At 44.3% G+C, this 119812-nt stretch overlaps 1 protein-coding gene across 1 annotated transcript; it reads left to right on the top strand.

The window, feature by feature from the left end:
- Window positions 1-44785: 44785 nt before the first annotated feature.
- On the top strand, window positions 44786-119185 carry LYSMD2 (LysM domain containing 2). The gene is made up of 3 exons (XM_073618710.1): window positions 44786-45137; window positions 74974-75317; window positions 118683-119185. Exons 1-3 carry the CDS (start codon window positions 44895-44897, stop codon window positions 118726-118728), a joined length of 633 nt encoding a protein of 210 aa, XP_073474811.1. The 5' UTR covers window positions 44786-44894; the 3' UTR covers window positions 118729-119185.
- The last annotated feature ends 627 nt before the right edge of the window (window positions 119186-119812 follow it).

The following is a 119812-nucleotide window of genomic DNA, read 5'->3' as shown; positions in this document are numbered from 1 at the left end:
CATCCTGCTCATAGATGGACTGAATCTTAGCCAGTCCCTGCTGAACCAACCTGGATTCATTCCATCTGTAGCACGACTGCTTGGATTTACCTGCCCATCTGCACCACCAGGACCTTGTGAACATTCCAACCCACCTGACACTCTGGGTTCAGACATCTTTGCACCACCTTGAAGTAATAAGTCAAACAACTCAGTGCGTTTATATTTTATTAAGGTTTACTGGAACAATTTAAAGAGGATATTGTCAAACAGATGAGGCAACAGATCTACTGAGCTTGGGGTAACAGTACTAACTCAGTAGAGGAATCCCTCTAGTAACACAAGGCAAGATAATTTGTAGATAAACAGTATATTATATACACATATATACAGTAGAATACTACTTGAACCTGAAAGGATAAGCAAAGGTTAAGTATTTATACTGGCAAACTTCTAAAGGGGGAAACCAGACCGGCCTATTAACCTTTAATCCTAATGAGAAATCAAGCTTAATAGAAATGGTATGAGGGCCCTTTAAGTAGTAATAACAGCAATATCCCCGTTGTAGGCCTGATGGTCTTCACCGGCAGTCGGAGCTCATTAATTATATCCAATAAGGTGCAGTAACAAGCAATTAGATGTCTATGTACAGTGTTCAAAGATAGGTGCAGTAAAGTATTCCCAAGGTAAATCTGTCTGTACACAGTGTCCCAGTGAAGTAATAAGGAACCGTTTGCAAAGGTGGGCAATTGCCTTCTCACGACCAGGCCGATTCAATGCCTTCTGCACAGCAGCTCCCGGAGCGACGCTCATGCAGCGGATACGCTGTGACAATCTCCCGATGCAAAGCTCAAAGCATGGGTTGTCGGATGACCGAGGTGGTGCTGGTTGGATGTCTGACGAACAGCAAGCTGTGCTAGGCCCTTCTCATCCAGGTAGGAATGCTATACCTCGCCTGGCAGACCGCAACCCCGCTCTCCATGCACGGAGAGGTCCTTCACGCATCAGGCCCAGGAGGAAGAGTGCGCTGGGCAGGTCTCTGGCTTTTTCCATAGCTCCTCCCAGCAATCTCCCTGATGGTAGCAAAGATCCCTGGGATATGTAGTCCAGTTGTATAGTCATGCGGAGAAATTGCCATTCTGAGGCAACTACTAACCCCACAATGCCCTTAGTTTGGCTCAAGAATATGATGTCAGTTAGTAACGCTGGGCACTAGAGGAACATGCAATATATAGAAATACCAGAGGATCATTGTATTTTGCAATTGTAGTCCACATTGCTACACATCTCTAGCCAGGCTTTGAAGGGTATGCATGTTTAAATCCATTCAGTTGTATTCGACCCTCAGGAATTCTATGAGCCAGCTCTATGAGCACCATGTCTAATAAGCGTGAAAATTTAAACTTGTATCAAATACAGTACCTTCTAGAATTTAACTTTTTTGGCACCAATCTATGGCAGTATACATGTGGTAGTATGCTGCCATGTTAGCATCAGGAAAGCTTTTTTCCATAGAATTCTCTTGGTTCATTTTTTTACAACATAGGTCAACAGTCCTTTCCTCAACCATCCCCATCTGAAATGCAGTAATACAGGGGTAGGTAATCTTGGAGAAGTGAAGATCTACCTGAACACCATGAAAGAGATCAAAGATCACTGGGTTTTGTTGCCCTTTTTATTAACCTCCCTGGCGGTTTTCCCGAGTGTGGCTCGGGGTTAAAATTCAGTACCATTAGCGGTAACCCCGAGCCACACTCGGGATCACATTGCAGGATCCTGGGGCGGCGTTACTTACCTTGTCCCCGGGATCCTGCGATGTCACCCGCAGTGTCCGAGGGCTCCGTCCTCCTCCGAAGCCTCTCCGTGCCAGGCTCCGTTCCCTGCGAGCGGCGCGACGCACGGGGGCGGAGCCTGGCGGCAAATTCAAAAAAATGTCAAAAGCATAACACATACAGTACTGTAATCTTACAGATTACAGTACTGTATGAAATGATTTCACATCCCTTTTGTCCCCAGTGCTTTGTCCCATGCCCTGCATGCAATTTTACATGATATACACTGTTCTTTCTGCCTGGAAACTGGAGATTGTCCATAGCAACCAAAAAGTGTCCCTTTACGTCAAAAGTGGCTTTAGACCAGCTAGAAAACAGCGATAGTAAATTAGAACACTTGCAGAATTGAGCGATAGTGAATTGTGGGGAAATTTATTTTATTACTATTTTTTTTTTTTTTTTAATTATTTATTTTTATTTATTATATTATAATTTATGTTTTTGTGTTTCAAACTTTATCATACCCGGGATATCTACTAGACTCTGGTTTGGACAGGTTTAAGTGTGTTATTGTTAAGATTTACAGACCTACAATATAAAACGCCAAATTTCCATGCAAAATAATGGTACCGCTTTCAGCACCTAAAATCCGAAATAATCATACCGCCAGGGAGGTTAAGAAATGAACTAGCAAGGCCTAACTAAATAGTAAGGAAAACATAGAAAAATATAATAAAATAAATGTCACTGTAAAAATATGAACAGCCTACCTTAAGGCTGGTTTCACATATGAACACGCAGCAGCTCACAGCAGAAGTCTGGTGTGTCCTCGTTCACTGTTTCAGGTCCAATTTCAACCCAAATTTTTGGCTGAATTCAGACCTGAAACGGACCAAAAGACGCACAGGACTCCTGTGCAAATCGCACCGGAGCCGCTGCAGAGACATGTGATCTCCATAGAGAGCTAGTCACAATCTCCTGTGCAAATTGGATGTTGATAAACCCACATCCAATTTGCACTAGTGTGAACACAGCCTAAAGGTGGCAAGTGTCCGTAGGGCAGAAATTGGTGTCAAAGCAGTGGACAGTGTCATTAGGGCAGAGGTTGGAGTCAGCAGGGCAGTGGATGGTTTCCTGTGGGCCGTAGTTTGGAGACCCCTGCATTAGACAACTACACCTCCCTGATCAGAAATGTGTACAATTTTTGGTCAGTGAAGTAGCAACACTCTAATGTGTCAGATATAGCTCAGGGATTTGGCTGCTGGTTCTGTTCAAATTTATGTACATCTTTACAATCAAATCTTTATGCAGTACTCCAATGCATGTGCTAGTTAAAGTAGAAAGAAAGGCTATGAGATCAAACTACCTAATCAGTGGTGCTCAACCCGTGGCTTCCCATGGAAACCTCTGATGTGGCCCATGACCCCAAACCAGGGAAGTGGATGACCATGCTCGGGTCAGCAAGCCTAGATCGCGATCAACGGGTTGCCAACCCACCATTCCAGAGCATCAGAGTGCTCATGGAGCATCATGAAGCAAGCACTGGCAGCAAGGAAAGCAGGTGGCCACAGAGGGAGCAGGAGTCACATAATCTCATGCTTCTGTAGTACTGCCTCCTGTCCCAGGCAGAGTGATATCAAGTGCACTTCAACTGGGAACTTTTTAACAGCCTGAAGAGCGATACCAGCAGAAGCCAGAGAAGGAAAAGGAAATTGTATTAAGCAACACATACACTGCACGTTTGCAATGGACAGAAATGGTTTACACTAATTGAATAGGAAAGGAAAAAGGGTTCAGGTCCACATCCCTTGTACAATATGTAAAAGAAAATTTCCTCAAGGACCACGAGCACTCAAAAAATTGGAATTTGTATAAAATATTGAAAGTTTATTACAACAAATAATTTACATCATATATCAAAGGCTAAAACACATGATAACACTGAGATGGTCAGCACATAAGATTGAGGCATGATTAATGGAAGAAGCCCAAACCAACTGTCAACCAGACATATGAAATCCAATGCGTTTCTACATGTAGGGTGAGGGTCTTCTTCAGGACAAAAAGGAACGGGCTGAGAAACTTCCATATAAGTACGAGCAATCTATAAGATTGATACAGAAATCATGATTATACATACAATACCATATATTTATAAAATACAGTGGGTAAATCTATACATGTATTGATATCAATACTGACCTCATGTGTTAGACGTTTAAAGCACCGGAGATCATATGCTCAAAACGAGAAGAGAGCAACAATGCCCACAAGAAGAGCCGAAGATGGAACAAGGAAATGTCATGTCAAGTGCAGCGTCAATGTGCCACAGGAGTATCACCCAAAAGGAAGGACGGGGGAATGACCAAAGGATGAAGGGGATGGGGGGAGGGGAAACACAACAACAAAGGCAAGTGAAAAAGAAAAAATGGGCAAGCGACTCCTTGACAGTTAGTGTACTACCTTAGGTCAAGGTATAAAACCTGATGGTAAAAAGATATAATAATGAAATTAAGTATCAAATAAGGTCAGCAAACTAAAGGAAAAACAATAATAATATTTATTCCAAAAGGGATAGGCTAATCTATCAAATAGACACATACCTATCACTATGAGGTTTCTTCCTGAAATCTTGTACAACACACTTTTTGTCGAGGACCCGCAGGGTTCAAGTGCAATCTAATGCCAAAAAATAGTCAGAGGGAAAGCTCATGACCAGCCGAGTTGTGTTCCTTCCCCATACAAAACAAGGCAAAAGCAGGGAAGAAGGTAAGAGCCTATGCTAGATATATATAGGTAGGCAACAAAATTCAAAACTAGTAAAGTTGATATATGCAATATTAAAAAACATATATCCATCAAGTAGTGTAATCCAAAGGTCTTACCCAAAGATAGAAAAAAGCGCTATTTTTCACTCATGTGGACGTGTCCCAGATCTCCAGGATGCACAAGACCTGAATGAGCTAGCCAGTTTATAAAGGCCTCTAGATAGTAGATTAAGATGAGGAGAATGTACCACACCTGGAGCGATATATGATGCTTGAAGATAAGCCCTCCCACCCAGACACCAATCCAATCTCCATACCTCCCCTGGGCTTGCGGTGCATCGCGCCACCACGCCCACACACTATGTGTGCAATGTGACAGCGTGGCAGACACATCCCCGCCCAACGGCGGCGTAGCCAAGGAACACCAGAGATGTCATGGGAACAAAACGCCACAGTCAGTCAGATGACGGTGCGGTGCGCCGCATCGCCCACCCACTGATGCAACACAGGGCATAAGGACGCAAGAAAACCAAGCGTCATAGCCCGACCAGAAGCTGCTGTCACCGCCCCCGTTTGGAGGAGCGGACCATATGGCCTGGGTGCGCCAGCTGGGAGATAAACCCGAGGTGACACAAGAGTGAAGGAGCCGCACAAGATTCATGACAGGGAAAAGAGAAAAGAATGATAGCACTTGGGGTCAAACTGACCTGGGGGGAGAGGATTGCACTGAGGGGCAGACTAACCTGGGGGAAATAGAGGATGGATTAATCCGTTTTTTCATTCAACCCACTGAAAAAAACTGTCTCTGGCCAACTTAACAGAGTCCTGCACTATACTTTACATTACACACTCCTACACTATATACACGATATTGTACATTACACACTCCTACACTATATACACGATATTGTACATTACACACTCCTACACTATATACACGATATTGTACATTACACACTCCTACACTATATACACGATATTGTACATTACACACTCCTACACTATATACATGATATTGTACATTACACACTCCTACACTATATACATGATATTGTACATTACACACTCCTACACTATATACACGATATTGTACATTACACACTCCTACACTATATACAGGATATTGTACATTACACACTCCTACACTATATACATGATATTGTACATTACACACTCCTACACTATATACATGATATTGTACATTACACACTCCTACACTATATACACGATATTGTACATTACACACTCCTACACTATATACACGATATTGTACATTACACACTCCTACACTATATACACGATATTGTACATTACACACTCCTACACTATATACACAATATTGTACATTACACACTTCTCAAAGTTTTTTGTGTCAACAGCTGTTGGTTTTTAAGCAGTCTGACTATTTTAACTACTTGTAGACCAGGCCTATTGCTGACATTTGTTAAATCAGTATTTTTTGCTAGAAAGTTACTTAGAACCCCCAACATTATATATCATTTTTAGCAGAAACTATAGGGAATAAAACTGGGGTTGTTGCAATATTTTATGTCACACTGTATTTGCGCAGCGGTCTTTCAAATGCAATTTTTTTCGGAAAAATACACTTCAATGAATTAAAAAAAAGACTAAAAACAGTAAAGTTAGTCAAATTTTTTCGTATAATGTGAAAGATGTTACGCTGAGTAAATAGATACCTAACATGTCATGCTTTGAAATTGCGCACACTCGTGGAATAGCGGCAAACTACGGTACTTAAAAATCTCTATAGGAGATAGTTACCCATCTAGAGTTACAGAGGAGGTCTTGTGCTAGAATCTAACGATCGCAGTGATACCTCACATGTGTGGTTTGAACACTGTTTACATTTGTGGGCGTGTCTACTTTGCCAGACGAGCACGGAAGAATGGGGCACTTTGTGTTGTACGTCACCGCGTTCTTGATGGTCGAAAGTTCAGAGAACTTTTGTGTGATCGTGTGTATGCAAGGCAAGCTTAAGCGGAATTCTGTCAAAAACAATCCAAGTTTTTTCTGACAGAATTTCTGATCATGTGTATGGGGCATTAGACACTCTTTATGAATTCCCCTGAATTTTTCAAAGCTGCAAAGTAATGCAAAGTTACTGCACTTTGCTGGTTTTTGGTTTCTTAAGACCCCTTTCACACTGGGGCATTTTTCAGGCACTTTTGGGCTAAAAATAGCGCCTGAAAAACACCTCCCCTGCAGTCCCAGTTGGGGCGGTGCGCTGCCAGGACGTTAAAAAACTCCTGCAAGCAGCATCTTTGGAGCAGTGAAGGAGCGGTGTATACTCCGCTCATCCACCGCTCCTGCCCATTGAAATGAATGGGCACTGCTGCCGATGCGCCTGCAACGTGCTTCGGCAGCAGCGCTACACAGGTACATTTAAACCTTTATTTGGCTGCTAGCAGGAGTTAAATGTGCCCCGCTAGCGGCTTAATAGCGCCGCTAAAATGACATTAAAGAGGCAGTGTTTTACCATCAACGCCCGCCCCAGTATGAAAGGGCTCTAAAGGATTCACTTTTACAAAAAATCAAATAAAATAAATGCATGGGTGTAATGCCATGGTCCTGCAGACTGTGTGCCCATACCTGCGTTACAGGCAGGCAGTTACACTCCGCCAGGAAACTCAATGAACTACTAGAGCGATCAACAGCACCCTGGTAATTTTTTGAGACCTACAAGCCGACACCTGCTAAGGCTGTCGGGATTGTAGTTTTCCCATTAATAGAACACTGTCAATGAATGATGTGGCCCGGGTAGGCGTAACCCCTCACGTGGCCTTTTTATTAGTTTGTGACAGCGAGCGGGGGGAGAAGATCCCCTGAATATGGGTGTAACACGTAAGGCCCCTTCCACACGGGCTTTCCGATCAGGGCCGCCTGTCAGTTTTTCAGGCGGACCTGATCAGACACTCCCTTCACCCCTATGGGGCAGCGGATGTCAGCGGTGACATGTCCGCTGACACCTGCTGCTATCCGATCCTGTCCGCCAAATCCAGATTGGATGGTGGCCCTATTTTCCATCAGTCTGGCGGATCAGATGGGATTGGATGAAAACGGACAGGCGGTCCATTTTCACCTGATCTCCCCATAGAAGAGAGTGGGGCTCTGACAGGTCCATCCCAGCGCAGTGAGTGGAGACGGACCTGTCATCCGCCTGCTCAGCGGGGATCAACGGATCAATCCCCAGCTGAGCAAAGCGGAGTCCACCGAGCGGACTGCCCGTGTGAAAGGACCCTAACATGTTACAAAAGGTGAACTTATCCTTTAAATAATTATGTTCAAAGTCATATCTAATATTACCCAGCAGGTGGCAGTATAAGATCATAACAAACATCTGTACTGCTGATGTCAAAACTTAATAAGAAATCTTGTTGAGTAATCCAGCATTCACCAACCTTTATCATTGGGCCTCAAAATCCATGAACAACGATTTCAGTTTACAAATTAGGCTAGGTTCACGCTGATGTGGTGCAGGAGACACATCGATCCCCATAGTGCAAGCTGTTAAAGCGTAACCAAAGTCAAAAGCAAACAATTACACATATTCAAAAGTTTCACAACTCAACTGATTCATTCAGTTTCTTTAAAGTTCTATGTACATTTAGTCCCCATGAACAGTTTACAATCCCTCTAGAGATCCCAATCTGCATCTGCAATTCATTCTGCTCTCTCTCTATATTTCCCTTAGTAGCCACTCATTCAGATGCACTGAATGCTGAAACCACAAGCGTATGTTGACAATTGGTGAACAAGAGTAAAAGAACACATCCCTGTCATCCCTTTAGACGAGCATGTCCTCCTTTCAGGAGACTGAATGGACTTTAGCTACTGTAGATATTCTGTATATGCAATATTGCATCTGAATAGTATGTTTATTCTCAGTGTCCTCTCATCCTTCTAAAGAAACAAAATTAAATAGCTGAATGCAATTTTTAACCACTTACGGACCGCCCTACGCACATATAGTACGGCAGGGCGGCCGCTCTGTGCCAAATCACATACCTAGTGCGTGACCTTACACGTCTGCGCGTGCACGCCCCCGACGGTGGCCCGCTCCCGCTATTATTGGACACAGTGGGAGCCAATCAGTGGGTCCAGTGGACTCTATGTCTGCTGGGACCCACCAATCGTTCCTGAGAGAAGCAGAACGGCGGTCTGCCGATGTAAGCAAGGCAGATCGCTGTTCTGGGAGAAGGAAAGGTAGTGATCCTGTGTTTCTGCTAGGCAGGAACACAGATCCCTGCCTTCCCACAGTACAAGCACATCCCCACAGTTAGCAAGCACTCCCTAGGAACACATTTAACCCTTTGATTGGTTCTGATGTTAAACCCTTCCCTGCCAGTGTCATTAGTACAGTGAGAGCATATTTTTTAGTACTGATCATTGTATTAGTGTCACTGGTCTCCAAAAAGTGTCAAAAAGTGTTAGGTGTCCGATTTGTCCCCTGCAATGTCGCAGTCCCGCTATAAGTTGCTGTTCGCTGTCATAAATAAAATTATCCCATAGTTTGTAAATATTGTAACTTTTGTGCAAACCAATCAATATACGCTTATTGTTTTTTTGTTTTTTTTTTACCAAAAATAGGTAGCAGAATACATATTGGCCTGAATTGCAATTCAATTTTTTACATTTTTTATTGGGTACATTTTATAGCAGAAAGTAAAAAAACAGGGTTTTTTTTCAAAATAATCGGCCTTTTTTTGTTTAGAGTGCAAAAATTAAAAACTGCAGAGGTCATCAAATACCACCAAAAAAAGCTCTATTTGTGGGGAAAAGGATAAACATTTTTTTGGGGTACAGCATCACGCAACCAAAGTAACGCAGTGCTGTATTACAAAAAATGGGCTGATCATGAAGGGGGAGTAAACCTTCCGGAGCTGAAGTGGTTAAAACCTCTTTTTTCACTTGTTAGGTTGCATAAAAAATAAAGACTACTGCACCATTTCTTTTGTTTTTTTTTGCAGTGTGCTTGAGTTTAAAGCAGAACTAAACTTTCTCAATCAACATTATCCATTTAAAGTCCTTATGTAGGTAGCATTAGTAAATAGTTAGAAAGATATATTTTATTTACTGGTTTTGCACTTTTTTGTAATTTCTTCAGTTGCTTCCTGGTTTCTGCCCTATGCCAAAATTATGTCATACATCCCAGAAGTCTTCATAGGCTTCTTTAATTTTTAATCGGGAGGAGGGGCTTTCTCAGCTAAGCAGACCCGTCTGCCTGCATGCCTTAGGTAAGGGCAGATGGATTCCAGGAAGTAAATGCTACATGAATCATCCATCTGCCCTTACTCAAGATGACCATGACTAGAAATGCCAGGGGAGTGATTTTCAAAAAGATTTCTCAGGAAAATAAAGCACATGGATTGATGGTGGGGTTTAAACGGGTTGTAAACCTTCAAGGTTTTTCACCTTAATGCATTCTACTTTTGCCTACAGGTAAGCCTATAATAAGGATTACCTGTAGCTACCATGAATTTCTCCTAAACTTGCATAGTTTAGGAGATATTTACTGTATACGCACATCATCGGCACATGCGCACTGAAGAGACCGTGTACGTGCTGTTTCTCCAGCTAGTGTGCTGTTACCGGTGGCATGCGCATGAGTGACGTCATCGCGCCTCCGGCCAATCACAGTGCCGGAGCACGTGATACCCGCAAGTAACTCCTGGAGACAAAGCAGTGTGCCCGTGTGGGACCGCTGCGGGGGCTTTGATCTAAGGTAAGTACATCATAATGCTAATGCTATGCATACTAGCTCATTATGCCTTTGTCTTGCAGGTTTTTTTTTTTTTTTTTGTCCCCAAGGTGAAAACCTTCTGTAGTGCAGAAGCCCCCCCAGAGCCCCTCTTTTACTTACCTAAACCCAAACGTTCCAGCGACGGGGACGAACACAGCATCTCCAGCCGCTGTTTCGGGTCCTCATTGGATAGATTGATAGCAGCTGGAGCCATTGGCCCCCGCTGCTGTCAATCAAATCAAGTAACACAGGATCCGGAGCCGAGTCCTGCTGTCTGTGTCAATGGACGCAGCAGCAGGACTCGGGAGCGCGCCCGCACCAGTGCCCCCTTGGAAGGTGGCTCTCCGAGGGGGCACTCGAGAAGAGGAGGAGCCAGGAGCGCTGCTGAGGGACCCCAGAAGAGGAGAATCGGGGCGCTCTGTGCAAAACCCTTACACAGAGGAGGTAAGTATGATTATTTAAAAAAAAAAAATCCTTTACAATCACTTTAATTTGAAAATAAAAAAATAATTAAATTGCGTTATTGGTTGGTTGGGTTTTTAACCACTTCCAGGCCACCCACTGCATCTATACTGTGGCAGGGCGGCCTGGCTGCACAAAATTCACATACGTGATTTTGTGCACGCGGTCTAGAGGCGCACCAGATGGCCGCCGCAACCTGCCAATCGTTCTGTGGAGAGATGGAGCAGAGGTGTACCTATGTAAACAAGGCAACTGGCTGATCTGTCAGGGAGCAAAAGAGAGATCTTGTGTTTCAGCTAAGCTCTTTTCCTCCAGTATATCTGTCCCCCACACAGTCAGAAAGTACCTCCCAGGCACACACTTAACCCCTTGATCGCCTCTAGTGTTAACCCCTTCCCTGCCAGTGTCATTTATACTGTGACAGTGCATTTTTTTTTTTAAGCACCGCTCACTGTGTTGGTGTCATTGGTCCCCAAAAAGTGTCACTTAGTGTCCAATTTGTCCACCGCAATGTCGCAGTCCCGGTAAAAATTGTAGATCACCGCCATTACTAGTAAAAGCAATATATAAAAAATGAAAAGTCCCTAAATATATCCCATAGTTTTTGGACGCTATAACTTTTTCGCAAACCAATCAATATACGCTTAATGGGATTGTTTTTACTAAAAATACGTAGCAGAATACATGTTGGCCTAAATTGATGAAGAAATTAGATTTTTTTTTTGAAAATTTATTGGGAATGTTTTATAGCAGAAAGTAAAAAATATTGATTTTTATTCAAAAATTTCAGTCTTTTTTTGTTTATTGAGCAAAAAAATAAAAACTACAGAGGTGATCAAATACCACCAAAATAAAGCTTGATTTGTGGGAAAAACGACTACCCCGCAATTGTCAATTAACCACTTCCAGACCACCCACCGCACATATACTGCGGCAGGGTAGCCCTGCTGTGCAAAACGACGTACCTGTATATAGTTTCGTGCATGAGATACTGTGGTCACACATGCTGCAAGCCTGGGGACTCTATGTCCGCCGGCCACGTGCGATCGCTCCACAAGGCAGATCCCCGTTCTGACATAGGACAACCCCGAGATCGGCTGTTTCTAGTAATCAGGAACTGCAATCTCTGTGTTGTCCCAGTGAGCCCATTCCCCACACAGTTAGAACACACACTGAGGAAACACAGTTAACCCTTTGATCGCCCCTAGTGTTAACCCCTTCCCTGCCAGTGTAATTTATACATTGATCACTGCATTTTTTTTATCACTGCTCACTGTATTGGTGTCACTGGCCCCCAAAAAGTGTCACTTGGGGTCAGATTTGTCCGCTGCAAATGTCGCAGTCCCAGTAAAAATTGCAGATCGCCACCATTACCAGTAAAAACAGAAAAAAATGAAAAGTCCCTAAATCTATTCCCTATTTTGTAGACACATAAGTTTTGCGCAAACCGATCAATATACGCATATTGGGATTTTTTTTACCAAAAGTACGTAGAAGAATATATATTGTCCTAAACTGACCTAAATTTTGTTTGGATACAACGTCGCAGGATTGCGCAATTGTCAGTTAAAGCGCTGGAGTGTCATATCGCAAAAAATGGCCTGGTCATGAAGGGGGTAAATCCTTCCGGGGCTGAAGTCGTTAAAGCAACGCAGTACTGTATCGCAAAAAATGGCCTGATCAGGAAGTGGGTAAAACCTTCCAGAGCTGTAGTGGTTAAAGAAGAATTATGGCTATTTTTATTATTATTCAGTTCCTCATGGGATAAAGAACTTTTATAACTTTACAATGAAAGCCATTGTTCTTTTTCAACATTCTATTCTAGAGTCCAAACTGTCATTCTTGTATTTACTGAAAACAGCAAACATTGTATTCCCCCTGCAGAAGCCTGACTCCATCAAAACTCCCACTGATAGTTAACCGTTCAATGACCCGATAAATTATATGTCTTCCATTGAACAGAATTGGGGGGGGGGGGGGGGCACAGGCACTTCATAGGCTATAGAATGTGACAGGTCTAATAACAAAAGGTACGAGCACCTGTCATCTCAGCTTCCTCCATGACCCGATCAGTGGAGGTAAAAGTCTGCCATTCAGGAAATCCATTTGTGGGCTTATTGGCAGGTGAACAGAGTATGACGCTGTTCCTGTACAAGGACCATTGTCTGGAAAACAATAATGTTCTTTTGGCCTGGGAAAAAAACCCTGAAACTAAGAACTATAAATAAAACAAGGATGGGAATTAAAACTATTGCCCTGCACACACGATCGGACATTGATCGGACATTCCAACAACAAAATCCGTCGGAATTTTCCGACGGATTTTGGGCCAAACTTGTCTTGCATACACACGGTCGCACAAAGTTGTCGGAAAATCCAATCGTTCTGAACACGGTGACGTAAAACACGTACGTAGGGATCATAAACGGGGCAGTAGCCAATAGCTTTCGTCTCTTAATTTATTCTGAGCATGCGTGGCACTTTGTGCGTCGGATTTGTGTACACACGATCGGAATTTATACGATTAGATTTTGTTGTCGGAAAATTTTATATCCTGCTCCCAAACTTTGTGTGTCGGAAAATCCGACAGAAAGAGTCAGATGGAGCCCACACACGATCGGAATTTCCGACAACACAATCCGATCGCACTTTTTCCATCGGAAAATCCGACCGTGTGTACAGGGCATTAATCTGTAAGTTTAGAGTCTAGAAGAGAGAAGTTTCTGTTTGAATACAGTAGTAAACCCCAAAACAAAAATGTAATATATTGCAGCATAATTATTATTCTTGGGGGAGGTTCTCTTTTCTTCCTCTTTTTTTTTTTTTTTAATTTTTTATTATATAAAAATTGGCATTGATAGCTAATACTTTATTATATCTCACTCGTATAATTTCCTGTCTCTTAGCTGGTCGAAGCACATGAGAAATGTGGAAAAATATAATTTGGTTGGCCCATGTAATTTAGGTCGGGGTTAATAAGTATTGTTATTTCCCTTCCTTATTTTCTCTTTTGTACAATGCCACTTCTTACAAAAAAGATATACCGGTATTAAAACAAATACATTGCAGCATATAAATCCTTAATGTTTTGGCTGCATTTGTTTTTTGCAGTATTTTTTTCCTTAATCTGGCCATTAAAGTGTTGTAAACCCTTTACAACCTTTTTTTACTACAGGTAAGTCTATAATAAGGCTTACCTGTAGCTATCGTAGATATCTCCTAAACCTGCACGGTTTAGGAAATGTCCCCTGTATCAGCATGTGCCGACGTCATCGGCACATGAGCATTGAAGCAACGTCTCGTTCATGCCATTGCTTTAGCTGACGTGGCGTCATCGCTGCTCTGGCCAAGCACAGCGCCAGTGCCCGTGATACCAGAAAATAACTCTGGGAGACATGTCGCCGGGCAGAGCAGCGTGCTGGGACCACTGCGGGGGCTACGATTTAAGGTATTTCGTGGCTTTGTCTGGTTTTCGTGGCTTTGTCAGTTTTTTTTTGTTTTTTTTTGTGGGTTTACAACCATTTATCAGTACCTGTCTTAGGATGTTCTCCACTCTGGATGGAGGAGCAATGTCAATTTGGGGAGAGGAACAGTGTTGGATGCACTAACAAAGTTTATTCAAATCAGCGTTTATTAGAAGAGGCAAGGTATAGTTTATTGGTCCTATTAGAAGAATTATATAACAATATTACCGGATAAGGTAGACCTCTTGTTACAGGAGGCATAAGTCCTATGGCTGCCTCTGACCACCCAGCCAGTGCTGAGGACTTCTACCAGTCCAGGTGAAGGTATTCCAATATCTAGCAGAAGGTTGAAAAGAGAAGTAGAGGTTCTAAGGGAAGATGGATTAATCACCTGTATTACTGCACTTGTGGATCACAGAGGACATCCAGAGGGGCCGTGCAGCTTTTATCCAACTCCCATAGGACTTATGCTTGTATGACCTCCTGTAACAAGAGGTCCACCTTATCCGGTAAGCACATTTATGTGTCTGGGGTGGAGATTATCGGTACTTTATACAGAAGAATTTGTTTTCCCCTGCACCACGAGGGATCTTTTAACTTTGATTATAGGGACTGTTTTTAAAGCCATTTATTTGCGCTGCACTAATATTGTTATATAGTTTGATACATAGGCTTGGTGAATCCTTATAGTGTTCAGCTTGCATTAATTTGTTTTCTATAGTTTGCGCTGATTGTTCCTGTTTGTTTTACTATTAGAAGAATTGATGGTATTTTCAAGGCGAAGGGTAATCACACCAAATATTGATTTTATTTGGATTTCTCTTCTCTTCATTTACTTTCCATTTTATTAATTGATAAAAAATAAACTATTAACACTTCTAGCTCATTATGCCTTTTTCTAGCAGGTTTTTTTTTTGCATGGGGTTTAACAACCTCTTTAACCACTTCGCGCAAATCGCCGTACCTGTATGTCGGTACTTTGACGCAAAATAACGTTGTTATGGCGGCAGTTAGCTGCCATAACCCCTGTATTTTCAGAAACAGTGAGCAGTTCTCTTTGGGATAAAACAGAGAGGAGATAAGGGCACTCTGGTGAAGGTGGGTAGCTGGTCAGAGGGATGATAGTGATGAGGTGGCACTTCTGGCAGCACTTTGGTTAGAGGAGAAGCAACTCTGAAGATATAAAAAAGGAAAAGAAAGGCGCCACTAAGTGCAGTATGCAAAAATTTGCATACTGCACTTAGAGGTGCCTTTCTTTTCCTTTTTTATCTCTTTGGGATAAAAGTGGTCTCTGTGGCAGATTCAACGCAAGATCACGTTTATCAGGGGGCGGGAGAGAGCCCCCCACCGCAGTCCTGTCATCTCTGCCGTTTACCGGACCCGCGGAGTCCGTCAGGGTAACGGCGGAGACGACCGCTTCCTTTGCCCTCCTGAGTCTGGATGCCGAGTGAGGGAAAGATGGCCCCCACTCGGCTCCATAACATTAGATGGTGGAAGCAATGTCTAATGTCACTTCCGCCCAATGGCCTTAAAGGGGAATTTTTTTAATTACATTTTTTTGTTCTTGCTTTTAAGTTTAAATGTTAGATCTGAGGTCTTTTTGACTGTCCTGTCATGCTTTTTATCTATTACAAGGGATGTTTACATTGAATGCCATGAACCATGAATGCCAACATGTACTGTGACATACTGAAGTAGACATGATCTCCTCCTATTGGAGACTGGGCCGCAGGGCAATATTCAATATTCCAACATAACGACCCCAACACACCTCAAAGATGACCACTGCCTTGCTAAAGAAGCTGAGGGTAAAGGTGATGGGCCGGTCAAACATGTATCCAGACCTAAACCCTATTGAGCATCTGGTGGGCATCCTCAAATGGAAAGTGGAGGAGCGCAAGGTCTCCAACATCCACCACCTTTGTGATGTCACCATGGAGGAGTGAAGGAAGACTCCAGTGGCAACCTGTGAAGCTCTGGTGAACTCCATGCCCAAGAGGGTTAAGGCAGTGCTGGAAAATAATGGTGGCCACACAAAATATTGACATTTTGGGCCCAATTTGAACATTTTCTCTTAGGGGTGTACTCACTTTTGTTGCAAACGGTTTAGACATTAATGGCTGTGTGTTGAGTTATTTTGAGGGGACAGCAAATTTACTCTGTTATACTTTACATTGAAGCAAAGTGTCATCTCTTCAGTGTTGTCACATGAAAAGATATATTAAAATATTTACAAAAATATGAGGGGTGTACTCACTTTTATGAGATACTGTATATACCATACCTGGCAGATGCCCCTGAGAGCTGGCAGTGGAGTCCAGTGATCTCAACTAGCTTCTGGGTTTCGTGCTGAGTGGTTGCCCTGCTGCACTGTGGCCGCTCGACATGGGTACGATTTAAAGATTGCTTTACATTTTATTATCAGTGAATGCAAAGCGTTCTCTAATTGGAGGGGATGGAGAGGCAGGTGACAATGTCACACTCTCCCCCTAGTCCAATCAGAGAACACTTTGCATTCATTCAGAAAATGCAAAGCATTCACTGAATGGCGCTTGTGCTGAGCAGCTGATCTCCTGTATTCAGAACGCATCAGGCCTGCGACCAGGCATGGGACCTGGAAGCAAGGGGAGATTACTGGAGTAACAGCATGTAATTCAGTGATTTCCAGCTTCCAGGCCCAGTTATGATATATACATACTGTAGTTACATTGGTCCAACATGGACCAATGTAACTATGTAAAAATATACCCTGGAATTCTTTAATAAACTCATTCAGTTGTGTACATATTGGCAAGAATTCTTCTTTGATAAAAGAATACAAAATGAAATTTGGAGAGGAATTTCTGTTTCAATGGTTTTTATTAATTGTTTACATAGATTGTTAACCACTTGCCGACCGCCGCACGACTATATACGTCGGCAGAATGGCACGGGCAGGCAAAAGGACTTACATGTACGTCCTTGCCTGCCCGCGGGTGGGGGGTCCGATCGGACCCCCCCCCGGTGCCTGCGGCGGTCGGCAAATGTCCCCCGGCGATCGGAGGTGAGGGGGAGGCCATCCATTCGTGGCCCCCCCCTCGCGATCGCTCCCAGCCAATGGGATCATTTCCCTGCCTCTGTATTGTACACAGAGGCAGAGGAAATGATGTCATCTCTCCTCGGCTCGGTATTTTCCGTTCCGGGCCGAGGAGAGAAGACTGAAATGTGAGTGCACAACACACACACACACACAGTAGAACATGCCAGGCACACAAATCACCCCGATCCCCCCCCCGATCGCCCCCCGATCCCCCCCCAATCACCCCCCCCCCCCCCTGTCACAAACTGACACCATGCAGGTTTTTTTTTTTTTTTTTTTTTTTTTTTTCTGATTACTGCATAGTGTCAGTTTGTGACAGTTAGTGTCAGGGCAGTGAGTGTTAGGCCCCCTGTAGGTCTAGGGTACCCCCCTAACCCCCCCTAATAAAGTTTTAACCCCTTGATCACCCCCTGTCACCAGTGTCGCTAAGCGATCATTTTTCTGATCGCTGTATTAGTGTCGCTGGTGACGCTAGTTAGTGAGGTAAATATTTAGGTTCGCCGTCAGCGTTTTATAGCGACAGGGACCCCCATATACTATCTAATAAATGTTTTAACCCCTTGATTGCCCCCTAGTTAACCCTTTCACCACTGATCACTGTATAACCGTTACGGGTGACGCTGGTTAGTTTGTTTATTTTTTATAGTGTCAGGGCACCCGCCGTTTATTACCGAATAAAGATTTAGCCCCCTGATCGCCCGGCGGTGATATGCGTCGCCACAGGCAGCGTCAGATTAGCGCCAGTACTGCTAACACCCACGCACGCAGCATACGCCTCCCTTAGTGGTATAGTATCTGTACGGATCAATATCTGATCCGATCAGATCTATACTAGCGTCCCCAGCAGTTTAGGGTTCCCAAAAACACAGTGTTAGCGGGATCAGCCCAGATACCTGCTAGCACCTGCGTTTTGCCCCTCCGCCCGGCTCGGCCCAGCCCACCCAAGTGCAGTATCGATCGATCACGGTCACTTACAAAACACTAAACGCATAACTGCAGCGTTCGCAGAGTCAGGCCTGATCCCTGCGATCGCTAACAGTTTTTTTGGTAGCGTTTTGGTGAAATGGCAAGCACCAGCCCCAGGCAGCGTCAGGTTAGTGCCAGTAGCGCTAACACCCATGCACCGTACACCTCCCTTAGTGGTATAGTATCTGAACGCATCAATATCTGATCCGATCAGATCTATACTAGCGTCCCCAGCAGTTTAGGATTCCCAAAAACGCAGTGTTAGCGGGATCAGCCCAGATACCTGCTAGCACCTGCGTTTTGCCCCTCCGCCTGGCCCAGCCCAGCCCACCCAAGTGCAGTATCGATCGATCACTGTCACTTACAAAACACTAAACGCATAACTGCAGCGTTCGCAGAGTCAGGCCTGATCCCTGTGATCGCTAACAGTTTTTTTGGTAGCGTTTTGGTGAACTGGCAAGCACCAGCCCCAGGCAGCGTCAGGTTAGTGCCAGTAGCGCTAACACCCACGCACGCACCGTACACCTCCCTTAGTGGTATAGTATCTGAACTGATCAATATCTGATCCGATCAGATCTATACTAGCATCCCCAGCAGTTTAGGGTTCCCAAAAACGCAGTGTTAGTGGGATCAGCCCAGATACCTGCTAGCACCTGCGTTTTGTCCCTCCGCCCAGCCCACCCAAGTGCAGTATCGATCGATCACTGTCACTTACAAAACACTAAACGCATAACTGCAGCGTTCGCAGAGTCAGGCCTGATCCCTGCGATCGTTAACAGTTTTTTTGGTAGCGTTTTGGTGAACTGGCAAGCGCCAGCGGCCTAGTACACCCCGGTCGTAGTCAAACCAGCACTGCAGTAACACTTGGTGACGTGGCGAGTCCCATAAGTGCAGTTCAAGCTGGTGAGGTGGCAAGCACAAGTAGTGTCCCGCTGCCACCAAGAAGACAAACACAGGCCCGTCGTGCCCATAGTGCCCTTCCTGCTGCATTCGCCAATCCTAATTGGGAACCCACCACTTCTGCAGCGCCCGTACTTCCCCCATTCACATCCCCAACCAAATGCAGTCGGCTGCATGAGAGGCATTTTTATGTCCTCCCGAGTACCCCTACCCAGCGAACCCCCCAAAAAAGATGTCGTGTCTGCAGTAAGCGCGGATATAGGCGTGACACCCGCTATTATTGTCCCTCCTGTCCTGACAATCCTGGTCTTTGCATTGGTGAATGTTTTGAACGCTACCATTCACTAGCTGAGTATTAGCGTAGGGTACAGCATTGCACAGACTAGGACACACTTTCACAGGGTCTCCCAAGATGCCATCGCATTTTGAGAGACCCGAACCTGGAACCGGTTACAGTTACAAAAGGTACAGTTACAAAAAAAGTGTAAAAAAAAAAAAACACAAACAAAAATATAAAATAAAAAATAATAGTTGTCGTTTTATTGTTCTCTCTCTATTCTCTCTCTCTCTATTCTCTCTATTGTTCTGCTCTTTTTTACTGTATTCTATTCTGCAATGTTTTATTGTTATTATGTTTTATCATGTTTGCTTTTCAGGTATGCAGTTTTTTATACTTTACCGTTTACTGTGCTTTATTGTTAGCCATATTTTTGTCTTCAGGTACAGCATTCACGACTTTGAGTGGTTATACCAGAATGATGCTTGCAGGTTTAGGTATCATCTTGGTATCATTCTTTTCAGCCAGCGGTCGGCTTTCATGTAAAAGCAATCCTAGCGGCTAATTAGCCTCTAGACTGCTTTTACAAGCAGAGAGAATGCCCCCCCCCCCCCCCCATCGTCTTCCGTGTTTTTCTCTGGCTCTCCTGTCTCAACAGGGGACCTGAGAATGCAGCCGGTGATTCAGCCAGCTGACCATAGAGCTGATCAGAGACGAGAGTGGCTCCAAACATCTCTATGGCCTAAGAAACCGGAAGCTACGAGCATTTTATGACTTAGATTTCGCCGGATGTAAACAGCGCCATTGGGAAATTGGGGAAGCATTTTATCACACCGATCTTGGTGTGGTCAGATGCTTTGAGGGCAGAGGAGAAATCTAGGGTCTAATAGACCCCAATTTTTTCAAAAAAGAGTACCTGTCACTACCTATTGCTATCATAGGGGATATTTACATTCCCTGAGATAACAGTAAAAATGATTAAAAAAAAAAAAAATGAAAGGAACAGTTTTAAAATAAGATAAAAAAGCAAAAAAATAATAAAAAAAAAAAAAAAAAAAAAAAAAAAGCACCCCTGTCCCCCCTGCTCTCGCGCTAAGGCGAACGCAAGCGTCGGTCTGGCGTCAAATGTAAACAGCAATTGCACCATGCATGTGAGGTATCACCGCGACGGTCAGATCGAGGGCAGTAATTTTAGCAGTAGACCTCCTCTGTAAATCTAAAGTGGTAACCTGTAAAGGCTTTTAAAGGCTTTTAAAAATGTATTTATTTTGTTGCCACTGCACGTTTGTGCGCAATTGTAAAGCATGTCATGTTTGGTATCCATGTACTCGGCCTAAGATCATCTTTTTTATTTCATCAAACATTTGGGCAATATAGTGTGTTTTAGTGCATTAAAATGTAAAAAAGTGTGTTTTTTCCCCAAAAAATGCGTTTGAAAAATCGCTGCGCAAATACTGTGTGAAAAAAAAAAATTAAACACCCACCATTTTAATCTGTAGGGCATTTGCTTTAAAAAAATATATAATGTGTGGGGGTTCAAAGTAATTTTCTTGCAAAAAAAAATAATTTTTTCATGTAATCAAAAAGTGTCAGAAAGGGCTTTGTCTTCAAGTGGTTAGAAGAGTGGGTGATGTGTGACATAAGCTTCTAAATGTTGTGCATAAAATGCCAGGACAGTTCAAACCCCCCCCCCAAATGACCCCATTTTGGAAAGTAGACACCCCAAGCTATTTGCTGAGAGGCATGTCGAGTCCATGGAATATTTTATATTGTGACACAAGTTGCGGGAAAGAGACAAATTTTTTTTTTTTTTTTTTTTTTTTGCACAAAGTTGTCACTAAATGATATATTGCTCAAACATGCCATGGGAATATGTGAAATTACACCCCAAAATACATTCTGTTGCTTCTCCTGAGTACGGGGATACCACATGTGTGGGACTTTTTGGGAGCCTAGCCGCGTATGGGACCCCGAAAACCAAGCACCGCCTTCAGGCTTTCTAAGGGCGTAAATTTTTGATTTCACTCTTCACTGCCTATCACAGTCTCGGAGGCCATGGAATGCCCAGGTGGCACAAACCCCCCCCAAATGACCCCATTTTGGAAAGTAGACACCCCAAGCTATTTGATGAGAGGTATAGTGAGTATTTTGCAGACCTCACTTTTTGTCACAAAGTTTTGAAAATTAAAAAAAGAAAAAAAAAATTTTTTTTTTTGTCTTTCTTCATTTTCAAAAACAAATGAGAGCTGCAAAATACTCACCATGCCTCTCAGCAAATAGCTTGGGGTGTCTACTTTCCAAAATGGGGTCATTTGGGGGGGGTTTGTGCCACCTGGGCATTCCATGACCTCCGAAACTGTGATAGGCAGTGAAGAGTGAAATCAAAAATGTACACCCTTAGAAATCCTGAAGGCGGTGATTGGTTTTCGGGGTCCCGTACGCGGCTAGGCTCCTAAAAAGTCCCACACATGTGGTATCCCCATACTCAGGAGAAGCAGCAGAATGTATTTTGGGGTGCAATTCCACATATGCCCATGACCTGTGTGAGCAATATATCATTTAGTGACAACTTTGTGCAAAAAAAAAAAAAAAAAAAAAATAAATTGTCACATTCCCGCAACTTGTGTCAAAATATAAAATATTCCATGGACTCAACATGCCTCTCAGCAAATAGCTTGGGGTGTCTACTTTCCAAAATGGGGTCATTTGGGGGGGGTTTGTGCCATCTGGGCATTTTATGGCCTTCAAAACTGTGATAGGTAGTGAGGAGTAAAATCAAAAATGTACGCCCTTAGAAATCCTGAAGGCAGTGATTGGTTTTCGGGGCCCCGTATGCGGCTAGGCTCCCAAAAAGTCCCACACATGTGGTATCCCCATACTCAGGAGAAGCAGCTAAATGTATTTTGGGGTGCAATTCCACATATGCCCATGGCCTGTGTGAGCAATATATCATTTAGTGACAACTTTTTGTAATTTTTTTTTTTTTTTTTTTTTTTTGTCATTATTCAATCACTTGGGACAAAAAAAATGAATATTCAATGGGCTCAACATGCCTCTCAGCAATTTCCTTGGGGTGTCTACTTTCCAAAATGGGGTCATTTGTGGGGGTTTTGTACTGCCCTGCCATTTTAGCACCTCAAGAAACGACATAGGCAGTCATAAATTAAAGGCTGTGTAAATTCCAGAAAATGTACCCTAGATTGTAGGCGCTATAACTTTTGCGCAAACCAATAAATATACACTTATTGACATTTTTTTTACCAAAGACATGTGGCCAAATACATTTTGGCCTAAATGTATGACTAAAATTGAGTTTATTGGATTTTTTTTAGAACAAAAAGTAGAAAATATCATTTTTTTTCAAAATTTTCGGTCTTTTTCCGTGTATAGCGCAAAAAATAAAAACGGCAGAGGTGATCAAATACCATCAAAAGAAAGCTCTATTTGTGGGAAGAAAAGGACGCAAATTTTGTTTGGTTACAGCATTGCATGACCGCGCAATTAGCAGTTAAAGCGACGCAGTGCCAATTTGTAAAAAGTGCTCTGGTCAGGAAGGGGGTAAATCCTTCCGGGGCTGAAGTGGTTAAAGAACCGTCAGTAGAGCAGCGAACAGTCCTCGCTTGCTCCACGTGTATCGTAAGAAAAATAAATTCTGTTGAACATGAAAACAAGCATCCAAGCATGGAAACAATACAACAATTCAACAATTGAATGCTAGGCTTATTACAGACAAATATGGACCCGACTCGCAGGTTAGGTCCTTTATTGCGGCCCCCCCCCAGCATAGGTTAACTCAGTGTTTCTCAACTCCAGTCCTCAAGGCGCCCCAACAGGTCATGTTTTCAGGATTTCCCGCAGACGAAACAGCTGTGGTAATTACTAAGGAAGTGAAACTGATCAAATCACCTGTGCAAAATAATGGGAAGCCTGAAAACATGACCTGTTGGGGCGCCTTGAGGACTGGAGTTGAGAAACACTGGGTTAACTAGTACGGGAGGCAGGACAGTGTCTAGTGTTGAGATATTGGAGTAACACGGAATCTATCTGTACTCTGTGGTGGAGTCATGCTATCAGCCATCCCGTACTTTGTGTGTTTGGAGGACAACTTGGTCCCTGTGAGACTTCCCAGCTAGAGTATCATCACAGCAAGATAGTCTGGGTGGCCTGATACCGCAGCGGGTAAGATTTGTTCAACAGTTGTTTAACCTAACTGTCCCCTATAGAGGGACCTATGATCAACAATATTCCTAGGTGAGTCTAGGTTAACCAGGAAGAAGGGAAACTGGAAGATCATGGATGCATGATGCCAGAGGTAAACATGAGATAAAGCTATAGTAGAAGAAAAAAGGAGAGAGAAGAGGGAAAGGTGGGTCCATCCAGGAATCCGTGGTCGGCCGTCAGGGTGGATAACTTTATGTCTCGGGGGGCCTGTAGGTAAGTAAGCCATGGGGACCATATTTTCTCGAAGAGGGGTTGTTTGTCATTTAGAATCCTCACTATTTTCTCATTTAAGATGATCCAATTTAATTTGCGTTTCATCAATGCTATGTCTACTGGAGAGGAATTTCAGGAGGAAGCTCCTTTCTTGCAAATTCACTATACGTGGGTGTTCGGCAGCACACTATAGGATGAGTCCTTATAAGATACATTTTAGAAGGGATTCCTTCCTCCAAACCTATTTTCTGATCCTCCTACACAGATTAAGCTCTCTGTCTTATCATCACATTTGTCACATTCAATATCTAGCAAGGAAAGCAGAACCACAACAAATTTTCATTACACGAGATGACAAAGGGCTTGTCAAGTTATCTGAGCAATATACGAAGCATGACTCACCCCGAGTAGGCAGTGTTGTCACGACAACTGCTTCCGTGACGTAATCCTTTTCTATTATCCACACTGCATCTCCATCTATTTCCATTCATGAGCTCCCTGTATAGTGAAGCATGCTCTATTGTTGTACACACGCAGCGTTCCAAACACTCTATAATAGCCTCTTTCTGGGAATATTTATAGCTGTATTTTCCTTTACTAACTGAATGGGTTTCACGGAAATGATGTTATGAATGAAAGTCAAACATTTTCTTTGATGTCAGTATTTATATGCAAGTGCTTTAGATTAACATTTTTATTCTACAACATAAAACCCGTTTACCAAACAATAGTTATTCTAGGTGGTAATTTTCACATTAAAGAATATGTAAACCCATCATTTCATATTCCTGATATAGGACTGCTGTATCTTATCCTCTTCTCGTTGTATTGCTTGCTTTGTGTGAAATATCTGGTGTTCCTTCCAGTCCCTCTCTGGTCTGCTTTCCTAATAAAAACTAACCACACTAAGCAGTAGAGCACAGCGTGGTCAGATCAGAGCTGTGCTGGAAGGCAGCCTGCTCTCCTCCAATGATCAAACTTCTGCTGACATGACCCCCCCCCAAAGCCATTTACTGGAAAGAGCAGTGTACTGCTGTTTCTCCTCCCTGAGCTCCTTATGCAGCTGAGAACGGAGAGTATAAAAAAAAGTGGTCTCCAAACTGCGGCGCTTTGCTTGCCTTTACGTGGCCCTAGGGGTACTTTTCCTTCCATTGACAATGGGATAATATTCCTGCTACTAACATCAGCAATGGGGCAATATTCCTTCAAATTACTCCTAAGATAGGGCACTATTCTTCCCACTGTGTCAAGGCTGGGCTCAGCCCTTCCTTCTCTGAGCTGGCCACTCAGCTGTCAGCTAATTGCCAGCTCCACAGTTACTCAGCTGTTGATGATATCCGGCTCGTCAGTCCTGCCTACTTAAGCCATCCAGTCCAGAGGATCTCTGACTTCGCCTTGGTCAACATCACAGAAACTATCTCCTGCGATCCTGTTCAAGACTTGTCTTGCTGACATCCCTTCTGGCTCCAGATCCTGCTTGCTGTTCCACAACATTGATCCCTGACTTCTGGCTTGGCTGACTATCCGTTCCGGTTACTGAACTTTGGCTATGTTTTGACTACGTTTGTTCTTTTTACTTTTATTATTAAACAAGTGTGATTTAACTGTACTTCTGTCTTGGCCTGATTTCATGGTTTCTGACACACTGACACCAATGATGAGGCACTATTCTTCTCACTGACGCCAATGATGGGGCACTATTCCTCCCATTGACAGGACACTAGCCGGTGGGCGGAATGAAACATGTAGACAACGTTTACACAGGGACGAGCCCCCTACAGACAGTCCTTCCACAGGTCCTTCAGCACAGCTGACTCCCATTAGGATACCACGCTGGATGCTAATGTTTGTTCCGCATCGAACTCAGTGCATGGAGTATGAAGCCGTTACCACGTTTATATATCCTCAGCATGGTTAGGATATCTTGGATGACATAGATGCACTGCGGACTATCCCCATGATGTGAGAAACGGCTAAGGATATCTCCACCAGCTAATCTGAGGATGGCATCACGGAGGGCTATGAGTACTACATGTCACATTACCCCTGACTATACAGCTACATGCTAGCAGATGTATGTACAGGTGGAGAGGTACCCATATGATCTGAGACCCTCCCTGTGGATCCAACAGTGTGACCCAATACTTGTCAGCAGCCTACCAGTTCTCACATGCACCTTATGAGGATGTATAACATGCCCCGATGATTAATCACCTGCTGGTTGTTCGGAGGCTCCCATACACAGATTAATCTTGAAACTCTTTTCACAAGTTTCGGCATCTTGTCCTGTCTAGAAGATGGACTATCAATGCTTGATTTACCCAGTGTAGCCGATGCATGCTCTCCCGGCTCAATCTCTAGGGGCCTGTCACTTCCTGCATTGCTTTATTCCATGCATTCCCTCCCTGACTATGACTGATCTTTATTAGCGGGTTCACATGGGAGGGCAGCTTCTGTGGTGGGCTATGTCAGCACTGTGGTGAGGTGCCCAATTCACCCATTGAGGTTTTAAGGTGTGACAAAATCAGCAATGGGTCATATCTTTCCACAGCAGCATTAATTGGGCTATCTGTACGAGGTTCCTTTTGGGGATTGTCTAGGCCCAGCTCCCTGAGTTGGCATCTCTTTTTATTAGCACTATTCTTCCCACTGACACCAATGACGGGGCACTATTCTTCCCAACTGACACCAATGATGGGGCACTATTCTTCCCACTGACACAAATGATGGGGCACTATTCCTCCCACTGACAGGGCACTATTCTTACCACTGAAACCAATGATGGGGCACTATTCCCCCCACTGTGTATTAGTGAGCTGCTATTTGTACTAAACTTTATATGTAAGCTGCTAGCACCTAACACATTCCCAGATATGTGTACTAAAACACCCATATTGTGCTGTGCTTTCCTACATTAATATCTTATATCATTCATCAATAAAATATAATATCCAAAAAAAAAAATAATAAAACATATAATATATATAAATATATATCCACACAATTATGACTTCAAACCACAAATCTATCAATATATAAAAAAAAAAACACTAAACAAATAAAGTCCTAAATAGTCTACTATTAAATATGTGCAGTCCAAATAATGTGCAGTCCAAATAACTGCAACTTTCTTCACAAATGTGTCTTCTTTTTAAATCCCCATGTGTGCTCATAATCCAGTAATCAATGTGCTCCCCATCCACCAGATCTGCTCTAACCTGGATTTGTGTGACCTTACAATAAGTATGGTCAAAAATGATTTGGTCCCATCGGGGACTGAAACTGATGTATTCAGAAGGTGAATTCCTCCAGTTGTCCTTCTTTCCCCATGCATCCATTGACAAAGACAGCAGGACTCAGCCTCGCTCCCTGCTCCCTCGTCAGTGCCTTTGATTGACAGCACTGTAAGCCAATGGCTCCCAGTGCCCCAGCAAAGCCAGCGAGACCCAGAAGTGAGGGGAGAGAAGATCAGCAGACGTGCACAGCGCTGGATTGAATAAAGGGCTCAGGTAAGTAAAGGGGGGCTGTCACCTAAACATTTTTTACCCTACATAGTTACATAATAGGTGAGGTTGAAAAAAGACACAAGTCCATCAAGTCCAACCTATGTGTGATTATGTGTCAGTATTACATTACATATCCCTGTATATTGCGGTCATTCAGGTGATTATCTAATAGTTTCTTGAAGCTATCAATGCTCCCCGCTGAGACCACCGCCTGTGGAAGGGAATTCCACATCCTTGCTGCTCTTACAGTAAAGAACCCTCTACGTAGTTTAAGGTTAAACCTCTTTTCTTCTAATTGTAATGAGTGGCCACGAGTCTTATTAAACTCTCTTCTGCGAAAAAGTTTTATCCCTATTGTGGGGTCACCAGTACAGTATTTGTAAATTGAAATCATATCCCCTCTCAAGCGTCTCTTCTCCAGAGAGAATAAGTTCAGTGCTCACAACCTTTCCTCATAACTAAGATCCTCCAGACCCTTTATTAGCTTTGTTGCCCTTCTTTGTACTCACTCCATTTCCAGTATGTCCCTCCTGAGGACTGGTGCCCAGAACCCTAATGCATGGAAAGCGTAAAAATTGATTAGACTTTACAACCACTTTAATAACTTGCATTGATGGGTAGAGAAATGTCTTCATGTCCCTTTTCATAATCATCCCAACCTGCTCCATGGATGGCTGATCAACCCCCACATGTCTCCACTGCTTCCTCTTTAATCGCAGACATTTATATAATCTATTCTTCACCCTTCTCTGCTTCCAGCTCCAACTTCTTCTCTCTTCTTCCCCATAAATTACCTCTCACCCGGAACTTCCACTATTCCTCCCACCAACACCAATGATGGAGCACTATTCCTCCTGCCGACACCAATGATGGGGCACTATTCCTCCCTCCAACACCAATGATGGGGGACTATTCCTCTCGCGCTGCCAACACCAATGATGGGGCACTATTCCTCCTGCCGACACCAATGATGCGGCACTATTCCTCCCGCCGACACCAATGATGGGATACTATTCCTCCCGCCAACACCAATGATGGGACGCTATTCCTCACGCAGACACCAATGATGGGATACTATTCCTCCCGCCGACACCAATGATGGGACACTATTCCTCCCGCCAACACCAATGATGGGACGCTATTCCTCACGCAGACACCAATGATGGGACACTATTCCTCCTGCCGGCACCAATGATGAGACAGAGACACTATTCCCCCCGCTGACACCAATGATGGGACACTATTCCTCCAACTGAAACCAATGACAGGGCACTATTCCTCCACCTAATACCAAAGATGCATTGTTTTACTCCCACTGACGCCAAAATAATTTATACTCCCAATGGCCACAGTCCCTAAAGTCTGAAGGACAGTAAACTGGCCCTTTGTTTAGAAAGTTTTGAGACCCCTGGTTTAGTTGATGCAAGAAATGTTAAAAATGGGGGACCAATGGTCATCGTCAATGTTAAAGGGTAAGTTCACCTTTACAGAAAAAACAAGACTTTACAAGTTTACAATCACTTTGGATAAGTGTGACCACCACAGCATATGGGCACAAAACTTTTTCTACCATCCAGATCCAATTATATCAAAGGGTCATAAATGTAAAATGGTCCCCAAAAATGCCAACATCCAATAGAGGTCACCCATCAGCCAGTAAGTACCATAATAAACCAACAGCATACAAGCAAAATGGCATCAGCAAGCACGTGGACCCAGCAACTCAGAGGGTATGTTATCAATTATAAAAAGGGGGAAAAAAAGGTATTTATGTGTATACATAGATATGTTGCTTTTCATTTCTTTATCTACCCCAGTTCACACTGCCGCGACTTTGAATCCAACATTCCTGCATGACTTCATCGCAGCTTGCATACAACTTCTTTAACAAACGTCAACGCAAGTAGTGTTGAAGTCGCACCAAAAGTAGTGCAGGAACCTTTTTCTTCGACTTGAGTCTCACCGATTAGAAAGGTTACATTGCTGTTCATGGTGCGTGACTTGTCGCGGCAGTGTGAACCAGGGAAACCTGAATGGGCTGTTTTACAAGGTGAGGGTTTAAATATATTTTATCAGATTAGAGTCAAATTTAATCGAATAAGTTTGAAGCATTGATATAGAGAGCATATTACCGCTTACCTCTTGGAGAACGTCATTGGATACTTTCCCATGACCTCTCCAAAAAACCTAAGTCTTGGACCACACAAAGCCTGAATGGGGATGAAATAGAAAGATAACTACTTTTAAAGCGGAACTAAACCCTCCTGTCCTTTACATCCAAGAAAGCTGCCATCTTAGCCTGTTTGATCAACAGCCATTGGATGGCCTGACAGTTCAACTGAGATAAGAAGCAACTGTGACAGTTATCATTCGTGGCAAGCCTTGAATGTAACCGTTTTGAGAAACAGTTCAAGCGGAACTTAACCCTGCTATCCTTTAGTCAAGGAAACTGCCATCTTGGCCTCTATTTGAACTGCAGTTACCATTGTGCTGAACCTGTGAACAGTTATGACAGCAGCCATTTCATGGCTTGACAGTTCAGTTGAGAGCACAAACAAACGTAACAGTTATCATAGACAGAATGCCTTGATTGTAACTGTTTTGGGAAAAATAGATTTACTTCTGCTTCAAGCTGGCTATATAACAGTGGAAGTTTGTTCGAACATTTTTCTTTTTTGAAAGTTCCACTTTCTGTTGGTTAGCAGGGTCTAATCAATGTTTGTTTTTGAGCTTGGTGATGAAAAAATGTTAACTTATTCTCAAACAAAATTCTGTGAATGTGGTTTTTGTTTGGCAAAAATCATACATAATTTGTAATGCAATCAATTTGATACAACTGGGATTCCATTCCAATTAACAGATCCCAATGTCATTTTAAAGCTGTAGTAAACTGCTGGTTGTCTTATTTTAAATGGAAAGGTCATGTCATAATGGGCTAGTATGCATCGCATACTAGTAGCCCATTACGTGAAACTTCTCTGAAAACGAAGCCTTCCAGCAGTGCATTATCACAGCTGAAGGCTCTTCCATCTTCACCCGGTCTTCCTTCCGGGTTCGCGGACTCTGGCTTTGTGAGTGGCTGGAGCCGAAATGACTGAAGGAATGGCCCGGGTGGCCGTTCCTTCAGAGCGCATGCGCCGGTGAGGTCACTGGCTGCATGTCCACTAAATATCTCCTAAACTGTGCACGTTTAGGAGATATTTACAGTACCTCTAGGTAAGCCCTGTTATAGGCCTACCTATAGGTGAAATTCATACATGGGAGTTTACTCCCACTTTAACCACTTGCCACCCGCCATATAGCAATATGGCGTTGGCAAAGTGGTTCTGTTATCCTGACCGGACGTGATGTGTAGCCCCCTGTTCCTAAAATATGGGGCTATAATGTCAATTTAGTTTTTGTCTGAGCTGTAAACAGCTCAGAGTGACTGTACATAGTTTATTGATTCTGTCCTAAACTTCCATGGCATTGATTCTGTCCTAAACTTCCATGGCTGCATCCATGGCAATGGTGAGGCTACATTTAAGGCAATGGTGAGGGTGCATTGATTGCAATGGTAAGGCTGCATTCACGGCAATGCTGAGGCTGCAGATGGGCAATGATTAGGCTGCATTGATGGGCACTGACCCTTATTTTGCTTCACAGTTCTTTATTTAAATTTTTTTCCTGAAACTTCCCTCCTAAAGTGAAGGTGTGTGTTATACGCCTGTGCATGTTATACGCCGATAAATACGGTATATCCAAATAACATGCCTAAGCTCATACTTAGTCCTGAGTGGCGCTCCGGAATTCGTTGGGGGCCACAAAAGATATATATATATCGAAATAACACGCCGAAGCTCATCTGTTCACCACACACAGTCACAAAGGCAAGAGAATTCTTGTTGGGCAGTGTATTAGTGCTCGGATGAACAGACTTAGACCAAATTTTAATGTTTCAAAGAATGTCAGTCAAAATGGTCAGCCCTCACACATGTTCACTTCATCAAATCTGGCCCTCTTTGAAAAAAGTTTGGACACCCCTGCATTAGGTGAATGAAAGCAAAAATACTATTTAAGCTATGAAGTGGTCCTTCAAGCAAAAAAGTACTCTTAATTTCTTTAATCAGAAGATGATGAATCTCAGGCTCTGATCATCAAGGACAAAGGTCAAAAGAAACAAAAAAAATGATCAAAAGTATCGAGATCAGGGCCCTCCAAAAAGGGGGGCTCTCTATTTACAGGTATGGGGCTTTCTATGTACAGGTATGGAGCTCTCTAGTTACTGGTCTGGGGCTCTCTATTTACTGGTCTGGGGGTCTCTATTTACTGGTCTGGGGCCATCTCTTTGCTGGTCTAGGGCCATCTCTTTGCTGGTCTGGGGATGTCTCCTTGCGGTATCGGGATGTCTCTCGGGATGAATATCTGGTCACCAACCACTCCTGCGAACGCCCGCCCCACATCTCCGACCTACTCCCCCCAGGGATTGGGCTTCCCAGTTTAAAATGCCCGGGCCTATTTCTTGTCCCAGTCCGGGCCTGAGTGGAGTTACCTTTTTCTCATAATGACCCTTACAGGAGTGAATTTCCCTTCCTATGGGGTAGATTTCCTCTCACTTCCTGTTGTCTCTCTCCGCTCGTAAGTAGGAATTGTTTGTAAGTTGAATGTTTGTAACTAGGGGACCGCCTGTACTTAGTTTAGCATACAGCTCTTTCAGCTGTTTCATACATTCAGTTGAGTCAGCTTTCTGGTTGAAGGCAGATTGATGATGATTTGCTAAATGAGTTGAGAATGTTCACTCAAGAAAAGGAGATTTATTTCAATTATTCAATCATGTGCAGATAAAAAAAACACAAATGTGCTTTTCCAGTGATTTGTGATAAAGCATCAGTGGAGGCAGGCCCAGACTGGCCATAGGGCACCCCGGGCGTTTGCCTGGTGGGCCGCCGTCCCTGGGCTGCATGTTTTAGGAAGAGCAGCCTCTTGATGACTGGGCCATACAGCGGAGGTAAGCGGCGACCACGGTCTGGTCGGGATTAACACAGACCGCAGCCGCCGCTCACCTCCCGCTATATGAGCATTCCTAAAGCAGGGCCGGCATCAGCACACTTACGAGGTGCAGAAGGAGGCAGGAGAGAAAGCTCCTGTGACATGCAGGAAGCGCCTGCAGGGGACAGACACCTCGCGTGCTGGCCGCGCTGGAGGTATAGCTGCACTCAAGGAGACAACGGCCTCTCTCCTAACACCGGCCGGGACACTATGATGGCTGCACAGGGAGGAGGGTGAGTGCATTGAAAAAAACCCTAATATGTTCCAGTGCAACATCCAAAGTCCCGCTCTGTAGTGGCGGGGAAAGTGGATTGAGGCTGTCTCTTTACAGGTATGGGGCTGCTGTCGCTTTACAAGTATGGGGCGTCTGTCTCTTTACAGGTTCGGGGCTGACTGTCAATTTACAGGTATGGGGCAGCTGTCTCTTTACAGATATGGGGCGGCTGTCTCTTTACAGGTATTGGGCGGCTGTCTCTTTACAGGTATGGGGCGGCTGTCTCTTTACAGGTATGGGGCGGCTGTCTCTTTACAGGTATGGGGCTGGCTGTCTCTTTACAGGTATGGGGCTGGCTGTCAATCTACAGGTATGGGGCTGGCTGTCAATTTACAGGTATGGGGCTGGCTGTCAATTTACAGGTATGGGGCTGGCTGTCAATTTACAGGTATGGGGTGGCTGTCTCTTTACAGGTATGGAGTGGCTGTCTCTTTACAGGTATGGGGTGGCTGTCTCTTTACAGGTATGGGATGGCTTTCTCTTTACAGGTATGGGGTTCTCTATTTACAGGTATGGGGCTCTCTAGTTACTGGTCTGGGGCTCTCTATTTACTGGTCTGGGGCTGTCTCTTTGCTGGTCTGGGGCCATCTCTTTGCTGGTCTGGGGATGTCTCCTTGCTGTATCGGGGTGAATATCTGGTCACCAACCACCTCTGGGAACGCCCGCCCCACATCTCTGACCTACTCCCCCCAGGGGTTGGGCTGCCCAGTTTAAAATGCCCGGGCCTATTTCTTGTCCCAGTCTGGGCCTGAGTGGAGGTACCTTTTTCTCATTATGACCCTTACAGGAGTAAATTTCCCTTCCTATGGGGTAGATTTCCTCTCGCTTCCTGTTGTCTCCCTCCGTTTGTAAGTAGGAATTGTTTGTAAGTCGAATGTTTGTAACTAGGGGACCGCCTGTACTTAGTTTAGCATACAGCTCTTTCAGCTGTTTCATACATTCAGTTGAGTCAGCTTTCTGGTTGAAGGCAGATTGATGATGATTTGCTAAATGAGTTGAGAATGTTCACTCAAGAAAAGGAGATTTGTTTCAATTATTCAATCATGTGCAGATGAAAAAAAAACACAAATGTGCTTTTCCAGTGATTAGATAATCAAAGTGAATCTTTTTAGAGTGAACATTCTCAACTCCTTTAATGAATCAGCCTAATTGTGTTGTTTCTATTTGAGCAGACATTTGTTTGGTCCAGGATTGAATATTATTAAAGAACTTTGGACAAGACAACATTTTATTTATTTTTTTGTTTTTTTACAAAGAAGTTGAAGATCAAAACATCCTTTTCTCCTCAAGCCTACAGGAATTTAAAAACATGAGGATTTAGGAAAAAGCTCTTACTAACACCACTTCAGTCAAAAACCAACTATGTAAAAAATATCCTAGGAATGGTTACAACTGTGCTTCTTCAGGAGCTGGTTGCTGGCTCACCAGTGATTCGTTCTTCGACTCAAATGCACTAGTAGAAAAAAGAAAGGTAGCCACACTCCAAAATAACATGCCATTGTTAAAGATTTTTTGAATGCAGTGCAAGACAGACCACCTATAACTCTGTCCTGGAACATCGCAAGGAAGGATACAACATGGAGTTCAAATCATGACCCTCTTCCAGTTTCTTCTGACTTTTATTCAAAGACTCAGAAGATGTCTTTTGTCCTGAAGCTGTCTATGCTAGACCCAAAGCAAGGGGTGACTATGTATGATGTTGGGTTACCAAAAAAGGCTGGCGTGTAGGCTTCATGGACCCACATGTTTTCAGACAGGCAGAACAATGAAGATGTGCAGCAGGCCAGGTAATGCAGCTATACATGAGGGCAAGCAAGCAGGTAGGGTTATGAAGTGGTACAGCAGGATGGGCATGCAGGCAGTATGAGGGAGGAGGGCAGCAGTAAAGGCAAACAGGAAGAACAACAGAGGGGTGCAGCAAGGCAGGCAAGAAGGAAGGATGATGGAGGGGTGCAACAGCTTTAGAAAGCTAGATGAAGAAAGGGTGCATCAGGATGGGCACACAGGAAGGACAATTGAGGGTTACAGTAGCAGTAGGAGTGAAGTAGACAAGCAAGCAGGTTGATGTAGTAGGTCAGTAAAATAAGCAGGTATGTTGATGCAAGTGTGAGGTAGGGCAGTCAGGTAGGATCATGTAAATGTGGAGTAGGACAGGCAGGGTGATGTAGAAGTGAAGTAGGACAAGTAGGGTGATGTAGAAGTGGAGTAGGACAGGTAGGATGATGTAGAAGTGGAGTAGGACAGGTAGGGTAATGTAGAAGTAGAGTAGGACACGTAGGACAGTGTAGAAGGGGTGTAGGACAGGTAGGACAATGTAGAAGTGGAGTAGGACAGGTAGGATGATGTAGAAGTGGAGTAGGACAGGTAGGACGATGTAGAAGTGGAGTAGGACAGGCAGCCAGGCAGAATGATGTAGAAGTGCAGTAGGAACAAGCTGAAAAGTTGAAGTACAATAGGACAGGCAGAGTGATAGAGTGATGTAAGTGTGCAGTAGGACATGCAGTCAGGGTGATTTCAGAATAAAGTAGGACAGGCAGGCAGGGTGATTTAGAATTAAAATGGGACAGGCAGGCAGGGTGATTTATAAAAAAGTAGGACAGGCAGGCAGGGTGATACAGGTGTGGAGTAGGAAAAAGCAAAGCTTGTGTAGGTGTGGTGTAAGACAGGCAGGCAGATTGATGGGTGAAACAGGACAAGAAGGCGGGACAACAGAGGGATGCAGCAGGATAAGAAAGTAGGATGACTGAGGGGTTAAGCAGTCAAGAAGGTAGAATGATGGAGTGTAGCAGGATGACAGATACAGCAGGATAAAAAAAAAGACAACATGACAGATAAGTACAAAAGAACAAAAAAGCAAAAAGCAGGGATACAAAAGGGTGCAATAAGAGAAGAAAGCCGAGCGGGGGGGGGGGGGGGGGGGGCACAACAGGACAAGATGGAAGAGGACCACAGATCGGTGCAGTAGGAAATGTAAGCGGAATGATGAATAGATGCAGGATGATGGATCCATGTAGCAGGAAAAGAAGAGAGGAAGTTAAAATGTGCAACGGCAGTTGAGCTGTCTAGATGAAACTCTCAATGTCTTACAGGGCTTTATGGGGGGATTGATTATAGGAGGAGATCTTAACATAGCCCTTGACACACTGTTAGACACTTCCAGGTCATCCACTCACTCATATTCTTATCTTAGACGAGTGAAAAACGCTCTTCAATCTACACAATTGGTAGACATCTGGCGGGTCCATCATTCAATGGACCGCGACTATACTTTTTTTTCATTCCCCCATGACATCTACTCTTGAATTGACTACGTAATGGTCTCCCAGTCCCTTCTACCAGATGTAGTAAGCTCATCATTTGGCATACAGACTTTGTTGGACCATGCTCCAACCGTAATAGAACTACGTTTGGGTATCCCTGGAACTAGACCTTGGACATGAAAAATCAATGAATCATTGACCCAGGAAGGCCCACTGCGAAATTGACTCTCCCTGGCTCTGGCTGGAACTTTCTCTGAAAACGATTTGGAGGATATTTCCCAGTTGACATTATGGGAAACCCATAAATGTGTCATGCGAGGTCTGCTGATTCAAAAGGCAATAGAACTGCAGAAAAATAGGCAAGCCACACTTCAAAATCAGTTAAATCTGGTATCAAACTTAGAATCCATGCATAAAAAATCTCTCTCTCTTACTGTAGCAGCAGACCTTAGGGCTCAGTGAGAAAACTTGGCCTCTTTGCTCATACACGACACTAAGACACAGTTGCACAGGGTCAGAAATGGGTATTATGAATATGGAAATAAATCAGGTAAACTGCTGGCCCACTCGCTCAGGGAAACCTCTCGTAGAAGTTACATCCCACATATTGGCACAAGTAGAGGGAAACGCTGTAATATGTCCTGTGAGATAGCTGAAGTTTTCTGAGAATATTACTCTTCCCTTTATAATTTATCGGCCCCTTTATCTACTGATCAGTCTGTGGAAAAGCAACAGTTGATTCAGGAATATTTATCCTCTTCGGGTCTTCCATCGAAACCCGAGGAGGCACACGAATCTATGAATGCTCCCATCTCAACCGAGAAGTACCTGATGGCTATCAAGTTACTCAAACCGCATAAGGCGCCTGGCCCAGACGGTTATACACTAACTTACTATAAGACATTCACCTTAATTTTAGCACCTAGATTCATACAAGTGATTAATTCCATCCTGGCGGACCAGCTGTTACAGAAGGACACGCTTATATATATCATATATCATACTGATCTCTAAGGAGGGTAAGGACCATGCCCAGTGCATGAATTACCGACCTATCTCTGCTAAATGTGGATTTGAAGATTCTTACACCTATTTTGGCATCAAGACTTCAACCTCACCTCCAGAATGTCATCCACCCTGATCAAGCCGGGTTTATGCCTACCAAGGAGGTGATGGATAACACTACCAGAGCTCTCGACATCATGCATCTGGCTCATTCTGGTAAAATACCTTTATGTATGCTCTCCTCTGAAGCAGAGAAGGCTTTCCACAGGGTGGATTGGACTTTTCAGATGGAGACGCTTATACATATTGGGAGTTGGGAAGGCCTTTAGCAAATGGATAGGCGCAATATACTCTGCCCCATCTGCGGCTGTCAGAATCAACAAGGAAACTTCCATGTACTTTAATCTGACCAATGGCACTAGACAAGGCTGTCCTTTGTCTCTGCTTATTTTTATCTTGACTCTGGAGCCATTTTTACGATTCATACGAGGAAGTACAGATATCCAGGGTATTTCAATTGCCAAGGTGGATCATAAAATTGCAGCCTTTGTGGACGACATGTTGTTTTTCATTACGTCCCCGGAAACTACGTTGCCAAACCTATTACTCGAGTTCAATCGGTATAGTACCCTTTCGAATTTTAAAATCTATAGCCACAAATCTGAATTGCTTAACATCACGCTGGCCCCTACAAGAGTTCAGGTTCTTCCATCTTCGCTTTCTTTCCCTTGGGCATCTTCTCACCTGACATATCTAGGTGTCAAATTGACTTCCTCTATGGATTAAATATTCTCAGCTAACTTTCCAATGCTGCGTTCCCTTGTTTCTGACATAGATAGATGGAACAAGGGTTCCTACCCATGGATGGGTCGGAACGCCATTCTTAAAATTAATATTATGCCAAGGTTACTTTATCTTTTTCAGACTTTGCCAATAGCTGTCCCAACCTCCTTTTTGAAGTCAGTGCGCATTGTCTTTATCAGATTTGTTTAGGTGAAAAGGCATCGACGCCTGTCTCACATCTTTTTGGCCATGGCTAAGGCCCACGGAGGCATGGCCTTCCTAGCCCCTTTTCCGGCAGTCCATCTCGCCAGGGTATTAGCATGGTGCAGAGACGAGGGACATAAAAAGTGGGTATCAATTGAACAATTTAGTACGGGGATCCCACTACAATGTCTGCCGTGGTTACGCCCAAGAACTTTTGGAAACCTATAGCATCATCCCCTTATAGGAGCAACCCTCTGAGTAGTCCAACAGACTCATTTTTTCTCCAAGTCAGACGGGGAAATCACAGGGCTTTACCCAGTATTGGGAAATCCAGCATTCTCCCCTGGCTATACTGATAGCCGCTTTAAACAAATTTTTGAGCAAGGTAAATTCCGTCTCTGCAACTACCTTGTAGACTCCAGGTTGAAGACAAGAACTGAAATACAGTCGATGTTTAATCCACCATTAGATCCGTGGCAGCTCCAACAACTTACCCACTTCCTTAGCTGTCTTCGGCGCGAGGGGTGGTCAAACCGTACTAATTCACCATTAGAAAATTTATGCCCACAGGGTATCTGTGGCCTATGAAGGGCTAATACATCCTCCCGAGGGACACGTCCCCAGATTTCTTCAGAAATGGGAAAGAGACTTGAATATCACATTTTCTGATGAGCAGCAGGACCATATTCTTTATCTTGCTCATTATTCCTCAGTAGCTAGTAAATACCAAGAATTGAGCTATAAGATACTTACACGGTGATACAAGGTCCCATCTCTCTTACAGAAAATCTACCCCGATGTGACGAACATCTGCTGGACCTGCAGAGAGGCAGAGGGCACCTTGCTGCATATTTTCTGGTCCTGCCCGAAATTGGAAGGGTTCTGGTCGAAAGTGCGATATATTATAAAACAGCTCACTGAACTTGATTTGGGATTAGACCCAGCCAGATATCTTCTCCACCTCTCACATTTCTCAAAGCGTAAATGTAAAAACTCAATGGTGGCCTACCTTTTGAATGCTAAGGCCTGCATTCCGGCCCTATGGAAGCAGGAATCACCTCCCTCAATCTCGCTGTGGCTTACTAAAATAGCTGACATACATGCCATGGAAAATATTACTACAAGTATGCAAGGCAAAGAGGAGAAATTTAACAAAAAATGGTCCTATTGGTCTCTCTTTACCTGTTCCAGGGAGTATGGCCATGCTCTAGTCTAGGGGGATTAGGAGTCTTTCTATATCTTATATATATATAAATTGCTTCTTTTATGCCTGTCTGTGTAAAAGCTGTTTTTTTTCTCATTGAAATAAAATAAAGAATGTAAAAAAAAAAGGGAAATGTGCAACTGGACAAGAAGGCATGTAGTTGATGTGTGCAAAAATACAAGGGGCAGGAAGTAAAGGGATGCAACAGCAGATGAAGGCAGGAAGATGAGGTGTGACTGAGATGTGCTGAAGGTCAAACAAGCCCTTGGGACAATGGCATTATGCAGCAGCACAAAAAGGCAAGAACATGGGGTGCACACCAGGACAGTGGGGCTGTTCAACACAACGAGCAAGCAAAATGATGGAGGTGTGTAGCATGAAAGGTAAGCAGGATGATGGAGGTGTGTGGTAGGACAGACATTAGGGGCAATAGAGGTGTGCAGTGGGGCAGGTAGGCAGAATGATAGATGAGTGCAGCAGGACAGGTAGAACGATGGATGAGTGCAGCAGAACAGATAGGCAAGGTGATGCAAGCATGCAGCAGGAAAGGAAGATAGAACAAGCGTGGTGCAGGTGTGCAGTAGAACAAGCAGGTGTACAGCAGGGCAGGAGAGGCAGAATAACAGAGATATACAGGAGGACAGAGAGCCAGGATGATGGAGATATACAGGAAGACAGATAGGCAGGATGATGGAGGTGTGTATGGAGGGCAGGCAGGGTTATGTATGTACGCAGGGGGTTACACTACTGCACACCTACAGTTGGACAGGCAGACAGGTGATGATGGTGGGTAGTAGGACGGGCAGACAGGTGATGATGGTGGGTAGTAGGATGGGCAGACAGGTGATGATAGGGTTGCCACCTGTCCAGGATTCACCTGGACAGTCCGGGTTTTCAATCATGTGTCCGGATTTCAGTCCACCTGAAACCCAGACAAATTATTCAGACAGAAATGTGGCTCAGAACAGGGCTTGACAGGAGGGTGAGGGGGCACTATGTGCGCTGCATTAATATTCTCTTTGGAGTGCCCAAAGGTGTCCCCAGGTCTGTTACAATCCTATAGTGTATACTAAAACAAAACAAATTTACTGTGAGCCGCTAAAGTGTTCCGGTTTGGCTTGAAGAAAAAGTGGAACCCTAGGTGATGATGGTTGGTAGTAGGACGGGCAGACAGGTTATGATGGTGGGTAGTAGGACGGGCAGACAGGTGATGATGGTGGGTAGTAGGACGGGCAGACAGGTGATGATGGTGGGTAGTAGGATGGGCAGACAGGTGATGACAGTGGGTAGTAGGACGGGCAGACAGTTTACGTACAGTAGTAGGACGGGCAGACAGGTGATAATGGTGGGTAGTAGGACGGGCAGACAGTTTATGTACAGTAGTAGGACAGGCAGACAGGTGATGATGGATGGTAATAGGATGGGCAGACAGGTGAAGATGGTCAGTAGTAGGATGGGCAGACAGGTCATGATGGTGGGTAGTAGGATGGGCAGACAGGTCATGATGGTGGTTAGTTGGGGTGATGATGGTGGGTAGTAGAACAGGCAGACAGGTGATGATGGTGGATAGTAGGATAGGCAGACAGGTGATGTAGGTGGGTAGTCAGGGTGATGATGGTTGGTAGTAGGACGGGCAGACAGGTGATGATGGTGGGTAGTAGGACGGGCAGACAGGTGATGATGGTTGGTAGTAGGACGGGCAGACAGGTGATGATGGTGGGTAGTAGGACGGGCAGACAGGTGATGACAGTGGGTAGTAGGACGGGCAGACAGTTTACGTACAGTAGTAGGACGGGCAGACAGGTGATAATGGTGGGTAGTAGGACGGGCAGACAGTTTATGTACAGTAGTAGGACAGGCAGACAGGTGATGATGGATGGTAATAGGATGGGCAGACAGGTGAAGATGGTCAGTAGTAGGATGGGCAGACAGGTCATGATGGTGGTTAGTTGGGGTGATGATGGTGGGTAGTAGAACAGGCAGACAGGTGATGATGGTGGATAGTAGGATAGGCAGACAGGTGATGTAGGTGGGTAGTCAGGGTGATGATGGATGGTAGTAGGATGGGCAGACAGGTGATGATGGTGGGTAGTAGGACGGGCAGACAGGTGATGATGGTGGGAAGTAGGACAGGCAGACAAGTGATGATGGATGGTAGTATGAAGGGCAGACAGGTGACGTAGGTGGGTAGTCAGGGTGGTGAGATGGTAGTAGGTCGGGCAGACAGGTGATGTAGGTGGGTAGTCAGGGTGGTGATGGATGGTAGTAGGACGGGTAGACAGGTGATGATGGTGGGTAGTCAGGGTGATGATGGATGGTAGTAGGACGGGTAGACAGGTGATGATGGTGGGTAGTCAGGGTGGTGATGGATGGTAGTAGGATGGGCAGACAGGTGATGTAGGTGGGTAGTCAGGGTGGTGATGGTAGTAGGACGGGCAGACAGGTGATGATGGTGGGTGGTCAGGGTGGTGATGGATGATAGTAGGATGGGCAGACAGGTGATGATGGTGGGTAGTCAGGGTGGTAAAGGATGGTAGTAGGACGGGCAGACAGGTGATGAAGGTGGGTAGTCAGGGTGGTGATGGATGGTAGTAGGACAGGCAGACAGGTGATGATGGTGGGTAGTAGGATGGGCAGACAGGTGATGATGGTGGGTAGTAGGATGGGCAGACAGGTGATGATGGTGGGTAGTAGGATGGGCAGACAGGTGATGATGGTGGGTAGTAGGATGGGCAGACAGGTGATGATGGTGGGTAGTAGGATGGGCAGACAGGTGATTATGGTGGGTAGTAGGACGGGCAGACAGGTGATGACAGTGGGTAGTAGGACGGGCAGTTTACGTACAGTAGTAGGACGGGCAGACAGGTGAGGATGGTGGGTAGTCAGGGTGATGATGGATGGTAGTAGGATGGGCAGACAGGTGATGATGGTGGGTAGTAGGACGGGCAGACAGGTGATGATGGTGGATAGTAGGATAGGCAGACAGGTGATGTAGGTGGGTAGTCAGGGTGATGATGGATGGTAGTAGGATGGGCAGACAGGTGATGATGGTGGGTAGTAGGACGGGCAGACAGGTGATGATGGTGGGAAGTAGGACAGGCAGACAAGTGATGATGGATGGTAGTATGAAGGGCAGACAGGTGATGTAGGTGGGTAGTCAGGGTGGTGAGATGGTAGTAGGTCGGGCAGACAGGTGATGTAGGTGGGTAGTCAGGGTGGTGATGGATGGTAGTAGGACGGGTAGACAGGTGATGATGGTGGGTAGTCAGGGTGATGATGGATGGTAGTAGGACGGGTAGACAGGTTTTGATGGTGGGTAGTCAGGGTGGTGATGGATGGTAGTAGGATGGGCAGACAGGTGATGTAGGTGGGTAGTCAGGGTGGTGATGGTAGTAGCACGGGCAGACAGGTGATGATGGTGGGAGGTCAGGGTGGTGATGGATGATAGTAGGATGGGCAGACAGGTGATGATGGTGGGTAGTCAGGGTGGTAAAGGATGGTAGTAGGACGGGCAGACAGGTGATGAAGGTGGGTAGTCAGGGTGGTGATGGATGGTAGTAGGACGGGCAGACAGGTGATGATGGTGGGTAGTAGGACGGGCAGACAGGTGATGATGGTGGGTAGTAGGATGGGCAGACAGGTGATGATGGTGGGTAGTAGGATGGGCAGACAGGTGATTATGGTGGGTAGTAGGACGGGCAGACAGGTGATGACAGTGGGTAGTAGGACGGGCAGTTTACGTACAGTAGTAGGACGGGCAGACAGGTGAGGATGGTGGGTAGTCAGGGTGGTGATGATGGATGGTAGTAGGATGGGCAGACAGGTGGTGATGGTGGGCATTCAGGGTGGTGATGATGGATGGTGGTAGGATGGGCAGACAGGTGGTGATGGTGGGTAGTCAGGGTGGTGATGGTGGATGGTAGTAGGACGGGCAGACAGGTGATGATGGTGGGTAGTCAGGGTGGTGATGATGGATGGGCAGACAGGTGGTGATGGTGGGTAGTCAGGGTGGTGATGGTGGATGGTAGTAGGACGGGCACACAGGTGAAGATGGTGGGTAGTCAGGGTGGTGATGGTGGATGGTAGTAGGATGGGCAGACAGGTGGTGATGGTGGGTAGTCAGGGTGGTGATGATGGATGGTGGTAGGACGGGCACACAGGTGAGGATGGTGGGTAGTCAGGGTGGTGATGATGGATGGTGGTAGGACGGGCACACAGGTGAGGATGGTGGGTAGTCAGGGTGGTGATGGTGGGTAGTCAGGGTGGTAATGGTGGATGGTAGTAGGATGGGCAGACAGGTGGTGATGGTGGGTAGTCAGGGAGGTGATGGTGGATGGTAGTAGGATGGGCAGACAGGTGGTGATGGTGGGTAGTCAGGGTGGTGATGGTGGATGGTAGTAGGACGGGCACACAGGTGAAGATGGTGGGTAGTCAGGGTTATGGTGGATGGTAGTAGGATGGGCAGACAGGTGGTGATGGTGGGTAGTCAGGGTGGTGATGATAGATGGTGGTAGGATGGGCACACAGGTGAGGATGGTGGGTAGTCAGGGTGGTGATGGTGGGTAGTCAGGGTGATGGTGGTGGTAGGATGGGCAGACAGGTGGTGATGGTGGGTAGTCAGAGTGATGGTGGTGGTAGGATGGGCAGACAGGTGGTGATGGTGGGTAGTCAGGGTGGTGATGGTGGGTAGTCAGGGTGATGGTGGTGGTAGGATGGGCAGACAGGTGGTGATGGTGGGTAGTCAGGGTGGTGATGGTGGGTAGTCAGGGTGATGGTAGGATGGGCAGACAGGTGGTGATGGTGGGTAGTCAGAGTGATGGTGGTGGTAGGATGGGCAAACAGGTGGTGATCGTGGGTAGTCAGGGTGGTGATTGTGGGTAGTCAGGGTGATGGTGGTGGTAGGATGGGCAGACAGGTGGTGATGGTGGGTAGTCAGGGTGATGGTGGTGGATGGTAGGACGGGCAGACAGGTGAGGATGGTGGGTAGTCAGGGTGGTGATGGTGGGTAGTCAGGGTGATGGTAGGATGGGCAGACAGGTGGTGATGGTGGGTAGTCAGAGTGATGGTGGTGGTAGGATGGGCAAACAGGTGGTGATCGTGGGTAGTCAGGGTGGTGATTGTGGGTAGTCAGGGTGATGGTGGTGGTAGGATGGGCAGACAGGTGGTGATGGTGGGTAGTCAGGGTGATGGTGGTGGTAGGACGGGCAGACAGGTGGTGATGGTGGGTAGTCAGGGTGATGGTGGTGGATGGTAGGACGGGCAGACAGGTGAGGATGGTGGGTAGTCAGGGTGGTGATGGTGGGTAGTAGGATGGGCACACAGGTGAGGATGGTGGGTAGTCAGGGTGATGGGTAGTCAGGGTGATGGTGGTGGGTAGTCAGGGTGATGGTGGTGGGTAGTCAGGGTGATGGGTAGTCATGGTGATGGGTAGTCAGGGTGATGGTGGTGGATGGTAGGACGGGCAGACAGGTGGTGATGGTGGGTAGTCAGGGTGGTGATGGTGGGTAGTCATGGGGATGGGTAGTCAGGGTGATGGTGGTGGATGGTAGGACGGGCAGACAGGTGGTGATGGTGGGTAGTCAGGGTGATGGTGGTGGATGGTAAGACGGGCAGACAGGTGATCAATTCTCACTGGGGATGTATTCGTCTCTATGGACATCAGGCCCCGCCCCCCGCACTCCCGGCCGGTGTAGCGCCCCTAGCGGCGGCCCTCAGTCATGCCAGTGGCGGTGTAGATCCTCCGCCGTACCGTTCTCCCCCCGCAGAAGATGGCGGAACTGTCTCCGGTGCTGCCCCCGCACAGGGATGGAGGGAGCCGGCTGGGATACACGGCGTTCCCCGGCTCGGAGGGGGAGTCTGAGGCCGAGCTGTCGCTGAGCCTGGCCCGCACTAAGACCCGCTCATACGGCAGCACGGCCAGTGTGACCACCCCCTGGGCTGAGCGCTTCATAGATCACCCGGTCAGCCCCGGTGACACCCTGCAGGGGATCGCTCTGAAGTACGGAGTGACGGTAAGAGGGGGATGGGAAGGGGGACATGTTCTGTATTATGAGGTCATGGTGACCCCCACACATCACATAGGACATCACTTCCCCCCGGGGTCACACTATTGCTGACCTGCTGCAAGACCCGGGATAAGTCATCAGCCTTCATATGACCTGTGACCCCTCGCTCTACATTCACATCCCGTGTAGCGTGCAGGCGTGCTTTTCACATGATGCGCAGAGGGTGACATTCCCTTCAATGGACTGGTCTACACGCGATAAACGTGGTACAACCTCTCCCGCACCTTTTCTGGCATAGAGGTTTGTGTCATTTTTTCGCCACGTGCAAAAACCTGCACCCCCTGGCTGCGTTGGGTGCCATTACCAGCACTGCGGCGAGCGCACACAGATATACAGCCTATTGGAGGCCGGGCCTTGGTGCCGAGTGGCTGCATATTTGCATGCAATGGTTTTGCACAGAATTCCCCGATCTTCCATTTCTGGGGCTCCCCGCTGGTGATCTTCTGAGTCTGTCGCCATAGCAAGCTGCTTCTTATAGGGGCACTTATGTGGGTTAAATCCCAAGCCGGGCTGTGTGCTTCCCTAGACACCTACAGCACAGTTCAGACCCGCCCACTAGATTTGGCTGACATTGGCAAGACTCAATGGCTCCCTCTGCTGTCAGCCAAGCCTGGGAGAGAGAAGACCGGCAGACGGGCACAGCGCTGGATCATTACAGGACTGCAGTAAGTATTTGGGGGGGGGGGGGGGGATGCATTAAAGGTAAAAAACATCTCACATTTAGAGCCCTTTCACACTGGGGCGGTGCGGGCACCGGCGATAAAACTGCGCTATTTTTAGCGCTGCTTTACCGTCGTTTTAGCGGCGGTATTCAGCCACTAGCGGGGGCGGTTTTACCCCCCTGCTAGCGGCCGAGAAAGGGTTAAAACCACCGCAAAGCGCTGCGGTATAGCCGCCCTGCCCCATTCATTTCAATGGGCAGGAGCGGTGTACACACTTCTCCTTCCGCTCCAAAGATGCTGCTAGCAGGACTTTTTTTCCCATCCTGCCAGCGCACCGCTCCTGTGTGGAAGCACTCAGGGGTTTTACACTGGAGACACAGGAGCGGCTCTTTCTGGGCGCTTTGCAGGCGCTATTTTTAGGGCTGTATCGCCTGCAAAGCGCCCCCGTGTGAAAGGGGTCTTAGAACCACTTTAATGGCATCACAAGTGCAGCGCACACTTTTCACACGGTTTTCACACGGCTTTCACACGTTCCCACAAGGCATAGATGTGAATGTAGACTAAGCCCCGGTTCACACTAGAACACAGTGCTGGCAACCCGCCATCTCCCTCAATTCACACTAGATGCGGTGCAAGTTTCACATTTGCTGCAGATTCCGCACCGCATCAAAATCGCAACACGTTCATGCAAATTGGTTGCGCAGTATATATTAAAGGAGTTGTAAATCCGCACGGTTTTTCACCTTAATGCATTAGGATGAAAAACCGTCTGCGCTGCAAGAGCCCCCTCCTTTTCTTACCTGAACCCGATCGTTTCAGCGACGGGGACGAGCACAGCAGCTTCAGCCGCTGTTTCGGGTTCTCATTGGATAGATTGATAGCAGTAGCAGCCATTGGATCCCACTGCTGTCAATCAAATCCAGTGACGCGGGGGGGGGCGGGTCCTGCTGTCTGTGTCAAAAAACGCAGCAATAGGAGTGGAGAGTGCCCGCCCGCAGGAGTGCCCCCATGGAAAGCGGCTCTCCGTGGTGGTACTCAATGAAGAGGAGGAGCCAGGAGCGCCGCCGGGGGACCCCAGAAAAGGAGGACACTCTGCAAAACCCTTGCACAGAGTAGGTAAGTATAACATGTTTGTCATTTAAAAAAAAAAAAAAAAGGAACCATTACAATCATTTTGCGATCAGATCCCGGTGTGGGCAGAAAAAGGGTCCTGCACGAGTTTTGTGTGATCTGAGCGATACAAATCCATGGCTCAAATCGCACCCCAGAGACACCGCATGTAATTGGCAGAGGAATGTGCTGCGATTCCTGTGTGAATTACTTGCCTTATCCCACACTGTATCAGTGTGAAATCACACTGCCCTTGCTTCAGCGGGTGTCAGTGCAATTTTAAAGTGATATTAAAGTCATTTTCTCTTTAATAACAAACATGTTACACTTTCCTGTTCTCTGCAGCAGTTTTGTACAGAGCAGGCACAATCCTCTTCTGGGGTCTCCCGATGGCACTCCTGGCCCCTCCCTCCTGCTGCTTGCTATGGGGTCACCTGAGCCGCTGCTCTGCATGCCTGCTCACACACAGAGCCGCAGCTTGATCCCCGCACCATCTCTCTTCTCATTGGCTCACAGGCTGTGATTGACAGCAGCAGGAGCCAATGGCTTCCACTGCTGTCTCAGCCAATGAGGAGGGAGAGTCCCCAGAGAGTCGAGGCTGTCGTGCACATCGCTGAATCGCAATAGAGCTCAGGCAAGTATTGGGGGGGCTGGGGGGCTAGGGGGATGCTTCCCAGAGAAGGTTTTTCTACCTTCATGCATAGAATGCATGAAGATAAAAAAACGTTGAGCCTTTAGAACCACTTAACACAAAATCACGTAGCTGTACCTCATTTGGTTTTGAAGAGGAGCTCCAGGCTCCCCCCAAAATAATTAAGTCAGCGGCTACAAATACTGTAGCTGCTGATTTTTTAATATTAGGGCACTTACCTTTCCAGGCATCCAGTGGTGTCCTCACCCAAGCTGATTTCTCAGTGGGGTAGCAGGTGCTGGCGCTGCCATCTTGACTTAGGGAAAGCGGCAGCCCGTTACCTACTGAGCATGCGCGCTGTGCTTTGCAAATGGGCCGGCTGCGGGGGTGGGGGTGGGGTGTGGGGCGCATCTTCCAGCTTAGGTCGCTGTGGTGAACTGAGCCAGAAGTGTCAAAACCAGGTACCCGCTCCCCCTCACCCTCAAAAAGGTGCCAAATGTGACAGCAGAGGAATAGAGGAGGCAGACATGCGGAACGTCCCCTTTTGGATTGAGCCCCACTTTAAGTGGTTGTACCGGGATGATGCCTGCAGCTACATTTTTTTAAAATTCGGCTTCCCTTTTTTTTTTTATAAAACCATCCAAGTGGCTAATTAGCCACTGGATGGCTTTTACAGGCAGCAGAATGGGTCGCCCTCCCAAAGCCCTTGCCCTTCCTGGCAGTGAGACAGAATGAAAGTCATCAATTCCACCGGCTTACCACAGACATCATGGAGCACCAGAAGGTCCCCGATGATCTCTATGGTACGGGAAACAGGAAGCGACATCAATTCCGGTTTCCCGGATGTAAACAACATCATTTTTAAATTGGCAAAGCATCCAAAAAAACAATTCTGATGTGATTGGATGCTTTTAGGGCATAGGAGAGGTTTAGACCCCAGATCTCTTCATAAAGAGTATCCGTCACTGCCTATTGCTGTTAGGCCTCATTCTCACGAGGCGGATCCGCTTTCACGGAGTCCGCCGGCTCAGCGGGAGATCTCTCCATTGATCTCTGCTGAGCCGGCGGATGACAGGTTCCTCTCTGCGCACTGAGCAGGCAGGGGCTTGTTGAGCGCCGCTGGTTTCTATGGAGAGATCAGACAAAAACGGACAGCATGTTTGTTTTCATCAGATCTCACCTGATCCGCCAGCGATGGATCTGAACGTAGAGGCATCCGTCTGCTTTTAGCGGATCGGACCGGGTCGGATGTCAGCGGACATGTCACCGCTGACATCCATCGCTTCCATAGACTTGCATTGAGCGCCTGTTCAGGTCCGCCGTCAAAACCGACAGGCGGACCTGAACGGTCCAACCGTGTGAAAGGGGCCTTATAAAGGATGTTTACATTTGTAACATCAATGAAAGTGATTCAAAAAAATGTAAAGAAACTGTGTAAATAAAATCAATAATAATACATTTTTTTTTTGTAAATCACCCCCAAGTCTCCCCCAAGCTCACACACATAGGTGAAAACAAGTGTCGGTCCCACTCGCATACTTAAACAGCGATCCCCTCACACATGTGAGGTATTGCTACAAACGTCAGAACGAGAGCAATTATTCTACCACCAGACCTCCTCTGTAACTCTAAACTGGTAATCTGTATAAGCTTTTAAAGCGTCGTAGCTTGTCGCCATTCCACAAAACGTGCACACTTTTAAAGCAGAGTTCCACCCAAAAGTGGAAGCTTCGCTTATCTGTCCCCCCCCCCCCCCCCCCCGGTGCCACATTTGGTGCCTTTAGGGGGGAAGGGGAGCAGGTACCTGTTTTTGACAGGTACCCGTCCCCGTTTTTGTCGGACCTTGCCGGTACGTCAGAAGTTTGGCCCCCCTTCTCCTCCTCCTTCCCCTGCTGCCGGGCCAGTAAGAGAACGCTTTGCGCATGCACAGTAGGTGACCTGCTGTGTGGCGGCGGAACTCCGCTTTAAAACGTGACATGTTTGGTATATATTTACTCAAAGTAACACCATCTCTTATATTTTACCAAAAAATTGGTTATTATTTTGTGTTTGTGTGCATTAACATTAAAGTGTATTTTCTCCAAAAAATTTGCGTTTGATAAACCTCTGCGTAAATACAGTCTAACATAAAAAATTGCAAAACCCACTACTTGATTCACTTGGGCATCTGCAAAAACATTTTTCACTCATGGTTAGTGTTTGGCTGAAGCCATTTATTATCAGTCAACTGTGTTTACTCAATGACAGCTTGAAGTCTTTTGTGGTATTTGTGGATGAGGCTCTTTATTTTCTCAGATGGTAAAGCTGCCCATTCCTCTTGGCAAAAAGCCTCCAGTTCCTGTAAACTCTTGGGCTGTCTTGCATGAACTGCACGTTTGAGATCTCCCCCAGAGTCTCCTTCACTTTATTCTGCAGTAGCCAGACAGGTGGACTTGGCCTTGTGTTTTGGATCATTGTCATGTTGGAATGTCCAAGTACGTCCCATGCGCAGCTTCCTAGCTGATGAATGCAAATGTTCCTCCACTATTTTTTGATAACATACTGCATTCATCTTGCCATCAATTTTGACCAAATTTCTTGTGCCTTTGTAGTTAACACATCCTCAAAACATCAGCGATCCACCTCCGTGTTTCACAGTAGGAATGGTGTACCTTTCATCATAGGCCTTCTTGACTCCTCTCCAAATGTAGCGTTCATGGTTGTGGCCAAAAAGCGAAATTTTGGTCTCATCACTTCAAATGACTTTGTGCCAGAAGGTTTGAGGCTTGTCTCTGTGTTATTTGGCGTATTGTAAGCGGGATACTTTGTGGCATTTGCGTAGTAATGGCTTTCTTCTGTCAATTCAACCATGCAGCCCTTCTTTTTTTCAAGTGCCTCCTTATTGTGCATCTTGAAACAGCCACACCACATGTTTTCAGAGAGTCCTGTATTTCACCTGAAGTTATTGGTGGGTTTTTCTTTGTATCCCGAACAATTTTCCTGGCAGTTGTGGCTGAAATTTTAGTTGGTCTACCTGACCGTGGTTTGATTTCAACAGAACCCCTCATTTTCCACTTCTTGATTAGAATTTGAACACTGCCGATTGGAATTCTCAATTCCTCGGATATCTTTTTATATCCCTTTCCTTCCTGTTTTATACAGTTCAACTACCTTTTCCCGCAGATCGTTTGACAATTCTTTTGCTTTCCCCATGACTCAGAATCGTCAGTGCAGCACTGGATGAAAGATGCAAGGGTCTGTCAGGAGTCCAGAAACTCATTGACCTTTTATACACACGCACTAATTACAAGTAAACAGATCACAGGTGAGGATGGTTACATTTAATAGCCATTCAAACCCCTTTGTGTCAACTTGTGTGCATGTTATCAGGCCAAAAATCACTGGGGTATGTAAACTTTTGATCCGTGTCATTTGGGTAGTTTATACAGCGCCATCTGTCAAATGCTCTCTAAAGACGATCCAAACGTGAATCACTTTTCAGAAAGTGCTCCACGCATGGGGGGGTTGCTTTTTAGAAGTCATTTGACAGGCGGTGAGGATGATGCTTTGCCTCCTCTTTTAACTTTCAGAATGCTGACCCAACGCACTGCAACCACATACATTGCACGTGGTTGCAACATGACCCCATTCAGTTGAAAGGGTCATGTTTGGTGGTACTGCCTATAGACAGCAATATGATGTATATTTGCTGTGGCATGTATACAGCCCTGAGTGGCTGCATGCCCGAGTTTTGGTGAGTGGTCCTTTTACCACCCGATGGCTGCTTGTGTAAGTGAGCTCTAACAGTGATGAGCCTGGGTGTGTTTGGACTAGGATTCAAATAAGCCCGCCTCCAGAACAACACAGTGACGCATTCATGAAGCATATGGACATTAAGGTCCACCCACTGTGCTGTTTGTTGCATATTTGCATTAGTATGTTGTGAAGGGTTTATAATACAGGTCAGATCAAAGACAGCTTGAAAATTAGATGAGAAGGAGAGGTGAAAAAGTTATAAAACAATTCCAGAATCAAGCCCTGTCCTACCCTAAATCTGCTGCTACTTTAACCCTTTTCCATCTGCTCTGGTTCCCTCTAAAAAGTTCTGAATGTTGTGGGACTAAAGATCAGCCAATCTTGTGACCACTGTGATTGGCTGTCATGGTGGTCACATAATCAGGAGCTGGTCCTGCAGGCTACTGATCCTTAGCGGGGACCAAAAGCTGTTTTTCACAGCTCAGTCTCTAAGCTGGGAGCGTGCATTGCGTGTGCTCTCAGCACAAAAACATTGGTGCAGCATGTGGGCCTTAAAGCCAACTTGTTTTGCCATGGCACATATGTGTTAGGTGGTCGTAAAAGGGTTAATGATCATCATTATAAAAGGAAAGGGCAGGCTCTCCAGTGTAAACACTGCTGTTACATTTGTGATCCCTGTGATTGGTCTTTACAGCAATCACATGGTATAGAGACACTCAGATTGGCTCTGTATGTGAACCGAGCCATCTAATGACAGCCCAGATCACAGCCATATAAATGGAATGCAACCCATCAATTTAAATGTTTCCAAAAACAGTTACAGTACATTCAAGGCTTGCCTTGATGGTTAACTCTCACAGTTACTTGTGCTGTCAACCAAACTGTCAAATTGTCGAATGGTTGGTGTCCTAACTGGCCACACCACCCAAAACACCATGACATCTGCAGAGCAAAAAGAGGCCAACATGGCAGCTTCCTTGGCTGTAAAGAATAGGAGGGTTTAGTTCTGCTTTATATTGCTCCCTGGCCACCTGAGGATGATTTGTGCAGTGTTGCTCCAGAAGTAGACATCCGTTGACACACAATGTTTGATCCTAAAGTACACATCTTATCTTTAGGCATTTTTACAGGTTCTCTGGGGTGTTGAAAACTGAAAAATAAAATGTGACTCAAAGAGTGGAAGAGATACTCAAATGACTTGCTTTGCTTTCCATGAACTGGGTTATGTAGATCTGCACTAACGTGTCAGTGCAGCATAGCACCATCAACACATTGGCTCCTCTGCTGTGCTGTAGACCCTTTGGGGTTGATTTACTAAAACTGGAAAGTGCAAAATCTAGTGCAGTTATGGATGGTAGGCAATCCACTTCTACCTCCAGCTTGTTCAATTAAAGGATAAGTACACCCTAACACTAAAATCCCTGCATCTACAGACATCCATGGTCTAACCAGTTACGTTGTGGTGCATTTTAACATTCACTTTTCACCTCACCTGCTAGAACATACAAAGGGGTTGATTTACTAAAACCGGAGAGTGCAAAATCTGGAGCAGCTCTGTATAGAAACCAATCGGCTTCCAGTTTATTTGTCAAGGCTTAAAGGATAAGTCCACCCCAACACTAAAATTTCTACATCCACGATCTAACGCTAACCTATATAACCCTGTAAGGAAGAAATCGGTATACATAACTTTTCTGAAGCCGATCCCACGCTGAGCTGTCAGCCGCAGCTTCACTTTTCAGGCGGGTGCACAGGAGGCAGCCGACAATGGAAGCCACATAGAAAGTCTAAGGGTGATGTCACTCTTCATTTCACCGTCGTCAGCCGCGTCCTCTGCAAAGCTTTCGCTGCTGGAGACTGGATCAGCTTCATAAAAAGTATGTATACTGATTTCTTCTTTACAGGGTTAGATAAGTTAGTGTTAGATTGTGGATGTAGAAATTTAAGTATTGGGGTGGACTTATCCTTTAAGGTTTGACAAATAAACTGGAAGCTGATTCTAGCAGGTGAGAAAAGTGAATGTAAAATGCACCACAACGCAACATGTCAACGCACGTGCATTTACCTGCAATGAATGCACATGTGTGAAAGAACCATAAATCAACTTTTGTTGAGCCTGGTGGTGCATAGGAGGAATCATCCAAATTCAAGCCATTGATGACCCTGCAAAATTTTAGCCGTCTATGGCCAGCCTTATTTTCCTTCGCTCCTCTGCCTCTCGTTCACCTGCCAGATATAAAAGTAAGTCATGTGTAAGCTATGAGTCACTAGTCATCACTGTACTACCTGTGTGACGGTGCTAATTGGCCCAGACTTTTCGCACATAGTCATGTTTAACCAAATCATCTTCCAGGACAGCCCATGAGATATAGCTACCTCCTCCAACAGTAACTGGAAACGCATCAACAAATACACTTTAAAAGGAAGTTCCCCTGCTGAACTGGTCAGTTTTTGTTGTGTTTCCTCTGGACAAGGAGATGCATCACCTAGAACCTGGGTCAGGGAGGCCTCTGTTTCTCTAGCTGTTCTTTTCTTCCCCCACTAATTTACCTTCCTGGATCCACTGGGAGCAGCTAGCAGGATATTTTGCCGGATTGCCCTCCAGGACCACTCCTCAGTACGGGAAAGAGGTAGCTTGGTTCCCTTTCTCCTTCTGTGCCTGGGGAAGGCCATGTCTGGAAGGGACACATCACATTGACAGGGACCAGCATGGGCAACATGAGTTCCCAGTCAGGTTGTCTGGGTGAGTGCATTGACTGCACTATAGGACACTTTGGTGGGGATACACATGGTAGCTGTTTTGGTTTGTGGCCTGGCTGTGTTCCTGTTTAACCTGATAATGCAGAGGCATTAATCCTGGGTGGGGTGAAGTCATTTCCAGGCATCGGAGGCTCAGGTTCCAAGCCTCATTTTAGGTGCTGGGGAAGGGCTTAATGAAGGTTCCCTCCAGCAGAGGCTGTCGGGACAATATTACTGCATTCTTCCATGTAGACTACAGCTTAGGCGATTACAGGTGCTCTTGGCACCAGCAGGGAACTGGTAAGCCTGAGGTTGCTGTACCTACCTACTTTAACTTGTATTTGCACCTAGGTTTTCACCTAGCCTGTAATCTGCCACCTGGGGCCCTTGGTTGTTGGGCTTAAGGCGGAGTTCCATCCAAAAGTGGAACTTCTGCGTATCTAAATCCCCTCCCCCCAGTCCCACTTCTGTCGGACAGCGGCAAAGGTATGTCAGAAGTTCGGCCCCCTCCTCCTTCCCCTGCTGCTGGGCAAGTAAGAGAGTGCAGTACTCTTTGCGCATGCGCAGTAGGGACCTGGCTGTGAAGCCTCCAGGCTTCACTGCTGGGTTCCCATACCAGCGACGGTGCAGTAGCACCTGTCAGACGATGGAAACAGCCGATGGCTGGGGTGCTGACATTGCTGGATTCCAGGACAGGTAAGTGTCCTAATATTAAAAGTTAGTAGCTACATTATGTGTAGCTGCTGACTTTTAATTTTTGGGGGGGGGGGGGGGTGGAACTCGGCTTTAATGTGACAGGGCAGTGTTGGGCTCTCCCTATTACCGCGGTGCCTGAAGCAGCTGAGAGTGATTCCTCTGATACATGGAAGCATATCCCCTCCTGGCATTGAACGGTATGGTGGCGGAGCGAAGGCAAAGTAAGTATATAGTGGGAAGGATTTATGGAGATTTTGCTCCCTAACCATATAGCTGGTTATTTATATTTACCATTGCATATAGATATTTAACAATAAATTGTCTCCCTGCATTTCCCATATTCTCACCTAGGCAAGATGATGTTGGAGTTGCCCACAACTTTGTGGGATACATTTCATACATCCCAGGAGGCTTTGAGGTACTCTGATGTGTATGCACACATGATGTCACACCATTGAGGTGGCCAGCTTTCTCTTCCTTGTTTATGCAACCAGCCCGATGTTGATGCACTATGGCGCATGTAGATTGCCAGGGGGGCCAATTGCGATAAACCAAAATATACCCCTAGAGAACATTGCTGGATCGCTGGGTCTATTTTTTGTGCAGAACCAGACTATAGAAGTAGGAGGGGAGAAAAATGGGAGAGCGAGATTTACGGAGGAACTGAACTCTAAAGCTCAAAAAAAAAAAAAAAAAGCAGTTACAAGGCGAAGAACCGATAAACTGCTCCTGCTGATAATGCACCTTGCTGCCCCTTTATGCTTCATTGCTTTAAAACACTGACACAGAACAAGCATGCAGACAAGGACTTCTGACTTTCCTATAATGCAAACTCTTTCCAGGTCAGTGATTCATAATGTATTACATCTAACAGGTCAGCACAACAGCCACACAACTAAGTAGAAGATTGGCTACAAAGTGGCATCATTCTGCTCCTGCATACAGAATGCATTGGATGTGTCCTCAGCAAGTTTGTTTTCCTAATGACAGGTTCTCTTTTAGACAGGCCATGGAAATAAACATTATAACTAGTAACTATTTGTTTCCATATGTTTATGTACACTCTTTAACGTGACCTAAATGAAATAAAACTGAGGAATCTGCTAAAATTAGTGTAAATAAGCCTGGAGGTATCTGCATATGCCTTTTATATAATCGATATCTTACATGTTCCAAGAGCCCCAGAACTCCAGCCACTGATGTAAATCTCTGCATCGGCTTTGAAATGTGAACATGCCCTTCGACATCTTTATGTACAATGCAGGACCACTGGCCCTGCATTGTACGTTGATGATTGTAGTAATTTTGAAGAGGGGCGGCTACGTTCTATTTTATCTGGTGGGCAGGTAAAAATTCAGGATATTACATGTCCATGTCTCTCATTATTATAAAGTGAGAGGAGCTAAACAATGGGATTCTTATCAGCTGACCAGAGTTTAGCTTTGAAGAACCGGGTACTTTTTGGAAGTTGAACATGCAAGCTTCAGCAAACATTTCGTTTACATATGCTTAGTTTAAATACATATTCCTTCTGTTTTATTTGTACAGCCAGTCTTATGATTTCCATACATCTACTGTATTTGGCATTTGCAGCAAAAAAAAAAAAAAATAGGATTGGTGTCAGTGCAGTAAAATATCCCCGGGTTTGGTTGTCGGTGCAGTAAAATATCCCCGGGATTGGTTGTCGGTGCAGTAAAATACCCCTGAGTTTGGTTGTTGGTAGAGTAAAATACCCCTGAGTTTGGTTGTTGGTGCAGTAAAATACCCCCGGGATTGGTTGTTGGTGCAGTAAAAATACGCCCAGGTATGGCGTCGGTCCAGGGTCATACTCCCAGGATTGGTGTCGGTGCAGGGTCATACTCCCAGGATTGGTGTCGGTGCAGGGTCATACTCCCAGGATTGGTGTCGGTGCATGTAAATACTCTCAGGATTGGTGTCGGTGCATGTAAATACTCTCAGGATTGGTGTCGGTGCAGGCAAATACTCCCAGGATTGGGGTCAGTGCAGGCCAATACTCCCAGGATTGGTGTCGGTGCAGGGTCATACTCCCAGAATTGGTGTCGGTGCAGGCAAATACTCCCAGGATTGGTGTCGGTGCAGGCAAATACTCCCAGGATTGGTGTCGGTGCAGGCAAATACTCCCAGGATTGGTGTCGGTGCAGGCAAATACTCCCAGGATTGGTGTCGGTGCAGGCAAATACTCCCAGGATTGGTGTCGGTGCAGGCAAATACTCCCAGGATTGGTGTCGGTGCAGGCAAATACTCCCAGGATTGGTGTCGGTGCAGGCAAATACTCCCAGGATTGGTGTCGGTGCAGGCAAATACTCCCAGGATTGGTGTCGGTGCAGGCAAATACTCCCAGGATTGGTGTCGGTGCAGGCAAATACTCCCAGGATTGGTGTCGGTGCAGGGTCATACTCCCAGGATTGGTGTCGGTGCAGGGTCATACTCCCAGGATTGGTGTCGGTGCAGGGTCATACTCCCAGGATTGGTGTCGGTGCAGGGTCATACTCCCAGGATTGGTGTCGGTGCAGGGTCATACTCCCAGGATTGGTTTGGATTGGATTGGAAGTTGAACATGCAAGCTTCAGCAAACATTTCGTTTACATATGCTTAGTTTAAATACATATTCCTTCTGTTTTACTTGTACAGCCAGTCTTATGATTTCCATACATCTACTGTATTTGGCATTTGCAGCAAAAAAAAAAAAAATAGGATTGGTGTCAGTGCAGTAAAATATCCCCGGGTTTGGTTGTCGGTGCAGTAAAATATCCCCGGGATTGGTTGTCGGTGCAGTAAAATATCCCCGGGATTGGTTGTCGGTGCAGTAAAATACCCCTGAGTTTGGTTGTTGGTAGAGTAAAATACCCCTGAGTTTGGTTGTTGGTGCAGTAAAATACCCCCGGGATTGGTTGTTGGTGCAGTAAAAATACGCCCAGGTATGGCGTCGGTCCAGGGTCATACTCCCAGGATTGGTGTCGGTGCAGGGTCATACTCCCAGGATTGGTGTCGGTGCATGTAAATACTCTCAGGATTGGTGTCGGTGCATGTAAATACTCTCAGGATTGGTGTCGGTGCAGGCAAATACTCCCAGGATTGGGGTCAGTGCAGGCCAATACTCCCAGGATTGGTGTCGGTGCAGGGTCATACTCCCAGAATTGGTGTCGGTGCAGGCAAATACTCCCAGGATTGGTGTCGGTGCAGGCAAATACTCCCAGGATTGGTGTCGGTGCAGGCAAATACTCCCAGGATTGGTGTCGGTGCAGGCAAATACTCCCAGGATTGGTGTCGGTGCAGGCAAATACTCCCAGGATTGGTGTCGGTGCAGGCAAATACTCCCAGGATTGGTGTCGGTGCAGGCAAATACTCCCAGGATTGGTGTCGGTGCAGGCAAATACTCCCAGGATTGGTGTCGGTGCAGGCAAATACTCCCAGGATTGGTGTCGGTGCAGGCAAATACTCCCAGGATTGGTGTCGGTGCAGGGTCATACTCCCAGGATTGGTGTCGGTGCAGGGTCATACTCCCAGGATTGGTGTCGGTGCAGGGTCATACTCCCAGGATTGGTGTCGGTGCAGGGTCATACTCCCAGGATTGGTGTCGGTGCAGGGTCATACTCCCAGGATTGGTTTGGATTGGATTGGAAGTTGAACATGCAAGCTTCAGCAAACATTTCGTTTACATATGCTTAGTTTAAATACATATTCCTTCTGTTTTACTTGTACAGCCAGTCTTATGATTTCCATACATCTACTGTATTTGGCATTTGCAGCAAAAAAAAAAAAAATAGGATTGGTGTCAGTGCAGTAAAATATCCCCGGGTTTGGTTGTCGGTGCAGTAAAATATCCCCGGGATTGGTTGTCGGTGCAGTAAAATATCCCCGGGATTGGTTGTCGGTGCAGTAAAATACCCCTGAGTTTGGTTGTTGGTAGAGTAAAATACCCCTGAGTTTGGTTGTTGGTGCAGTAAAATACCCCCGGGATTGGTTGTTGGTGCAGTAAAAATACGCCCAGGTATGGCGTCGGTCCAGGGTCATACTCCCAGGATTGGTGTCGGTGCAGGGTCATACTCCCAGGATTGGTGTCGGTGCATGTAAATACTCTCAGGATTGGTGTCGGTGCATGTAAATACTCTCAGGATTGGTGTCGGTGCAGGCAAATACTCCCAGGATTGGGGTCAGTGCAGGCCAATACTCCCAGGATTGGTGTCGGTGCAGGGTCATACTCCCAGAATTGGTGTCGGTGCAGGCAAATACTCCCAGGATTGGTGTCGGTGCAGGCAAATACTCCCAGGATTGGTGTCGGTGCAGGCAAATACTCCCAGGATTGGTGTCGGTGCAGGCAAATACTCCCAGGATTGGTGTCGGTGCAGGCAAATACTCCCAGGATTGGTGTCGGTGCAGGCAAATACTCCCAGGATTGGTGTCGGTGCAGGCAAATACTCCCAGGATTGGTGTCGGTGCAGGCAAATACTCCCAGGATTGGTGTCGGTGCAGGCAAATACTCCCAGGATTGGTGTCGGTGCAGGGTCATACTCCCAGGATTGGTGTCGGTGCAGGGTCATACTCCCAGGATTGGTGTCGGTGCAGGGTCATACTCCCAGGATTGGTGTCGGTGCAGGGTCATACTCCCAGGATTGGTGTCGGTGCAGGGTCATACTCCCAGGATTGGTTTGGATTGGATTGGAAGTTGAACATGCAAGCTTCAGCAAACATTTCGTTTACATATGCTTAGTTTAAATACATATTCCTTCTGTTTTACTTGTACAGCCAGTCTTATGATTTCCATACATCTACTGTATTTGGCATTTGCAGCAAAAAAAAAAAAAATAGGATTGGTGTCAGTGCAGTAAAATATCCCCGGGTTTGGTTGTCGGTGCAGTAAAATATCCCCGGGATTGGTTGTCGGTGCAGTAAAATATCCCCGGGATTGGTTGTCGGTGCAGTAAAATACCCCTGAGTTTGGTTGTTGGTAGAGTAAAATACCCCTGAGTTTGGTTGTTGGTGCAGTAAAATACCCCCGGGATTGGTTGTTGGTGCAGTAAAAATACGCCCAGGTATGGCGTCGGTCCAGGGTCATACTCCCAGGATTGGTGTCGGTGCAGGGTCATACTCCCAGGATTGGTGTCGGTGCATGTAAATACTCTCAGGATTGGTGTCGGTGCATGTAAATACTCTCAGGATTGGTGTCGGTGCAGGCAAATACTCCCAGGATTGGGGTCAGTGCAGGCCAATACTCCCAGGATTGGTGTCGGTGCAGGGTCATACTCCCAGGATTGGTGTCGGTGCAGGGTCATACTCCCAGGATTGGTGTCGGTGCAGGGTCATACTCCCAGGATTGGTGTCGGTGCAGGGTCATACTCCCAGGATTGGTTTGGATTGGATTGGAAGTTGAACATGCAAGCTTCAGCAAACATTTCGTTTACATATGCTTAGTTTAAATACATATTCCTTCTGTTTTACTTGTACAGCCAGTCTTATGATTTCCATACATCTACTGTATTTGGCATTTGCAGCAAAAAAAAAAAAAATAGGATTGGTGTCAGTGCAGTAAAATATCCCCGGGTTTGGTTGTCGGTGCAGTAAAATATCCCCGGGATTGGTTGTCGGTGCAGTAAAATATCCCCGGGATTGGTTGTCGGTGCAGTAAAATACCCCTGAGTTTGGTTGTTGGTAGAGTAAAATACCCCTGAGTTTGGTTGTTGGTGCAGTAAAATACCCCCGGGATTGGTTGTTGGTGCAGTAAAAATACGCCCAGGTATGGCGTCGGTCCAGGGTCATACTCCCAGGATTGGTGTCGGTGCAGGGTCATACTCCCAGGATTGGTGTCGGTGCATGTAAATACTCTCAGGATTGGTGTCGGTGCATGTAAATACTCTCAGGATTGGTGTCGGTGCAGGCAAATACTCCCAGGATTGGGGTCAGTGCAGGCCAATACTCCCAGGATTGGTGTCGGTGCAGGGTCATACTCCCAGAATTGGTGTCGGTGCAGGCAAATACTCCCAGGATTGGTGTCGGTGCAGGCAAATACTCCCAGGATTGGTGTCGGTGCAGGCAAATACTCCCAGGATTGGTGTCGGTGCAGGCAAATACTCCCAGGATTGGTGTCGGTGCAGGCAAATACTCCCAGGATTGGTGTCGGTGCAGGCAAATACTCCCAGGATTGGTGTCGGTGCAGGCAAATACTCCCAGGATTGGTGTCGGTGCAGGCAAATACTCCCAGGATTGGTGTCGGTGCAGGCAAATACTCCCAGGATTGGTGTCGGTGCAGGCAAATACTCCCAGGATTGGTGTCGGTGCAGGGTCATACTCCCAGGATTGGTGTCGGTGCAGGGTCATACTCCCAGGATTGGTGTCGGTGCAGGGTCATACTCCCAGGATTGGTGTCGGTGCAGGGTCATACTCCCAGGATTGGTTTGGATTGGATTGGAAGTTGAACATGCAAGCTTCAGCAAACATTTCGTTTACATATGCTTAGTTTAAATACATATTCCTTCTGTTTTACTTGTACAGCCAGTCTTATGATTTCCATACATCTACTGTATTTGGCATTTGCAGCAAAAAAAAAAAAAATAGGATTGGTGTCAGTGCAGTAAAATATCCCCGGGTTTGGTTGTCGGTGCAGTAAAATATCCCCGGGATTGGTTGTCGGTGCAGTAAAATATCCCCGGGATTGGTTGTCGGTGCAGTAAAATACCCCTGAGTTTGGTTGTTGGTAGAGTAAAATACCCCTGAGTTTGGTTGTTGGTGCAGTAAAATACCCCCGGGATTGGTTGTTGGTGCAGTAAAAATACGCCCAGGTATGGCGTCGGTCCAGGGTCATACTCCCAGGATTGGTGTCGGTGCAGGGTCATACTCCCAGGATTGGTGTCGGTGCATGTAAATACTCTCAGGATTGGTGTCGGTGCATGTAAATACTCTCAGGATTGGTGTCGGTGCAGGCAAATACTCCCAGGATTGGGGTCAGTGCAGGCCAATACTCCCAGGATTGGTGTCGGTGCAGGGTCATACTCCCAGAATTGGTGTCGGTGCAGGCAAATACTCCCAGGATTGGTGTCGGTGCAGGCAAATACTCCCAGGATTGGTGTCGGTGCAGGCAAATACTCCCAGGATTGGTGTCGGTGCAGGCAAATACTCCCAGGATTGGTGTCGGTGCAGGCAAATACTCCCAGGATTGGTGTCGGTGCAGGCAAATACTCCCAGGATTGGTGTCGGTGCAGGCAAATACTCCCAGGATTGGTGTCGGTGCAGGCAAATACTCCCAGGATTGGTGTCGGTGCAGGGTCATACTCCCAGGATTGGTGTCGGTGCAGGCAAATACTCCCAGGATTGGTGTCGGTGCAGGCAAATACTCCCAGGATTGGTGTCGGTGCAGGGTCATACTCCCAGGATTGGTGTCGGTGCAGGGTCATACTCCCAGGATTGGTGTCGGTGCAGGGTCATACTCCCAGGATTGGTGTCGGTGCAGGGTCATACTCCCAGGATTGGTGTCGGTGCAGGGTCATACTCCCAGGATTGGTGTCGGTGCAGGCAAATACTCCCAGGATTGGTGTCGGTGCAGGCAAATACTCCCAGGATTGGTGTCGGTGCAGGCAAATACTCCCAGGATTGGTGTCGGTGCAGGCAAATACTCCCAGGATTGGTGTCGGTGCAGGCAAATACTCCCAGGATTGGTGTCGGTGCAGGATAATACTCCCAGGATTGGTGTCGGTGCAGGATAATACTCCCAGGATTGGTGTCGGTGCAGGATAATACTCCCAGGATTGGTGTCGGTGCAGGATAATACTCCCAGGATTGGTGTCGGTGCAGGCAAATACTCCCAGGATTGGTGTCGGTGCAGGCAAATACTCCCAGGATTGCTGTCGGTGCAGGCAAATACTTTCAGGATTGCTGTCGGTGCAGGCAAATACTTTCAGGATTGCTGTCGGTGCAGGCAAATACTTTCAGGATTGCTGTTGGTGCAGGCAAATACTCTCAGGATTGGTGTTGGTGCAGGCAAATACTCCCAGGATTGGTGTCGGTGCAGGCAAATACTCCCAGGATTGGTGTCGGTGCAGGCAAATACTCCCAGGATTGGTGTCGGTGCAGGCAAATACTTTCAGGATTGCTGTCGGTGCAGGCAAATACTCTCAGGATTGGTGTCGGTGCAGGCAAATACTCCCAGGATTGGTGTTGGTGCAGGCAAATACTCCCAGGATTGGTGTCGGTGCAGGCAAATACTCCCAGGATTGGTGTCGGTGCAGGCAAATACTCCCAGGATTGGTGTCGGTGCAGGCAAATACTTTCAGGATTGCTGTTGGTGCAGGCAAATACTTTCAGGATTGCTGTTGGTGCAGGCAAATACTCTCAGGATTGGTGTCGGTGCAGGCAAATACTCCCAGGATTGGTGTTGGTGCAGTGAAGTACCCCTGGGATTGGTGTTGGTGCAGTGAAGTACCCCTGGGATTGGTGTTGGTGCAGTGAAGTACCCCTGGGATTGGTGTCGGTGCAGGCAAATACTCCCAGGATTGGTGTCGGTGCAAGGAAATGCCTCCAGGCTGCAACAGCCCCTGTGTCAGAACTTTAATGTTAGTGTTGGGCAAGATAGCACTCCATCCAACAGAGATAACAGGCATGGCGAGCAGTGTGCAACGCAAAGTCTTTCAGCTTAAGACCATGTCACTTTCTGCTCTCTGGTGAAGAGGTCCCACTGATGACCAATCAAAACTGAAGAATCTCATTGGGCCCTGCGTGCCATCTGAGAGCGGTACGCACGCCAACTTTGCACAAGTACCACAGGCTGCGACCCTTAGTGTTCCTTATGTGGTAGTTACTAAAAATTCCAAGACCGCTTCATAAGGAAGGAAGTCTTACATTAAAGACAGTTGTCATTTTCTGTGCACAGCTCATTTTGAGCCGAGCGTTTTAGAAATGAATGCTGTCGTTTGTGTCAGGCCTGACGTTCATTTTATTGTGCACCCAGGTGTGAAATTTTGTGTCTCGGAGCATTTGTGTTTCATGTGACTGGAGTAAATATGTTTTCCACTGCCACTGGAAAAAGTACAGCGTGACCCCAGTACTGAGTGTGTAAATATTAGGAAAACCAGATGGGAGGGGGTATGGTCTGCTGGGACAGGGATTTATTATTAGGCATGGTCACAAAGTAATCGTGGTTTAGAGGAAAAAAAAAATCACATGACATGATATGTTTTATGTTGATTATATTTGCTCAAAAATCCACAGAATGTCCTGGAAGATGATCCCCAATATTAGCGTGACTTTTAGATCTCCTTCTTTACATTGCAGATAATGCTTTTGCAAGAGCGGTTTGTGGTTCTCCCCATTTTAATCCCTCTGACTTGTTTCAATGTTTGCTATTTAGGATGTCACGATTCAACATATAAAAAATGTTCCTCCATAGAGCTCCTAAAACCTTTATTTTCAATGACAAAACCCTTTCTCTTATGTGTGCTGACAACAGCCCAAGCGGCAGAAAGCTATTTGTAGTCGCCATGGCAATAGCGGTAGTTCCAATTTTTTATGTCGCACAATTTTAGCACAAAATTTGTGTAAAAAAATACATTAAAGTTCATTTTGGGGGGCACAAAAACGCAATAAATGACCCAAGTTTTTGGTAAAATTTAAAAAACCGAGGTTGCATTGAGTAAATAAATATCCAACGTGTTACACCTTGAACGTGCGCCCATGAAATGGCGAGAAACTTCAGTACCCTATGTTTTTCGTAGGTGGCACTTTAAAAGCCCCCTATAGGTCATTAGTTTAGTGTTACGAAGGAGGTCTGATGTTAGAATTATTTCTCTCATTCTGGCGGGCAGTTTTAGGCGTAGGCTCCCCGACGCATGCGTTTACGTGTGGGGGGGATTTTATGTGCTTGAATAACTTTACTTATTTACAAAAAAGGATACAACTCAAAAAAAATAAATAAAATCCTGTTCCTTTAAAGCATGTTAAACCCACATAATGCTTTTGCAATGTCATTTGTCCCTTTTAGGGATCGACCAATTATCGGTGAGGCCGATATTAACTTTTTTTTTTAAGTATTGGGCACAAACGTACCCGATATTGCTTCAAGGGGTTTTACTGGGGTGATGCTTGCAGATGCAGGCATCACCCGGTACCATTCTTTAGAGCGGACAGTCGGCTTTATTCTAATAACAACTGATGTGGCTCAGCTGCTGCTTGGCTGTTATTACAAGCAGCGGGAGCGGATACCCCCCCCCCCCTCTCGCCGCCTTCCGCCGCGCGGCCGGGCTCTCCCTTCCCACCGGGAGGCCTGAGCAACCAGCCGGTAGACATGCTGGTCTCGCATCTAGTAACCCGAAAGCAATGTCATGACATCACTTTCCAGATTACTGGCATCTTAAAGGTGCCAGTTTAAAAAAATATAAAATATTCAAAAACGCCGCTCTTGAAATTTGAATACTTGCAAGTGCAGAGGAGGGGTTTGGGGTCTTATAGATTTTTGTTTTTAAATGTACAGAATATTGGCACACAATATCGGCTATCGGCCTGAGAGGTGGCCAAAATATCGGTATTGTATCGGCATCGAAAAAACAATATCGTCGATCCATAGTCCTTTTCTATGCTGTAAAAAACCTGGTTGATCCTGCCTGTTCTGGTGTTCCCCTAAGTCAGTAATGGCGAACCTTTGCACCCCAGATGTTTTGAAACTACATTTCCCATGATGCTCTACTACACTGCAGAGTGCATGAGCATCATGGGAAATGTAGTTCCAAAACATCTGGGGTGCCAAGGTTCGCCATCACTGCCCTAAGTGATAGCAAGGTCAGTTTACTTGCCTCCATCATCCCGCTGTGTTTAGAGTCTCTCCCTCTCTGCCTGTCACTTCCTAGTGTGTAAGCCGACTTCCAAACTCACCTCTCCCCACCTGCTATTATACCGTGTAGCAGTAAAGTTGGTGATCCCAATTACTGCCAGCCCCTCTGTAATAACAAGATATACTACACAGTGTCTGTGTTTTTTTTTTTTTTTTTTTTTTAATTCTGCAGCTAAATACCTTATTTCACATCGCCAATGTGCGGTCACTTGACCGCCTAACGTCCGAGGAATCTAGGTCCCTCCCACTGTAGTGCTTAGATCAGGGAAGAAGAGCAGCGGGCGGTCACGTTGCACCCAAACAAAATTGTCCTTTTTTTTTTCCACAAATAGAACTTTCTTTTGGTGGTATTTGATCATCTCTGCGGTTTTTATTTTTTGCGCTATAAACAAAAAAGCGTCAATTTTGAAAAAAACACAATATTTTGTACTTTCCCCATTTTTTTAAAAAAAGCAATTTTTTTTCAGTTTAGGCCGATATGTACTCTTCTACATATTTTTGGTAAAAAAAAACGCAATAAGCGTATATTGATTGGTTTGCGCAAAGTTATAGCATCTACAAAATAGGGGATAGATTTATGACATTTTAAACATAAAACATAAAAAACAAAAAGTAAACGGTATTTAATTGCAGAATTAAAAAAAATATACCCTGTGTAGTATAACTTGTTATAGCAGAGGTGCTCTCAGTAATTGTGAGCACTGACTTTACAGCCACTTTAACTTTTTTTTATTTTCATCACATAGGGGAAAAAAAGTCCCCTATGTGATGATTTTTGGTGACAGGTTCTCTTTAATGAGACGTACAGGGCCTAAAAGGGCCTCTGCATGTCTCCCCTGTGCTCCACTGAATGCACATCGCACTCCATTATATTCTTTCCCTGCCTTGATGGCTGGGGAATCTGTCAATAGGGACCTGGAAGTGACTTCATACATGTTACTCCTGGGTCAGCAATAGTGATGGGCTCGGGCGTGTTCAGATCCAACCTGCCAGGAAGCTGGCACTGCACACTGCCAATCATAGGCACCGTGTGTATGTGCAGCTGCCGGTTGGGAAATGCCTCATTGTCTATGATTGGCAGTATGCAGTGACGGCTTCCTGGCGGGTTCATTACGAACACACCCGAGCCCATCACTAGTCAGCAACAAGGAGGGGAGGAGGGCAGACGTGTGTCCACTCTCCTTCCTTCACCCAGCGGCACCCGCTATGCCGGTCCTGGGCCTGCAGGTGGGCAAGCAGAGCCTGGGATACATAGTGGGGGTGCAGAGCAGCTGCCCGAATGCTTCCATCTATATGCTTCCAGTGAATGGACTGACAAATTGCCAGGGCACAATTTTTAATAACAATGGCGACCTGATGCCTGGGATTTGTCGAGCCCTGTGTCAACGCTGTACTCCAGGCAAACGGCTAAATACACCGATGAAATACTATACGGTTATATCTATCCGGATTTACATATCATTGCAGCCTTGTCAGTGTAGCCTTGTCAATGTCCATCTGTAGCCTTGTCCATCATTGTAGCCTTGTCAGTGTCCATCTGCAGCCTTGCCCCTGTGTCATTTGCAGACTACTACCGTTTAAAAATGGCGCCGGCCATTCTCGGCGTGTCTTGGCGGCTTTCTGCGGCTCATACGGGACTGAGAGCCGCCGAGAATGGCCGAAAGCCACCGAGAGCGTCCGAAAGCTGCCAAAAGGCTCACAATCGGCGGGGGATCGGCATATAACACGCACCCACGATTTTCCCCTGATTTTAAGGGGAAAAAAGTGCGTGTTATACGCCGATTAAATACGGTATATGGTGCCACAAACCTGAATCATAAAATGCTATAGTGCATATAACAGTGACATTCTAATCAAACGCAGATCAGTCCAATATAAACGTTATATAGTCCTTATTAAAGGTATAATGGTGACTTTAATAAAAAATGTAAAAACAACGTGTTGTGGTGTCCACACACAGGTGCTCCCCACCCTCAGGCAATGGCCGCTCACCTTAGAGCATGTGACCTCGCAATTAAGTTCAGTCAAACACGCATATGAATCACCTCAGGGACCAGACCAGCTGGACAGTGCAGGAAGCAGCTGGTCTGCTCCACAGAGAACAGACATACGACCTCAAACAAACCCCAGTGTTTTAAGGCATATTACAGATTGGTGTACTTTAATGTACCTTACCCATGTGAGCACCCTGTACTGGGGTTTTTTGTTTGTACAAAAAAATTGTGTTAAAACGGTATCCTGCTATGGAGTCTATTTCTATTGTTTGTTTATGAAGACATAGCACCAGTGAGCAGTCTGGATCCATACAGCCAACTTAGAATCCCTGAGGTGATTCACACGCTCTAAAGTGAGCAGCCATTGCCTGAGGGTGGGGAGCCAAATCGCACCAAAGTAGCAAAGGAGCCTTTTACAAAATCGCACTGCACAGTCACGTTGATGTGAATTGAGCACCATGGAAAATAATGTGATTTCCCTTGGCATGCGATTCTACGTACTCAAGTCACACCAGAAATCGCACCAGTGTGAACCAGCATTTGGAGAACCTGTGCCCAGATAATGGAAACAAAACTATTTCCTTATTTTTAACAAGTGGTCAGGAGTCCCAGAACAAGCCATCCTGTACCTTTTCTAGCTGCTTTTAATGTGAAATTATTCATTGTCAAAGGTCACAATAAAGGCTCTAGAGAATCCTTTCTGACCCAGGGTTCCTCCAGAGGGTTGCTAGGGGTTCTTTGAGCAATTTCTAAATCTCAGATAAGTAACCACTGACACCAATCATCTTATACACTATTCCTCCTACTGGCCACAAATGTAAGGAGCATTCTTCCCACTAATATATTGTGAGCTGTAGATATAATAGTTATTAGTAGGGGTTCCCTGACACCAGAAAGTTATTTTAAGGTTTCCTCCATGCTAAAAAGGTTGACAGAGGCTGCTCTAGGGTCAAGTTTCAGTTGGTTTCTAACAACTTAAAGCGGAGTTCCAGCCTGGCAGGGGGGGGGGGGGGGGGGGGGGATTAAAACAAGGACACTTACCTGTCCTGGGAGCCCGCAATGTCGGCAACTCAAGCCGATCCGACCATCAGCATCAGGTGCAGGCGTCGGCGTTGCTAGTAAAGGAAATCGGCAGTGAAGCCGGTTTCCTACTGCACATGTGCGAGTTGCACGGCGCTTTCTGAATCGTCCTGTCGTCTTCTGGGACACACACAGCATCCAGAAGGCAGCGGGGGGCACGGTCTGATCGCAGAAATGATGTACCTCGCCGCGGTGGTGCTAAACCGGAAGTATTACCGGAACAGATTACCCCATGGAAACAAGGTAAATTAAGCCAAAAAAAAAAGAAAGTCCAATGTGGTCTTAGGTTGCTGCTATGAAGCGGATGGTGCCAACATGGAAATGTGGGTGGAACTCCATTTTAAGCTGGTCATAGATGAACCATGCATGGGCAGGCTGAATGTACTCAAGGTGATTGATCGATCAACTTGGGTTCAACCAGCCTGCTGGAAATTATATGCCATTATCGCTAGCAGCTGTTATAGCCGCAAGCAATAATCATCACTGTGCTCTTTTTGGCTTGGCGGGAGGGATTCCCCTATCAGTACTGACTATGTTGATGGGGAAACCCGTGGTTGCAGGAAATAAATTCCCTCTGTCTATGGGCCGGCCTTAGAAACATCTTGTGGAAGTTCAGTGAAATGCAGCATTTTGCAGGTTGGTGGATTTGTATCGTCCTGTTGAACCCCCCCCCCCCCCCCAACAAGGCTTTGATATATGTGACCTGCCTAATAATATCTAGAACCACAGAAACCGAAAGGCGGAGAGGAAGAAATGTATTTGAAAAGAAATACTAACAATGATTTCCATTTTTACCACATTGTTTCCAAAATTAAGTTTTCAGATTATGGTTTTATGAAAATATCATTATGCATTCTTTTGCCTATGGTAAGCTATGTGTTCTCCTGCCTGTAACTAGTAAGGGATCATCAAATCTTCCATTATTGTAGTTTGTATCTGAAAAGTCCGTTTATGAAATAAAACAAAGAGCCAAACCATCCATCTCATGGCAGTGCGACAAATGGTGCAACTTGCATTAGAGTCATGTGTGCCGGTAAGTTATTTACGAATCTGTTGTACAATTGTCACAGAAAAATTTGGCTGCAGAATTGTCCCAAAGGATGCAACATAATTTACCCCAACATGCAAAAGGTCTGATATACCTGTATGTTCCTCAACACCATCAACTTCAGTCGGTGTATAATCCCAGACTAGAGCAAAGTTCCAATCACCTGTGGAAATAATAAAAGTCAGCAGTTACAAAAATTGTAGCTGCTGACTTTTAGAAAACAGCCACTCCCCTGTTCCATGATCGAGCGGTGTGCTCATCCCGGTCGGTATCACCTGCTGTCTTTGGTCCTCGGGGTCCGGCATCTTCACAATGAGCACCCAGCTGTGACAGCTTGCGACTTCATAGCCAGGTGCCCACTGCGCATGCGTGAGTCACACTGTGCATCGTGAGTGGTGGATGCAGTCTTTTGGGACCTGTCAGTGTCCCAGAAGACTGCAGGAGGGAGGAAAATGTCAGTTTCTGACCGCCGTGGCAGTCAGAGCGGAAGCGGGTACCTGTCAAAATCGGGTACATATCTTGGGAGTGTGGATTGTTTCCTGGATTTTTATATTTAGACTTTTGGACACCTTTATCTTGGCACTTTTTATCTATTTTTTTCATTTTTGTGTGTGTATATGTATGTGTATGTATATGTATGTGTGTGTGTATATATATATATATATATATATATATATATATATAGCAAATGTTTTGAGTTTATATATTAAGCACTTTTATTTATGCTTAAATTGGTTGTATACCCTTTTTTTTCACTTTGGCCTACAGGTAAGCCTATAATAAGGCTTACCTGTAGGTAAAAAGAATATCTCCTAATCCTGTACGGTTTAGGAGATATTCCCCTTGCATGCAGCCGCTGACAGCGCATGCGGTCTGAGTTTCCCGGCTGAAAGGTCCGGCAGACGCCGGACCTTGCCAGAAAGAAGTCTCCCGCACACATGCACAGGAGTGACGACATCGCGGCTCCGGCCATTCACAGCGCCAGAGCCGCGATACCCGGAAGACACGCCGAGGGAAAATGTCCGCTCCCTCAGCGTGGACCGAGATCACCTGCCGACGCCTCCTTCTAAGATAAGTATTTAATGCGGTGCATACTAGCTCATTATGCCTTTTGCCTTACAGGTTTGAAAAAAAAAATCTGCAGGTTTACTATCGCTTTAATACTTCATTAATTGGAGATATTGAACAGCACACCATTAGTCTAATTTAATGATGGGGCACAGTTCCCCCCCAATGACACCAACAATAGGACCCAATGATGGGGCACAATTCCTCCCAATGACACCAACAATAAGACCCAATGACACCAACGATGGGGTACAATTCCTCCCAATGACACCAACAATAAGACCCAATGACACCAATGATGGGGCACAATTCCTCCCAATGACACCAACAATAAGACCCAATGACACCAATGATGGGGCACAATTCCTCCCAATGACACCAACAATAAGACCCAATGACGCCAATGATGGGGCACAATTCATCCCAATGACACCAACAATAAGACCCAATGACACCAATGATGGGGCACAATTCCTCCCAATGACACCAACAATAAGACCCAATGACACCAATGATGGGGCACAATTCCTCCTAATGACACCAACAATAAGACCCAATGACACCAATGATGGGGCACAATTCATCCCAATGACACCAATGATGGGGCACAATTCCTCCCAATGACACCAACAATAAGACCCAATGACACCAATGATGGGGCACAATTCATCCCAATGACACCAACAATAAGACCCAATGACACCAATGATGGGGCACAATTCCTCCTAATGACACCAACAGCACCTCTCCTCCTTTTTTGTAGTAGAATAATTTGAATATTTGGTATTCTTGGAATTTGTCCGCACATATGTGTGTATGTAAACACTATAGCGTTCATGATCCAGCGTTCATACATCAGTACCGAGGACCCTTCGTTTATATTCTGCAGGAAGTGAATATTCTACACATTAAACTAGTAAGCATTTCACTGACAATAGGGATTCATCTAGTTCTGGAATACTTCTTGCCCTAGAAAGTCATTACCAGCAATCTGTGTAGAATTTCAGTAATTGAGTTTACACAAGGAAATCTCTGCAGCACGGAGATATTTCCACAAGTCATAAACCAACCTATGAAGAGATTTCCTGTACTACAGATCCAGGAAATTGTTTATTGTTTAATTTATAGTCTCATAATTGTGTTCTCTGTTTCTTATCCACTAAGAGTTCTGGAATTTAACTTGGAATTTCAAATTTGCTGGTTTGCTTACTGTAAAAGAATAAGTTGTTCATATGTAACCTTTATGCTTGTCCCACTGCTTATTATAATGTACATTTTTAGCATAGTGGAATTCTTTACCATTTTCATTTGCTGACACTTAGGGCTCTTTCACACAGGCAGCTGGGGTGCAGCAAAAACAGGTGGCTGAGCCGCAGTTTTACTGCCACCCAGACACCCATTGGAGGGTGCCATAGGATATACAGAATTTTGGGTAACAGAACCATCTTTATTAAAGTGGTTCTAAAGTCAGAACGTTTTAGGAGGCATTCTATGCATTAAAGGGTAACTCCACTTTTGTGAAAAAAAAGGCAAATAAAAAAATAATATAGCATAAAAAAATTGTGACAAAAGTCGTATTGTAATTGAATGGTATTAAAAATGACCTTTCCTTTTCAGTCTGCACCTCTATAATTTTCTGTGAAATGCAATGTAACATGGCTACCTGAAGGTATTCTGTACACAGAATGCCCCCCAGACACATCATGTCCTGCTTGTGTGATTGGCTCACTGATTTTCCCAGACGTCTGCCCTAAGATGCAAGTCAGATTTCAGGCATCCCCTGCAACAAAAATGTCTTTTTTGCTAAGGTACTTCCAATAGGAAATCACATCTGCAGGCCCTGTAGTTTTCCTCAATACAGCCCTGCAGGTGTAACAGCTGGTTAATAATTATGAAACCAATCCTGTTAGACTCACTTGTGCACATGGGCACAGACATACACACAGGGATTTATTCAGAATAACAAAAGGTAGGAATCTGCATCAAAGTTTGTCAAAATCCTTGTAATGTACATGGATCACACAGAGGGATTTTTTTTTCTCATCAAAAGTGGAGTTACTCTTTCAGATAAAAAAAACCTTCTTTATGCAGCAGAGCCCCCCGTAATACTTACCTGAGCCCCATCTCGATCCAGCGATGTTGCATGAGAGTCTAGGCTGTCCTACACTCTCTCTCCTCTTTGGCTGAGACAGCAGTGGGGTGTTATTGGCTCCTGCTGCTGTCAAAGTAATTGAGCCAATGAGGAGAGGGGGGAGGCAGGGCTGAGCCATGGCTCTGTGTCTGAATGGACACACAGAGCAGCTGCTCAGCTCGGGTGCCCCCCCGTAGCAAGCTGCTTGCTCTGGGGGCACTTGGCAGGAGAGAGAGGGGCCAGGAGTGCTGGAGAAGGACCCAAGAAGAGGAGGATCTGGGCTGCTCTGTGCAAGACCTTTACACAGAGCAGGCAAGTATAACATGTTTTATATTTCCAAACAAAAAAAAACAGTCTGCCCATGACCCCCAGAGGAAGTCTGGCCAAAGTCATTAACTTAATTTTAATAAGATCATATAAAGGTTCTATATTTAGGGACACGTAGTCAGAGGGACATGGTGACATGCACACTGAAGTATTGCAGTGAGCTAACTTTGGCACTAGGGGGGAATCCTGCTCTTCAGAGGAAGGAAAATTGACTAGGGGGAGGAGATTTATTTGTATTTTTAGGTTGGACACAGCTGAAATACATGTAATGTACAGCCAGTCTTGTGATCCAGGCACTCCTGGTAGACAGAACAGCAAAGCACTGAACTCCATGATACCTCTAATCAGATTACACTGCAGTTAAGAAACACAACCTGGTTTAGGACCCATCGGAGCCTGTGAATGGAGGAGTATCAGTACATTGATGAGATTATGGTGTGCTCTCTTCTTCTACCAGCACATGTACTACAGCAGGCCTTGATTGACTAAAGGCTGCCATACATGGCTTGAATTAGGTCCGACTTCACCTGAATCAGTTAAAATTTGAGCCATGGGTGCCGCTGTTGGAACCACCCGTATCACAAAAAGTAGATTGTAGGAATCGTGCAAAAAAACATGGATTCTTACTTTACCTCTTTCATATTGGGCACCCTAGGCTCCTTTTTTAACGTTCTATTGGAAATCTCAACTTGACTTTAGGGTCTCTGTGCGCCTAGACGCGCTCCTAACGGAGCACATTCGTTGCAGTACAAATCCCATATCAAATCAAATAAATCAGTTCAAATTTGAGCCATAGGCGCCTCTGTTGGAACCATCCATATCACAAAAAGTGGATTGTTCAATAGTCTTTTGTCAGAGGGTCCGGGTGGAAAATTGTTGGTTGAACAGCACCTACATAGAATCAGATGCAGGCACTGTTTAAATATTTTGACTGCCTTGGGTTCCAGCTGTCAGAATACAATAGCCAGCAGGGAGGATTCCTCCATCAGCATCGATTAGCGTGGATGGAGGAATCTATCGGATTTCTTTCACCTCTACTCTGCATGTGTGGCCAGCTTTAGAGTACATGTGTGTCTTCTCCCATTCCTCTGTACACAGGATCATAAAAAGCTGATATCAAGTGAGATTTAGGTTCCTTTGCCAACTTTATGTAAACTTTTATATGTTTTATGAAAAGAAATAATATCTGTATTAAATATTGTTTTTTTTTTTGTAACAGCCTGGATTTCAGTTTTAAATTAAATCGGTCACAAACCTAGGCAGTATATCTGTTAATTACATAAAAAACCCAAAATGGAGACCGACTGTTACTGTGCGTTGTGGTTTACTGCAATGTGAGTTGGTTGGGGTACTTTGTATTAAGGCATTGTGGTGCCATTCAGTGTGAAGGGCATGGTACAGCACTGTAATATGTACATTGCGGTAACATGCTTTACTGTGCATTGCTGCAAACATGGGTATGACTAGGTCCTAAGAGGCCATTCTTATGTTGATGCTGCAATGCCTTAACCCGTGTATGTTAAAGTGAGCTTTACCGTAGATAAAACATGGCGTTATGTTGGGGTGCCTTGTAGCGTGGATGCATTGTGCTGAGGTGTGTCCAATGTGACTGAAGCTTCCTAAAAAAATAAAGAGAAATGATCTTTTAGAACGATGATTGGTTATCCACATACATGTCTTATTTTATAACCACATAACGATCCTATTTTCTTCTTGTTATTTTCCAGATGGAACAGATTAAAAGGGCCAACAAACTGTTTTCCACAGATTGTATTTTCCTGAGAAAGTCATTGAACATTCCGGTTATATCAGAGAAGACTTCTCTATTTAATGGACTTAATTTATTGGACTCGCCTGAGACTGAATCTCAAGAAGATAGCAATATTCAAGGTGAAGACATTGTTTCTGCTCCAGCTAAGAATGCCTCTCCACCTAGCTCTCCAGAATCAAACCGACCCATAGTTACACAGGATGAAGAGCTGTCTGCCAAAGACTTCCTTCAAAGACTGGACTTGCAGATAAAGAGGTCTACACAGGCAGCCAAAAGGCTAAAAGAAGAAGAATACCTCAGGTAAACCCTTCAGACATAAGTGCCCTTATACACTATTTAACAAGATATATTCTCCATTACCAGGTAAATATGGACCCCCCTTCTTGTAGTGGAGGTAGGCTTTGTCCAAACATAAGCAAAGATGCTTGTAGAGTGCTATAAAGTAAGTCCCCTACATTTGAATATTCGAGTTGTGAACTTTCAAAGGTGCGAACATTTATTTGCACAGTTTTTTTTTCCATTTAACCCAGCAGGCTGAATGGAAAAAAACTGATAGATATCTGTACCAACACAAGCGATGTTGGTGCCGTGATCTACCCAGTTGTGCTATATTCTGACGGGGACTCCACCTGCCAGAACACACTGATCAGTGCTGGCAGCCTTTGTAAGCACTGATCTTTGTTGGACTTCAGCCACATCTGGCCCACTACAAGATTTTGTTTGGCCCACAGCTGGGGTCAGTGGCATATCCTCAGTGTGCACAGATTAAAGTGATTGTAAAGGTTCGCTTTTTTTTTTTGTTTGTTTTTTTTAAATAACAAACATGTCATACTTGCCTCCACTGTGCAGCTCATTTTGCACAGAGTGGCCCCGAACCTCGTTTTCTGGGGTCCCCCGGCGGCTCTCGCGGCTCCTCCCCACATCAGATAACCCCCTAGAAGAAGCACTCTCCCGAGGGGGTTACCTTGCGAGCGTGCTCCCGAGTCCAGCATTCGGCGTCCATAGCTGCCGAAATGTATGACTCGGCCCTGCCCCCCCAGAACCCGCGCCGTTGGATTTGATTGACAGCAGCGGGAGCCAATGGCTGCGCTGCTATCAATCTACCCAATCAAGAGTCGAGAACCCTGGGCAGAGAGACAGCGCGTCCCCGTTGGGTCAAGTTCTAGGGCTCAGGTAAGTAGAAGGGGGGGGGGGGGGGTCGGTCACTACCAGGTGTTTTTTCACCTTAATGCATAGGATGAAGGTTTACAACCCCTTTAAGGATCAAGTCAGAAGAGGCTTCCAATGGTCTCCTTTTCCCGGTTGGCATCCTAGCAACCAATGAAATGCATGCCTTGGTGTGTGCAAAGTGTGAACTTGTTTATCTGTATGTAAAATTTGAAATCAGTTTCAGTTTTTAAAAAAGTTGTCTGAAGTATGAATAGATTTTCTTAGTGAAGAGAAGGAAATATCAGAGTTCTATTCGGGGAGAGGTTGTTTTGTTAGTCAGATTCCTGCTTTAAGACATATATCATTTATTTTCCTAGGCAATATTCTGAAGGAAAGCCTTAGAGGCTAAGTTCACCTTTAAAAAAAAAAAAATGCAAATTTTTTTTGCACTTAGAAAAAATGTGCATTTATTATTTTTTACTTAGAAGCCTACAAAGCATTGCAAACTTCTGAAACGGACATACAGTTACTGAAGTCCAAGAAGATCAATGGACTAGGAGAGTGCTCCCCAGTGCCGTAATAGTTCATTGAGAACTATAAGCCATCAGCCGCGAGGGCTGACGGTAGTTCATTCATTCACAGAAATCTGGAAAAGGTTCCCTACCCCCTGTCACAGGGATGGGGGGGATCGAAGGTTGGGGTGGTGGATGCTCAACATGTTACATGTTGCTCCCTAAGCACAGGTGTAATGTGTTGAGAAAGCTAAACTTATCCTTTAAACTAAACAAAAAAAAATTAATTTTTTTCACGTTTTTTTGTTCTGGTTTGTTGCACCCTAAGAGCTCCTTTTGGCCCTGTTTACATGTACAGTGGTTCAAAACACACTTCTGAAAAGTGATCCACAGTGGATCACTTTTAAGAGGTGATTTACAGATCCTCCTGAATGACTCTTCTTTCTTCTTCTTTCTTCTTCCTTCTTGGATCGGCCTCACTTCTTTTTCTACTGTACATCCTGGGAAATACCTGTCATTTATTTTGGAATATAGGGGATATATTGACAAAGCACACAAATGGTGACAGATTGGGCAGTTGATCTACAAATACAAACAGAACTGACCACTGGAGAGACTTCAGTTTGGGTATTAGATTGTTGTCTGAGATATTCATTCCTTTAGTTTTTTTCAACTGAACATTAACAGTAAAGCTGCATTTTGTCACTGTCCCGAAAACAAAGAACAGTTGCTGCTCCTAAACTCACTTTTTTGGAACTTTTGACATTTTTTTGCCAAAGCCCTGAACTTAATTCAATGCCTGTATCCAGTGTACACATAGGCTTTTACCAGAGTTTACAGGCAGTAAAATGCTCCTCTCCTGAATGTAGAAGAATCTCGTTCAGGAGAGGAGTGTTTTGGCAGAAAATCACTTGAAAGTAGCAAACATGCATGTAAATGTAGCTAAACGTGCGTTAACGCTAGGCGCGTTTAGCACTTGAACGTTTTTTTTTTTTTTTTCATTTCAATGGCCAGAATAAGTTATTTATTCTGGCCAATGAAATGAAAAAGCGCCCAAGCGCTTGACTCTGGTAATTGCAGCTAAACGCGGTACACACATTTACCAGCATCAACGTTTTTTTGCTCCCAGAAGAAAAACGTCCAGGGCAGTTGTGATCAGCATCCAGTGTGCATGAGGCCTTAATGAAATCCATCTCTGGTCACACCTAGGTGCACACAATTCCATTTGCTGACTAGAAAAGTCTCATTCTCAGTGCTTGTGCTGCTTAGCATCTCTCTTTGTCCTTCTGTATTCTTTGAGACGCCACTCACTCTTCCTTGTCCAATCAGAGAACACTTTTCATTCATTCAGAAACTGCAATCATTCTCTGAATGGTGCCAGTATTGAGCAGCTGACCTCCTGTATTCATCAGGCTGGCCACTCAGGAAGGTGCCCGGAAGAAAGTGAAGATTACTGGAGTAGTGGTGTCTTGTTCAGTTTCAACTTCCAGGGGTGTCAGCAGAGCAGAGACCCTAGAGAATAAAACGTCGGTCGTTGCAATATTTTATGTCACGCTGTTTTTGTTTAGCGGTCTTTCAAACGCAATGTAAAATAAAAAATAAAACACTTTAATGACAACAAACTATGGTACTCAAATTTTTTACAGGTTACCCATTTAGAGTTACAGAGGAGGTCTTGCGCTAGAATTATTGCTCTCGCTCTAATGATTGTGACGATATCTCACATGTGTAGTTTGAACCCTGTTCACATATGCGTTCGCTTACATGATCCTGCACTTTCAGGTAGAGGGCGCAAGTTCTACACAGTGGGAGCCAATCAGCGGGTCCCGTGGACTCGATGTTCGGTACACTGGCAAAACGCCAGTCTGCCAATGTAAACAAGGCAGATTGCCGTTCTTTCAGTAAGGAAGGCATGGATCCTGTGTTCCTGCAAAGCAGGGACACAGATCCATGCCTTCCTCTAATAAAAGCATCTCCCCCACTACACTAAAACACAGGCTAGGCACAGAGTTAACCCTTTGATCACCCCTGATGTTAACCCCTTCCCAGTCAGTGTAATTTGTACAGTGACAGTGCATATTTTTAGCACCGATTACTGTATTAGGGCTGGTTCGCACCACAAAAATGCACTCCAGATCTGTTCCAGATGCGTTTCTGCATGCAGTTTTTAACATGTTTTTGACGCATTACGGTGCACCACCAAATGGGTACAGGGGTTTTTTTATGTGCATTCTGGTGCATTTTTGATGCGTTTTACCACATTCCAGTACAGTCCAGTGCAGGAAAAATGCAGCATGTTCTACTTTTATGTCTGGAACACACTGGTGTGAAATATGTGTGAAATATTTTTTTTTAACTGGAACACACTGGTGTGAAATATGCCATTGGAAGCCATATAACCTACTTTACATGCGTTTTTGGTGCAGAAAAAAAGCGCACTGGACTGCATGTGGTGTGAACTGACCCTTCATGTCACTGGTCCCCAAAAAAGTGTCAACAATGTTAGTGTCTGATTTGTCCGCTGCAATATCGCAGTCCCGCTAGAAATCGTTGATCGCTGCCATTACGATTAAAAATAAATAAATAAAAATTTCATAAATATATCCCATAGTTTGTAGATGCTATTACTTGCAAACCAATCAGTATACGCTTATTGGGATTTTTTTTACCAGAATACATGTTGGCCTTAATTGATGAAGAAATTTGATTTTTTTTCTACATTTTTTTTAATTTGATATCTTTTATAGCAGAAAGTAAAAAATATTGTGTGTTGTTTTTTTTTTGTTTTTTTTTGTTTTTTTTAATTGTCGGTCGTTTTGTGTTTATAGCGCAAAAAATAAAAAACACAGAGGTGATCAAATACCACCAAAACAAAACTCCATTTGTGGGAAAAAGGTCAAAAATGCATTTGGGTACAGTGTCGCACGACCGCGCAATTGTCAGTTAAAGTAACGCAGTGCCGTATATAGCAAAAAAATGGCTTGGTCAGGAAGGGGGGGGCTGTAAATTTTCTGAAGCTGAAGTGGTTAAACAGGAAACGCCTCATCTACAGTCAATAAAGGGAGCATAGCCCCCTAGGTTATTTGGGCTTCTTCTGGTCTAACCAGAACATGCTTGTTTCTTTCCCTTAGGCTTTATGTGCTAGTTGCAGGGGCCTCCCAGTATATGCTCCCCCAAGATCTCAGGGACAATGTACCTGGAGGGATTTCATATCTAGGGTTCTCTTGGCTAGGAATAACTTTTTTTCTTTTGGTATCTTAGTTGTGGGACCTTCTCTCCCTAGAAACATTTTATTTTTTCCTCCAAGTCTCTTCTCAACCTGAGGTGAAGCCACTATCCCTGTGGGCGCAGAGGCTCTAGTGGAGGCCTTCCTTTAAATAGGAGCTCCAGGCTCCTTCAGAAAAAATTAAGTCAGCAGCTACAAATACTGTAGCTGCTGACTTTTAATATTAGGACACTTACCTGTCCAGGGATCCAGCGGTGTCATCACCTGAACTGATTTTTCAATCGGCTATCAGGTGCTTGTGCCGCCATCTTGACTAAGGGAAACAGGCAGTGAAGCCTTTGTGGCTTCACAGCCGATTTCCTTCTGAATGGGCTGGCTGCGGGGGAAGATGGGGGGCAAACCTGGGCTCAGTGGGAGCGGGTGTCCGTCAACACCTAAACCTGTTTAGGTTTGACCTCATATTTAATGGTTTTGGTAAATCTAAAGGAAAATTGTATAATGTATGGCTAACCTTACTCTCCTTTGATTGGACTCGAAATGCTTCCCGTGTTGCCTCAGCAGGTTATGGGGGAACCCTTGGTATCCAGCCAAGTTTCCTTTGTATATTGCCGTGGACAGACCATGGCTGTTGGTGTCCCTAGATCTTTTTAGGGAAAACCCAAGTGAGTGAAGTAGGTCCTCACTCCGACTCCCTGTGTGTCAGTGTGGTTAGGCCAAAGGAGTATCCTGGCTGTGCTGACATACTTTACGTTCTATATGCTCTCTCCCCTGTGTGGCCGGGACCTATGGAGTCCCATAGTAGCCCCCTCTAGTCTACATGCGCGCTCTGTTCTACGACTGTACATGTACTGAGCGCTGCACAAACAGGGAGCATGAAGACACAGCTGTGGAGGAGGAGGAGGAGAGACATGGCTTTTGCTCTCTGTCCTTCTCGCCTGTGTGTGCAGCGCTGGGAAAACATACAGTTGTAGTACAAAGCAGGAGTGCACATGAAGAGGGGAATCCATAGGTCCCTCTTGCACGGGGGAACATATAGAACGGAGATTGTTTCAGTGTGGCTGGGGAACATTTTTTGAATGTAAACGCAGAGGAGGAACTTTTTAGAAAAAAAAAACAGCAAATACATGCAAGTTATTCTGTTTTATCAAAAAATAAACTATGGGGTTTATTTACTAAAGCTGCAGAGTGCAAAATCGGTCTCGCTTCTGCAGAGAAGCCAATCAACTTCTAACCTCAGCTTGCTCAATTAAGCTTTGGCAATAAAACCTGGACGCTGATTGGTTTCTCTGCAGAACCGAGGCCCCCTTAGGCCTCATGTACACTGCTGCTGGTAAACGGACGTTCAGAGACGGTTGGCTGCTTTTTGCAGCTGCCCCTGAGCGCATCCAATGTTATCTTATGTGTACACAGGTTCGTTTAATGTCTTTTTAGGCAGTTGCCTTTAGAGGCTTTTCTTTGAAGGCAAAAAAATGAGTTCAGACGCCGAAGTTTCCGACGCTTCAGACGCCAAACTCTGCTAAACGTCGGTACTGTTTCGTTTACAGTCATTTTTCATTTTTGGCTATAAATAAAAATTATTTTTTTTTCAAACGCTTCTAAACGCAAACGCCGCTAAACGCAGCATTATGGACGTTTTAAACGTGGGTTTTTATCTGTCAAGTTAAATCGTTCAGGAGAGGTTGTAAAAACGTCTCGTGTACATTAAGCCTTAGTGTCACTTTTAGTCCCGGTTTACACATATGGAATGCGGGAGCCAACGAGATTCTTGTGCGCGTTCCGGCACTGCATGTTTCTCGCAGGCAGTTCACACTGCCCTATGCGAACTGCTGCGAGTATCAATAGAAAGTTAATGACACCCCCAGATCGGTTTGCAGATCGCAGTGCGAACTGTCAAATGGTACAGGAATCGGATCCGGTTCGAGTGCGGACCAAAAAAAGAGTCCTGCACCATTTTGGTGCAAATGCGATGCAATTTCAGCCATGCAATTTGTATGGCTCAATTCGCATCGTACAGACTTTGCATGTGATCTGCACAGCAATGCAGTACGAATCACGTGTGATGCCTGTGTTCGCACCAATGTGAACCTAGCTTTAAGGTAAGAAAACACCTAGCATTTAGTATGACTAAAGCCCATCTTTGGGCAAAGCTAAACCCACCTCATGCTCAACCACAGAATGTCTGCACCTAAATAACAGTAATGTGTGTGTTTTCAGGAAGTCCAACGCCCATTATCCTGTCTCTAATATTTACAGATTAGAAATGTTTCATCTTGCAATTTTACTTTCAGCCCTTCTGCATAGGAAAACATGTATTTTTCTTCTAATAAAATGCTCTGGAAAGATGGCAGAGATGATTTTATTTTGTGATTGAACATTTGTGTGGATTTCACATCCATGTATATCTGTGTATAATACTGAACTATCTTATTGATACAATAGAATTAATAATAAAACATTCACCAGTATGGTAACCAGTAGGGGACCTTAGACCAGTATATCTGGTGCACAGGTTTGATTAGGAAGTAATATTGTTTATCTGGAAAATAATTTTAGTAGATTTGTTAACATTCCTGGCATACTTTTTGCTATTAGAAAGGCTCTTGCGGAGGAAACATTGGCATCCATTACCAAGAGGCATGCCAGTACACTGCGGGACATCGATAGAAATGCACCAATTGAAAATCTGCCAATCTGAGCGCTTTATAGTAGTATGCAGTTTTGCTGATCACTTCACAAAGGAATAATAATTCAGCACTATAAGACTGCTCTTCAGAAAACATAAGGATACGTAGATGATGTTTCCTTTATTTGACAGTACTAGGTGATTTCTAGAACCCTTAGCCTGTTCGTTGCATCTTGCTGAAGTGCCTGAGATAGAAATGAATACAACTACATGACTATTTAGCAGAGAGCAGGCACGTTTGGTGCTGCTCTTTTTATATAAATTGTCACTTTGATACTTGTCATTGTTTGAATGGCCATCAGCGGTCTTCAGAAAAGGATGGCGGTAAGGGAAATAACTAAATTAATGTCTTATTCATTTATCACATAGGGTGGACGAGGAGTTGATTGCTCTTCACATATGTCACTCCTAGTCATGCATGTCACCTTACATTTTCTCAGAAGCCATGCGCACTAGCTCATCAATTTCAGTACCCGAATTCAATTAGAATTCCTAATAGATATAAACCACCACCTTCATTTTAGGAAGATGATGCGGTAGACAGCCGGGGCTGGGCAGGTTTCATTTATTGCTGGCCATACACATAATATTCAAGCTGAACTCCAGGCAAACCGCTAAATATACTGATGAAATACAGTAAAACAGCTGTTTTACTTGCCAAAGGATTTGTATTTTTGTCTATCCAGTCCTGAGATTTACACAGCTCTGCTCCACAGAGACCTGAGTTTTCTTACCTGCGGTTCAGTAGCACTTACAGGCCATGTCCCCCCCCCCCCAGCCTATGACTGGACTGTGAAAGGAGAGTTAGCAGACATATGAGCTCATCTAAAAAAAAAGTTGTATTTGTTTGTGTCTTAAATATCTGCTCTAAGTCCAACTTTAACCAAGATTTGGTTGTTTCAAAGTTTCAGCCCTCAAATATTAGGAAAGATTGATTTGGCTGAATTTTATTGCATCTATGATAAATACTGAATGCTACTTTTTTATTTAAAACAATTGTTTGAACACCACCCATATAGTGCAGTACTTCTTCTGAAACAATTATTAGACTAGGTTCACGTGCGTGTTGCGGGAATTCACGCAAAACCGCACATGTTCCTGCAATACACAAAAACGATGCCTTTTGCCAACACACAGCAGTGCCATTAATTCCTAATGGCATCCCCATGCACCCTGCTGGCGCACCCGGAATCCTGCTTAAGCTGACTATACACACTGTGAATTCTGAAACTTGATCAGTGGGTAGACCTGTCACCACCCTTTCGCTCCCCTCTCGCCTGGCATCCAGTGATTTAAAAATTGAAGGAGTCAGGTAAAAAATTGTCAGCCAAACAGCAGCTGCATCTCATTGGATGCTGCAGCTGTTTTGGTATTTGGACAGTGGGCAGGGCCAGGTGTCAGTATACAATAGCTGCGGATGGAGATTTGATCATTAGCTCTGTATAGCATCAGCGGAGGAATCTGTTTGATATTTTTTTTTTTCTTTTAACCTGCAGGCTGAACATATACAAATCTGTATGTGTATGGCCAGCTTTAGGCAGATGAGTGGAATGGTATAGAGATAACATTTAGACCCCTTTCACACTGAGGCGGTTTTCAGGAATTTTAGCTCTAGAAATAAATAGTGCCTGAAAACCGCTTCCCATTCATTTCAATGTGTCCTTTCACACTGGGGCGGTGCGCCTTTGCGAGACGTTAGGAAAAGTCCTGCAAGCAGCATCTTTCCTGCAAACGCCCTGCCCATTGAAATGAATGCGCAGCTCTTCCAAATCGACTGAAAAGCACTTCGGAAGCACCGCAACACAGGCGTTTCTAACCCCTTCTTTAAGTTAAAAGTGCCCTGCTAGCGGCCGAAAAGCGCTAAAGCGCCCCTAAAACGAGCGGTGCTTTAGTGCGAACGCGGCTGTGGCTCAGTGTGAAAGGGGTCTTAGAGATTGTAGAGCCCAGCTCCTTTTTTTTTTCATTTATAAAACCATATTGTTTTTGCTTTCTTCTGGTGGACCGCCCGGAGCTCTCTTTCCACTCCGTCAGGCTGAGATGATCTTGTCCGTTGGCTTCCCCAGTGTGAATCGGGTGCTAGTCACAACTATGTGTTAACTATGCAGATAATTCGAACTGGAAAGAAGCCTCTTACAGTCAGATGCCTTGAAATTAACCCTGTCCTTTCTGCCTGATTTTATTCTTCCAGTATAACTCTCCAGTGTTGTGCCACAAAGATACAGTTTGGAGCAATGTTGGAATTAAAGTTTTCAAAGTATATTTTATGTATGTCCAAAAAAACAAGAAAAAATAAAAACTGTAGGAGAAAGGAAATATAGGGATAAAGAGAATATATTTTATTTTGTATATATATATATATATATATATATATATATATATATATATATATATATATTTTAAAATCAATAAAGTTTCTATTGAAAAGAGATGCTGTCATTTTAACAACAACTCAGAGATCCACTACATTTTTCTTTTGGATAATTCAACAGTTTCATACCAGTATGTAAATAAGCAATACATTTGGAGGTCCTACTCCACAATAACTCCACATAAAAGGATGAGTTTATCTATATAATAGCCTGTCCAAAATCAGGTCAGTCGGGGAAAGGCCCGGAGTATCCAGCCATAGTGAGCATAATGTTTGAAATTTCTGTGAACTACCCCTGTGCTGATGTATGTATTTTTCCAAACAAATCATATCTCCCATCGTTTCCACCCATTGTTTTGTAGATAGTGCAGTTATTTTAGCAATAATAAATTATATCTTCTCTATGTTCATTTTAATTTCGAGTGTATGTATGGGTAAAATATAATAAAATATGCAGGTTACATCTCTTTAAAAATGCTGCATATACGAAAAAAATCCTGATATCTTCCAGAAATCCAGTAAATGCCTAACTTCCTGTAGTGGGCTGACAACACTGTACTGCACTGAAATACCAGTTGTATAACTGTTGTCAGGCCTGCCTGAGTTTTCCCTAATGGGATGTATGGAAACGAAAGAATACATTACATCACTTCTGAAGTTGTATTCTGTTTTACAAAAATTTTCGTACCTCTAGGAACCTATTTGTTTTTCATTTGAAACTAGAACTTTAAAAAAAAAAACAAAAAAAAACCAGACAATCATATTAACGATACTCTCATTGTATGTACCCGGCTTAAACCGGTAGGTACTTAACTAAAATAAGAAAAAATCTCCCTGCAAGGTAATGTCATAGTGTGCTAGTATGCATTGCAGCTGTCTTTTTACTGCAAACCTACAGTGCCACATGGCAGCCCTCAATTCTACTCACATTGTCATCATTTATCTTTTCCTTAAAGTGGTTGTAAAGGCAAAAGGTTTTTCATCGTAATGCATTCTATGCATTAAGATAAAAAAACCTTCTGTGTGCAGCAGCCCCCCTAATACTTACCTGAGCCCCATCTACATCCAGTGATGTTCCAGCAGTGTATCGGCAGCCCGGGATTCCCCTCCTCATTGGAGTCAGCAGCACGGCGCCATTGGCTCCCGCTGCTGTCAATCAAAGTCAGTCGGCCAATGCAGAGAGATAAGGGGGGCTGGGTAGCAGCTCTGTGTCTGAAAGGGGGCACTCAACAGGAGGGAGGGTCCAGGAGCACCAAAGAGGGACCCGAGAAGAGGAGGATCTGGGCTGCTCTGTGCAAAACCACTGCACAAAGCGGATAAGTATAACATGTTTATTTTTATCTAAAAAAAATAAAAAAAAAACCCGAGACTTTAGTATTACTTTAAACAGCTGTAAAATGCCTCTGAAAAAGCTATTCACCACGGATCACTTTTTAGAGGGTCGGTTGAGCCTGCAACCCTTGTGAAAGAGCCCAAAAATGTGGGATTTACAAGCCTTGGCAATCATTTGCTTGGCAGCCAGATGATTTAGAAATATAAAGGTGTAATTGTCTACATCAGGCGTCTCCAAATTTTCTAAACAAAGGATTAGTTTTCTCTCCTTTAGACATTAGGGGGGCTGGACTGTGGTCCCCCCCGGGAGTAAAAAAAAGCCCTGGCATCAGTGGGAGTAAACAATATCTCCGACTTGGAGTTCAGTGGGAGTAAAAAAAAAAAATAAATAAATACATAGCACTTCTGGTCAGTATGACTGGAAATAGTGTCCTGTCATTGGAGAGAATAGTGCCCCAATCATTGGTGTCATTGGGAGGAATACTGCTCTATCGTTGGTGTCATTGGGAGGAATAATGCTCCATTGCTGGTGTCAGTGGGAGGAATGGTGCCTAAAGGGCCGCAGTTTGGAGACCACTGGTCTACATCATCAGGTTTGTGGTTTAGCAAGGCCTTATAATGTTATTGTGTATGTGTTGTGATGGCCATACTACTGGAAGATTATTAAATGGAAGGTCCACCCACTGCTGTAAAAATTAAAAACCAGCAGCTACACATACTGCAGCTGATGGCTTTTAATAATAGGACACTTATCTGTCCTGGAGTCCAGCGATGTCGGTACCGCAGCTGATGTTTTCATCAGTTACCGGGTGCTGCCGCTGCTATTGCGCATAAGGGAACCCGACATTGTAGCCTTACGGCTTCACACCGGGAGCCTACTGCGCATGCGCGAATCTCCTCTCCTCTCTCCTACTGGCCCGGCGACAGTGGGAGGAGGAGGGAACCGAGCCGTGACGTCAATATCCACGGCTGTGGCTCCTAGAAGTGGGAACAGGATACCTGTCAAAGACGGGTATCCTGTCCCCCCTCCCCCCCCAGGAAACAAATGAGCAGAAGTTCCACTTTTGGGTGGAACACCGATTTAAATGTACTTTAGCCCACGTCCACCATATATAGAGAAGCGTCCCGGCCCTGAGTGCATGTGCAGCCCTGGAAGCAAATAGGGGATATTTTGGAACAAAGCCAGCGTCCCAGAAAAAAAATCATTCCTCTTTCCACAAATCCTCTACCCCTAAAATATCCCCTCCTAGTACACATCTTCTCCCCACTCCAAATCCCTACTCCTAGCATTATTCTTCTTCCCCCAATCCCCTCTCCCAATATAAATCCCCCTTAGTCACCACTCTCAGTACCCCCCAAATTTTCACTTCTAGAAAAGTACTTACCCCTGCCACCCCCCAAATTCCCCCTTCCAACGCAATATCCCCCCCCATCTCCATGTGGTGCCCCCCCCTCCTTACGTGATACCACGGTGCCCAGGGCAGTCGCCCCTCCTGCCCACCCCATGTTCTGGCCCTGGTTTAATGTTACTTTAAAGGGGTTGTAAACCCTCATGGTTTTTCACCTTAATGCATTTTATGCATTAAGGTGAAAAACTTTCTGTGGTGCTGCCACCTCCCCCCCCCCCCCCCCCCACGACTACAGCGCTACGCTTAATTGCTGGGAGGGCGTCCCTGGATGTCCTCCTGTTTTCTTGTTCCCCGCGCGCCGCCGCGGGCGCACATCTGGGAAAATCTGTGGTGTCCCTTGGACACAGCCAATCACGGATCATGTTAAATGGCCAATCACAGCGGCCATTTAGCACTCGATCGGCGTGTCCAATGAGAGATGATCTCAAATGTAAACACATGAGATCATTCATCTCTCATTGCCGGCTCTCCCTCCTCACGCAGAGACTGCGTGTGAGGAGGGAGAGCTTCTGTGCTACAGCGTGAGTGAACACTAAATAAAACACAGTACCCATCAGTGCCATCTGTCCCCAGTGCCACCTGTCGGTGCCACCTGTCCCCAGTGCCATCTGTCATCAGTGCCACATATCAGTGCCATCTGTCATCAGTGTCACGTGTCATCAGTGCCACGTATTAGTGCCATCTGTCATCAGTGCCACATCAGTGTCACGTGCCCTCAGTGCCACAAATTAGTGCCATCTCTAATCAGTGCCGCATCAGTGTCACGTGTCATCAGTGCCACGTATCAATGCCATCTGTCATCAGTGCCACATCAGTGTCACGTTTCATTGTCCTGGTGCTCCAGGGCCTTCAAAAGTGTAATAGGTAGTCAACAAGTTAGATGTGTAATTTATGCTCCTAGAACACGTGATGGCGCTCCCTGCATGTTGGGCCTCTCTGTGTGGCTAGGCTGTGTAAAAGTCTCACACATGTGGTATCCTAATACTCAGGAGAAGTAGCAGAATGTATTTTGGGGCGTCATTTGTGGTATACACATGCCTTGTGAGAGAAATAACCTATCACAATGACAATTTTGTGGAAAAAAAAAATCTTCATTTTGCAAAGAATTGTGGGAAAAAATTTCAACATCAATAACCTCACCATGCATCTTACTAAATACCTTGGAATGTCTACTTTCAAAAAAGGGGTCATTTGGGGGGTATTTGTACTTCCTTGGCTTGTTCGGGTCGCAAGTACAGTACATCAGGTGTGATCAATTTTTTATGATTTGCACCACAGCTTGTAGACTCTCTAACTTTCACAAAGACCAAATAATATCCACGAATGTTGGTTATTTTTACCAAAGATATGTAGCAGTATAAAATTGTGGCCAAAATTTATGAAGAAAAATTACTAATTTGCAAAATTTATCACAGAAACTAAGAAAAATACGTTTTTTTTCCAAAATTGTCGGTCTTTTTTCATTTATAGCACAAAAAATAAAAAAACCCAGAGGCGATCAAATACCACCAAAAGAAAGCTCTATTTGTATGAAAAGAAGGACAACAAATTCATTTGGGTACAGTATTACATGACTGAGTAATTGTCATTCAAAGTGTGAGAGCACTGAAAGCTGGTCTGGGCAGGAGGGGGGTGTAAGTGCCCAGTAGGCAAGTGGTTAAATATATATTTTTTTTTTTTTCATTTTTGTCTTTTAACTGATCTTTATTGAACCGGTAGTATTCCATTAGGGTTGCTTCCCAGCTCAGCACTTGCTTTCTCTCAACACAGAGGTACAGTTTACAGCTCTTTGCTTGAGCGCTGACACTTGATATTGAAGTAAGATGACAGATCACGGCCAGTGACAGCAGTATGCTAGGTATTTTTAAGGTGCCTTAGATGAGGACCATGCAAACGTTTGTGAATAGCAGAAAGCAAATAGAACATTGTTTGTTGTGTATTATTAATTTACAAGTTGAGCAACACTGCTATTTGAGATCCTTTGATGTAAGGAACCATTGTAATTCTGCAGTCACATTCTTCTTGAATTGAAGTCCAGCCTGTGAGACCGTCTTACAGCACATACATATGTAAGCTACACGGAGTGTTATTTGCAGGATCACCAGGAGAAAATAGAGGGGAAAAAGCCAGAAAAATAAGATGAAAGCAGCTGCCACATCTAAGGATATTGGTAAACTGTTGCATATTACAATAGGGTTTCCTGCTTAGTCAAACAGGATATAGATTTTGGTGGTTACATGTTTAAAACAATTTTTTGGCTAGAAAATTACTTAGAACCCCCAAACATTATATATTGTTTTTTTTCTCACACCCTAGAGAATAAAATGGCGGTCATTGCAATACTTTATTTCACAAAAAAAAAAATAAAACAACAGTAAAGTTAACACAATTTTTTTTTTATATTGTGAAAGATAATGTTACGCCAAGTAAACTGATACCCAACATGTCACACTTCAAAATTGCGCCCGCTCGTGGAATGGCGTCAAACTTTTACCCTTAAAAATCTCCATAGGCGACGTTTGAAAAAATCTACAGGTTGCATGTTTTGAGTTCCAGAGGAGGTCTAGGGCTAGAATTATTGCTCTCGCTGTAACAATTGCGGCGATGCCTCACATGTGTGGTTTGACCACCATTTTCATATGCGGGCACTACTCACGTATGCGTTTGCTTCTGCGCGCGAGCTCATCAGGACGGGGCACTTTAAAAAAAATTTTTTTCTTGTTTTACTTGATTTTATTTATTTTTTCACTTTGTTTTTAAAAGTTGGGTCACTTTTATTCCTATTTCAAGGAATGTAAACATCCCTTGTAATAGAAAAAAGCATGACAGGTCCACTTAAATATGAGATCTGGGGTCAAAAAGTCCTCAGATCTCATATTAGGACTAAAATGCAAAAAAAAAAAAAAAAAAGTCATTTGGAAAAAATGACATTGAAAAAATGGCCCTTTAAGACGTATGGGCAGAAGTGACATTATGACGTCGCTTCCGCCCTGCTATGGTATGGAGACGGGTGGGGGCCATCTTAGCCTCAATCATCTCCATACCCAGCTACGACAAGGACCTGATCACCTCCGCCGCTGCTGACGGCTCTGGTAAGTGGCAGAGGGCGCGGGAGAGCGGTGGGAGGGGTGCCCCTCTCCCGCCGCCGATAACGGTGATCTCACGGCGGATATGCCGCAGAGACCACCATTATCCTAAACAAGACCGGCTCCTGAAGAGATGGATACTTCGGTTGTGGCAGCAGCTGACCGTTACTGAGATATCCATCTTCAAAGTGCCGACGTATATGTACAGGAGCCGGTTAGCAAGTGGTTACATTTCCTAATAAAAATAATCTTTTACTGTTCTGCCAGAAAAGTTGCTTTTAGCGGAGCAGGTGGTTTTCGGTGCAGGGAAAACCATTGTGTTCAGCACATGATTATTTTTTTCTCTGATATGAGGGGTACACAATTCATTAGGGCTATAATGAAGAGGGTATGCTTTTGAAACGCGTAAACCGGGATGATGGCAGTGCTTATGTTGATAGCTGCCATAACCCCGGTATTTTTTTAACCACTTAAGGACAGAGCCTCGTTTTGAGATTTCATGTTTACAAGTTAAAAATTTTTTTTTTTTTTACTAGAAAATTACTTAGAACCCCCAAACATTATATATATTTTTTTCTAACACCCTAAAGCAGGGATATGCAATAAGCGGACCTCCAGCTGTTACAAAACTACAAGTCCCATCATGCCTCTGCCTCTGGGTGTCATGCTTGTGGCTGTCAGAGTCTTGCTATGCCTCATGGGACTTGTAGTTCTGCAACAGCTGGAGGTCCGCTAATTGCATATCCCTGCCCTAAAGAATAAAATGGCGGTCGTTGCAATACTTTCTGTCACACCGTATTTGCGCAGCGGTTTTACAAGCACACTTTTTTTGGAAAAAATACTTTTTTGAATTTAAAAAATAAGACAACAGTAAAGTTAGCCCAATTCTCTTTTTATATATTGTGAAAGATAATGTTACGCCGAGTAAATTGATACCCAACATGTCACGCTTCAAAATTGCGCCGCTTGTGGAATGGCGATGTTTAAAAAATTCTGCAGGTTGCATGTTTTGAGTTACAGAGGAGGTCTAGGGCTAGAATTATTGCTCTCGCTGTAATGATCGTGGTGATACCTCATGTGTGGTTTGAACACTGTTTTCATATGCGGGCGCTGCTCACGTATACGTTTGCTTCTGCACGCAAGCTCAGCGGGACGGGGCGCGTTAAAATTTTTTTTAATTATTTATTTATTTATTTTACTTTTTATTTTTACACTGTTCTTTACAAAAAAAAAATCACTTTTATTCCTATTACAAGGAATGTAAACAGCCCTTGTAATAGAAAAAAAGCATGACAGGTCCTCTTAAATATGAGATCTGGGGTCAAAAAGACCTCAGATCTCATATTTACACTAAAATGCAATTACATTTTTTTTTTTTAAATGTTGTTTTAAAAAATTATATTAAAAAAAGTCCCTTTAAGAGCTATAGGCAGAAGTGATGTTTTGACGTCGCTTCCGCCCTGCAATGGTATGGAGCCGAGCGGAGGCCATCTTCCCCTAAGTCGGCTCCATACCACAGGCCTCCACTGCTACCGACGGCTCCACTAAGCGGCGGAGGGCACCAGAGCGTGGCAGGAGGGGGGGCCCCTCTCCTGCCACCGATTAAAAGTGATCTCGCGGTGAATTTTCCGCAGGGACTGCTTTTATCTGAAAGCCGACCGCTCCGCTGAAGAGGAGGATACCGGGGTTATGGCAGCTAGTTGCTGCCATAACAACGATATTCCTCCAAACAGCTGACGCATAACGACGGTGGGCGGTCCGCTTTAACATAAAAGTGGTCTCAGCAGGGATTCACAGCAAGATCACTTTCATGGTGCCCCCTCCCGTCGCTTCCCGGTAGTCTCCGCCGCATACTGGAGACGTGGGTAGTAGCGGAAACTATCCGATCCCCCGGGATGGATGGGCAGGCAGTCGAGTGAGGGCAAGATGGCCCCCACTCTACTCTATGCCCTTGGAGGACCGGATGTCAGGGCTGGGCTCAGCCCTTCCTTCCCAGAGCTCTGTGCTCAGCTGTTGGTTAATTGCCAAAGACTCTTCATTCCACAGTGACTCACCTGGTCTTCATTTCCTGCTAGTCAGCAGAGCTGCTGGGTAAATAAACTCCTTGAATCAGATCTCCTGTGCCTTTGCCTTGGTCAGCATATCCAGACTCTCTCTGCTGTGTTTTCCTGTGAAAGACTTTTGCTTGGCTGACTTCCCTTCTGGTTCCAGATCCTGTTTGCTGCACCCGACTTCGCTGATCTCTGGACCCCTGTTTCTCTGGGTTGTTCTGACTACCTGTCCTGGTTACGGAACTCTGGCTATGTTTTGACTACAGAAAAAGAATTAAAACTGCGCTATAACCAAGTGAACAATAAATAATCAAAAAGCTGCACTCCCGACAATAAACATCAATTGTAAAAAGAAATATATAAAAAAAGGGGGTAGTTGCGCTAGTGCATGTGTAATCATAAATATGTAACCAAAAAATAAACAAAGTATAATAATACGTGCAGACACAAGTGAAAACAAATAACAGTTGAATGTGATCCACCAAAATGTCCCATAAAAATAAAAAGTTCAATGTAAATGGTAATGGCTCCAGATAACCCACAGATAGTGTAGAAAAAGTCCAGGTGATGATTGGTACTTATTCCGTGACTACAAAGGAGGATCCACCACCGAAAAATGGAAGGGGTTAATGCTTACCAAATGGCCATGACCCCCCACCACAGAGGATCACAGCTAGCAGAAAAACTTTAAACAGACAATGGGAGCTCCTATCGACATCCACTAGAGGTCGTCACAGCGCCAGCCACACCAGCAGAACTCATAGCTGGGATATACCATAGAATACAAAAGGGGAGCTCACATAGTGTAAAACTGTAAGGTTTATTTTGAATAAAATACATGAATGGACACTTACAAACGTGCGGAAATAAATAGCCTAAAGTCCGGTTCCTTGGCCACAGGAGCGCGGACAAACCCGTCCTCTTAGGAAGCAACACTGTTTGGGGGTGACGTCAGCACGTCGTTTTTATATATGTTTTGACTAGGTTTGCTCTGTTTATACCATTTTACTATTTTATTAAATAGTGTGATTTTTACTGCACTTCTGTCTCAGTCTGATTCATGGTTCCTGACACCGGAGCAACGTCAAACATCACTTCCGCCCTCCGGCCTTAAAGGGACAATTTATTTTTTATTTTTTTGCTTTTAAGTGGAATTGTGAGATCTGATGTCTTTTTGACCCCAGATTTCACATTAAAGAGGCCCTGTCCTGCTTATTTCTATTACATGTTTACTTTCCTTGTAATAGAAATAAAAGTGATCACAGTGTAAAAATAAAAAATATAGAGTTAAATAAGAGGAAAAAAAAGTAAAGCGCCCCGTCACTCAGAAGCTAACGCATACGTGAGTCATGCCCACATAGGTAAACGGTGTTCAAACCACACATGTGAGGTATTGCCGCGATAGAGTGAGAGCAATAATTCTAGCACTAGATCTTCTCTGTAATTCTAACTCTGTAACTCTAAACTGCTAGCCTGTAGAAATTTTAATCATCACCTAATGGAGATTTTTAAGTACCAAAGTTTGTCGCCGTTCCACGAGCGTGTGCAATTTTGAATCATGACATGTTGGGTATCAATTTACATTATATTTCACATTGTTTTCTTAGTTTTTAATTTGAAAAAGTGTATTTTTTTTTTTTACAAAAAAATTGAGTTTGTAAGACAACTGCGCAAATATGGTATGACATTTTCCTCCGGGTACTCCGGTTTCCTCCCACACTCCGAAGACATGCTGGTAGGTTAATCAGATCCTGTCTAAAAAAAAATTGGCCCTAGTATGTGTATATGTATGTGTTTGTAAGCGCGTCGAGATCCTTTGGGGTAAATGACTGCGCTATATCAAGATGCAACTCAACTCAACATAAAATATTGCAACAATCTCCATTTTATTCTCTAGGGTCTCTGTTAAAAAAAAATATATATATATAATATAATGTGTGTGTCAAAAGTAGGCTTGGTCCTTAAGTGGTGGTGGTAAACTCTAGGAATAAAAAATAAATAAAAAAATTACTCCTGCAAGGCAATATCATAACGTACTAGTATGCACCACATACTAGCACATTATGGAAGACTTACCATATAACAAAGCTTTCGCGTGGCACGCTGTCACTGCTGCAGAGGCTGCCATCTTCACCTGGTCTTCCTTCTGCGTCCTACCCCCCCTGAAACGTGTTGACTCTAAATAGGATTTTGAATGAATTTCAAGTGAGATGTAATTTTGTACTAGGTACTCCTTGCCACACGCTTAGAAGATCCCAGAGTTTTGTCAGTAAATTCTTGTGTACTAGTTTCTGGATGTCAGCACTGAATCTCATTAGCAGAACTACTCCAGAGACTTGTCGGCAGATTTCTCTATGTAGTAGTAAGTCATTCTGTAGCTCCAGAGACAATTTGGTGATGCAATGATCAGGAGACTCATTTCTTTTGTAAAGGATGTCTGTGCACTTTGTGGTTCCTTCCAAATAAGGCTCCATGCACACTTGGCTTAAAAAACGTCTACAGGAGTTTTACGTTTTATCTGTAGACACAGCTCTATGTTACCCTATGTGTCTGTGCACATTAGGATGTTTAGAGGCAAATTTTAAGCTCATCCCACTCTAAATACTCCTAAACACCTGTACAAAAGCGCTCTATATGAATGTTTTGTTTGTTTTCTGCCAAAAGAACTGGCTTTTTTTTTTTTTTTTTTTTTTAAGCCCAGTGTGCTTGGAGCCTAACCTTGTACAGTATATGTTTTAGGCAGATGACACACAGACAATCTTTTGCACAGAGCGTTTTAACAGCAATTTGTAGCTAGTGATTTAATTGCTAGAGTCACTAGCGATATGCTACAGCATTGGGTTTTGCTGTGCTATAGATCACTCTTTCAGCAATTAGTAGCCAAGCTTAGGGATTGAAAAGCAATTGAGCGATTGGAGAGATTGTCAGCAAACCAAAACACTGATGAATCTCAATCACAGAGTAATAGATTTGATTTTTTTTTCTTAGCGAAAAATCACCTTAACAAAATAGCATGGGGTGGTAATTGGAGGTCGACCGATATGGGTTTTTCTCTGGCCGATGCCGATATTTAGAAATCGCGGTGGCCGATGGCAGATATATGATGCCGATTTTTTTTTTTTTTTTTTTTTTTGGGGGGGCCGATATATTAGGCCGATTTTTTTAAAATTTTTTATTTTTTTCCCTTCATCTCATAAAATCTAACAGTTAGACCCCTTTCACACTTGGGAGTTTTTCAGGCTAAAAATAGCGCCTGTAAAGTGCCTGCAAAACGGCTCCCCTGCAGTCTCAGTGTGAAAGCCCGAGTGCTTTCACACTGAGGCGATGCGCTGGCAGGAAAAAAAAGTCCTGCAAGCAGCATCTTTGGAGTGGTGTATACTGCTCCTCCACCACTCCTGCCCATTGAAATGAATGCGCACTGCTGCCGAAGCGCCTGCAAAGCATTTCGGCAGCAGGGCTTCAGGGGCGCATTTAACCCCTTCCTCGGCCGCTAGCTGGGTTATAAGCGCCAAGCTAGCAGCTGAATAGCGCCGCTAAAATGACGGTAAAGTGCCGCTAAAACTAACAGCGTTTTACCGTCAATGCCTGCCCGCTCCAGTGTGAAAGCAACCTTAAGTAATAAGTGATACAGTAAATTTTTACATTTAAACATTTATTAAACAAAAACCTCCAATCAGTTCACTTGTATGTATAATTTAGATTTAAAAAAAATAACTATATCTTAAATATTAAATACACAAAAACAGGTTATTCAAAACTTTTCGACGAAAAAAAATGGGCTAACTTTACTGCTTATTTTTTTTATTTCATTAGTGTATTTTTTCCCAAAAAATTGCGTTTGAAAGAGCGCTGCGCAAATACCGTGTGACATAAAATATTGCAACAACCGCTGTTTTATTCCCTAGGGTCTCTGCTAAAAAAAATATATATAATGTTTGGGGGTTCTAAGTGATTTTCTAGCAGAAAATACAGGATTTTTACTTGTAAGCAACAAGTGTCAGAAAAGATTTAGTCTTTAAATTGTTAAACTGAGAACTCCTACACATGAGTTCAGCTCATTGATAAAAGAACCTGAAGAAATACAATGTTTCTTCTTATCAGACTTGGCAGGCTGCCCAGGGAGGAGAAAAGTCAGCTCCTCCACAGAAAACTTCAGGCAACTTGCATTGACTTCTATTACAGAAGTCATTTGCAAGTTGTGCTGAAGTCATAATCGGCCTTTTTTATCAGCACAATCAGCCGATGCCGATTAAAAAAAGCCAAATATCGGCCGATATATCGGTCGACCTCTAGTGGTAATGCTGCGTAAAAATCACCCAGTTGTCATTGCTTTATAAATTATGCAAATGCTACCATTACAGAAGTAATTATTGAACTGTCAAACTCATGTTAGGTAAACCAAATACAATAAAAAATTCTTGGGGGAGGGGGGTTTCGATAAAGCACTACCAACATTTGTGCCATATTTAGATATTTAGGTAGTTCTTAATTAAGTCACTTTCACAAAGGGATGCTATGAATGCCTCCAATTTCAAAAGTCGTTACCTTCAGTTTGTAGATGCCAAAACAGGAGGTAATTTAGACCTACTCTAACTTGGCGTACATCATGGGACACAGAGCCTTAAGTATTTAATGGGTTATAGGCCACCATTAGTAGATGGACACTGGTATACCCAATCCAGGAAGTTCACTCCCTATATAACCCCTCATCCTTCCAGGAGCACATGAGTTTTTTTGCCAGTGTCTAAGGTGTTGGTCACGAGTGAAGATGTGCTCTGAGGAGCTCCAGGAGGGATCCATGCTGGATTTAAATAGCCTCCATAGACCAGATCCATCCAAAGTGCCACTGGGGCCTAAGTGGATGGTACCTGGGGCCTCCTATCCGCAGCACAAGGTTTTTGCCTGTAACACCTCTTTGTAGGGCTGGACCCCAGGAACCCAGGGCTTAGGTCTTGCTACATTACCTAAAGCTTTCCTGGTGGGGTGCTTTTACAGGTCCAAGGGAGTTGGAACCCCGATATCTAGGGACCCGGTCCTTGAAGGTTTGCTAAACGCAGCCCGCCATGATGGGTGAAGGTTGGATTGTCTGTCAATTCAGCAAATCCTGCGGCAGGGGTAAGGTAAGGGAAGAAACTTAGGAACTAAAAAGTCCACCTATGTATCCTTCTATTAGGGAAAAAATGTTGTCATGCCTTAAATTCTCCACTAGAGGGAGTCTATGCACATACCTTAATCTGTTGTCTTCACTGTAAAGCTCAGTCTCTGTGTGGCCGCAGCAGCACGTGGAGGGGGATTTTTTTTCTCAGGTAAAAAGAAATCTGACAAAATGTTTTTTCTCCCCCATGAAGGGACTGATACTGCTACTATTGTTACTGTTTTTACTGCTGTTTGTTTGCCTGCTGCTAACAGGTCTCTGCCTCCCCTCGCCCCGCCTCCCCTCCTCGTGTTTGGTCTGTAGACCCGAAAGCGACACGCACGACCGCGGTAACATTTTAAAATGAAAAGAGGGGCGGAATTTTTCAGAGGGGGTGGGGCCTAAGAGCAGTGCCATGAACGTCCACAAGGATCCACGGCAGACAAAAACAAATAAAGCCACAGCTGGGACAGTCTCTCCTCGGCTGGTGAGGAGAAAACAAAGCAGTCTGCACACAGGGACACAGGAGCTCTGGGACACTTGAGGGTTGCAAACTGGCATTCCTGATATAGGAAGGACACTTTTTTCCCAGCACTAGGCTGAACTTTATAGCGGCTTTAATGTCATGACTATATTTAGCAATTAAGTGCAATTGTATAGTGCCTCTGTTTTTGTGCTTAGGACTATGCCTGCTAAAAAAGACACCACAAAGACCAAAAAGGTACTAAAGGTTTCACCCCCAGGCGCTAGGATCTCGAGTCGCATTTCCGTGCTGTCATCCTCGCCTGAATTACCAATTATAGCAAGCCAGTGTGAGCCATTGGAACAAATTGATGGTGCAACTGCTCACATCTTAGCCCCTGTATACGTGACTGAAGATGTCCTTTCCTCCACCCTGCAGGGTCTGGATAGAAGATTAGAGGCTTTAATTGCATCCTCCATTCAAATGGATAGGAAGCGTGCTAGATCCCCCTCCCCCACTTCAGAACCTTTGCAAGGGGAACAGTGGGCACAGGATGAGGTGTTACCCTCAGGCGATCAGGAGGAAAAACAAACCGATGATGATTCCTCTGTGGCGGAAACTACGGTAGATGAGCCTTTTTCAGCCTCTCAATCTGAGAAATTGCTGATACAATCTCTTACGGAGATGGTTCATTCTACTTTCATGCTACCTCTAACAGAGTCTCCTGAAAGCTCGGTTTCTTCCTTGGGTTCCTTAAAACTTTCTCAGCCTTTGCATGCGTTTCCTGCACATGCATTACTATATTTGCTGAATGGGATCACCCGGATAAGCATTTTCTCATTCCTAAGAGATTTTCAATTCTCTATCCCCTGGAGGAGAAAGTCTCCAAAAAATGGAAAGTACCAGCAGTTGACGCTGCGATTTCCAGTGTGAATAAAGGCCTAACTTGTCCTTGGCCATGCTTAAGGATCCAACAGATAAAAAGTTGGAATCCCTGTTGAAATCTACTTTTTCCTTGGCAGGTGCCGTTACTCCATTACGCCTGCAGTCGCTGCAATAGGCGTCTGTCAATCCCTAAAGGACCAATTTAGACAGGCCCTTAAAAAGGTTCCTGCACAACAAGCCCGGGAATTGGCTGAACTACCAAAGGCATTATGCTTTGCCATAGATGCCATTAAAGATTCTATTCACCAGGCGTCCCACCTTACGCTTACGTTTGTGCATATGCGTAGAATCCTGTGTTTAAAAAATTGGTCAGCCGAAGCACCATGTAAAAGCCTCCTAACTGGGTTCCCTTTTCATGGGGAGCGGCTATTTGGAGAGGATTTGGACAAATATATCCAAACAATTTCTAGTGCGAAAAGTACTCTTTTGCCAGTCAAAAGAAAGTATAAATGCTCTTCATTTAAACGGGCTCTTTCCCCTGCACCAGGGGCTTCTGTCTCTAGGCAGTGGCGACGGCCTCTGCCATCGGACTCTAGAGGAAAACCTCAGGGTTAGACCCAGGCTCAAAAGAAGTCCTGGGGTCGGAAACCTGCAAAGCCGAATCCTAAAACCTCATCATGAAGAGGCAACCCCCCTCACCAAGGTGGGGGGCAGACTTCTGCAGTTTTCAGAAGTCTGGCAAGAGGAAATTTAGGACAGATGAGTCTCCACGGTAACGCTGGGGTACAAGCTGGAATTTCGGGACTTTCCACTGTCTCGTTTCCTGAGGTCAAGCGTTCCCAAAGATCCAGAGAAAAGACCGTTTCTGTTTCAGGCACTAGACCGAATAATATCTCAAAAGGCTGGAGTACTTGGGTCTGATCACACCCTAGGAAAAGGTGTTCTTGCCTCAGGCAAAAATCAACTCCATAAAAGAGCTGGTGCAGATGGTCAGGTCAAAAGGCGATCCCTCCATTCGCTTCTACATGAGGTTGCTAGGAACCATGGTGGCTTCATTCGCAGCAGTTCCCTATGCCCAGTTCCATTCAAGACTGTTGCAAAACAGTATCCTGTCCACTTGGAACAAAACAATTCAAGCTTTAGACTTGCCAATGTGACTGTCCCCAAGAGTGTCCCAAAGCCTCACTTGGTGGTTACTAACCCAGAATCTGCTGAAAGAAAAATCCTTCAGACCAGTCATCTGGAAAATGGTAACGACGGATGCCAGCCTTTCAGGCTGGGGAGCAGTACTAGAAAAGATAACTGTCCAGGGACAGTGGTCAAGAACTGAAAATACCTTGCCCATCAATATCCTAGAGATTTGGGCAGTGCGTCTGGCTCTAAGGGCCTGGACTTTCAGGTTACGGGATTGTCCTGTCAGGACCCAATCCGACAATGCCACAGCTGTGGCCTATATCAATCACAAAGGGGGCACCAAGAGTCTCTCAGCACAGAGAGAGGTTAACCATATTCTAACTTGGGCAGAAAGGAATGTTCTGTGCCTATCGGTAGTCTTCATTCTGGGAGTAGAGAATTGGCAGGCGGACTATTTGAGTCGCCAGCAGTTATTCCCAGGGGAATGGTCTCTTCACCCTGACATTTTTCAGGCTGTTTGCCAAAGATTGGGGACTCCGGACGTAGATCTTCTAGCATCCAGGTTCAACATGAAGTTAGTAAACCTTGTGGCCAGAACAAAGGATTCCACTCGCATGCGGAACGGATGCATTGGTGACCCTGTGGGATCAGTTCTCACTGACCTATGCATTCCTCCCTATTCAGTTGCTGCCTTGACTTCTTTGCAGGATCAAGCTGGAAAGAAAGCCGGTAATTCTGGTGGTACCAGCATGGCCCAGAAGGTCATAGTATGCAGAAATCATAAAGATGGCAGTGGGGGGCCCATGGTCCCTCCCACTACGGCCAGATCTGCTCTCACAGGGAGCGATATTCCATCCTACCTTACAGTCTCTAAGTTTAACGGCTTGGCTATTGAAACCCACGTTCTGAAGAAACGTCGGCTTTCCGGGTCAGTTATCTCTACCCTGATTAATGCAAGGAAGCCAGCTTCCAGAACTAGATATTATAGAGTCTGGAAGGCTTATGTTTTCTGGTGTGAATCCAAGGGTTGGCACCCTCCTGAGATATATCATAGGCAGATTGGCCTTGAGTACTATTAAAGGCCAAGTCTCAGCTTTATCGGTCTTATTTCAAAGACCACTTGCTACACATTCTTTAGTCCGGGGTTTTATGCAAGGGGTGATGCGTCTTAATCCGCCAATCAAACCTCCCTTGAACCCTTGGGACTTGACCTTAGTTTTGTCTGTGTTACAAAAACAGCCATTTGAACTGATTCAACATATTCCCTTAGTTGTTCTGACAAGGAAGTTGTTATTTTTGGTTGCTATATCCTCAGCAAGGATAGTTTTGGAATTGGCTGCTCTTTCTTGTAAAGAGCCATATTTGATTCTTCATGAGGACAGAGTGGTGTTACGCCCTCGTCCAGACTTTTTGCCAAAAGTGGTTTCAGGTTTTCACCTGAACCAAGATATTGTCCTGCCATCGTTTTTTCCAAAACCATGTTCCAGGGAAGAATAGTCACTACATTGTCTTTATGTGGTGAGAGCAGTGAAAATCTATTTAAAGACAACTTCTGCGACTCGTAAGACTGATTTATTCTGCCAGAGGGTTCTAAGAAAGGACAGGCAGCGTCGAAATCCACTGTCGCTAAGTGGATTTGGCAAGTTATAATTCAAACTTATAATTTGAGGGGTAAGATTCCCCCTTTTCAAGTTAAGGTGCACTCTACCAGGGTGGTTAGTGCTTCTTGGGACTGTGGTTAGTGGGGAGGATGGGACTGACTAGGGGAGGAGACTGATCGGTGTTCATACTTAATATGAACACACGATCTGTCTCTACTCCCCTGAGGGAACCGGGATGTGTGTGTGTGTTTACACACACACCCCGGTTCTTGCTTTGTCACGAGTGATCGCTGGTGCCGGCGGTCATCGCACCCGCCGGGCACTCATATCGGCTTCAGGCACAACCAGCTACAATGGCTTGCACAGGGGAGCCAACCTGCCGCAGTATAACTGCGGCGGCTGGTCTGGAAGCGGTTAAGGGCGCTGTTAGCTGCACAACTGACAACCTCCTAGCTACCAGTGATGCTTCAGTGGAGGACCCTCATGGTGAAGCTGAGACACTATAACCAATATAGCTTTAGCTATAACTAATAGCAGGCTGTCTACTAGCTAAGGATCTGCCCATTGCCTTCTGTTAATCACAAGGAGAGTGGAGCTGATGGGAAACCAGTGTCTGCAAATCCCCATCAAGCTCTGTCCCCCAGCTTCAAAACTCCCCACTGCTGCACCGCCTGAGTGTTCATAGGGCCCACACTGATCTCGGTGTGCCTCCATACTTGGCACATTCCCCAGATTCATGTACCTGTCTACAACAGCATTCTAAAGAGTGTCTTAGACACTCTCGCTGTGTATACTGTATGTTCTCTTGTATTCCTTGTCAATGCAGCAACTGCTTGTAGAGGACTTGTATTACTAGCTGAAAAAGTGTAAGTTTATAAATCTTCTAAAAAATAAATACAACTTGATCCATGTGTAAATGTCAGTTGCTACACTTTTATTACAACAGGCTTTAGCTGGGTTTGTTTTAGAAGTCCTTGGTGCTAGAAAGATACATAGTTCATTGAATTGCAGCATAACCTCTAATGTCAGTGGAACTCTTAGCCATGTCTGAAACATGGAGGCATAATTTGTAAATATCAGCCTGATTTTTGTAAGTTTATTTTTTAATTAAAAAAAATGTAAAAATGCAGAGAAAGGCAACCAAACTGATAAGCGTCATGGAGGAGCTCAGCTATGAGGAAAGATTAGAGGAACTGAATATATTCTCCCTGGAGAAGAGGAGATTAAAGGGGGGATATACACTGTAATCACCATATATAAATACATAAGTGATCCATATAGTGAAATTGGTGTGGAGTTATTAATTTTCAGGTCATTACAGAGGATGAGGTGTTCTGTTTATGTCTGGAGGAAAAGAGATCTAAAGCAGTTCTAAAGGCAGAAGGTTTTTTACCTTAAAGGGGTTATAAACCCTCATGTTTTTTCACAAAAAAACTTCTGGCAGTGACCGGCCCCCCAGCCCCCCCCTTTTTACTTACCTGAGCCCCGAATTTCCCTTAGCGGAGACGCGCTTTCCCTCTCTGCACGGGGTCCTGGCTCTTGATTGGATGGATTGATCGCAGCGTAGCCATTGGCTTTCACTGCTGTCAATCAAATCCAATGACGCGGGCGCCAGGGGCCAGGGCCGAGTCCGGCATTCATGTCTATGGATGCCGAATGCTGGACTCGGGAGCATGCCAGCAAGGTAACCCCCTGGGAGAGCGTTTCTCCTAGGGGGTTATCTGATGCGAGGAGGAGCAGCGGGAGCCACTGAGGGACTCCAGAAGAGGACGATCGGAGCCACTCTGTGCAAAACGAGCTGCACAGTGAAGGTAAGTATGACATGTTTGTTATTTTAAATAAAAAAAAAAAAAAAAAAGCATTCTTTGTATTAAGGTAAAAAAATCTTCAGTATGCAGCCCCCCTTATATTTACCTGAGCCTAATCTCGATGCAGTGATGTGAATGAGAGCTGACGCTCTCTCAGCTCTCTCCCTCCTCATTGGCTCAGACACAGCAGCAGGATCCATTGGCTCTCACTTCTGCCAGGTACTGCCTGTGAGGTGGGCTGAGCCGTACTCTGTGTGTCTTATGGACACACAGGACCAGCTCGGGAGCGAGCACGCACAAGTGCACCCCTAGCAAGCGGCTTGCTAGAGGGGCACTTGGCAGGGGGTGGGGAACCCGAGAAGAGGAGGATCAGGGCTACCTTGTGCAAAGCCATTACACAGAGCCGGTAAGTATGACTTGTTTGTTATTTAAAGAAAAAAAATCTGAACATTTACAATCACTTTAACCTCCACGTATGGAAAGGCTTCTTCAAAGTAAAGCCGCTTTCATACTGACTCGGTGTGCTTCTCCTGCAGCGTGGGTGTAGCACAGTGTACCTGCGGTTTTCATGTGAGTTAGCTGCGCTCTGCCATAGACTTCTCTTTTATGTCCTGCTGTTTTGGTGCGTTTTCAGAAGGTGCACCAAAACTGCTACATGCACAAAGTGCTCTGCTCTCCAGTTCCCAGCACAGATCTAAGCTGTAGCAAGTAAAGCTCACACTGGAACCAGCAAAGATTGTAATAGTGTAGTATTTATTACATCATGAGAATCACATACATAGCATGCCAGACTGATATATCAATGCAAAACCACTGTAACTTGCCTAGAAAGCTGCTGCTGACCGATATTGTGCAGCGGCGTGACGTCAGCACTAATGTCTCATCTGATAGGCCATCTTCAGGGGTCCCCTGAAGACGGCCTATACAATTCCCTTGTATATGTATCTCCAGATGTCTAGAAGCGAGATCATTTTGTGTATTTCCGGTGGCTGTCACATAGATTATATACAATACAGGAAGTATTATACAAAAAAAGGTAGAAGGAAAAATTAACAGGATGCAGTGCATACTAGTACATTATGACTTAAGCCAGCTGGGCAACCCATTTCTTTTCTTTATTACATAGGCTTTACTACTGATTTTAAATATGATTTGCAATACATAATTGCCCACTCACAGCTTGGGAATTGATTTAAATTGTAGATCTCAAGTAGTTTTATATACAGTTGTGTTCATAAGTTTACATACCCTGGCAGAATTTATGATTTTTTTGGATATTTTTCAGAGAATATAAATAACACAAAAACACTTCTTTCACTCATGGTTAGTGTTTGGCTGAAGCTATTTATTATCAATCAACTGTGTTTACTCTTTTTAAATCATAATGGCAACGGAAACTACCCAAATGACCCTGATCAAACGTTTACATACCCTGGTGATTTTGGCCTGATAACATGCACACAAGTTGACACAAAGGGGTTTGAATGGCTATTAAAGGTAACCATCCTCACCTGTGATCTGTTTGCTTGTAATTAGCGTGTGCGTATAAAAGGTCAATGCGTTTCAGGACTCCTGACAGACCCTTGCATCTTTCATCCAGTGTTGCAATGACGTTTCTGGATTCAGAGTCATGGGGAGAGCAAAATAATTTAAAAGTAAAATTGAATAAAGTGGTCTTGTGCAAAAAATATGTCACTGAATAACACTGTGATACAATGTACACACTTAATGGTATTGAATTAATACCTAAATAAGTGAAAAATAACCATATGAAGAATCAATGTGCAAAATGCCATAAAAACAGACATAAAAAAATAAATAATAAATATCAAAAGTAAAAGTGTCCAATGAACCCTCCAATGATGTGTAGTGATCATATGTCGTGGAATAACAACGTTATGATAAACATAATAAGCCTCAAAAAAAGTGAATTAAATCGTGATGTTTTGAAACAAATAATTCTCTAGGTGAATGAATAAAGAAAACTTCTGCCGTCTTCACAGCCTGAAGAATTAATAGAGGTGTTGTTATTGAGAAGAAGTGTCCATATGTATTTTGTAGTTGGCTTCTCAGTATTAAAGTCTCCCAGAACTCTCACCTTAATGTTGTGGGTTAGTAGCTTTTAGTATCTGAGATCTCCACTGTTCCCCATAAGTGGGCCGGTCCTCCGGTACTTCTCCAATAGACAAACTACTCCACTCGGATATCCCAGTGTATAAGAAGGGAATACCTCAGTGAGATATGGGGAATAAAAGAAAGAAGCCTCCAATAGTATGTCAGGACCAAACAGTATGTTTATTTATAAGCTGGGCAAAGTAAACTCTTACATTTCAACATTAAAAACAAGTAGGGAACAAATTCAGCGTTGTTCCATGCCTTCTTACGTCACTTCCGGTGTGCGTCTATCTCGGCCAACCCCCACGCGTTATGTCGCATCTCATGACTTCATCTGTGGAACCGGATTGGCTGTTAAGCCATGATTTAAATATTGTATAACCGGAAGTTGTCTAGCGCCCATTTTTTTTAAAGTCTGCTATAAGTAACCACAGCGGCCATTATACTGGCTGCCTAGTACTATTGCGGTCAGCCATTTTCTTGTAGTTTGGTGTCTGCAATGTATGTATATGCAGACCGAACTTAATATGTGTATGTGAATATAACCAACAAATCTGGCTCACTAATAATCTATCAATAATTCACAGGTAGTATACAACTAGATGCTAATATATCAATATTATAAATACTAAGTGTATACTAATAGTATAAATACCAAATTTAGTGTTTTGTGATACACTTTGAGGTTTGGCTGCAATTATTGATTTATCACTTGAAGTTCTGTATTAGGTTTGCTTTTTATTATTACTCTCAGTAGCGCGGGAGACACATTCACAAAGCAAAAGAATTGTCTAAGGATCTGCGGGAAAAGGTAATTAAACTGTATAAAACAGGAAAGGGATATAAAAAGATATCCAAAGAATTAAGAATGCCAATCAGCAGTGTTCAAACTAATCAAGAAGTGGAAAATGAGGCGTCCTGTTGAAACCAAACCATGGTCAGGTAGACCAACTAAAATTTCAGCCACAACTGCCAGGAAAATTGTTCGGGATGCAAAGAAAAGCCCACAAATAACTTCAGGTGAAATATAGGACTCTCTAAAAACATGTGGTGTGGCTGTTTCAAGATGCACAATAAGGAGGCACTTGAAGAAGGATGGGCTGCATGGTCGAGTCGCCAGAAGAAAGCTATCACTACGCAAATGCCACAAAGTATCCCGCTTACACTACGCCAAGCAGCTCAGAGACAAGCCTCAAACCTGGCACAAAGTCATTTTGAGTGATGATACCAAAATTTAGCTTTATGGCCACAACCACGTGCGCTACATTTGAAGAGGAGTCAACAAGGCCTATGATGAAAGGTACATTGGTAGATTGCTGATGTTTTGGGAATGTGTGAGCTACAAAAGCACAGGAAATTTGGTCAAAATTGTTGGCAAGATGAATGCAGTATGTTATCAAAAAATACTGGAGGAGCATTTGCATTCATTAGCCAGAAAGCTGTGCATGGGACGTACTTTGACATTCCAACATAACAATGATCTAAAACACAAGGCCAAGTCGACCTGTCATTGGCTTCAGCAGAATAAAGTGAAGGTTCTGGAGTGGCCATCTCAGTCTCTTGACCTCAATATCATTGAGCCACTCTGGGGAGATCTCAAACGTGCAGTTCTTGCAAGACAGCACAAGAATTTACAGGAACTGGAGATTTTTTGCCAAGAGGAATGGTCAGCTTTACCATCTGAGAAGATAAAGAGCCTCATCCACAAATACCATAAAAGACTTCAAGCTGTCATTGATCTTAAAGGGGGCAATAACACGATATTAAGAACTGGGGTATGTAAACTTTTGATCAGGATCATTTGGGTTGTTTCTGTTGCCACTATGATTTAAAAAGAGTAAACACGTTTGATAATAAATGGCTTCAGCCAAACACTAACCATACAAGAAAGAAAAGTGAAAATGTCCAAATTGGGCCCAAAGTGTCAAGATTTTGTGTGGCCACCATTATTTTCCAGCACTGCCTTAACCCTCTTGGGCATGGAGTTCACCAGAGCTTCACAGGTTGCCACTGGAGTCCTCTTCCACTCCTCCATGACGACATCATGGAGCTGGTGGATGTTAGAGACCTTGCACTCCTCCACCTTCCGTTTGAGGATGCCCCACAGATGCTTAAAAGGGTTTAGTTCTGGAGACATGCTTGGCCAGTCCATCACCTTTACCCTCAGCTTCTTTAGCAAGGCAGTGGTCTTCTTGGAGGTGTGTTTGGGATCATTATCATGTTGGAATACTGCCCTGCGGCCCAGTCTCCGAAGGGAGGGGATCATGCTCTGCTTCAGTATGTCACAGTACATGTTGGCATTCATGGTTCCCTCAATGAACGGTAGCTCCCCAGTTACGGCAGCCCCAGACCATGACACTCCCACCACCATGCTTGACTTTAGGCAAGACACTCTTGTCTTTGTATTCCTCACCTGGTTGCCGCCACTATCTTGTTGTCATCAGACCACAGGACATGGTTCCAGTAATCCATGTCCTTAGTCTGCTTGTCTTCAGCAAACTGCGGGCTTTCTTGTGCATCATCTTTAGAAGAGGCTTCCTTCTGGGACGACAGCTATGCAGACCAATTTGATGCAGTGTGCAGCGTATGGTCTGAGCACTGACAGACCACCCCCTTCAACCTCTGCAGCAATGCTGGCAGCACTCATACGTCTACTTCCCAAAGACAACCTCTGGATATGACGCTGAGCACGTGCACTCAACTTCTTTGGTCGACCATGGTGAGGCCTGTTCTGAGTGAAACCTGTCCTGTTAAACCGCTGTATGGTCCTGGCCACAGTGCTGCAGCTCAGTTTCAGGGTCTTGGCAATCTTCTTATAGCCTAGGCCATCTTTATGTAGAGCAACAATTCTTTTTTTCAGATCCTAAGAGAGTTACCATGACTCCCTCAGCTGTCAGTCACATTGCCTCTTGAAGACTTAGCTTACCTGTAGGTAAGAGTGATTGGGGAATTTATGTCTCTCCTCTTCCTACTGCCCCCTCGTGCCAACTATCTGATCCTTTTGCATTCATTTATCTCTTTATAGATATTTTTACCTCAAATTGCTCCTGATGAGTGGATAAACTCCACGAAAGGCGTAGAGCCGTTATATGCTACACCTTGCAATCGTGTGCTTGAGATTCTCCTAGGACTATGCATTTCATCAATTATCTTTATCAATTTTAAGATCATTTATGTGTACCTCTAACCCGAACAATGTATTCTATATCAATATGTTCATGTGTGTGTGTATATATATATATATATATATATATATATATATATATATATATATATATATATATATATATATATATATATATATATAATCTTAAGATGATATCTAATGTTACATAATTTACTATGAATCTCTGTATATGGACGAGGAATCATTAAACATGTCTTTGCATACTTACTTTGCAGTTATGCTTCATATAAAGTCCCACAAACCCTTCCTGTTTTTAATACATTACCAGGGATGGAGGCAGATGAACCTACCCACTCATTGCCTCATATAAAGTCCCAACTACCCCCCCCCCCCCCCCTTTTCTCAATTTCTTCCTCCAAACACAGCAAGTCGAGTTATTGCCAAACAGCTCAATTTTGGTCTCACCTGACCACAGCACTTTCTCCCAATCCTTCTCTGAATCATTTAGATGTTTATTGGAAAACTACGGACAGGCCTGTACATCTGCCTTCTTGAGGAGGGGGACATTGCGGGTGCTGCAGGATTTCAATCCATGGCAGCGTATTGTGTTACCAATGGTTTGTTTGGTGACTGTGGTCCCAACTGCCTTGAGATCAGTCACAGGCTCCTCCCATGTAGTTCTGGGCTGATCCCTCACTTTTGTCATAATCATCCTTACCCCATGAGGCAAAGTCATGCATGAAGCTCCAGAGCAAGAGCGATTGATGGTTATTATGTATTTCTTCCATTTGTGAATAATCGTTCCAACAGTTGTCTCCTTCTCACAAGCTTCTTGCTGATGGTCTTGTAGCCCATTCCAGCTTTGTGCAGGTCTACAATCTTGTCCCTGACATCCTTTAACAGCTCTTTGGTCTTGCCCAGGATGGTGAGGTTTGAATGGAAGACAAATTCTGGGGACAGGTGTCTTTTATACACAAAATGAGTTGTCTTTAGGAGAACCTTCGCAAATTGATAGGACTAATCTGTGTACCACATGAGCACATACTGTAGTTTGTGGGAGCTAGAATTATTGTTGGTTGGTAGGGGATACTTATTTTACTCACTAAACTACAACTCCATTTATAACATTTGTATCGTGTATTTTTCTGGATTTTTGGTTGATATTCTACGTCTATTATTTTAAATACACCTATGATAAAAATTATAGACCCTTCATTTCTTTGTAAGTGGGCAAACTTACACAATCTGCAGGGGATCACATAATTTACCCCACTGTATGTGTGTGTGTATATGTGTATGTGTGTGTGTATGTATGTGTGTATATATATATATATATATATATATATATATATATATATATATATATATATATTATTATATATTATTATAGTATTCTTTTTTTATATTTATGTTATTGCAGAGCTTGGCTTTGTTGCATAGGGATCACCAAACATTTACTGAATTGAATTTTATCTGGTCATGCATCAACATCTTTAACATAATGGAAATTATCACACTGTAAGTGACATCCTTTGAAAGGCCCTTTAAACACCAAATGGCTTCAGAATAGCTGTAGTCGTCCTTTCGAAATATTATAATTAGTCCTCAGTGCTCAAATGTCCTAACAGTTAATTGAAAAGAAGGCCTTCAGCTGCTGGAAAAATACGCCCCCGGCAAATAATAACCTACCGACACGACCAGCGCTTCTATAATTCACTAGCAAGCTTCTGTTGTTCACCAACCTGCATGACTCTTGTAGTAATTTTAGACTCTTATCAGACTATCTGACCCAACCGAGTACGGGTCAAATAAAGCTCATATGTTCCAAAACAAATGTATATGGTATCTTCTATCTTCTCAAGTGTTCTCCTTTAAGGCTCCAAGATTGTGTTCCAAAAACAAAACTAGCTATAGTGTAATATGTCCACATACACCATACAATTAATATCTCTTTATAGTAATGTGCTCAACTACTGTATATGTGCTAATATCCATTGTGCATCCCGCCGTGTAAATCACATGCCTAAGTACCCCTACCAAACTAGTACATTCTAGTATTCATCCATCCCTCCATCAATACATCTTTCTTCCCCCACTCGATCCAGACGCACTGCTAATTGCTTCAATCCTTCTGAGATATCAATAATAATATATATATATATATATATATATATATATATATATATATATATATATATATATATATACATATATATATATATATATGCGTACACACACACAAGGGGTCCTCAAAAAGTTTCCTCAGTTTCATATATTTAAAAAAGTGTGGAAACTTTTTGAAGAACCCTTGTATAATATAGTGTAATCTATTTTCACAAATGGACAAGTATATAAAATAAATGTGCTCACATGTGTTAAATTAAATTACCATGTGCACTCCGATCCTCATGCATCAATCCCCATGCTGCTAGACATGACCAGAGTCTATGCCCACATGTCACTGGGCTTGCTCTCATTAATATTAAACTTCTTTACTGCTTAATATCCCCAAACAAAGTGTTCTCCTCATTAGAATGCAGAATGACCATGTGAAAAAACAAACTCCTACCACAGTGCAGCCACATACAGCAAAAAAAAATGTATTTCATGCTAAAATGCTCACATGTATAGAAATGAATGAGAGACCAGTAACCAAGATGGTGGATGGGGCACTTCAGGTTGCGTCTTGACATCACTTCTTGACTGCTTTGGTTACCTGACTTTCTCAAAATACATTTTAGCAATTCTTTCTTTTCAGATGTCAAATAGATATACTGACATTCAGAGGCCCATTCACACTTTTTGGCTTGAAAACCACAATTTTTTTTTTTTTATTTGAATCCCGCATTTATAAATATCACCCACAAAATCGAGGTACATAGTTGGTAAGGCTGAAAAAAGTCCAAGTCCAACCTGTGTGTGTGTTTTTTTTATGTCAGTATTACGTTGTATATCCTGTATGTTATGGTCGTTTAGGTGCCAATCTAATGTTTTTTTTACATTTTCTATGCTTCCTGCTGAAACCACTGCTTGTGGAAGAGGATTCCACATTCTTACCGTAAAGAACCCTCTATGCAGTTTCTGGTTAAAATGCTTTTCTTCTAATTTTAGTGAATGGCCACGTGTCTTATTAAACTCCCTTTCGCAGAAGTTTTATCCCTATTGTTGGGTCACCAGTACGGTATTTGTACATTGAAATCATATCCTCTCTCAAGCGTCTCTTCTCTAGAGAGAATAAGTTCAGTGCTTGTAATCTTTCCTCATAACTAATATCCTCCAGACCCTTTATTAGCTTTGTTGCCCTTCTCTGTACTCCCTCCATTTCCAGTACATCCTTCCTGAGGACTGGTGCCCAGAACTGGATGGCATAATCCAGGGGCGTCCGGACCAAAGTTTTATAGAGTGGGAAAATGATTGTTTTATCTCTGGAGTTAATTCCCTTTTTAATACATGCCAATATTCTATTGGCTTTGCTTGCAGCAGCTTGGCATTGCATGCCATTGCTGTGCCTGTCATCTACTAGGACCCCCAGGTCCTTTTCCATCCTAGATCCCCCCAGAGGTTCTCCCCCTAGTCAGGGTCATCTTTAAGGCAGGCCAAAAGGGGAAGCTGCCCTGGGCCCCATCGTTGTGGGGCCCAAAGCAGCTGCCTCATACTTACCAACTAGCCCAGGTTAAATTCCCTTGTCTCAAAGTTTTAGTCCCGTGCTGTGTCCCGATATCTCAGTGTGAAGTTCTGTTACTAATGCTGCCCAGCTCTGCCCTATTGCCGTGTACAGATGACTCACCTACAGGCCCTGTGTTTACATGTAAATAACCTGCACTGATATGTAAATAGCGGCGGCATTATTATGTAAATAGCCGCGGATCTGCAGCATTGATATGTTAATAATGTTGACACATTGGTATCAGTGTAGAAATCCCTCTTTATATTGGTGGGTGGCATAAAATCCCTGTTACAGGGTGATCAGTGCAAATTCCCCCTCACATTGGTGGTCATTGTAAAATCTCCATTACATTGGTGGTCAGTGTAGAATCCCCCACCATATACTTGCCAAAGATTTCCAGCTTTGCTCTACATGATTCAGAATTTGCCATAGTGTACTCCTCCTAACTAATCCCATCCCCCCACAACTGCTACTGATCCCATCAACCCCCCAGCATTGCCACTGATCACCCCCCCCAGCATTGCCAATGATACCAGGAGTACTAGTATTCCTAGGCGTTTTCTGTCTATTGATGGGTCCCCTCACCTCCCCAGTCCGTGGTGTGCAGGCAGTAAGGAGATAATGTGCTGTAATCTTTAGCAACCAATCAATGAGCAGTAATAATGTGCACTAACCTCTTGCAATCAATCATTGAGCAGTAAGGATATGCAGTAACCAATCAGTGAGCAGTAATAATGTGCATTAACCTCTAGCAACCAATTAGTGAGTGGTAAGGATATCCAGTAACCTCTACTAACCCATCAGTGAGCAGTATTGATGTACAGCACAGTAATCCCTAGCAACCAATCAACAAGCAGAAGTCCTGTGCTGTAACTTCTAGCAAATAATCAGTGAGACATAAAGTGTGCTGTAACCTCTAGCAGCCAATCAGTGAGCGGTAATGATACACTGTAACTTCTGGCAACCAATCGCAATCTAAATCTGTACTGAGTGGTAAATAACAATCACCTCCCGTGCTATCCCATGATTAAGGTACAAGCGTATCGAAACATGTTGGGGGCGTGGCCGTAAGAAGGATAACACCACGTACTAGTGACAGGAAGAAGCTAGCTGCACGGTTAACCGAGAGGGGGAGACAGCTATATCCATCTATGAAGCAAGCGGTGAGGGGGTGAGAGATACCTTGAACGCTCGTAATTAGAGGGTCCGACGTGACCGCATACCCCCTAGGAGGTTGATCTTAGCTGCTGTTTGATATTACATTGGACGGATTGCTGTGGAGTTTGCTGTGCTATTTTGTTTTATACACAATGTGAGTGGAACTTTTGAAGTGAATTTTGCAGTGTGAATCATTAAAGTGTTTTACGTTATTACACTATTGGGAGTTTTTTTCTAATTTTATATGGAACGAGCCTCCTGGATTGACATGGTTTAACCCTTGCCAGTAGCAACAGTCATCTATGCCTTTTAGCCTCATACGAAAGTGGAGGCATGAGGAGCTGGTGAGTGGCTGCCCATAGGGAGAGTGGTCACTAAACACTGAGGTGTGGTGGAAGAGTATGTTAGAAGAACTCGCATTCCTATAACAGAAGGACTTGCTGTGGCACAATTTATGCTGTTTTTTGATCACTATCACGGACACTATTTGTTGCACTCTCATTTATAGACTGTATAATTATTTTTACCACAAGGGAATTATGTATAGCAACATCTGAGTAATATTAGCACTGAGTCACGATATGTATTAGTTATTATGGTGTTTATAATTTAATATTTTTACTGAATATGATGTGGGGGTATCATTAAGATACTTATTTTTGTGTAAGTTGAGTTGCACTATATGTAGATATACACCAGTAAAAAGGTGGTGGTTAGATTTTTTATTTTATTTTTCACCGTAGGGGGTGAATTAGATGAGTTGGGAATAGCGCCACAATTTAATTTGTCACGGGAGGTGATTGTTATTTACCACTCAGTACAGATTTAAATTCCATTTCACTATTGTCTTATTTGTTAAGTGGCAGCTATAGGTAGGTAGTTTCGATCGGATGTTTAATATCATCTAGGTGAACTATCCAAGGCGCAGTGGGGGTTGACCTAGTATAGGGTGGAGTTTATCTAGGAATAACCGCACATTTTTAAAAAACCAATCGCAATCGCTGCCTAATCTGATTCAGTAAACTCATTTTGAGTCTAGCTCCTATTTATTGTATATCTCAGAGCAGGTGGAGAGCGAAATTACATGGAGGGGGAGGCCCAAGAAAATGTTTGCCCGGGGTCCAATCAATATTAAAGTCGGCCCTGCCCCTAGTGAGTAGATTGCATTCCACCTAAATTCATTATTTTACATTTTTCTACACTAAACCTAATTTAGCATGTAGTTGCCCACCCCATTCATTTGTTCAGATCTTCTTGCAAGGTTTCCACATTCTGCGGAGAGGCTATTTGCCCTGCTTGGCTTAGTATCATCCGCAAATACTGAGATTCAGCTGTTTATCACATCCTCCAGGTCATTTATGAATACATTAAATAGGATTGTTCCCAGGGCAGAACCCTGGGGGCCCCACTTTTCAGACCGGACCATTTCGAGTACTCCCCATTTATCACTACTGTCTGAACTCGCCCTTGTAGCCAGTTTTCAATCCAGGTACTCACCCTTTGGTCCAGGCCGACAGCCCTTAGTTTGTACAGTGAACGTTTGTGGGGAACTGTATCAAATGCCTTTTGCAAAACCAGATAGACTACCTCTATATGCCTTCCTTCATCTAGATGGCAGCTCACCTCCTCATAGAAGGTTAATAGATTTGTTTGGCAAGAACGATTTTTCTTGAATCCAGGCTGATTACTGCTAATGATACCATTTTCTATTTTTACTAAAATCTTGTATATAATACCTTATCATCCCTTCCAAGAGCTTGCATACTATTGATGTTAGGCTAACTGGTCTGTAGTTCCCAGGGATATATCTTGGTCCTTTTTTAAAGATTGGAGAAAAGCCAATGTAGCACCAATCAGCTGGTACTATACCATTCAGTAGACTGTTCGTAAAAATTAGGAACAGCGGTCTGGCAATTACTTGACTGAGTTCCTTAAGGACTCTCGGGTGCAAGAAGCCATCTGGTCCTGGTGACCTATTTATGTTGTTTTTCAAGTCTGCTTTTAATTTTATCCTCCGTTAACCATGAGGGTGCTTACTGTGTCGTGTCATGAGGATAAACCTTGCAGTTTTGGTTACTGAAGTCCCCCCGTTTCCCTTGTGAAGACTGAGGAGAATCATTCTTTATGGGGCCAATATGCTCTGTCCTCCCTCTTTTAATATTTATGTACTTAAACAATTTCTTGGGATTTTTTTTACTCTCCTCCACTATGTGCCTTTCGTGTTCTATCTTAGCCGCCCTGATTACACCCTTACATTTCTTATTGCATTCTTTGTACAGTTGGAATGCTGATGATGATCCCTCCACCTTGTATTTTTTGAAGGCCTTTTCCTTTGCTTTTATATGAATTTTTATGTTGGCGTTAAGCCACACAGGGCTTTTATTAGCTCTTTTAAATGTATTACCCTTTGGGATGCACTGGCTAATACCCTTATTTAATATGCTCCTAAAGCACACCAATTTTGCCTCCGTGTTCCTTGTTCCTAGAATTTTATCCCATTTAGTAACTTCTAGCAAGGAACGCTAGTTCTGGAAGTTGGCTCTTTTGAAATTCATTGTCTTTGTATTCCCCTCATGCTTCCTATTTGTGTATGCTGAAATGCTTTGTTTTGCTTTGCTTTGCTGAAATTGCTTTATGCTGAAACGAATTGACCTGTGATCGCTGTTTTCTAAGTTGCCCCGTATTTCTACATCCGGGATCAAGTCTGTATTCTTAGTAATTAGTAGGTCTGGTAACACATTGTTTCTTGTTGGTGCACTTACCATCTGACCCATGAAATTGTCCTGTAAGACATTTAGGAAATGGCGAGCCTTAGACGAATGCACGGTTCATTCCGCCCAGTCTATGTCTGGATAATTAAAATCCCCCATTATAATGACACTTCCCATCCTTGCCGCCATTCCAAACTGTGATAGGAGGTCTGTCTCTCCCTCCTCCCCTAGGTTATATAGCATACTCCCAGTATTACTTTCGTTCCTTTGTAACTCTACCCATAAGGATTCCACCTCTTCCCCTTGCTCCATTAGTGATGTCATCCCTCACATTCTCCTGTATATCATTTTTGTTATACAGGCACACCCCTCCCCTTTTTTACCCTCCCTGTCCCTGCGAATACCATTGAATGGTGGCCAGCCAATCATGAGAGCTATTGAACCAGGTCTCTGAAATTCCCACCATATCGAATTCCTCCTCATACAGTAGCAGCTCTAGTTCTCCCATCTTGTCTGCCAGACTCATTAGTGAACATGCCTCGTAGTTTTGTCCAGATGGATACTATCTCCTTTTTGGGTGTTCTGAGGTTGCAAATAGGACTTGTTACTATACTTTCCATGGGTTTAGGTGCTTTAGTCAACCTACCACTAATGCCCCCAATACTACCCACCGAAGTACGTTCCACGCTGGCTATCTCTGTTTGGACCCCACACCTGTTGCCTCGGTTCGGCTCTAAAGCAATGCCTATATTTAAAATGTCCTCTTAATAAAATCCTACTGCAGATTTAGAAATGTGACTACCCTCTCTCTGTGAAAACACTTATGGGTTCTATTTTATATAAAAAAAAAAATTCTTTGCAAAAGTCTCAGCATTCACATTGTTGTTTTTCAGGAATAATCCATGTAATGTGTGTATTGTATGAAATGTTTTGTATTTATTTCTTATGATCTATAGCACCACCTAGTGGCCATACTGCTGCATTTTCTTTAAATATTGCATTCTGGCCACATGATGGAGCGGACAGTCATAAGAAATAAAGAGTATATGACATTTCACACATAGGCACATTAAGGGGAATTTTTTTTTTTTTTTTTTTTATAAACAGACTTTTACTGTTTTGGGGCACATATTGCTATAGGGATGCAGAAAGGAAATGTGGCTTCCCTTCCCCTTCTCCCCTGTGAACATTACTGCAGGTAAGTCTGAGTCATGCAAAACTAGCTGGAACCTGGCACCCCTTGTGTCCCTTCAGAAGTGAATCTTGACTCTAGATCAGTGGTCTCCAAACTACTTGCTTTTATCCTGCCTTTGGGGTAATATTTCATCTTCTCATACCAATGATTGGGCATAATTCCATCAACTGACACAAACAATGGGGCACAATTCCTCCTAATGACTCCAATGATGGAACACAGTTCCTGCCAGTGACACCAACGATGGGGCACAATTCCTCTTGCTGACACTAAAAATGGGGCATTATTTACTCCCACTGATGCTGGGAGATTTTCCACTTCCAGTGGTCACAGTCTCGCCCCCCTAAAGTCCAGAATACAGTAAACTGGCCCTATGTTTAGAAAGTTTGGAGACCCCTGTTCTAGATGGTGCTGTTTGTATCAAATCTTTAATCTACAGCAGAAGCAAGAGTTTTTTGTTTTTTTTAACATTTGCAAGGCTAGGCCCACAAAAGCCAAGGCTCTGAAAAGCAATCTGCTATGGCTCTCTTTTCAGAGCACAGCTAATTAGCCATTGTCAGGTGTTCAGGAGACAATCCTGCCACCTCCCGATTTTCTATTTTTGTTTTCTTTATAATGGGGCTAATGCACAGCAACTGTAATGCAAGCGTTTGGCTTGCAGTTATGGAACCACTCCATTGACTTTAATGGCCAAGTTTGACTGGTGGCACCACCTGTCCAGCCATGCATTTTATGTTATGATGTGAATGATAACATGTATAGTAACTCATTTGGCTAAAGGGAATTATAGTTCTATATAAGGTTTGGTCTTTTGATAACCTTTACATATTTGTGTTTCTTTTTACTTCTAGACATGAAGAGGAGGGGTTCTATTCAACTTCCTCCTATCAGCATTGAGCACCACCCATCAGATTCTTCAAGTTCTGGATGTCACCACACCAGAAGATCTAAGGACTTCTATCTGATCTGCTGATCCACAGCTATTTTATTGCTATAATTGCACTGAATCTGTTATATCTATTTTATTCACAGAATTTCATGTCACAGCAGCCTTTCTTTTGCAGACCTTTCATGTAACCAGCTATTTACAAGTTTTATTATTTTGTGTTTGAAGTTTTAAACATAAAAGGGACGTTTTTTGCAATATTCCTTCCTATGACTGTTTCTGTTATATGACTGTTCAGCAACCTCTTTCATTTGCAATACAGACAGTGTGTCTTTGATTTATTATTGCTCATTTTAACTATCGTTTGTTCAGTCCCTTGCATTTGTTACATTTGTATTTTTAGTTTGCCGAGTGAATGGTGTATGACTTATTTTGTGTGTGCTTTGTTGATTAAAATTCTTAAGCTTACCATTTCTGATTCTTTTGTTTCAATTCATTTTACCCATTAAATAAAATTACTAGCTTACCATAATGCCTTGTTTTACGGGGGAATTCAATAAAGCACTTAGAGCAGTTTTTGGCAGTATTTCCTTTAGAACTGCCTGTGTCTGATTCAGACACACATATGCACAGTTTCCGGTAGAATTACCCATGTGTGTCAGATTCAGGTAGTTCTAACTACTGCCACTTTAAGAACCTGTTGCTATGACAGCGATAGATTCTTCAATAATTATTGCCAGTTCCCAGATTATGAAACTGGCAGTAATTACAGTGATATTAAAGGTTTGGGGTTTTTTTTCTTTCTTAAACAAACATCGTACTTACCTGCTCTGTTCAATGGTTTTAAACAGAGTAGCCCAGATACTCTTCTTCTCGAGTCCCCCGCCGGTGCTCCTGGCTCCTCCCCCTTGACCAGTGATCCCAATAGGAAGCTGCTAGTTATGGGAGCATCAAACCCCCCCACTCTCTCATACACTCACTGGCTGTGATTTACAGCAGTGGGAGCCAATGGCTCCTGCTCTTGTGTCTCAGCCATAGAGGAAAGAGAGACCCGGGACAGTCTGCTCCCACGAACATTGCTGGATCCAGAGGGAG

The sequence above is a fragment of the Aquarana catesbeiana genome, linkage group LG03 (assembly GCF_042186555.1).
Source record: "Aquarana catesbeiana isolate 2022-GZ linkage group LG03, ASM4218655v1, whole genome shotgun sequence".
In the NCBI taxonomy this organism is placed as follows: Eukaryota; Metazoa; Chordata; class Amphibia; order Anura; family Ranidae; genus Aquarana; species Aquarana catesbeiana.
This window is presented reverse-complemented; position numbering and strand designations above follow the sequence as displayed.

What these genes read in the sequence shown, in the direction of transcription:
- LYSMD2 (XM_073618710.1), top strand. Translation starts at nt 44,895, where the DNA reads ATGGCGGAACTGTCTCCGGTGCTGCCCCCGCACAGGGATGGAGGGAGC. An exon ending in CTCTGAAGTACGGAGTGACG is followed by an intron (nt 45,138 to 74,973) that starts GTAAGAGGGGGA and finishes GTTATTTTCCAG; the next exon opens with ATGGAACAGATTAAAAGGGC. An exon ending in AAAGAAGAAGAATACCTCAG is followed by an intron (nt 75,318 to 118,682) that starts GTAAACCCTTCA and finishes TTTTACTTCTAG; the next exon opens with ACATGAAGAGGAGGGGTTCT.